At 49.7% G+C, this 121,896-nt stretch overlaps 1 protein-coding gene, 1 long non-coding RNA gene and 20 other non-coding genes across 22 annotated transcripts; 9 read left to right on the top strand and 13 right to left on the bottom strand.

The window, feature by feature from the left end:
- Positions 1-3,806: 3,806 nt before the first annotated feature.
- Positions 3,807-3,969, top strand: LOC138850771 (U1 spliceosomal RNA). The gene has a single exon (XR_011390950.1). It is a non-coding gene; the product is annotated as a U1 spliceosomal RNA (small nuclear RNA).
- Positions 3,970-8,038: 4,069 nt separating this feature from the next.
- On the top strand, positions 8,039-8,202 carry LOC127493886 (U1 spliceosomal RNA). The gene has a single exon (XR_007924423.2). It is a non-coding gene; the product is annotated as a U1 spliceosomal RNA (small nuclear RNA).
- Positions 8,203-16,668: 8,466 nt separating this feature from the next.
- Positions 16,669-16,739, top strand: TRNAG-CCC (transfer RNA glycine (anticodon CCC)). Its single transcript has one exon. It is a non-coding gene; the product is annotated as a tRNA-Gly (tRNA).
- A 1,087-nt stretch (positions 16,740-17,826) lies between these two features.
- Positions 17,827-17,898, bottom strand: TRNAE-UUC (transfer RNA glutamic acid (anticodon UUC)). Its single transcript has one exon. It is a non-coding gene; the product is annotated as a tRNA-Glu (tRNA).
- A 6,604-nt stretch (positions 17,899-24,502) lies between these two features.
- On the bottom strand, positions 24,503-24,575 carry TRNAV-CAC (transfer RNA valine (anticodon CAC)). The gene has a single exon. It is a non-coding gene; the product is annotated as a tRNA-Val (tRNA).
- Positions 24,576-25,877: 1,302 nt separating this feature from the next.
- TRNAE-UUC (transfer RNA glutamic acid (anticodon UUC)) lies at positions 25,878-25,949 on the top strand. The gene has a single exon. It is a non-coding gene; the product is annotated as a tRNA-Glu (tRNA).
- A 1,087-nt stretch (positions 25,950-27,036) lies between these two features.
- TRNAG-CCC (transfer RNA glycine (anticodon CCC)) lies at positions 27,037-27,107 on the bottom strand. Its single transcript has one exon. It is a non-coding gene; the product is annotated as a tRNA-Gly (tRNA).
- Positions 27,108-35,574: 8,467 nt separating this feature from the next.
- Positions 35,575-35,738, bottom strand: LOC138850765 (U1 spliceosomal RNA). The gene has a single exon (XR_011390944.1). It is a non-coding gene; the product is annotated as a U1 spliceosomal RNA (small nuclear RNA).
- A 4,070-nt stretch (positions 35,739-39,808) lies between these two features.
- Positions 39,809-39,971, bottom strand: LOC127493888 (U1 spliceosomal RNA). The gene has a single exon (XR_007924425.2). It is a non-coding gene; the product is annotated as a U1 spliceosomal RNA (small nuclear RNA).
- Positions 39,972-51,284: 11,313 nt separating this feature from the next.
- Positions 51,285-51,358, bottom strand: TRNAN-GUU (transfer RNA asparagine (anticodon GUU)). The gene has a single exon. It is a non-coding gene; the product is annotated as a tRNA-Asn (tRNA).
- A 3,451-nt stretch (positions 51,359-54,809) lies between these two features.
- LOC138850402 (uncharacterized) lies at positions 54,810-58,791 on the bottom strand. Its single transcript, XR_011390120.1, has 3 exons — positions 58,365-58,791; positions 55,386-55,489; positions 54,810-55,030 (listed from the first exon to the last, which is right to left on the bottom strand). It is a non-coding gene; the product is annotated as an uncharacterized lncRNA (long non-coding RNA).
- A 1,197-nt stretch (positions 58,792-59,988) lies between these two features.
- On the top strand, positions 59,989-66,703 carry LOC138850401 (neuroblastoma breakpoint family member 6-like protein). The gene is made up of 5 exons (XM_070076895.1): positions 59,989-60,095; positions 62,235-62,470; positions 63,697-63,748; positions 64,569-64,732; positions 66,573-66,703. The coding sequence occupies exons 1-5, from the start codon at positions 60,073-60,075 to the stop codon at positions 66,701-66,703; spliced, it is 606 nt and encodes a 201-aa protein (XP_069932996.1). The 5' UTR covers positions 59,989-60,072.
- Positions 66,704-73,577: 6,874 nt separating this feature from the next.
- Positions 73,578-73,649, bottom strand: TRNAQ-CUG (transfer RNA glutamine (anticodon CUG)). Its single transcript has one exon. It is a non-coding gene; the product is annotated as a tRNA-Gln (tRNA).
- A 9,752-nt stretch (positions 73,650-83,401) lies between these two features.
- TRNAV-CAC (transfer RNA valine (anticodon CAC)) lies at positions 83,402-83,474 on the top strand. Its single transcript has one exon. It is a non-coding gene; the product is annotated as a tRNA-Val (tRNA).
- Positions 83,475-86,071: 2,597 nt separating this feature from the next.
- TRNAG-CCC (transfer RNA glycine (anticodon CCC)) lies at positions 86,072-86,142 on the top strand. The gene has a single exon. It is a non-coding gene; the product is annotated as a tRNA-Gly (tRNA).
- Positions 86,143-95,414: 9,272 nt separating this feature from the next.
- On the bottom strand, positions 95,415-95,487 carry TRNAV-CAC (transfer RNA valine (anticodon CAC)). The gene has a single exon. It is a non-coding gene; the product is annotated as a tRNA-Val (tRNA).
- A 1,155-nt stretch (positions 95,488-96,642) lies between these two features.
- On the top strand, positions 96,643-96,714 carry TRNAE-UUC (transfer RNA glutamic acid (anticodon UUC)). The gene has a single exon. It is a non-coding gene; the product is annotated as a tRNA-Glu (tRNA).
- A 1,107-nt stretch (positions 96,715-97,821) lies between these two features.
- Positions 97,822-97,892, bottom strand: TRNAG-CCC (transfer RNA glycine (anticodon CCC)). The gene has a single exon. It is a non-coding gene; the product is annotated as a tRNA-Gly (tRNA).
- A 1,061-nt stretch (positions 97,893-98,953) lies between these two features.
- On the bottom strand, positions 98,954-99,027 carry TRNAN-GUU (transfer RNA asparagine (anticodon GUU)). Its single transcript has one exon. It is a non-coding gene; the product is annotated as a tRNA-Asn (tRNA).
- Positions 99,028-103,374: 4,347 nt separating this feature from the next.
- TRNAN-GUU (transfer RNA asparagine (anticodon GUU)) lies at positions 103,375-103,448 on the bottom strand. The gene has a single exon. It is a non-coding gene; the product is annotated as a tRNA-Asn (tRNA).
- Positions 103,449-111,886: 8,438 nt separating this feature from the next.
- On the bottom strand, positions 111,887-111,958 carry TRNAE-UUC (transfer RNA glutamic acid (anticodon UUC)). Its single transcript has one exon. It is a non-coding gene; the product is annotated as a tRNA-Glu (tRNA).
- A 1,154-nt stretch (positions 111,959-113,112) lies between these two features.
- Positions 113,113-113,185, top strand: TRNAV-CAC (transfer RNA valine (anticodon CAC)). Its single transcript has one exon. It is a non-coding gene; the product is annotated as a tRNA-Val (tRNA).
- The last annotated feature ends 8,711 nt before the right edge of the window (positions 113,186-121,896 follow it).

The following is a 121,896-nucleotide window of genomic DNA, read 5'->3' as shown; positions in this document are numbered from 1 at the left end:
AAAAAATGCTCATTTCTCACTCCTTAGGTGTTTCCAGTCAACCAATCTTCTTAGGGAAGGATTTTGGGTTTGCTTTTGATGTGTTCCATCTGTTGCGGGGGAGGCAAATGCAAACCCAGAAGCTATTCCCTAAAGGTTTGCTTTTCTTGCTGTTGGGTTCTCTTTGGGAGAAGAAGACCTACAAGCTCTCTGTGTAGTTTCTTCTTGAAAAGACTCATTGAAGGCAAAGATTTTCAAGTTGTGATCCTGCTCCAGGCTCGAGTTGTGAAATCAAGACTGTAAGCACTTACTACTGAGATTGTACTGAAATAATAGGGCTGGTTGCTTCTAGCAAAGGTTCTTGTTTCTTTGATTTTTTTTTTTAAAGATTTGCTTATTTTATTTGTGAGGTAGAGCTACAGGGGTGGGGTGGAGGAGGGAGAGACTGTGAGAGAGTTGTTCCATGGCCTGGCTCACTCCACAAATGGCCACAAAGGCCTGAGCTGGTCCAGTCTGAAGCCAGGAGCCAGGAGTTTCCTCTGGGTTGGCCATGTGGGTTCAGGGGCCCAAGTAATTGGCCATCTTCCACTGCCTTCCCAGGCATATCAGCAGGTAGCTGGACTAGAAGGGCAGTTGCCCACGGTCAAAGCTGCCTTCATATGAGATGTGGGCCCACAACACCAGCCCCTGTGTTTTTACTCAGTTTACTGTCCATGCTACAGGTCACAGAGAATTGTGTGCTTCTCACTACATTTTGAGGACAGAGGTCTAGGAGAAAGTCTGCTCTATCTTTTTCTCTTCATTTTTCCCCCTGCTGTGCAAATATGATCATTGAAAGAGGAAGAATTCTATCAATGTCTCTTGCTAGGCCTCTTCTATGAAGAAGGTTCTCGCTTGGGATACTTCTAGACTGGTGACCTGAGCACATTCACATTCCTTGTCATCTCTAGCCAAAGGCTAGAAGCCCCTGGGTACTTTGAAAACTACTAATGCTCCAAACCCACCTGAAGCCACTTCAAACTGAGATTGCTAGGAACAGAAACCGGCCATTTGTGGTAGTTATAGGCTCTCCATGTGATTACAACATGATAGCACGATTAGAAGCTACTGCATACACCTGGTCTAATTCCCACCCTTCTCTGATTCCTTGTCTCTCCCATGATGGGTGTCTTGCCCATGCAAGCAGAACATCTTTAGTCTTCCTCTGCACAGTCTCACATGTGTCACTCTCTGTCATAATTGGACCTTCTGTGGCAAGGATTTATCCATTTCTATGTAGATCTTTAAAAGGTGGCCCCTGCATTCCCTTTTCCCCAAGCCTTATTCACTACAAAATCAACTAGCTGGGCTTTCAGATACCTGCACCTGTCAATCATAGGTAAATGCTCTGCACAGGGTTCCTGGGTGCTGTAGGATTGGCAGAAACTCCCAGGGACTTCCAGCTCTCTGAGCCATCAGGCAAAATGACTCCAGTAAGCTGACAATTCTCCCCCTCATTAGGGACTTTGGGAACAAAAACAAACCATGGGCCTGAGAGAGCAAAAGAAAGCCTAGGTGATGGAGGCCTCTACCTAATGGATCTCATGCAGAGCTGGATACTGAGGTGGGCTTGCAACAGCAGGAGTTCAGGAAATGCTGTATCTGGTGCACAAGGGACAGGCTGAAGATAGTTTGAGACTTTTAAATATTTCCACTAAGCTGAAGATATTTTTGTGTTTTGTTTTTCTCCTCAGTCAGAGTCTAGTACAATGAGGAGATAGGATATTATAATTTGAATCCAGTAAATTTGTATTTTATCAAAGACCAACATGAATCATCCTTGCTTCATCTTTTAGCACATTTTTTTCAGCAGTTTGAAAAAAAGTATTTTGCTCATTTCTTTCTGAAAGACTACTGACTCCTGAGGCGGTGGGGTGAAGGCCATGCGGCTGTCCCCGGGGCTGCCCGACCTCCCAACGCACCGCGCGGCTCCCGCTCGCCTCTCCGTGGAGTCCCGGGCGCTGGAGCGCACAGCGTTGCTCTGCAAGGCCGGCGGCAGCCCGGGACACGCGGGCCGGGGAAGGGGCAATCCCTGTGCTGCTGAGCGTGGAGTCTTTGTGGCGCAATTGGTTAGTGCGTTCGGCTGTTAACCGAAAGGTTGGTGGTTCCAGCCCACCCAGGGACGGCTGCCCTCACTTTTAACCCACTTGCTAAATCAGTCAAATACCCTCATTTCTGACACCATCAGAGGCCCCCTTCCCCTGCATCGCCAACTAGGCACCAAATGTTAGGGAAAGAGGCACAGAAGTGAGAGGAGGCAGCCAGACCCAATTTGTTCAGAGAAAAGAAATCCCAGAGGTCGCTTGGTCGACCAGCTGCCTGCATATACGGGATGGACCACGTGGCAGAAGGCTGGATCCCCAGTGGCTGGACCTTTTGAAGGAGGACTGGGGCTGGGGGTGGGAGTAGTGAACAGCAAGCAAAGGGGATTCAAGGAATTGGGCGAGGCTTTGGGAACCTGGAAAAGAATGCAGGATGGGGCCTGCGCCGCGGCTCACTGGGCTAATCCTCCGGGTTCTAGTCCCGGTTGGGGCGCCGGATTCTGTCCCGGTTGCCCCTCTTCCAGGCCAGCTCTCTGCTCTGGCCAGGGACTGCAGTGGAGGATTGCCCAAGTGCTTGGGCCCTCTACCCCATGGGAGACCAGGAGAAGTACCTGGCTCCTGCCATTGGATCAGCGCCGTGCGCCGGCTTCAGCGGCCACCGGAGGGTGAACCAACGGCAGAGGAAGACCTTTCTCTCTGTCTCTCTCTCTCTCACTGTCCACTCTGCCTGTCTAAACAAACAAACAAACAAACAAAAAAACCAAACCAAACCAAAAAAAGGAATGCAGGGTGGAATATGAAGGCAATACGGTGTGAGCACCAATGGAGGTGCCAGGGCAAGAAATACATACCAAAGTTTCTCTCTTTTGGGCAGTGAGGGAGAATGGCTGAGCCTTTATGTCCTTGTTCCATCAGTTGCGCCATGTGGCCACCTGGTTCCAGCCATGGCGGCGGGGGTGGTGGGGCGAGGGGGCGGGCGCTACCGCCTAGGATGCTGTCCGGGTATAGATCACACCATAGATAAGATTGCGCCATTTTACTAACAGACTGTAGGGCATTGCGGAAAGTTCAGAGTTGCCCTCTATGCACTAAACGTCAACCCTTTGAAAGTCACCCACTAAGCTCCTCAGATGCAACTTCCCCGAGGGGTTTTGTCAGACTCGTGCGGTCTTGTGTCTGCCTTTTCGGAATGGAACAGGCGCAGCAATGAACTTAGCCCCGGTGAGGTGAGGAGACGCCCATGAGGAGATGGCAGTGTCCCGCCCCGCGTGTGAGACTTGCCCGGTCCTCTCTGCTGGGGCAGAGAGGTGGAATTCGACTGAAAACCGTCTTTCTAGCACCAAGTGGGGCTAACACAAACGACAAAACGCGGTAAGCGTGGCTGATGGGCAGTCTCCAGGAGGCTCTCGCTGGGTGCACAACTATGGCTGCTTTGTGCTACTTCACGAACCACCTAAGGTCCCTAGGCACGACCCGAGGCCGGAAGCAGGCTAGGAGAAGGGCGCGACCCCTGAGGACCCTGAGGGGCGGCGCCCATGCAGATGAGGTCGCGCGGGGGCTGCTGCTGCGGCACCGGCTGCAGAACCACGCACGAGTCCCACGCTGTGGAAATCCTCCTGGCCTGTTGCGGGACACTCGCTGGGATCTGCGGATCTGCGCAAGGAGAGCCTGAGGAGGAGAGGAAGTCACCGCGTGTGTACACAGCGAGTTGTGCGCAGCTGTGCTGGGGTGGAAGGGTCGGAGGTCATACTGACTTGGCAGGGGAGACACCGTGATCAGGCAGGTGGTCCCCCAGGGAGAGGCTTGGCCATTGCACTGCGGCTGTGCTGGTCCCTGTGATTTCCTGAAGTGTGGGAAACTCGAGTGTAGAATTTGTGGTAGTGGGGGCCTCTGTGTGTGCCATCCCCTGTTTGTTTGTTTGTTTGTTTTTGTTTTTTCCTTTCTAGTTAAGGGTACATATTCCAAGCTTTTTTAAGGTGCATCAAAAGTTGTCAAAAAAAAAAAAAAAAACAAAAAACAAAAAACGCCTGGAATACTTCTATACCAGCACAAAGTCCTACAATAATTACTCTCAGGTTCAGTCCAGCTTCTCTTCTCATGCTTCCTGAACCCCCTGTTGCGTCCCAGCCCAGTTTCTTCTCCCTGTCAGTGATTGCTGCCCTGAGCTCCTCCACCTGGCCACACCAGTAGTCTCAGTGTCTACTTCAGCAGAGAGAGCAGGAGAGCAGCGGAGTGCCTGAGCTGGGCACTGGCTTTGAGGACATGTCCCAAGTTTTAAGCCGTTACTGCCTGTTCATTAGGTTATCCTATTGGGGGCGCCCATGGGACAGGGCTTTCACATACTGTATGTTGACTGGCTTGGGGCTCATGAAGATAGTGGGGGTCTCCTGGAGACAGCCAGTCTCTTTACGGGCTCAGTCCCCTCCTCTGCTAGCTCTGGGTGGAAGACTGCAACTATCTTGAAGGTGTGATTTAAAAAGCCAAGGGTCACACAAGATAGCCAGGATCTCCTTAGAGCCAGTCTGACTCTCCCCAGGGGCTCAGTGCCTTCCCCTGCCTCCTCTGGGTGAAAGAGTGCACCCACCCTGGCTGGAGGTGTGATTTAAAGCCCCAGGATCACACATGCAGCACAAGCAGCTATCAGTAGGGGAGATGCCGGTTGGTCTGGAGACAACTTTTCCAGCCACAGCTGGCAGCCTGCCTGTGAAGGAGGTTCTAGCTACACCTGAGGGGCCCACAGACCCCAGCCCCGCTGGACAGCCTCAGGTTTCAGCCTTACAACCTAAGACTTCTACATCAGTGGAAGCCAAAGTTATGGGGTAGAAGCCATTGCTCACTAGTGAATAGTTGGGGTGGCAGTCACAGGAGACACTCCCATCTGCACCACTGCATTCTCCAACCAGGGTGAGTGGCACCAGTATTGGTTGCCATTCAGTGTATGCTCAGGGGAAGTCCCCTGAGGCTTCAAAGTGTCACCCGCTTTGCCCAAGCTGCCTTCTCCACTCCTGCCCCGAGTGGCAAATTCTCTACGAAGCAGATAAAACCTGAGTCCCAAACACGCCCTGTGCACAGTCTCTTGGCAAGAACAGTCGCCAACCTTTCTGCTTCCAATAAAGGAACCTGTCTGTTGAGGTTGGTTTCCATCTCGTTTTTCCGTCTCTCCTTTCTGGGAGTCAAAAAGGCCAACACCCCAAGCTATTCCAGACCTAACAACCACAATCTGATATTTAAAATGCTATATAGTTTTTTTCCCTGAATTGTAAATTTTCCCTCTACTGTGGCCCCATTTTTAATAAAGACAATCCCAGTGACAAACTTAGGTTTGGGACAGTGAGTTACAAAAGATGCCAAAGTCCCAGGGGCGATATTATGGCGTCTTTGTTTCTGAAGGCTGGCGGCTGCATGGGGCATGTGTTCTCCAAACCATGCAGCCCCGACTGAGCTCAGGGGTAAGCCTGTAAAGGCAAAAACCACAGCTAGTTGGAAATGAATTACAGAACTTGTGTTTTAGCCAAGCAGATGTTACAGAAGCTAGAGAAGTAGGATCCGCTTATCTCAGGGGCATCTCACACATTTCCTGACCTTATGTAACCAAGCCTTACAGATAACATTCTTACAAGATCAGTTTTTCAATAGATGGCAGTCATGTGCCTGGTTAGGGAAAATAGAGGATACCAAGACAAGGACAAAAAGGAGTGACTCTGGTCAGGCCATGGCTCACTGGCACTTCAACTAGGTCTAGTTTAATGCATGGTCTGGTTATTGAGCACAGCTAGGATAGCAGTTGGCTATATAAGCTCCTTCTAAGCTGGCCTTGCTGGGACTTTTAATGAGGAGTCTTCTTTAAATGCCTCTCTATGGTGGGAAGACACAGGCAGGTCTGGCTGTGCAAGTCTGCCTTCAACGTCTCTCCTGTTGGCTGAGTTCCTCTCTTCCTGTCGTCCTCACAATGGTTGTATTGGTCCTGGGCCTTCCTGTCACCAGGCTGGGAACCTGTGAGACCCGCGCCAAGGGCAGGGTTCTTCCAGGGGCTTTCTTGGTTCAATCAAGTCAACTTCCGTTCTTCAAAACTGGCCAAGCCTGGGCCCGTGAGCTTTTCTGAATACGACATTCTAGCCAAAGACCAGGTCGAGAAACAGTATTTCCAGTGAGTCTTCTCACAAAGAGAACACATATCTGCTGACACAGCAACAACGATTTTGGGGCCGCTTGCATTGCCGGCGTCCATATGGGTGCTGGTCTAGGTGCCCTCTGCTCCATTTATGATCCAGGTCTCTACTTGTGGCCTGCGAATAGCAGGGGAAGATTGCCCAAGTACGTGGGCCCAGCCGCCTAGGTCGCAGACCCATTTGAAGCAGCTATGCCGCCATCGTTCCACTCGGGAGAGGAAGGCGCTGACGCGGGCAGGAAGTGGGATGGGCGAAGGGCGCTGCCTGAAAAACGCAGAGGGGACAGCGACCATGCAGCTGGGGCCAGCGGGGTCAGCTGCTCAGGCTCCGGGTAAGGAAGTACGCCCAAGTCCCGGGCGACAAAAAGGTCACATCACAGCCTCTTTCAGGAAACTCGCTGGGATCTGAGGATCAGTGCAAGGAGAGCCCAGGAAGCAGGAGGAACTCACTGTGTGTGTGCACAGAGAGTTGTGTGAGGCTGTGCTGGGACAGAAGGGGCGGAATTCATATTTACCTGGCAGGGGAGACACCATGATCACGCAGGTGGTTCTGTAGGTAGGAAGTCACATATGAGCTTATGTGTGTGTGACAAAGGCCTAAAGAGTTGACATGTAGGTCCAGCATATGCATCTCAAAGTCATCCCAATAACCTGCCAGGGGCAGCCCAGTATTTGCATCCTGCCCTGCTCCCTCTACCCAGTAACCTGCCAGGTGGGGGTCCCCGCCCCTTCTGCCTGATCACCTTCCAGGTGCAGCCCAGTATGTGCACTTCAAACATCCTAGGCATCTTCCAGAGGGTCCCGCCCATCCTTCCTCTAAGCAGGGCAATGGCAGCCAGGCTTCCTGCTGTTTCTGAGAACTTCAGAAGCAAAACTCAGATAGGAACTTTTCGCATTTACATCCAAAAAGTCCTTTGTTCCAGGAAGAGCAGAGGCAGCAAGGCAAGGCCCATCTCCTTCAGAGCCCCTGGCCTCAACCCTCTGCCTGGCAGCTGAGCCACCCACCTGGCCTGCCCAGGTGTACTCTCTCCACTCAACCATGTAACCTCACTCTCCCCCAGTCTGAGGGACTGACTGGGCACTCTCTCTCAGGGTCTGTCTGGAGAGGTGCCCATCCATTCTTACTTTGGCCCTGTCCTAATAAACCTTGCTGTTTTGCTCTCCGCTTACTCTCTGTCTCACGCCTGATTTCTTGGTTGGGCCCAGACAAGAACCCTGCCAATCTCTGGTAACCGTGCTCCCAGGGCGAGGCTCGTCCATTTCACTGCGGCAGTGCTAACCCCTGCGACTTCCCCATATGGGGGAAACTCGACTGCAGAATGTGTGGTAGTGGGGACTGTGTGCTCGCTCTCCCTGATTTTTCTCCAGTTCAAAGAGTAGATGCTCCTCAGGCTTATCAAAGCAGGTGTAATGCATGGAGATAAATCGGGTCTCCCCGCGGCGCCCGCGTGGGTCGGGGAGGGAGGGACGGGACGGGCACAGCTGTCACTCAGCTCTTGGAGGGCGCGCTGGTGGTTCTGCTGCTGGGCGCGGGGTGGGCGGGGCGCCTGCGGTGGCGTCCCGGACGGGGCGGGGCTATGTAGATAGAGCAACGCAACGCAGGGGCTGCTGGTCCGGGACCTGCTGTAGATTCACGACCGCTTTCCCGTGCTGTGGGAGAAAGCACGGGACCGCTGGCGGCACATACATGCGCTGTGCGTGCGTGAGGGCGAAGAGGGCCCGGGGCGGGGGAGGTTGAGGGGCGCAAAGTGAGCGCGTGTGAAGAGTGCGGGGCGTGTGAGGCTGTGCTGGGATGGAGCGTCTGGTCCTCATACTTACCTGGCAGGGGAGACACCATGATCAAGCAGGTGGTTTTCCCAGGGCGAGGCTCTCCCATTGCACTGCGGGAGTGCTGACCCCTGCGATTTCCCCACATGCGGGAAACTCGACTGCAGAATTTGTGGTAGTGGGGCACTGCGTTCGCGCTCTGCCCTGGCTGTGCTTTGTTGAATAGTAGATGGTTATTACCTTGCGGTAGTACTGACTGTGTCGTCGGTGAGGAAGTACTTGCAACTTTGCTGGGTTCCACAACCCTACTTACTGCATCTACACTGATAATTTTCTTGCAGTCTCATTCACTGTTACATTTCTTCCTCCTTGGATCTACTCCCTCTGGACTCATAGAGCCACCACTCACACTTTCTCTCCACGTTAACTGGCACAAGCTTGCAGTTCTATTCATTGTTTTCACTTTCTCATAATAGCTCACTATGTTCTTTGTACTTTTCCCTCTAGGGCTTGCTGCAATTTGCATCTCATTTGCAGCCCAGAGCCATGATCCCTGGTGGTGCCAGGTCCTGAAGAGGAGCAGTAGGCCCCTCTAAGACAATTATTCAGGGGACATCCTTACAGGTTTTACAGGAAAATGCAAATAAACCGCCTCAAACGAGGAAAGAAGGGCTGCTTCTCATGTAACAGGAAGCTCAGTGCTGGTTACGGTTTCAAAATCTACAGCCTCACCACATTCTCTTCCTATGATCCCACAGGAACATCCCATAGGAGCCACTGCCTCCTGCTTTTGTATACACTTTCAAGACAGTGAGCCTCAACCGATCCAGAAACCACAACTACTTTTTATGGATTGGCCTCCTACCCCAAAACTTACCCTGCTTAATACAATCTATCTCATCTCTTATCTGTAACCACTGTAAGTTCAATATAAACAATTTATAGGTTTTCCTTCTCTGATTTTTTTTTTTTTTTTTTTACAAAAATGGTTCTGAGTCCAGTGGACTTATTTCTAATGATCAGCCTTAATCCTGGGGGCTGGGGAATTTGTCCAAGGACCCAGTCCTTTCCTTGCTAAGGCTCAAAGAATCCTTGGTCTCAAGTGTTTTGGTCCAACAGTATCACTACAAATATGCTAAAAGTAGAACAATAGCACCATCTCATAAAGACTTAAATCAGTGTACTTTAGCAAACTGGATCTTTGCTACCATAGTGCTTTCTTGTGTACACACACACACACACACACACACACTGCTCCTTCCTACTCACATATCAGATCAGGCATTTGCACTGACCTGATTATTCAACAACAACAAAAAAAGACATGACTTGAGCCATCTTGTAGTCCTCAATTTCCTGTCCCTTTTGCCTCCCTAGCTTTCTACTTCTCCTCCTCAGATTCTTACTTATTCTTGTCCTCCTGGAGGGTGTCCTCTTTCAAGTCCATGGCCTTGTCTATCAGGACACAGGGGAAAAACTGAGAACTGTGCTAATATGGACAGTATTACTGCTGATTGAAATCAACTCAAATAATTGAACTGATCGTCTCTCTCAGGGTGTGTTGTGGTAAACTCCTTAGAAAAGTTCATCTTGAACATTTAGTTTTCCTCCAAAGAGAAATCTGAAGTGACAACTTCCAGAGGATGTAGAGTAAGCTCTGGCATTCACCAGGGATGAGATGAAATAGCAGTAAAAGTTGCTGGGAGCCAGCTTCTAAGTGTGTAAAACAACCAAAGGGAAGTGATGTCTCTGTTGAGTTTGCAGATGGAGTTTACAAAAGATGGCTTGCTGCCTTTCTTTCCTTTTTAGAGATTTATTTATTTATTTGAAAGTCAGCAATACAAAAGGAGAGGGATCTTCCATCCACTGGTTCACTCCCTAATGGCGACAACAGCCAGGGCTGGGCCAAGCCAAAGCCAGGAGCCAGAAGCCAGGAGCTTCTTCCAGGTCTCCCATGGGTTCACGGGGGCCAAAGCACTGGGTCATCTTGTGCTGTTTTTCCCAGGCCATTAGCAGAGAGTGGAGCAGCCAGGATGGGTCAGGCACCCTTATGGGATGCCAACATTGCAGACAGCGGCTTTATCAGTTAAGCCACAACTCATTCTTGAGAGAGATAAGGAAGAGTTACAGGAGGGCAGTTGGCCTGCCAGTCTAGCCTTGAAATCATTTAACTACACGATGTTTCCATGATCCCAAAAATGTGTACTGTGACACGATTTCCCTCTTCATGTCCCCAGTGTCTGAAGTCTCCCCAGGTTTACAGATCTAAAGGAGTTTGGAAGAGCAGAGGATAAAAAGATGTAAGCCAAGGTTCTAGCAAGTTTCAGAGCATGGCAAGAAGACTTCTTGGTGCAAGGTGTCCGGCGCATAACAAATCTTCCCAGGCAGATGAATCAATTAATTCACAGGCTTTTATTGGGGTTCCAATCCCGGGCAAGGTTCCCTGGTCCCAACAGAGCAACAGACTGGGGGCCGGAGAAGTCGCGCATCAGAGATGGGGAGGTCTCCTTTCATAGATTCAGGGCATGGGGGTTAAAGGTTGAGGTGGGTCTGATCCTCATTGGTTGACCTTTAGGCACCCTCAGGGACCTTGACAAGGACTTCCCCCACCCCCGGAAGTACAGGTAGGAACCTTCCATTCCCGGAAGTATAGGCCTTCCTTCCATGTGGATCCCAAAGCTACCATCCCGACCTTTTGATGATAGGAAAGGGGGTGACAAAGAGTCTCTCTGGCTACTTCCTGCTGACTAGGGACGTCATCTACAGGGGCCCGCTGCGGATATCTTGGGGCTCCGCTGGGACAGGCATGTATGGATGGAGAAGCATCTGGTTGAGCGCCTGGTTGCTGAAGGCCTTGGTTCATTCCATTATCAGCTGCTGTAAACACTTAAACAGACACTGCAGAATACAAGTCAGGGTGAGAATAGCAACCAATGATACTAAGAGTGGCATTAACAAAGTAATGAGAGGATTTCATAAAGGAGAGGAAATGAGGGGGCGTGGTCTCTGGACCCTTGTGAGGATTGTTTGATGGACATGGTTTAAATCTGATCCCCGCTGAGATCGGGAGAAAGGCCACTCAACTTTTGCAGGTAGAGGGGTTTGTCTGTAGAGAAATTCTGAATAATCATATGACATTAAGTGGAGGAGAGGACCATCAGTATACACATGTTGGGAGTAGAGCCATTGATGTTAGAGTAGAGGTTATGATTACAAAGGAATGAGCCCCGAGTGGGCTAGACAGGGTCTAGAACAAAGGACAGAGTCGTTATTAGAGGACTCAAGAAAGGTGCTGGCAAAGCCACAACTCAGTTTGCTGATTGAGAGGCAAATAGAACCTGACAGAAGGGGCTTGATAAAAATCTGGTGGGCTTTAGGCCTTATAAGTTAAGAGGCCCGGATCTGTCTGTCTCTTCACATGGGGTACATCCTAAGGGAGGTGTGAAGCTCCTTGGGGAAGGCACCCTGTTGACTTCCATTATCTACCTGGCCTGGGAGGAGAGCTGGCCAAGTGAAGGCAGGTGGCATCTCTAACAGGAAACTTACAGTTCTGCCTGCAATGTTGCTGACGCTACTTGGCCATCTCTTCTCAGCAGTGGTGGTCACCTTGGAAGCTGGGCTGAGTGAAGCGCTTTTCAGCTTAGAGCCAATAAGATCTGTGGCTCGGACCTGAAGTCCTTCGACTCCAGGGCAAGTCCATTTCCAGTGATCCAACTCTTGGCTGGCAGAGCTGCCAGGGCTCTTCCTAAGCTGACTTCTGCTGAAGCCCAGGCTTACCACATTGAAAGCCACAGCAGTGGACTGGCCTGTTGGGACTCCTTGAGGGCAGATCACTGTACAGAACAGCTATTCATAGGCCTGCCACCTATCTTTCCATTTCTGATGCCTGGCTTTCTTTTCCTCCTGGTTTTTGTTAAAGCAGACCAGAGGATGCAAGTCCAGGGGCTGCTCAAGTCCCATCTCTAATCTAAAAATCAAATTGTGCACCTTGGAGAGTCCTTCAGAATAGAATTAGTTTCCTGGCCTCTTCTTTCTTCAAAATAACTCTTTCCTTCTAACCTTCCTTACCAAATGCACATTTCTGTACTTGTGATGTTTTCCATCTGCCAATTTCCTTGATCTACATTTCTAAATAACCTGTTAAAAATGTCAGATTAAGATGAAGGTAACACATCAAATTTCAGCCTGAGTTTCTCCAAGCAATGTTGAACTCTTTTCATAGACAGTTTATAAACTGACCCAAACTTTTTTATAGAATATAACTTGCTGAGTATACAAAAGTTTACATTTAGACACATTTATCTCATTTGCCTTTATCCAATTTAAATTAGCAGTTACACCTAAATGACTTAAGATGCTGATATTAAATATTGCTATCTGAATTCAAGTAAAGTTAAAATTGCATTCATCTAGAACAAGTACTAATTACCCATTTTTGTTTCATTGAGTACTGATTACCCGGAAACCATTTAAAATAAATTCAAAAGAAGTTTAGCAAGTTACAAAGCGATATTTTCAAAGGTAGTGTTCTTCCTAGATTCAAAGAGAAATTCCTTCAAGCTCAGTGTCTTTTTACAGTTACAGTTGCATTTTTCCTAAGAACACCTTAGGCCCATGATGTCATATTCAGTTGGCCACGTGGGGCTTAGGCACTTGACCTAAAACCCAGCAGACCAAAGGGGTGGGGTGAAGGAGGGAAAAAAGAGGGAGAAGGAGAGTGTGAGAGAGACAAGAGAGGAGAAGAGCTAGTGAGGAAAGAGAGAGATGAGAGGAGAGAGGGAGCAGGAGAGAAGAGAAAGGAGACCAGAGGAGGAGGCTAGAGAGCCATCTGGGGAGTGAACCAGCGGATGGAAGACTTTCTATCTCTCTCTGTCTCTCTACCTCTCTCTGTAACTCTGCCTTTCAAAAGATTTATTTTTATTTATTTTGAAAGGCAGAGTTACAGAGAGGCAGAGGCAGAGAGAGGGTTCACTCCCCAGATGGCCCCAATGGCCGGAGCTGCACCAAGCTGAAGCCAAGAGCCTCCTTTAGGTCTCCCATGTGGGTGTAGAGGCCCAAGCACTTGGACCATCTTCTACTGCTTTCCCAGGCCATAGCAGATAACTGGATTGGAAGTGGATCAGCCAGGACTTGAACCAGTGCCCATATGGGATACTAGCACTGCAGGCAGCGACTTTACCAGCTATGCCACAGCACTGCCCCCCCCCCCCACACACCTTTAAACATGTTAACTCAGAAATTGGTGGCATAACCCTATGGGAATCAAAGCCTTCTTTTGAATCTTTTCAGGTAGATTCCCTGCATTGTTGGATTTTGCTGCCATCCCACCAATAATCACATCCTCTTTGCCAGTATCATCTAAAGCAGATAACAAAAAGCCCTAGTGGCTAGAGTGTTGGTAGACATTAAAAATATATTTTTATTTGCACTGGAAATGAAAAGTGAAATTTGTCCTCAAAGTTATTTTCTTATATGGTCAGAATTGGATTCTTAGGCAGTTTTGGTGTGCTCAAAGTCCATTTCAAACTCTTGCTTGGTTCAGTAAACTTAGATCTATTCCATGAGGTTTTTTTTTTTTTTTTTAGTCCAAGGATGCAAAATCTATTGCTCATAATTCTTTCATTATCAAGCACAACCCTTCAGTAAAGAGTACATAGAAGTCAGTGAGAAAAAATAGATTCTACTCAATTTCAAATTGGGAAATGTGGGATCCCAAAGCCAAGAGTGGGGCCTCCAAGGGACCCTAAGCGGGGACCCATCCAGAGCTGCAAGCTCCTTGCCTGAGGAATCAGGGGTGATTCCCAGACTTTGTTTTTTTTTTTTTTTTTATTGTTGTTGTTGTTTTTTGTTTGTTTGTTTGTTTAGTTTGGAAATGCTGTTGACCTTTGTAGATTAGAAAGTGTTGATAGTTGAAGATGGCAGATGTCAGGTTTTCTGAGGCAAATCCCAATGCCCTCTCCCTGCCTGGTTTCCGTAGTGAAATGGTTATCATGTTCCCCTCACACATGAAAGGTCCCCGGTTCAAAACCAGGTGGAAACAAAGGAGTGGCGTTTTTGCGGGTCCTGTCAGGCATTTTATCCTGGTCTGGGAACAACAAACCGAAAACCAGCCGATCCTGTAGCACAGGTGCTGGTGTTACTTACTTGATGTCTATCACCTTCAGTTTGGTTCACTGGACCCCAAGTCACCAGGATGAGGGCATTTGGATGTGGGGCCTGGGAGAGGTAATTAGACTTAGAAGAGGAATAAGACGGTGGTCTGCAAGCCAGGAAGAGTGCCCTGCCAAGGAACCGAATCAGCTGGCACTCTGCTAGTGGCAGCCCGCATTAAAATAGCTCACTAAGGGATTCAATGACAGGACTCTGCAAAGTTCATCATCTCCTTAGTTTCTTAGGTCAAGTAGTTCGTTGTCCTTAAATGTGAGTGCTGGCAAGAAATACTAGAATGATGAGCAAGTGGGAAGCAAGAGGCAGATAAGGTGCTAATGACTTAACTGATGAAAACAGGGATACTACACGGATTCAGGCTGCAGCTGTGTCCAGATTTCAGATGTGGACGGTTCACACAGTGTCCAGTGTGGAAGTGGATGGCATGGAATAGACTGGCTGAAGGGAAGGCAATTTTTCATCTGCTTTTATTAGTGGAAGTAAGAGATGATAGGTGGAAAGTAGTTCAAAAAGTGGCAGTAAGCTTGTATTCAATAAACTTATGCCCTTTTTACATTAAACTGGAAGCAATTTACGTTGTGAGAATGAGAAAGTGCATCCAAAGAGTACAGCAAGATTTGGCTTGGGAGTAAGTACATGTAGTAAGCAGGGGTACACATAGATTGTAGTGACCAATTCAAGCCCTCAGGTGATACCCTGCTCTTCAGGAGGTGCTGTTCTTGGGTCTGATCATAGAGTATTGCTGTGCGGAGTGATGTCGTGACGCTGACAGGGAACTGTCTGCTGTGTTAAGCATTAGCATTTGACCTGATGCAGAGATTTAGCAGAGACTCTAAGATGCATGCAACATTGAGCTGAGAATTGGAAGTTGAGAGTAGGAAGTGCAGGTTTGTGAGAATAAATATAGATGTTGTTGGCATATAGAGGTGGTATTTGAAGTTGTATTGGCTAGACCTGGTGTGTGTCTTGGGTGATGGACAGAGGACAAATAAAACCAAGGCTATGCAAGCTCAAAGTGAAGGTTGATTCCCTTGCTGAGCCCTAAGTTCTGACCCAGCGTGGACCTTGCATGGCCTCTCAGTGAGAGAAGCACGATCCCCTGTCACGGCTCCTGTCCTCCAAAGCCGTCAGGACTCCCAGACCTGACTTGGGGAACAACAACTCTCCAGGTTCTTCTCCTCATCTTCCTTTCCCCAGGGAGAACTGGGTACACAACTCTCAACTATTTGAACTTCATCAAAAGACCAATATGTTAACATTTCAACCATCAACATTTCTTTAAAATAAAAGATCTCTGCGACTGAGATCCCAGTAGAAGGAATGGGCCATCAAAGAAGGAGGTACCTTTCTCTGAAGGGAGGAGAGAACTTCCACTTTGACTATGACCTTGTCTAAATAAGATCAAAGTCAGCGACCTCAAGAGGCTTCCATAGCCTTGGAAACTCATGACGAGAGCCTAGGGAGATTTCTGACGCCATAAGCAAGAGTGTCAAGTTGTTAAGTCAACAACAGGAGTCACTGTGTACTTACTCCTCATGTGGGATCTCTGTCCTTAATGTGTTGTCCAATGTGAATTGATGCTACAACTAGTACTCAAACAGTATTTTACACTTTATGTTCTGTGTGGGTGCAAACTGATGAAATCTCTATTTAATATATACTAAATCGATCTTCTGAATATAAAGATAATTGAAAATGAATCTTGATGTGAATGGAATGGGAAAGGGAGCGGGAGATGGGAGGGGTGCAGGTGGGAGGGAAGTTATGGCGGGAGGGGAAGCCATTGTAATCCATAAACTGTACTGTGGAAAATTATATTTACTAAATAAATGTTTTAAAAAAAATACCCACGTCCTTACATAGCTGATAAATTAAAGCATACTAATTGAGGAAATTGGATATTCCCAAAGAAATCAACATTGACCTCAAGAGTTGTTGATCTTTTTATATCACACATCCCTGTACATGCTTTAAACATCATATAAAATAGACACCATGTTTTTATCATAAGATTGGTTATTACTTTTACAAAAAAACCATACATCCTACAAAGTACAATTCCATGAACCAAAATTGACTTCTTCATTTCTCTATGTTGATTCTGTCCTTTGGTTTCCTTTCTTTTGCGTCTGCTGCTGCTACTTTCTCCTCTGATCAGAACTTTACTTACCTACCCTTACCAGTTAGGTCACCTTCTAAGAACCACTAGGGCAACACTTGGAAGCTGGCCGTTGGAGACAGCAGTAGAAACAAGCAACCTGAATGAATTTCTGATGTTTCACTATGGAGATCTGTCATACAGTTGGAAAGAACCTTTTTTGAGTTGCTTCAGGTAAAGTTAGACATTTTGATATTGATAGTTTTGTGAAAGTCTTCTATTAAAATACTTCTGTGTGGGTGCGTTTGTTAGCTTTGACTCAACACTACAATAAACCTCTTTTGCAAAAATGGCTCTTTTTGGGGATACTCTCAGTAGTGACCACTTTGACTGCAATAGTGGTAGGTGCATTGGTGGTTCAGTGGTAGAATTCTCGCCTCCCACGCGGGAGACCCGGGTTCGATTCCCGGCCAATGCAGCTTTGCTCTTTTTGGGATCTTTACACTTCTCTGTGAAATTGCACTGCATAGGCTGGTGCTAGGACCCTTGTCTAGGCGATCCTGAACTGATGACAAGAGTCCATGAAGCAGCAACACAATCTTAGTGGGATCTCAAATTACTGCACACAATAAGAGCGTAGGAGAGTTTTTGCAGTTTGGAATGTTGGTTCTTGGAGCCACTGCCACTACCACCTAGGCTCCTGGACGGTCCAGGTGCATCAATCATTCCAGAATCAAATGTCACTAAGTCCCTGGGATTGCACAGAAAACTGCATTGGGTCCCCCACTCTGACAACTGACATAGGTCAGGCAAGAAATTGTGATGTAGGAGGCAGGTCTGTAGGGTCTGTCGGAGAGCAGGGTCACACAGGTTTACTGCTAGACAACCCAAGGGAACAGTCACAGAATCTTTGCAAAGCGTCTTGAGAGGCTGCTCTTCACTCCTGATGTTGAAAGTCCTTCTGAAGAGCCCCGATTTCCATCCTAAAGGTTTCAGTGCAGCCCACAGACTGAGACCATGTGCCCAGATTGCACTAGGCATTTTCAAAAACTTGATTCTTGTTTGAATTTCTTTTTCTGAAGATGAACTTTTCCTGTCCAGTGACGTCTTTGCAATCCAACATAAAGCTGGACATCTTTGAAACACAGGAATCCCCAGGCTTACCAGACCTCTAGGCTAGCAGGCTGATTCAGGTAAGCACCAGGAAGACACTTCCCCCACACCCTGGTGTGGGAGGGGCTTTGGATGAGAGTGCACTGCAGAAGGTGATCTCCATGTGCTGGTTCAGTGAATGCTGACGTCCATCAGCGACAAACATAAGGCAGAGCCCCACAGTTTCCATGCTGGGCGTCAGCCGGCTCTTCTCAGACTCCTGTTAAATTTTCCTGCAGACTTTCAAAAGCTCATTTTACTGCACTGTAGTGAGTTTGAGCCACATAGTTGTGTAGCCTGGGGTATGTTGCTTGTGGGACTAGTCAAGCGGCAGGGGCCTGAGTGGGAATTGGAGATGACAACAGCAGGCCCAGAGGGAGAGTTGGGAAGAGCATGGGAGCATAAAAGAACCCTTCCCTGACCGGGAATCGAACCCGGGCCGCGGCGGTGAAAGCGCCGAATCCTAGCCACTAGACCACCAGGGACACACAGCAAGCACTGTCTGGTCTGTTTCCATAGCAGCAGCGGCTGCGTTGGACACGCGCGTCGGAGAAGAACTAATCCATGTTACCACACCTGCGCCTCGTCCCGCCTTCAGGGAAGCCCTGGGAGGCCGGCCCCTGCAGATTCCCGCCAAAGGGCGAACCGCACAGGACGCACCAGGAGCCCCTCCCCGCAGGCCGCCTGGCGTCCGGGCTGAGCTCAGAAACCACGCAGCCTTGGGGAGCAGACAGCGGGCCTCCGGGGAGGTGTGTACAGGCGACAGGGCACCCGGGGGTGGCCGGCGGGAGGGAGACCCGAAGGCGCCCCGGGTACAAGGAGCTGAGTTGAGCCGCTACGAGCTCCGACGACAACGCCCACAGAAGCAGGGACACAGACGCCCGAGGGAATCTCTCCCAAGCAAGGGCCTTGAGATCCACAAAGACCACCACGAGCCCGTCCCCAAAACCCTGCCGCCCCTGAGTGTTTCCATCTCAGCTGGAGCTCGGTCCCCATCCTCCCCACGCTCAGAACAATCCCAAACACGAGGGCTCTGGCGCCGGGGCGTTCCTCGACTCCACATCTAACCCTTCTCGATAGAGAAGGGCTGGAATCATGGGAAGTGAAAGCGGCACATGTGAGAAAAGCCAGGTGAAGACGCAGGCATCAAAGCTCTAAATTTTGCTTTGTTCTCCTTGCCAGTAAAGGAGCCTTTCAACACGCATTGGAGGAGATTCACTCAACTCTGCCTGGGGAGCCTTCAGTGCTCTGCTCTGAGGCAATGGCCTCAGAACAGAATATGGAGTCCTCATGGACTCACCCACACTTGTCTTCTAAACCCCTGAGGAGGTGCAGTATATTCCAAAAGAGCTACGTGACTCTTCCAATTTACAAAGACAGAAACACATGAGATATATGTGGAAATTGATATTAAGGGTATAGGATAATAGTGAAGGAAACATAACATTGGATGGATGGACTTCCAGAATGCCTTACTCACAGTGTGGTGACGATGGCGTGGCTTCTGGTCAAGGAACTCACTCTGTAGCAAATGATTGCAGCTGTGGGCCTACACTCATGGAACTCATTGATTTCACCACATTCTCTCACATCCTGAAGCCTCTGGTCTGATTAGAACAGTGGAATGACCTCTTGAAGCCTCAGTTACCATGCCAGCTATGTGGGACAAGGTTCTCCAGGCAACCGTTCACCAGGCGGTGCTGTTTCTCCCATAGCCAGGATTCACAGGTCCAGGGACCAAGGAGTGGAAATGGAAGCAGCACCACTCATTATTACTGCTAGTAATACACTAGCAAAATTTGGCTTTCTCTACCTTTGCCTTCACGTTCTTCTGGTCTGGAAGTCTTAGTTCAGAAGGGAGAAATGTACCCATCAACAGACAATGGTTCTATGGAACATTAAGACTGCCACTCAGCTGGAAAAGGAGCTAAAGAAAGCAGAGGCGTCGCTGAGACAAGGAGACCTCCCAGGAGGCCTGCGGGGAAGCACAGGCCAGATCCCAGGGGTGGGAATCGTGACTATGTGGAAAAAGAGGGAAGAAGCGGAGATGCGCATGGGAGAGAAATGCTCAAGGATCTCTACACGTCCAAGAAGGAGGCAGCGAAGAGAGTATTTTGCTTTGTTTTTGAAGTCGCAAAATGATAGGCGGCACAATGGTTGCCAGCAAGCTTCGCCAGCCTGGAGGTCTGCAATTCGAACCCAGGTCACCGCGACACCTTCTAGCTCGCAGCTGCCGTCGGGCCGGTGTCGCTCGGCTCCTGCAGCCACCGGAGCGGAGGGAGGTCCCTGGCTCGAAGCGATTCGAAGAGGAGTAAACCTCACCGTGCACAAACCCGGAGCCGGCCACGTCAAAGAAGGAAATTTGGATGTGCTCTTTGTCACAACTGGATGGGAAATACCCCCAACGGTGAACTGCTGCCTCGCAGGGACCCGCGGAAGCAGTTTCCACTAATGAAATAGTGTGGTTTAGCCATTCTCCCAGGAGAGCTATTTCAAATACCAGTCGGACTTCTCTTCTCTTCTCTTCTCTTCTCTTCTCTTCTCTTCTCTTCTCTTCTCTTCTCTTCTCTTCTCTTCTCTTCTCTTCTCTTCTCTTCTCTTCCTCTTCTCTTCCTCTTCTCTTCCTCTTCTCTTCCTCTTCTCTTCCTCTTCTCTTCCTCTTCTCTTCCTCTTCTCTTCCTCTTCTCTTCCTCTTCTCTTCTCTTCCTCTTCTCTTCTTTCTTTCTTTCTTTCTTTCTTTCTTTCTTTCTTTCTTTCTTTCTTTCTAAACAGGAAACCAGATTGAGCATTGAATGAGTTTACAATAAAAACTATAATAAAAAGTCATGGTCCAGAATGGCTTGTCTCCACTCCCTGTATCCTAGTTTTTATGGGAACAATAAATTATTGCACTACAGTACACATGGCAAATTATTGCATTATGGTACAGAACTTTTTAAAAAGAAGTGAGTTTTGCGGTATGTTTAATTTTGACAAATGCAGTCAGCACCCAGTTCAAGTTACAGAAGATTACTATGATTCAAGAAAGGTGTGTGGAGCCCCTTTCCAAGCCATTCCTTCCCTCTCTCTCTCTTAGGTAATCACTAATCTGAGTATTATCTCCAGAGCTCACAATTGCCTATTTTTAAATTCATGTCAATGATTGTACAAGGGTACTTCAAGAAGATTGTGTTAAATGGCTGTCAAAGGTAAGTTTCCTTGGCTGTAATTTTTTTTGAAATCCATTCAGATGAGCAGTCTTCACCAAGTTCACCCAAAAAATCATATCAGGAAAAAAAATGCTTGGATTTCAAAAATGTTTCACCAAAACGAATGTTTTAATTCCATTTTCTATGAAATTTTTGAAGCACCCTTGTGTACATTTTTGTATGTGGCTTCTCCCCACTCCCAGGTAATTATGCCCATTATGTTTGAGATATATCCAAGTTATGTGTATCATTTCTAAATTTTGGTCCCAAACTTTCCTGAGCTTTTTATAGAAGAAAAAGTAGGAAAGTCACTGAACTCCATATGGAATGCTGGTCTTCCATGGCTGAAATAAATATCTTCCTAGGGATTTGTTTCTTAAACTCCAAATATTGCTCTGAATTAATTCAAAACTTTGTAGTTGAGTTTTCTGCCAGTACCATGTATGCAAAGCAATCTAGATCAGTTTTCTATTCAGTGTAGACATGCATAGCATGTCTGTACTATAATTTATCTAGCTAGCCCATAAATGTAGCCATCTAACCCCCCCTCCAAGCTTGCAAAATGAGTGAGCAATAGTAAAATGGTTGTATCCATGCAGGTATCATTATGGAATCGGAGCAATTATTTCTCTGGGGGCAAGCATTTAAGTGTGAGTCTTACGGTTTTCTTTTCAGAAAAAGGACAAGTTTGTTTCCGCCCGGTTTTGAACCGGGGACCTTTCGCGTGTTAGGGGAATGCGATAAAAACCACACTACAGAAACCACCGCCCAAAACCTCTCCCTTCAAAGCTGGCAGCTGACCGAGAAGGTTTCCTCCCTGTGCCCTCAGAGCCCAGTCTCTCTGGTGCCATTGGTGAGCGCATTCAGCTGTTAACCAAAAGGTTGGTGGTTTGAGCCCACCCAGGGATGGCATGCAGATGAGCACATTCTTGTATCTACTTCTCTGCTGTCCCCACAAAGGCCACTTCCCCACGTCATTCCACTCTCCTAGACCACCTTTTGGAAGCCAAGGAATCCTGAAACACACACCGAGGAGGAACCCAGTCCTGGGGCCCAATGTGCTGGCGCCAGTGAGGTCCGGCGTACTCACCATTATTAACAATAATTTGTTTTGTTTTGTTTTGTTTTGTTTTGTTTTACAGGTGGTTTCTTTCTCCTTTTTTTTTTTTTTAAGATTTATTTTATTTATTTGAAAGTCAGAGTTACACAGAGAGGAGAGGAAGAGAGGTCTTCCATCCCATGGCTCACTCTCCAGTTGGCTGCAATGGCCGGAGCTGTGCCGATCCGAAGCCAGGATCTAGGAGCATAGCAGAGAGCTAGATGGGAAGTGGGGCAGCCAGGACTTGAACCAGTGCCCATATGGATGCTGGCACTTCAATCCGGGGCTTTAGCCCGCTGCGCCACAGCGCCATCCCCACCATTATTAACAATAATTTGTAAAAATAAGTTTTTGTACTCTGTGCAAGTACTTTCAAACTCTTCTGAAGCCTGATTGGATTCATGAGAACACCGCAGTGGTCATTGTATTGTACACTAGGAAGATGTATCATGCACGTCTTTAGCCCCTGTGCAGCTGTGTCCATAGTGTAGCGTTGCCTGTGCAACTGCTTCCTTATGGCTGGTATACACGGCTTCAAATATCAGCCAACTTGGAAACTGCTCTTTTCCGAGAATGGCACTAAGTCATATTCCAGGTGGTTTATGAACTCCATTAGTGTTCCTCTCTTCACTTACTTGTCAGCACAAGCTTACTATTCAGGGATCTTGAACCTCCAACAAGGGGAGTGTGGCCCCCCTGCTTGACTAAGAGCTTGGTGCAACAGGAGGATTTGGTGGGCTCTCCCCACAGCTGCTCTGCTGTGGGTGTTGATAGCTAAACTTCTAAGCTAGCTTGCAGACTTCCAATAACTGCAACTGTTGTCTGTGATGACCTGGTTACATGCATCCAAAGAACCCTGCCAGATGACCTCTTTTATGGCTTTCAGCCAAGCCACTATCCCAGAGGGGAATCCTCATGGTGTCAGACACCTGTTCTCCTGCTTTCCTTTATATCTTCAGAGATCTTGCTTTGGCTTCCACAGGAAGTGATGAGAAGCCAATGCTTCTTTTCCTGCTATACCATGGTCAGTGAGCATGCAGATAACTCTCTCCATAGTATTCCTTGCCAGATGTTTGCTGGGGCTCTGCCCAGACCATCTGTCCATGTGAGATGCATCACTGGAGCCAAAGGAACCTGCACCCGACAGGCAGACCTGGGCCCTAGTGCTGTGGGCTCATGATCCCTTGGTTCTTCTGTTTCTCCCATGAGCAGAAACAGAGCTCTTGACTCCTGCATGCTGAACCTGGGTCCTGGACCAAGGCTTTTGTTCTTTCTTTCATTTTTGCATCGTGATTTCTCCCACCAGGGGCATCGCAGGGGGTTTCTGAGTGTGATGTTTCAAGTGAACTTCTGGGGTGATCTCTGTTAGGTGTTGATTGACAGAGATGCATTCTCTGTTTGATGGCGCATGTCAGGAAAACTAGTGTGTGAGTCTGTATTGATTGTCCATTATCCTGGAGAGGCTAGTATTTCCTGGCATTTGAGCCTGCAGCAGTGAGGAGCTGCTCACCTCTTTCCAGTGTGTGGCGAAATTATTATGGCACTATAGCTGTCAGCAAGAGTTTTTTTTTTGTTTTAAGATTTATTTGTTTATTTGAAAGGCAGCGTTACAGAGACAGAGAGAGGGAGAGAGAAAAATCTTCCATCTGCTGATTTACACCCTAAATGACCTCAAGAGCTGGGGCTGCGCCAGGCTGAAGTCAGGAGCTTCTTCCGGGTCTCCCACGTGGATACAGGGGCCAATCACTTGGGCCATCCTCCACTGGCCACCCAAGCCCTTCCAAGCAGCACCATCTAAGACCAGGGCTCGAAAGCTCTCCTGGGAGAGAAGGCAAAGCTCTGGCTGTGGTGAAGACAGCACACCAGTGAAGACAGCGCCAAGAATTCCAGGGACAAAGTACAAGAGAGTGTGGGAAAGGGGTTGGGAGCCATTAGGATGCACTCAGCACACGCTGGGATTCCAGTTATTAAAACTATCGGCTGCCTGAACCTTCAGAGGGGGCGTGCAACCCTCACAGTGTCCTGAGAATTCTCTTGGGTGGGTGTGGGTTAATGTAAATATATACTTTCAACTGGGGTGCCTGGGGAATATTGACAGTATCAGCTTGGTTTGAGATCCAGATGCAGATTTAAATTCAGGTTCTCTCCACCAATCAGTGGGTTCTGCCGCTGTGTTCCCATAGGATGGGAAGACAAGCAGGCCCCTCCTCAGCTCCCCTCTGGAGCTCACAAACCAGAAAGCACTGGTTCCGTGTCAGCTTAGGCAGAGGACTGAGGCCTGTGGAGAAGATTCACTGTAAGAAACCTGAAGAGCCTACACTGTGGTGTGTGGTGCTGGCTTCCCCATAGGCTCCGGTTCCTGTCCCAGCTGCTTCCCTGGATAGTAGTGGAGGATGGCCAAGTCCTTGGGCCCCTGCACCCACCTGGGGATTTGGAAAAGGGTCCTGGCACCTGGCTGTGGATTGTCTCAGCTTCAGCTGTTGAGGCCATTTGGGGAGTGAACCAGCAGAAGGAAGACATCTCTCTGTGTCTCCATCTTTCTCTAACTCTGTACTTCAAATAAATAAACAAAGAAATATTTAAAAGAAAAGAAGAGAAATATGAAGAGAGAGAAAGTAAGAAAGAAAGGAAAGAAAACCTGAAAGCATTTCCCTCTTGTAAACCTGGCCGGAGTCGGGTGACAATGGCCAGCACGGGAGAAGAGAAACGAGGTCTGGTTGATGTGAGCTGCGTGGACACGTGGACACGGCCACTTCTCCTCCTCACTCTGCTCTTATTCTCCTGGCTTCAGGAAAAGAACTCTGTTTCCACCCGGTTTCGAACCGGGGACCTTTCGCGTGTGAGGCGAACGTGATAACCACTACACTACGGAAACCAACCGCGGTAGTACCTGCTAAACTATTTCCCGGAAAGCCATGCAGATGAAGCCTGTGCCCTGGTATCTTCATGAGACAATGTGGTGCCTTTCTCGTCCCCTTCCCGCCGCCTTCGGTCACTTCCCCCATCCACACGGAATGAGAAACCCCGCGTTTCCACGAACACGTTAGGGTCCTGCGGGACAGAGGGGGCAGTGTCCGCTCTCCTGCGGGAGCAGCACGGGCGCCAGCCTCTGGGGATCCCGCACTCCCTGCGGCCCGGCACGCCTGCGCCACGCCACATCCCCGCACGTCCCCGAAGGAGCCGCTGGAGCTCCTCCTCGGGACGCCCCGGGAGCTGCCGGGTACCCGCCACGGTCCCTGGGCCCGGAGCAGGCCTGGCAGAGGCTGAAGCGGAGGACACAGCCGACGAAGGCGCGCCAAGGACAGCCCAGTGCCACTGCCGGGGGGCGCTGGAGCTCCTCCTCGGGACGCCCCGGGAGCTGCCGGGTACCCGCCACGGTCCCTGGGCCCGGAGCAGGCCTGGCAGAGGCTGAAGCGGAGGACACAGCCGACAAAGGCGCGCAAGGACAGCCCAGTGCCACTGCCGGGGGGCGCGAGGGACATGGGTCTGCTCGCCTTGGTCCGCGCCGCTTACTTGAACTCCGTCACCAGGAGGAAGGAGCGGGTGACAGCAAGGCCCGTCCTCGAGCCACAGGAACACACGCGCTCCTGGCGGGTTAGATGTGGAGTCGAGGAACGCCCCGGCGCCAGAGCCCTCGTGTTTGGGATTGTTCTGAGCGTGGGGAGGATGGGGACCGAGCTCCAGCTGAGATGGAAACACTCAGGGGCGGCAGGGTTTTGGGGACGGGCTCGTGGTGGTCTTTGTGGATCTCAAGGCCCTTGCTTGGGAGAGATTCCCTCGGGCGTCTGTGTCCCTGCTTCTGTGGGCGTTGTCGTCGGAGCTCGTAGCGGCTCAACTCAGCTCCTTGTACCCGGGGCGCCTTCGGGTCTCCCTCCCGCCGGCCACCCCCGGGTGCCCTGTCGCCTGTACACACCTCCCCGGAGGCCCGCTGTCTGCTCCCCAAGGCTGCGTGGTTTCTGAGCTCAGCCCGGACGCCAGGCGGCCTGCGGGGAGGGGCTCCTGGTGCGTCCTGTGCGGTTCGCCCTTTGGCGGGAATCTGCAGGGGCCGGCCTCCCAGGGCTTCCCTGAAGGCGGGACGAGGCGCAGGTGTGGTAACATGGATTAGTTCTTCTCCGACGCGCGTGTCCAACGCAGCCGCTGCTGCTATGGAAACAGACCAGACAGTGCTTGCTGTGTGTCCCTGGTGGTCTAGTGGCTAGGATTCGGCGCTTTCACCGCCGCGGCCCGGGTTCGATTCCCGGTCAGAGAAGGGTTCTTTTATGCTCCCATGCTCTTCCCAACTCTCCCTCTGGGCCTGCTGTTGTCATCTCCAATTCCCACTCAGGCCCCTGCCGCTTGACTAGTCCCACAAGCAACATACCCCAGGCTACACAACTATGTGGCTCAAACTCACTACAGTGCAGTAAAATGAGCTTTTGAAAGTCTGCAGGAAAATTTAACAGGAGTCTGAGAAGAGCCGGCTGACGCCCAGCATGGAAACTGTGGGGCTCTGCCTTATGTTTGTCGCTGATGGACGTCAGCATTCACTGAACCAGCACATGGAGATCACCTTCTGCAGTGCACTCTCATCCAAAGCCCCTCCCACACCAGGGTGTGGGGGAAGTGTCTTCCTGGTGCTTACCTGAATCAGCCTGCTAGCCTAGAGGTCTGGTAAGCCTGGGGATTCCTGTGTTTCAAAGATGTCCAGCTTTATGTTGGATTGCAAAGACGTCACTGGACAGGAAAAGTTCATCTTCAGAAAAAGAAATTCAAACAAGAATCAAGTTTTTGAAAATGCCTAGTGCAATCTGGGCACATGGTCTCAGTCTGTGGGCTGCACTGAAACCTTTAGGATGGAAATCGGGGCTCTTCAGAAGGACTTTCAACATCAGGAGTGAAGAGCAGCCTCTCAAGACGCTTTGCAAAGATTCTGTGACTGTTCCCTTGGGTTGTCTAGCAGTAAACCTGTGTGACCCTGCTCTCCGACAGACCCTACAGACCTGCCTCCTACATCACAATTTCTTGCCTGACCTATGTCAGTTGTCAGAGTGGGGGACCCAATGCAGTTTTCTGTGCAATCCCAGGGACTTAGTGACATTTGATTCTGGAATGATTGATGCACCTGGACCGTCCAGGAGCCTAGGTGGTAGTGGCAGTGGCTCCAAGAACCAACATTCCAAACTGCAAAAACTCTCCTACGCTCTTATTGTGTGCAGTAATTTGAGATCCCACTAAGATTGTGTTGCTGCTTCATGGACTCTTGTCATCAGTTCAGGATCGCCTAGACAAGGGTCCTAGCACCAGCCTATGCAGTGCAATTTCACAGAGAAGTGTAAAGATCCCAAAAAGAGCAAAGCTGCATTGGCCGGGAATCGAACCCGGGTCTCCCGCGTGGGAGGCGAGAATTCTACCACTGAACCACCAATGCACCTACCACTATTGCAGTCAAAGTGGTCACTACTGAGAGTATCCCCAAAAAGAGCCATTTTTGCAAAAGAGGTTTATTGTAGTGTTGAGTCAAAGCTAACAAACGCACCCACACAGAAGTATTTTAATAGAAGACTTTCACAAAACTATCAATATCAAAATGTCTAACTTTACCTGAAGCAACTCAAAAAAGGTTCTTTCCAACTGTATGACAGATCTCCATAGTGAAACATCAGAAATTCATTCAGGTTGCTTGTTTCTACTGCTGTCTCCAACGGCCAGCTTCCAAGTGTTGCCCTAGTGGTTCTTAGAAGGTGACCTAACTGGTAAGGGTAGGTAAGTAAAGTTCTGATCAGAGGAGAAAGTAGCAGCAGCAGACGCAAAAGAAAGGAAACCAAAGGACAGAATCAACATAGAGAAATGAAGAAGTCAATTTTGGTTCATGGAATTGTACTTTGTAGGATGTATGGTTTTTTTGTAAAAGTAATAACCAATCTTATGATAAAAACATGGTGTCTATTTTATATGATGTTTAAAGCATGTACAGGGATGTGTGATATAAAAAGATCAACAACTCTTGAGGTCAATGTTGATTTCTTTGGGAATATCCAATTTCCTCAATTAGTATGCTTTAATTTATCAGCTATGTAAGGACGTGGGTATTTTTTTTAAAACATTTATTTAGTAAATATAATTTTCCACAGTACAGTTTATGGATTACAATGGCTTCCCCTCCCGCCATAACTTCCCTCCCACCTGCACCCCTCCCATCTCCCGCTCCCTTTCCCATTCCATTCACATCAAGATTCATTTTCAATTATCTTTATATTCAGAAGATCGATTTAGTATATATTAAATAGAGATTTCATCAGTTTGCACCCACACAGAACATAAAGTGTAAAATACTGTTTGAGTACTAGTTGTAGCATCAATTCACATTGGACAACACATTAAGGACAGAGATCCCACATGAGGAGTAAGTACACAGTGACTCCTGTTGTTGACTTAACAACTTGACACTCTTGCTTATGGCGTCAGAAATCTCCCTAGGCTCTCGTCATGAGTTTCCAAGGCTATGGAAGCCTCTTGAGGTCGCTGACTTTGATCTTATTTAGACAAGGTCATAGTCAAAGTGGAAGTTCTCTCCTCCCTTCAGAGAAAGGTACCTCCTTCTTTGATGGCCCATTCCTTCTACTGGGATCTCAGTCGCAGAGATCTTTTATTTTAAAGAAATGTTGATGGTTGAAATGTTAACATATTGGTCTTTTGATGAAGTTCAAATAGTTGAGAGTTGTGTACCCAGTTCTCCCTGGGGAAAGGAAGATGAGGAGAAGAACCTGGAGAGTTGTTGTTCCCCAAGTCAGGTCTGGGAGTCCTGACGGCTTTGGAGGACAGGAGCCGTGACAGGGGATCGTGCTTCTCTCACTGAGAGGCCATGCAAGGTCCACGCTGGGTCAGAACTTAGGGCTCAGCAAGGGAATCAACCTTCACTTTGAGCTTGCATAGCCTTGGTTTTATTTGTCCTCTGTCCATCACCCAAGACACACACCAGGTCTAGCCAATACAACTTCAAATACCACCTCTATATGCCAACAACATCTATATTTATTCTCACAAACCTGCACTTCCTACTCTCAACTTCCAATTCTCAGCTCAATGTTGCATGCATCTTAGAGTCTCTGCTAAATCTCTGCATCAGGTCAAATGCTAATGCTTAACACAGCAGACAGTTCCCTGTCAGCGTCACGACATCACTCCGCACAGCAATACTCTATGATCAGACCCAAGAACAGCACCTCCTGAAGAGCAGGGTATCACCTGAGGGCTTGAATTGGTCACTACAATCTATGTGTACCCCTGCTTACTACATGTACTTACTCCCAAGCCAAATCTTGCTGTACTCTTTGGATGCACTTTCTCATTCTCACAACGTAAATTGCTTCCAGTTTAATGTAAAAAGGGCATAAGTTTATTGAATACAAGCTTACTGCCACTTTTTGAACTACTTTCCACCTATCATCTCTTACTTCCACTAATAAAAGCAGATGAAAAATTGCCTTCCCTTCAGCCAGTCTATTCCATGCCATCCACTTCCACACTGGACACTGTGTGAACCGTCCACATCTGAAATCTGGACACAGCTGCAGCCTGAATCCGTGTAGTATCCCTGTTTTCATCAGTTAAGTCATTAGCACCTTATCTGCCTCTTGCTTCCCACTTGCTCATCATTCTAGTATTTCTTGCCAGCACTCACATTTAAGGACAACGAACTACTTGACCTAAGAAACTAAGGAGATGATGAACTTTGCAGAGTCCTGTCATTGAATCCCTTAGTGAGCTATTTTAATGCGGGCTGCCACTAGCAGAGTGCCAGCTGATTCGGTTCCTTGGCAGGGCACTCTTCCTGGCTTGCAGACCACCGTCTTATTCCTCTTCTAAGTCTAATTACCTCTCCCAGGCCCCACATCCAAATGCCCTCATCCTGGTGACTTGGGGTCCAGTGAACCAAACTGAAGGTGATAGACATCAAGTAAGTAACACCAGCACCTGTGCTACAGGATCGGCTGGTTTTCGGTTTGTTGTTCCCAGACCAGGATAAAATGCCTGACAGGACCCGCAAAAACGCCACTCCTTTGTTTCCACCTGGTTTTGAACCGGGGACCTTTCATGTGTGAGGGGAACATGATAACCATTTCACTACGGAAACCAGGCAGGGAGAGGGCATTGGGATTTGCCTCAGAAAACCTGACATCTGCCATCTTCAACTATCAACACTTTCTAATCTACAAAGGTCAACAGCATTTCCAAACTAAACAAACAAACAAACAAAAAACAACAACAACAATAAAAAAAAAAAAAAAACAAAGTCTGGGAATCACCCCTGATTCCTCAGGCAAGGAGCTTGCAGCTCTGGATGGGTCCCCGCTTAGGGTCCCTTGGAGGCCCCACTCTTGGCTTTGGGATCCCACATTTCCCAATTTGAAATTGAGTAGAATCTATTTTTTCTCACTGACTTCTATGTACTCTTTACTGAAGGGTTGTGCTTGATAATGAAAGAATTATGAGCAATAGATTTTGCATCCTTGGACTAAAAAAAAAAAAAAAAACCTCATGGAATAGATCTAAGTTTACTGAACCAAGCAAGAGTTTGAAATGGACTTTGAGCACACCAAAACTGCCTAAGAATCCAATTCTGACCATATAAGAAAATAACTTTGAGGACAAATTTCACTTTTCATTTCCAGTGCAAATAAAAATATATTTTTAATGTCTACCAACACTCTAGCCACTAGGGCTTTTTGTTATCTGCTTTAGATGATACTGGCAAAGAGGATGTGATTATTGGTGGGATGGCAGCAAAATCCAACAATGCAGGGAATCTACCTGAAAAGATTCAAAAGAAGGCTTTGATTCCCATAGGGTTATGCCACCAATTTCTGAGTTAACATGTTTAAAGGTGTGTGGGGGGGGGGGCAGTGCTGTGGCATAGCTGGTAAAGTCGCTGCCTGCAGTGCTAGTATCCCATATGGGCACTGGTTCAAGTCCTGGCTGATCCACTTCCAATCCAGTTATCTGCTATGGCCTGGGAAAGCAGTAGAAGATGGTCCAAGTGCTTGGGCCTCTACACCCACATGGGAGACCTAAAGGAGGCTCTTGGCTTCAGCTTGGTGCAGCTCCGGCCATTGGGGCCATCTGGGGAGTGAACCCTCTCTCTGCCTCTGCCTCTCTGTAACTCTGCCTTTCAAAATAAATAAAAATAAATCTTTTGAAAGGCAGAGTTACAGAGAGAGGTAGAGAGACAGAGAGAGATAGAAAGTCTTCCATCCGCTGGTTCACTCCCCAGATGGCTCTCTAGCCTCCTCCTCTGGTCTCCTTTCTCTTCTCTCCTGCTCCCTCTCTCCTCTCATCTCTCTCTTTCCTCACTAGCTCTTCTCCTCTCTTGTCTCTCTCACACTCTCCTTCTCCCTCTTTTTTCCCTCCTTCACCCCACCCCTTTGGTCTGCTGGGTTTTAGGTCAAGTGCCTAAGCCCCACGTGGCCAACTGAATATGACATCATGGGCCTAAGGTGTTCTTAGGAAAAATGCAACTGTAACTGTAAAAAGACACTGAGCTTGAAGGAATTTCTCTTTGAATCTAGGAAGAACACTACCTTTGAAAATATCGCTTTGTAACTTGCTAAACTTCTTTTGAATTTATTTTAAATGGTTTCCGGGTAATCAGTACTCAATGAAACAAAAATGGGTAATTAGTACTTGTTCTAGATGAATGCAATTTTAACTTTACTTGAATTCAGATAGCAATATTTAATATCAGCATCTTAAGTCATTTAGGTGTAACTGCTAATTTAAATTGGATAAAGGCAAATGAGATAAATGTGTCTAAATGTAAACTTTTGTATACTCAGCAAGTTATATTCTATAAAAAAGTTTGGGTCAGTTTATAAACTGTCTATGAAAAGAGTTCAACATTGCTTGGAGAAACTCAGGCTGAAATTTGATGTGTTACCTTCATCTTAATCTGACATTTTTAACAGGTTATTTAGAAATGTAGATCAAGGAAATTGGCAGATGGAAAACATCACAAGTACAGAAATGTGCATTTGGTAAGGAAGGTTAGAAGGAAAGAGTTATTTTGAAGAAAGAAGAGGCCAGGAAACTAATTCTATTCTGAAGGACTCTCCAAGGTGCACAATTTGATTTTTAGATTAGAGATGGGACTTGAGCAGCCCCTGGACTTGCATCCTCTGGTCTGCTTTAACAAAAACCAGGAGGAAAAGAAAGCCAGGCATCAGAAATGGAAAGATAGGTGGCAGGCCTATGAATAGCTGTTCTGTACAGTGATCTGCCCTCAAGGAGTCCCAACAGGCCAGTCCACTGCTGTGGCTTTCAATGTGGTAAGCCTGGGCTTCAGCAGAAGTCAGCTTAGGAAGAGCCCTGGCAGCTCTGCCAGCCAAGAGTTGGATCACTGGAAATGGACTTGCCCTGGAGTCGAAGGACTTCAGGTCCGAGCCACAGATCTTATTGGCTCTAAGCTGAAAAGCGCTTCACTCAGCCCAGCTTCCAAGGTGACCACCACTGCTGAGAAGAGATGGCCAAGTAGCGTCAGCAACATTGCAGGCAGAACTGTAAGTTTCCTGTTAGAGATGCCACCTGCCTTCACTTGGCCAGCTCTCCTCCCAGGCCAGGTAGATAATGGAAGTCAACAGGGTGCCTTCCCCAAGGAGCTTCACACCTCCCTTAGGATGTACCCCATGTGAAGAGACAGACAGATCCGGGCCTCTTAACTTATAAGGCCTAAAGCCCACCAGATTTTTATCAAGCCCCTTCTGTCAGGTTCTATTTGCCTCTCAATCAGCAAACTGAGTTGTGGCTTTGCCAGCACCTTTCTTGAGTCCTCTAATAACGACTCTGTCCTTTGTTCTAGACCCTGTCTAGCCCACTCGGGGCTCATTCCTTTGTAATCATAACCTCTACTCTAACATCAATGGCTCTACTCCCAACATGTGTATACTGATGGTCCTCTCCTCCACTTAATGTCATATGATTATTCAGAATTTCTCTACAGACAAACCCCTCTACCTGCAAAAGTTGAGTGGCCTTTCTCCCGATCTCAGCGGGGATCAGATTTAAACCATGTCCATCAAACAATCCTCACAAGGGTCCAGAGACCACGCCCCCTCATTTCCTCTCCTTTATGAAATCCTCTCATTACTTTGTTAATGCCACTCTTAGTATCATTGGTTGCTATTCTCACCCTGACTTGTATTCTGCAGTGTCTGTTTAAGTGTTTACAGCAGCTGATAATGGAATGAACCAAGGCCTTCAGCAACCAGGCGCTCAACCAGATGCTTCTCCATCCATACATGCCTGTCCCAGCGGAGCCCCAAGATATCCGCAGCGGGCCCCTGTAGATGACGTCCCTAGTCAGCAGGAAGTAGCCAGAGAGACTCTTTGTCACCCCCTTTCCTATCATCAAAAGGTCGGGATGGTAGCTTTGGGATCCACATGGAAGGAAGGCCTATACTTCCGGGAATGGAAGGTTCCTACCTGTACTTCCGGGGGTGGGGGAAGTCCTTGTCAAGGTCCCTGAGGGTGCCTAAAGGTCAACCAATGAGGATCAGACCCACCTCAACCTTTAACCCCCATGCCCTGAATCTATGAAAGGAGACCTCCCCATCTCTGATGCGCGACTTCTCCGGCCCCCAGTCTGTTGCTCTGTTGGGACCAGGGAACCTTGCCCGGGATTGGAACCCCAATAAAAGCCTGTGAATTAATTGATTCATCTGCCTGGGAAGATTTGTTATGCGCCGGACACCTTGCACCAAGAAGTCTTCTTGCCATGCTCTGAAACTTGCTAGAACCTTGGCTTACATCTTTTTATCCTCTGCTCTTCCAAACTCCTTTAGATCTGTAAACCTGGGGAGACTTCAGACACTGGGGACATGAAGAGGGAAATCGTGTCACAGTACACATTTTTGGGATCATGGAAACATCGTGTAGTTAAATGATTTCAAGGCTAGACTGGCAGGCCAACTGCCCTCCTGTAACTCTTCCTTATCTCTCTCAAGAATGAGTTGTGGCTTAACTGATAAAGCCGCTGTCTGCAATGTTGGCATCCCATAAGGGTGCCTGACCCATCCTGGCTGCTCCACTCTCTGCTAATGGCCTGGGAAAAACAGCACAAGATGACCCAGTGCTTTGGCCCCCGTGAACCCATGGGAGACCTGGAAGAAGCTCCTGGCTTCTGGCTCCTGGCTTTGGCTTGGCCCAGCCCTGGCTGTTGTCGCCATTAGGGAGTGAACCAGTGGATGGAAGATCCCTCTCCTTTTGTATTGCTGACTTTCAAATAAATAAATAAATCTCTAAAAAGGAAAGAAAGGCAGCAAGCCATCTTTTGTAAACTCCATCTGCAAACTCAACAGAGACATCACTTCCCTTTGGTTGTTTTACACACTTAGAAGCTGGCTCCCAGCAACTTTTACTGCTATTTCATCTCATCCCTGGTGAATGCCAGAGCTTACTCTACATCCTCTGGAAGTTGTCACTTCAGATTTCTCTTTGGAGGAAAACTAAATGTTCAAGATGAACTTTTCTAAGGAGTTTACCACAACACACCCTGAGAGAGACGATCAGTTCAATTATTTGAGTTGATTTCAATCAGCAGTAATACTGTCCATATTAGCACAGTTCTCAGTTTTTCCCCTGTGTCCTGATAGACAAGGCCATGGACTTGAAAGAGGACACCCTCCAGGAGGACAAGAATAAGTAAGAATCTGAGGAGGAGAAGTAGAAAGCTAGGGAGGCAAAAGGGACAGGAAATTGAGGACTACAAGATGGCTCAAGTCATGTCTTTTTTTGTTGTTGTTGAATAATCAGGTCAGTGCAAATGCCTGATCTGATATGTGAGTAGGAAGGAGCAGTGTGTGTGTGTGTGTGTGTGTGTGTGTACACAAGAAAGCACTATGGTAGCAAAGATCCAGTTTGCTAAAGTACACTGATTTAAGTCTTTATGAGATGGTGCTATTGTTCTACTTTTAGCATATTTGTAGTGATACTGTTGGACCAAAACACTTGAGACCAAGGATTCTTTGAGCCTTAGCAAGGAAAGGACTGGGTCCTTGGACAAATTCCCCAGCCCCCAGGATTAAGGCTGATCATTAGAAATAAGTCCACTGGACTCAGAACCATTTTTGTAAAAAAAAAAAAAAAAAAAATCAGAGAAGGAAAACCTATAAATTGTTTATATTGAACTTACAGTGGTTACAGATAAGAGATGAGATAGATTGTATTAAGCAGGGTAAGTTTTGGGGTAGGAGGCCAATCCATAAAAAGTAGTTGTGGTTTCTGGATCGGTTGAGGCTCACTGTCTTGAAAGTGTATACAAAAGCAGGAGGCAGTGGCTCCTATGGGATGTTCCTGTGGGATCATAGGAAGAGAATGTGGTGAGGCTGTAGATTTTGAAACCGTAACCAGCACTGAGCTTCCTGTTACATGAGAAGCAGCCCTTCTTTCCTCGTTTGAGGCGGTTTATTTGCATTTTCCTGTAAAACCTGTAAGGATGTCCCCTGAATAATTGTCTTAGAGGGGCCTACTGCTCCTCTTCAGGACCTGGCACCACCAGGGATCATGGCTCTGGGCTGCAAATGAGATGCAAATTGCAGCAAGCCCTAGAGGGAAAAGTACAAAGAACATAGTGAGCTATTATGAGAAAGTGAAAACAATGAATAGAACTGCAAGCTTGTGCCAGTTAACGTGGAGAGAAAGTGTGAGTGGTGGCTCTATGAGTCCAGAGGGAGTAGATCCAAGGAGGAAGAAATGTAACAGTGAATGAGACTGCAAGAAAATTATCAGTGTAGATGCAGTAAGTAGGGTTGTGGAACCCAGCAAAGTTGCAAGTACTTCCTCACCGACGACACAGTCAGTACTACCGCAAGGTAATAACCATCTACTATTCAACAAAGCACAGCCAGGGCAGAGCGCGAACGCAGTGCCCCACTACCACAAATTCTGCAGTCGAGTTTCCCGCATGTGGGGAAATCGCAGGGGTCAGCACTCCCGCAGTGCAATGGGAGAGCCTCGCCCTGGGAAAACCACCTGCTTGATCATGGTGTCTCCCCTGCCAGGTAAGTATGAGGACCAGACGCTCCATCCCAGTACAGCCTCACACGCCCCGCACTCTTCACACGCGCTCACTTTGCGCCCCTCAACCTCCCCCGCCCCGGGCCCTCTTCGCCCTCACGCACGCACAGCGCATGTATGTGCCGCCAGCGGTCCCGTGCTTTCTCCCACAGCACGGGAAAGCGGTCGTGAATCTACAGCAGGTCCCGGACCAGCAGCCCCTGCGTTGCGTTGCTCTATCTACATAGCCCCGCCCCGTCCGGGACGCCACCGCAGGCGCCCCGCCCACCCCGCGCCCAGCAGCAGAACCACCAGCGCGCCCTCCAAGAGCTGAGTGACAGCTGTGCCCGTCCCGTCCCTCCCTCCCCGACCCACGCGGGCGCCGCGGGGAGACCCGATTTATCTCCATGCATTACACCTGCTTTGATAAGCCTGAGGAGCATCTACTCTTTGAACTGGAGAAAAATCAGGGAGAGCGAGCACACAGTCCCCACTACCACACATTCTGCAGTCGAGTTTCCCCCATATGGGGAAGTCGCAGGGGTTAGCACTGCCGCAGTGAAATGGACGAGCCTCGCCCTGGGAGCACGGTTACCAGAGATTGGCAGGGTTCTTGTCTGGGCCCAACCAAGAAATCAGGCGTGAGACAGAGAGTAAGCGGAGAGCAAAACAGCAAGGTTTATTAGGACAGGGCCAAAGTAAGAATGGATGGGCACCTCTCCAGACAGACCCTGAGAGAGAGTGCCCAGTCAGTCCCTCAGACTGGGGGAGAGTGAGGTTACATGGTTGAGTGGAGAGAGTACACCTGGGCAGGCCAGGTGGGTGGCTCAGCTGCCAGGCAGAGGGTTGAGGCCAGGGGCTCTGAAGGAGATGGGCCTTGCCTTGCTGCCTCTGCTCTTCCTGGAACAAAGGACTTTTTGGATGTAAATGCGAAAAGTTCCTATCTGAGTTTTGCTTCTGAAGTTCTCAGAAACAGCAGGAAGCCTGGCTGCCATTGCCCTGCTTAGAGGAAGGATGGGCGGGACCCTCTGGAAGATGCCTAGGATGTTTGAAGTGCACATACTGGGCTGCACCTGGAAGGTGATCAGGCAGAAGGGGCGGGGACCCCCACCTGGCAGGTTACTGGGTAGAGGGAGCAGGGCAGGATGCAAATACTGGGCTGCCCCTGGCAGGTTATTGGGATGACTTTGAGATGCATATGCTGGACCTACATGTCAACTCTTTAGGCCTTTGTCACACACACATAAGCTCATATGTGACTTCCTACCTACAGAACCACCTGCGTGATCATGGTGTCTCCCCTGCCAGGTAAATATGAATTCCGCCCCTTCTGTCCCAGCACAGCCTCACACAACTCTCTGTGCACACACACAGTGAGTTCCTCCTGCTTCCTGGGCTCTCCTTGCACTGATCCTCAGATCCCAGCGAGTTTCCTGAAAGAGGCTGTGATGTGACCTTTTTGTCGCCCGGGACTTGGGCGTACTTCCTTACCCGGAGCCTGAGCAGCTGACCCCGCTGGCCCCAGCTGCATGGTCGCTGTCCCCTCTGCGTTTTTCAGGCAGCGCCCTTCGCCCATCCCACTTCCTGCCCGCGTCAGCGCCTTCCTCTCCCGAGTGGAACGATGGCGGCATAGCTGCTTCAAATGGGTCTGCGACCTAGGCGGCTGGGCCCACGTACTTGGGCAATCTTCCCCTGCTATTCGCAGGCCACAAGTAGAGACCTGGATCATAAATGGAGCAGAGGGCACCTAGACCAGCACCCATATGGACGCCGGCAATGCAAGCGGCCCCAAAATCGTTGTTGCTGTGTCAGCAGATATGTGTTCTCTTTGTGAGAAGACTCACTGGAAATACTGTTTCTCGACCTGGTCTTTGGCTAGAATGTCGTATTCAGAAAAGCTCACGGGCCCAGGCTTGGCCAGTTTTGAAGAACGGAAGTTGACTTGATTGAACCAAGAAAGCCCCTGGAAGAACCCTGCCCTTGGCGCGGGTCTCACAGGTTCCCAGCCTGGTGACAGGAAGGCCCAGGACCAATACAACCATTGTGAGGACGACAGGAAGAGAGGAACTCAGCCAACAGGAGAGACGTTGAAGGCAGACTTGCACAGCCAGACCTGCCTGTGTCTTCCCACCATAGAGAGGCATTTAAAGAAGACTCCTCATTAAAAGTCCCAGCAAGGCCAGCTTAGAAGGAGCTTATATAGCCAACTGCTATCCTAGCTGTGCTCAATAACCAGACCATGCATTAAACTAGACCTAGTTGAAGTGCCAGTGAGCCATGGCCTGACCAGAGTCACTCCTTTTTGTCCTTGTCTTGGTATCCTCTATTTTCCCTAACCAGGCACATGACTGCCATCTATTGAAAAACTGATCTTGTAAGAATGTTATCTGTAAGGCTTGGTTACATAAGGTCAGGAAATGTGTGAGATGCCCCTGAGATAAGCGGATCCTACTTCTCTAGCTTCTGTAACATCTGCTTGGCTAAAACACAAGTTCTGTAATTCATTTCCAACTAGCTGTGGTTTTTGCCTTTACAGGCTTACCCCTGAGCTCAGTCGGGGCTGCATGGTTTGGAGAACACATGCCCCATGCAGCCGCCAGCCTTCAGAAACAAAGACGCCATAATATCGCCCCTGGGACTTTGGCATCTTTTGTAACTCACTGTCCCAAACCTAAGTTTGTCACTGGGATTGTCTTTATTAAAAATGGGGCCACAGTAGAGGGAAAATTTACAATTCAGGGAAAAAAACTATATAGCATTTTAAATATCAGATTGTGGTTGTTAGGTCTGGAATAGCTTGGGGTGTTGGCCTTTTTGACTCCCAGAAAGGAGAGACGGAAAAACGAGATGGAAACCAACCTCAACAGACAGGTTCCTTTATTGGAAGCAGAAAGGTTGGCGACTGTTCTTGCCAAGAGACTGTGCACAGGGCGTGTTTGGGACTCAGGTTTTATCTGCTTCGTAGAGAATTTGCCACTCGGGGCAGGAGTGGAGAAGGCAGCTTGGGCAAAGCGGGTGACACTTTGAAGCCTCAGGGGACTTCCCCTGAGCATACACTGAATGGCAACCAATACTGGTGCCACTCACCCTGGTTGGAGAATGCAGTGGTGCAGATGGGAGTGTCTCCTGTGACTGCCACCCCAACTATTCACTAGTGAGCAATGGCTTCTACCCCATAACTTTGGCTTCCACTGATGTAGAAGTCTTAGGTTGTAAGGCTGAAACCTGAGGCTGTCCAGCGGGGCTGGGGTCTGTGGGCCCCTCAGGTGTAGCTAGAACCTCCTTCACAGGCAGGCTGCCAGCTGTGGCTGGAAAAGTTGTCTCCAGACCAACCGGCATCTCCCCTACTGATAGCTGCTTGTGCTGCATGTGTGATCCTGGGGCTTTAAATCACACCTCCAGCCAGGGTGGGTGCACTCTTTCACCCAGAGGAGGCAGGGGAAGGCACTGAGCCCCTGGGGAGAGTCAGACTGGCTCTAAGGAGATCCTGGCTATCTTGTGTGACCCTTGGCTTTTTAAATCACACCTTCAAGATAGTTGCAGTCTTCCACCCAGAGCTAGCAGAGGAGGGGACTGAGCCCGTAAAGAGACTGGCTGTCTCCAGGAGACCCCCACTATCTTCATGAGCCCCAAGCCAGTCAACATACAGTATGTGAAAGCCCTGTCCCATGGGCGCCCCCAATAGGATAACCTAATGAACAGGCAGTAACGGCTTAAAACTTGGGACATGTCCTCAAAGCCAGTGCCCAGCTCAGGCACTCCGCTGCTCTCCTGCTCTCTCTGCTGAAGTAGACACTGAGACTACTGGTGTGGCCAGGTGGAGGAGCTCAGGGCAGCAATCACTGACAGGGAGAAGAAACTGGGCTGGGACGCAACAGGGGGTTCAGGAAGCATGAGAAGAGAAGCTGGACTGAACCTGAGAGTAATTATTGTAGGACTTTGTGCTGGTATAGAAGTATTCCAGGCGTTTTTTGTTTTTTGTTTTTTTTTTTTTTTTTTGACAACTTTTGATGCACCTTAAAAAAGCTTGGAATATGTACCCTTAACTAGAAAGGAAAAAACAAAAACAAACAAACAAACAAACAGGGGATGGCACACACAGAGGCCCCCACTACCACAAATTCTACACTCGAGTTTCCCACACTTCAGGAAATCACAGGGACCAGCACAGCCGCAGTGCAATGGCCAAGCCTCTCCCTGGGGGACCACCTGCCTGATCACGGTGTCTCCCCTGCCAAGTCAGTATGACCTCCGACCCTTCCACCCCAGCACAGCTGCGCACAACTCGCTGTGTACACACGCGGTGACTTCCTCTCCTCCTCAGGCTCTCCTTGCGCAGATCCGCAGATCCCAGCGAGTGTCCCGCAACAGGCCAGGAGGATTTCCACAGCGTGGGACTCGTGCGTGGTTCTGCAGCCGGTGCCGCAGCAGCAGCCCCCGCGCGACCTCATCTGCATGGGCGCCGCCCCTCAGGGTCCCCGAGGGCCGCGCCCTTCTCCTAGCCTGCTTCCGGCCTCGGGTCGTGCCTAGGGACCTTAGGTGGTTCGTGAAGTAGCACAAAGCAGCCATAGTTGTGCACCCAGCGAGAGCCTCCTGGAGACTGCCCATCAGCCACGCTTACCGCGTTTTGTCGTTTGTGTTAGCCCCACTTGGTGCTAGAAAGACGGTTTTCAGTCGAATTCCACCTCTCTGCCCCAGCAGAGAGGACCGGGCAAGTCTCACACGCGGGGCGGGACACTGCCATCTCCTCATGGGCGTCTCCTCACCTCACCGGGGCTAAGTTCATTGCTGCGCCTGTTCCATTCCGAAAAGGCAGACACAAGACCGCACGAGTCTGACAAAACCCCTCGGGGAAGTTGCATCTGAGGAGCTTAGTGGGTGACTTTCAAAGGGTTGACGTTTAGTGCATAGAGGGCAACTCTGAACTTTCCGCAATGCCCTACAGTCTGTTAGTAAAATGGCGCAATCTTATCTATGGTGTGATCTATACCCGGACAGCATCCTAGGCGGTAGCGCCCGCCCCCTCGCCCCACCACCCCCGCCGCCATGGCTGGAACCAGGTGGCCACATGGCGCAACTGATGGAACAAGGACATAAAGGCTCAGCCATTCTCCCTCACTGCCCAAAAGAGAGAAACTTTGGTATGTATTTCTTGCCCTGGCACCTCCATTGGTGCTCACACCGTATTGCCTTCATATTCCACCCTGCATTCCTTTTTTTGGTTTGGTTTGGTTTTTTTGTTTGTTTGTTTGTTTGTTTAGACAGGCAGAGTGGACAGTGAGAGAGAGAGAGACAGAGAGAAAGGTCTTCCTCTGCCGTTGGTTCACCCTCCGGTGGCCGCTGAAGCCGGCGCACGGCGCTGATCCAATGGCAGGAGCCAGGTACTTCTCCTGGTCTCCCATGGGGTAGAGGGCCCAAGCACTTGGGCAATCCTCCACTGCAGTCCCTGGCCAGAGCAGAGAGCTGGCCTGGAAGAGGGGCAACCGGGACAGAATCCGGCGCCCCAACCGGGACTAGAACCCGGAGGATTAGCCCAGTGAGCCGCGGCGCAGGCCCCATCCTGCATTCTTTTCCAGGTTCCCAAAGCCTCGCCCAATTCCTTGAATCCCCTTTGCTTGCTGTTCACTACTCCCACCCCCAGCCCCAGTCCTCCTTCAAAAGGTCCAGCCACTGGGGATCCAGCCTTCTGCCACGTGGTCCATCCCGTATATGCAGGCAGCTGGTCGACCAAGCGACCTCTGGGATTTCTTTTCTCTGAACAAATTGGGTCTGGCTGCCTCCTCTCACTTCTGTGCCTCTTTCCCTAACATTTGGTGCCTAGTTGGCGATGCAGGGGAAGGGGGCCTCTGATGGTGTCAGAAATGAGGGTATTTGACTGATTTAGCAAGTGGGTTAAAAGTGAGGGCAGCCGTCCCTGGGTGGGCTGGAACCACCAACCTTTCGGTTAACAGCCGAACGCACTAACCAATTGCGCCACAAAGACTCCACGCTCAGCAGCACAGGGATTGCCCCTTCCCCGGCCCGCGTGTCCCGGGCTGCCGCCGGCCTTGCAGAGCAACGCTGTGCGCTCCAGCGCCCGGGACTCCACGGAGAGGCGAGCGGGAGCCGCGCGGTGCGTTGGGAGGTCGGGCAGCCCCGGGGACAGCCGCATGGCCTTCACCCCACCGCCTCAGGAGTCAGTAGTCTTTCAGAAAGAAATGAGCAAAATACTTTTTTTCAAACTGCTGAAAAAAATGTGCTAAAAGATGAAGCAAGGATGATTCATGTTGGTCTTTGATAAAATACAAATTTACTGGATTCAAATTATAATATCCTATCTCCTCATTGTACTAGACTCTGACTGAGGAGAAAAACAAAACACAAAAATATCTTCAGCTTAGTGGAAATATTTAAAAGTCTCAAACTATCTTCAGCCTGTCCCTTGTGCACCAGATACAGCATTTCCTGAACTCCTGCTGTTGCAAGCCCACCTCAGTATCCAGCTCTGCATGAGATCCATTAGGTAGAGGCCTCCATCACCTAGGCTTTCTTTTGCTCTCTCAGGCCCATGGTTTGTTTTTGTTCCCAAAGTCCCTAATGAGGGGGAGAATTGTCAGCTTACTGGAGTCATTTTGCCTGATGGCTCAGAGAGCTGGAAGTCCCTGGGAGTTTCTGCCAATCCTACAGCACCCAGGAACCCTGTGCAGAGCATTTACCTATGATTGACAGGTGCAGGTATCTGAAAGCCCAGCTAGTTGATTTTGTAGTGAATAAGGCTTGGGGAAAAGGGAATGCAGGGGCCACCTTTTAAAGATCTACATAGAAATGGATAAATCCTTGCCACAGAAGGTCCAATTATGACAGAGAGTGACACATGTGAGACTGTGCAGAGGAAGACTAAAGATGTTCTGCTTGCATGGGCAAGACACCCATCATGGGAGAGACAAGGAATCAGAGAAGGGTGGGAATTAGACCAGGTGTATGCAGTAGCTTCTAATCGTGCTATCATGTTGTAATCACATGGAGAGCCTATAACTACCACAAATGGCCGGTTTCTGTTCCTAGCAATCTCAGTTTGAAGTGGCTTCAGGTGGGTTTGGAGCATTAGTAGTTTTCAAAGTACCCAGGGGCTTCTAGCCTTTGGCTAGAGATGACAAGGAATGTGAATGTGCTCAGGTCACCAGTCTAGAAGTATCCCAAGCGAGAACCTTCTTCATAGAAGAGGCCTAGCAAGAGACATTGATAGAATTCTTCCTCTTTCAATGATCATATTTGCACAGCAGGGGGAAAAATGAAGAGAAAAAGATAGAGCAGACTTTCTCCTAGACCTCTGTCCTCAAAATGTAGTGAGAAGCACACAATTCTCTGTGACCTGTAGCATGGACAGTAAACTGAGTAAAAACACAGGGGCTGGTGTTGTGGGCCCACATCTCATATGAAGGCAGCTTTGACCGTGGGCAACTGCCCTTCTAGTCCAGCTACCTGCTGATATGCCTGGGAAGGCAGTGGAAGATGGCCAATTACTTGGGCCCCTGAACCCACATGGCCAACCCAGAGGAAACTCCTGGCTCCTGGCTTCAGACTGGACCAGCTCAGGCCTTTGTGGCCATTTGTGGAGTGAGCCAGGCCATGGAACAACTCTCTCACAGTCTCTCCCTCCTCCACCCCACCCCTGTAGCTCTACCTCACAAATAAAATAAGCAAATCTTTAAAAAAAAAAATCAAAGAAACAAGAACCTTTGCTAGAAGCAACCAGCCCTATTATTTCAGTACAATCTCAGTAGTAAGTGCTTACAGTCTTGATTTCACAACTCGAGCCTGGAGCAGGATCACAACTTGAAAATCTTTGCCTTCAATGAGTCTTTTCAAGAAGAAACTACACAGAGAGCTTGTAGGTCTTCTTCTCCCAAAGAGAACCCAACAGCAAGAAAAGCAAACCTTTAGGGAATAGCTTCTGGGTTTGCATTTGCCTCCCCCGCAACAGATGGAACACATCAAAAGCAAACCCAAAATCCTTCCCTAAGAAGATTGGTTGACTGGAAACACCTAAGGAGTGAGAAATGAGCATTTTTTCAGTTTTCATTAAAGAATTTTTGGTTATTTCCTGAAGATATCCCTGGAATGCCCTAAGGAGAAATAACTTTGCAGAATGTTGCTTACCCTGGGCACAGGGCATCAGCCAAGATCTATGCCTTGCTCTTTGCTTGGCAATTTCCCTTTTTCTGCTTCTGCTCACTTCTTTCCACCACCTCCACCCTCTAACTGTACAAGAACATTGACACGTCTCACCAGGCAAAGCGTGTTCCTGTCCCAGCCAAAGTCACGCTCACCCTGTAGAACTTGTCCAGCTTCCTCCAGGTGGAAGCCCTCCCTCCGCCTTCCCTGAAAATCTGTGATGTAGCAGAACCATGTTGGTGTCCAGCTCGGGTTTTTCACCTCTGGGTCATGTGGGTTTATTCATTAGCCCCTTGTCGCCATGATCTTCTCACAGTCTTGTTATTGTCCAAGGACTCTGGTGGCTCTCACACTGTAGGGCTCTCCCTGTGCCCCCACACTCCTATGAAGTGGATATAGGAGAATTTTCCTGCAAATGTCTTCTCTTTGCAGTAACTAGTCTGTGAATGTGCATGTGTGAGCTACGGCTCTCATCCCGGGGCCTGGCAAAGACCTTTATTTTCTTTCGAGGAGCAGCATGGAGGGTAAATTGAGGCTGAGGAGGAGCTGGTGGGGGTCTGGCTAACTCACCTGCAGCAGCAGGGCTGTTGGATTTCTTTTTCTAAAGATGAACTTTTCCTGTCCACTGACTTGTCTTTGGCAATCCAACATAAAGCTGGACATCTCTGAAACACAGGAAGCCCCAGGCTTACCAGACCTCTAGGCTAGCAGGCTGATTCAGGTAAGCACCAGGAAGACACTTCCCCCACACCCTGGTGTGGGAAGGGCCTTGGATGAGAGAAAATGAGACAGAGAAAAAATAAGAGGCATAGAGAGAGGACCCCTATCCAATAATTCACTCCTTAAATGTGCACAACACCTGGGGCTGGGTCAGGCCAAAACCTGGCTCAACCCAGTCTCCCCATGGGTAGGAGAGTCCCACGTGCTTGTGCCCATCTCCCCTTCAGCAGATGGCAGCTGAGGTCTCTCTGGGTCCCTTTAGCTGTACCAGGACTGCCTGGAGCCACCCAAACTCGCACAAGCTCCACACATGCCTGGAACTGCCTTCCTGGCTTTTTCCTCTCTGAGATTTCCTCCAGCCCCCTTGTCTTCCCAGCTGCTGTGGTGGCCTCGACCTTGTCCAGCAACTTGAAATGAGCAGACAACCGAGCTTTGCTCTCAGCCACATCTGTGAAGCTGGAACAGCGGCTCCATTCTTCCAGGAGTCTGACTGTTTTGTTCAGTCCCCAGCAACTTCAGATCCTTTAAGAAAGATAATTCCACTAAGTTTTCAGCTCTCTCCTGTGGGTGAGTTAAATCTGAGAGGCAAAAAAAAGGGGGGGGGGGAGGACAGAATGGGCATCCAGCAAGTCAAGAGAGAGCCTGTGCTGATGTGCATACCACAGAGCTGTGTGACCTAGCCAAGCCAGGGTCCAGACTACTTCTGCCCTTCAGGAGAGTTTCAGGCATAGAAGACAACCAACTGCCCCAACACGGAACCTGTGCTAACCACACCCTGAGCTTCTGACGCAAGGGTCAGATTGAAACCGCGGCCCATGGCTTTGGCGCCTTTGTCGGGTGGAAGACCTGCAGAAGTCGGGGCGAAAGGCCCGCGAGGGACAGCGCGCAGGTGAAGCCCCGCCGGGTCGGGGAGGGCGGGAAGAGGGGGCCCCCGCAGCCACCGCTGGACCCCAGCGCTGCCATCTGCGTAGAGCCAGGAGCACCGACGGCCCGGCCGGAGCCAAGAAGAAGACCACGAAGGCCGTGAGGGACGCGCCCATGGCTCGGCGGCACCTGACTCGCGGCTCCTTCATTCAGCTTCTGGGACTGGACAGTCAGCGAAGAACGCCCCGGCGGGCGGTTCTGCCCCCGGAAACGCGGCGGGAGACGCCCGATTCCACCGCCAGCTCAGGCTCCAGGCGCCTAAGGTGGAGTCGCGGGTCTCTTTGGACGTCGCTGGCTCCTTATCTTGGGGGTTGTTGGTATTTTCTTGGAGCTCATTTTATTCTAATCTAGAAATGTAGTTCAGTTTCCTATACTGAAATATGACACAGAAATGATTTTCTAGGGTACATTTTGTTGTATAACCCGACGGTGGTTTCCGTAGTGTTATAGTAATCACGTTCGCCTAACACGCGAAAGGTCTCTGGTTCGAAACCGGGCGGAAACAAACGTGTTCTTTTTCCGAAAAGAAAACTGTAAGACTCACACTTAAATGCTTGCCCCCAGAGAAATAATTGCTCCGATTCCATAATGATACCTGCATGGATACAACCATTTTACTATTGCTCACTCATTTTGCAAGCTTGGGGGGGGGGGGTTAGATGGCTACATTTATGGGCTAGCTAGATAAATTATAGTACAGACATGCTATGCATGTCTACACTGAATAGAAAACTGATCTAGATTGCTTTGAATACATGGTACTGGCAGAAAACTTAACTAAAAAGTGAGTTTTGAATTAATTCAGAGCAATATTTGGAGTTCAAGAAACAAATCCCTAGGAAGATATTTATTTCAGCCATGGAAGTCCAGCATTCCATATGGGGTTCAGTGACTTTCCTACTTGTTCTTCCATCAAAAGCTCAGGAAACTTTGGGACCAAAATTTAGAAATGATACACAAAACTTGGATATATCTCATAAACATAATGGGCATCATTACCTGAGAGTGGGGAGAAGCCACATACAAACAAGTACACAAGGGTGCTTCAAAAATTTCATAGAAAATGGAATTAAAACATTCATTTTGGTGAAACATTTTTGAAATCCAAGCATTTTTTTCATGATATGATATTTTTGGGTGTACTTGGTGAAGACTGCTCATCTGAATGGATTTCAAAAAAAATTACAGCCAAGGAAACTTACCTTTGACAGCCATTTTCCACAATCTTCTTGAAGTGCCCTTGTACAGTCGTTGACATGAATTCAAAAATAGGCAATTGTGAGTTCTGGTGATAATAATCAGATTAGTGATTACCTAAGAGAGAGAGAGGGAAGGAATGGCTTGGAAAGGGGCTCCACACACCTTTCTTGAATCATAGTAATCTTCTGTAACTTGAACTAGATGCTGACTGCATTTATCAAAATTAAACATACCGCACTAATTACTTCTTTTTAAAAAGTGCTGTACCGTAGTGCAATAATTTGCCATGTGTACTGTAGTGCAATAAATTATTGATCCCATAAAAACTAGGATACAGAGAGTAGAGACAAGCCAGTCTGGACCATGGCTTTTTATTATGCTTTTTATTGTGAACTCATTCAATGCTCAATCTGGTTTGGTGTTAATAAAAAAAAAAAAGAAAGAAAGAAAGAAAGAGAGAGAGAGAGAGAGAGAGAGAAAGAGAAAGAAAGAAAAGTCCCACTGGTATTTGAAATAGCTCTCCTGGGAGAACGGCTAAACCACATTATTTCATTGGTGGAAGATCCTTTCCCGGGTCCCTGTGAGGCAGCAGTTCACCGTTAGGGGTATTTCCCGTCCAGTTGTAACAAAGAGCACGTCCAAATTTCCTTTTTTGACGTGGCCGGCTCCGGGTTTGTGCACGGTGAGGTTTACTCCTCTTCGGATCGCTTTGAGCCAGGGACCTCCCTCCGCTCCGGTGGCTGCAGGAGTCCAAGCCGAGCTACACCGGTCCCTTCGCCAGCTGCGGGCTGGAAAGTGTCGTGGTGCACTGGTTCGAATTGCAGACCTCCAGGCTGGAGAAGCTTGCTGGCAACCATTGTGCCGCCTATCATTTTGCGACTTCAAAAATAAAGCGAAATACTCTCTTCGCTGCCTCCTTCTTGGACGTGTAGCGATCCTCGAGCGTTTCTCTCCCATGCGCGTCTCCGCTTCTTCCTCCCGCTTTTTCCACACAGTCACGATTCCCACGCCTGGGATCTGGCCGGTGCTTCCCCGCAGGCCTCCTGGGAGGTCTCCTTGTCCCAGCGACGCCTCTGCTTTCTTTGGCTCCTTTTCCAGCGTCTGCTTTTGGCGCGGTCACTCACCCGCACCAGTCGCACCGACCTCACGGACTCCGCCGAGCGCAGCCGGGCGGAGCGCGGAGTGGGAAGCGCCGGCACGGAGCCCACGGGCGCGCTCGGCTCCCCGTGATCACAGCACGGCTCCCGCCCGGGGTCGCTGACTCGGGCGTCCCTGGGGCGCTGTTTCCGAAGCAGGCTGCAACCTTTCTGATGTCAGGGTTCTAAGGGGAAGGACAAAACCGGGTCTCAAACATTCCTGAAGCTTGGAGTCTGCGAAAAGGGGGGGGGGGGGCGGCCCGCGGAGGTGGTCCAGCGGCTCCTCCAGGGACCTGCCGGGGCGCAGCCAGGCGCATGCGTGCGGGGCCGCAGGGAGTGCGAGTTCCCCAGAGGCTGGCGCCCGTGCTGCTCCCGCAGGAGAACGGACACTGCCCCCTCTGTCCCGCAAGACCCTAACGTGTTCGTGGAAACGCGGGGTTTGTTGCCCTGTATGGACGGGGGAAGTGACCGATGGCGGCGGGAAGAGAACGAGAAAGGCACCACATTGTCTAATCTGAAGCCACCAAAGTGCCTGCTTCATCTACATGGCTTTCAGGGACACATTTTGTTGGCTACTTTTGTTATTGGTTTCCGTAGTGTAGTGGTTTTCACGTTTGCTTTACACGCGAAAAGTCCCCCGTTCGAAACCGGGCGGAAACAGACTTTTCCTGAAGCCAGGAGAACAAGGATGGGGTTAGGGTGGACACACCACGCAGCTCACGTCACCCAGACCCCATTTCTCTTCTCTGCTCCTAGTGGCCATTGTCACCCCTTTCCTGCCATCCCAGCTCTTTAGATTTACAATGGTGAAATGCTTTCAGATTTTTTTTAAATTTTTTAATTTGAAACAGAGAGTTGGAGAGAGGTAGAGACACTTAGAGAAGTCTTCCATCTGCTGGTTCACTCCCCAAATGGCCACAGTGGCCGGAGCAGAGCCAATCCACAGCCAGGAGCCAGGAGCTTTTTCCAGGTCTGCCACATGGGTGCAGGGGCCCAAGGACTTGGCCATCCTCTGCTGCTTTTCCAGGCAGCAGTAATAGCAGGGAGCTGGGTAGAAAGTGGAGCAGTTTGGACTCAAACTGGAGCCTATATGGAATGTCAGTGCCTCAAGTCACAGTGTAGGCCCCTCAGGTTTTTTACAGTGAATCTTCTCCACAGGCCTCAGTCCTCTGCCTAGGCTGACCTGAACCCGTGCTTTCTGGTTTGTGAGATCCAGAGGGGAGCTGAGGAGGGGCCTGCTTGGCTTCCCATCCTATGGGAACACAGCGGCAGAACCCACTGATTGGTGGAGAGAACCTGAATTTAAATCCGCATCTGGATCTCAAACCAAGCTGATACTGTCAATATTCCTCAGGCACCCCGGTTGAAAGTGTATATTTACATTAACCCACCCCTACCCCAGAGGATCCTCAGGACACTATGAGGGTATCACACCCTCTCTGAAGGTTCAGGCAGCCAACAGTTTTAATAGTTGGAGCTCCAGCATGTGCTGAGTGGTCTGTGGCTCCCAACCCCTTGCCCACACTCTCTTCTACTTTGTCCCTGGAGTTCTTGGCGCTGTCTTCACTGGTGAGCTGCCTTCACCGCAGCCAGAGCTTTGCCTTCTCTCCCAGGAGAGCTTTCGAGCCCTGGTCTTAGATGGTGCTGCTTGGAAGGGCTTGGGTGGCCAGTGGAGGATGGCCCAAGTGATTGGGCCCCTGCACCCATGTGGAAGACCTGGAAGAAGCCTCTGGCTTCCAGCCTGGCGCAGCCCCAGCTCTTGGGGTCATTTGGGGGGTAAACCAGCAGATGGAAGATTTTTCTCTCTCTCCCTCTCTCAGTCTGTGTAACTTTGCCTTTCAAATAAATAAATAAATCTTAAGAAAAAAAAAAGCTGTTACATGAAAGCTATAGGCCCATAATAATTTCACCACACACTGGAAAGAGGAGAGGTGAACAGCTTCTCACTTCTGCAGGCTCAAATGCCAGGAAATACCAGCCTCTCCAGGATAATGGACAATCGATACACACTCGCAGACTAGTTTTCCTGACATGCGCCATCAAACAGAGAATGCATCTCTGTCAATCAACACCTAACAGAGATCACCCCAGAAGTTCACTTGAAACATCACACTCAGAAACCCCCTGCGATGCCCCTGGTGGGAGAAATCACGATGCAAAAATGAAAGAAAGAACAAAAGCCTTGGTCCAGGACCCAGGTTCAGCATGCAGGAGTCAAGAGCTCTGTTTCTGCGCATGGGAGAAACAGAAGAACCAAGGGATCATGAGCCCACAGCACTAGGGCCCAGGTCTGCCTGTCGGGTGCAGGTTCCTTTGGCTCCAGTGATGCATCTCACATGGACAGATGGTCTGGGCAGAGCCCCAGCCAACATCTGGCAAGGAATACTATGGAGAGAGTTATCTGCATGCTCACTGACCATGGTATAGCAGGAAAAGAAGCATTGGCTTCTCATCACTTCCTGTGGAAGCCAAAGCAAGATCTCTGAAGATATAAAGGAAAGCAGGAGAACAGGTGTCTGACACCATGAGGATTCCCCTCTGGGATAGTGGCTTGGCTGAGAGCCATAAAAGAGGTCATCTGGCAGGGTTCTCTGGATGTGTGTAACCAGGTCATTACAGACAACAGTTGCAGTTATTGGAAGTCTGCAAGCTAGCTTAGAAGTTTAGCTGTCAACACCCACAGCTGAGCAGCTGTGGGGAGTGCCCACCAAATCCTCCTGTTGCACCAAGCTCTTAGTCAAGCAGGGGGGCCCACTCCCCTTGTTGGAGGTTCAAGATCCCTGAATAGTAAGCTTGTGCCTACAAGTAAGTGAAGAGAGGGACACTAATGGAGTTCATAAACCACCTGGAATATGACTTAGTGCCATTCTCGGAAAAGAGCAGTTTCCAAGTTGGCTGATATTCGAAGCCATGTATAACAGCCATAAAGAAGCCGTTGCACAGGCAACACTACACTGTGGACACAGCTGCACAGGGGCTAAAGACGTGCACGATACATCTTCCTAGTGCACAATACAACGACCTCTGTGGTGCTCTCATGAAGCCAACCAGGCTTCAGAAGATTTTGAAAGTACTTGCACAGAGTACAGAAACTTCTTTTTACAAATTATTATTTATAATGGTGAGAACGCTGTTGATAAAGCAAGCACAACTGAGGCACACGCTTGGGGACCAAACACTGCTGTGGGTGTTGTATCACAGATGTCAAATGCAAGTCCCCCAACGGACCTCACCGGCGGCAGCCCATTTGGCCCGAGGACTGCTTTCCTCCTCAGTGTGTGTTTCAGGCCTCCTGGGCTCCCAGCAGGTGGTCTGGGAGAGTGGAATGACGTGGGGAGGTGGCTTTTGTGGGGACAGCAGACAAGTAAAGACGAGAGACAAGAATGTGCTCCGCGGGCAGCACCTGGTAAAAATGCAACAGCAGCCGTCCCTGGGTGGGCTCGAACCACCAACCTTTCAGTCAACAGCCGAACGCGCTAACCGATTGCGCCACAGAGACTCAGCTCTGAGAACACAGGGACCAATCCTTCCGGTCAACTTCCGGCTTTGAAGGGAGACGTTTCGGGCTTTAGAGCCCGGCCACCGCCGAGAGGCGAGCGGGAGCCGCGGTATGCGCCACGCTGGCAACCGGTACTTAGGGTGGTCGGGCAGCTGCGGGCCAGCTGCGTGGTCTTCCCGCCTCAGGAGCCCGCGCCTGGCAGTCAACGCGGTCCGCCTGCAGCCGTTTCCCGTATATTTTAAGCGTGGTTCCATGATGTAATGGTGAGCACTCTGAACTCTGAATCCAGCGATCCGAGTTCAAATCTTGGTGGGACCTTTGCCTTTAACTTACTAAACTGCCATTTTGATCATTTAAATGGGATTTATTACCGCTCCCGAGGTCCTTCCGCCTTGTAAGGGACAGAAGGCAGCTCTGCAGGGAACAGACTGCTCTGCCCTCGATGCCCTCAGTCCCCGGCCGCCTCTGGAACCTCATACGTTCATCCAGCTCTAGGGCACTCTCTGGAGTCCGCGTTCCAGAAATGGGTTCTTTACAACGGCCAGGTCCCCAGGACAATGACCGAGCCTGGGGGATCCCAGTCCTGGGCGAGGCTGGGGCTCCTGCCCTCGCCATGCACGAAGGGGCGGAGGCACACAGGGCGCCCTTGGCCCTGCTGGGGCTGAAACCTGAGCCCGTGGGGAAATCACCCACCGTTATCAGGGACAGGTGGGAAACGCCGGTGTCTGGACCGCGGATTTGGATCCCGGCAAAGTCTGGGTGGGACCTACTCGAGTGGGTAAAAAAGACTCTTATCCAGGACACCCAGGATTTCTGGGCGGGAGGAGCAGGGGAGAGGCCGTTCTACAGGTCCCAGGAGAGAGCTCCCGGCCTGGCACTAGGCTCCGCCCAGCGGGCTTTGCAAAAACCACCGTACATCAGTCAATGAAGGACTCTTTGCAAGAAAAGGCATATTTCATTAAAAGAAGAAAAACATCCTTGTGCTATAATGTTTGTTAAAATTCCTTTCAGAGAAAGAGCAAGTGAGTCCCAGAACGGAGAGATGTTTGTGTAGAGGAGAGTAGCCCACAATATTTACCCTGCGTAGGATTTGAAAAGTACATAACCTGCTTTGCACGGAGGATTTGCACACTGCAACTTAGTAGCCACCTGCTCTTCCACTTATCAAAGCCGGGGGAGAGTGCCAACGCAGTGCCCCACTTCCAAAAATTCTGCAGCCGACAAATCGCACAGCCTCATACGCCCCGAACTCTTCACACGCGCTCACTTTGCGCCCCTCACGCCCCTGGGTGCCCTTCGCCTTGAAGCACGCACAGCGCACGTATGTGCCGCCAGCGGTGCCGCGCTTTCTCCCACAGCACTGGAAAGCGGTCGTGAATCTGCAGCAGGTCCCGGCCCAGCAGCCCCTGCTTGCTCTATCTACGTAGCTCCGACCCTTACGCGACGTCACGGGAGGCGCCCCACCCTCCCCGCGCCCAGCAGCTGCTCCACCAGCAGACCCTAGGCGAGCTCAGAGTGACAGCTGTGCCCGCCCCGTCCCTCCAAACCCCACCCCTGCGGGCGCCCCGGCCCTGGCCTCGGCCCTGGTCTGTCCGGACTGCGCCCATTCTTACACTGCGTCAGGCTTAGGAGTTTTGTCCGAGTGCCGAGCACCCTTTTCGAATTCATCGCTCTCGATACACGCAACATTTAGGGTCATCCAAGAGTATCTTTATACGGGAACTAAGCAAGACCACCTTCAGCACAGTGCACTCACGTGTGCGTAGCTCATTATTTACGTGGCTTTCTTCTGCCCAGGCTCTGGCTCTGCTCTGATACAGCTTCATCATGGAAGTACCTCCCAGCACAATTTCTGGCGCAACGGCTAAAAGCAGTGCCCTGGACCCCTACTACGACCTGCGGGCCAAGCTGGAGAGGAGCCAGCAGAACGTCTAAGACCTGAGAGAGAAATTCCTCACTGCCAGAGCTACTGTTTACTTCCTGGCCATCTACTCTTTGAACTGGAGAAAAATCAGGGGAGAGCGAGCACACAGTCCCCACTACCACACATTCTGCAGTCGAGTTTCCCCCATATGGGGAAGTCGCAGGGGTTAGCACTGCCGCAGTGAAATGGACGAGCCTCGCCCTGGGAGCACAGTTACCAGAGATTGGCAGGGTTCTTGTCTGGGCCCAAGCAAGAAATCAGGCGTGAGACAGAGAGTAAGCGGAAAGCAAAACAGCAAGGTTTATTAGGGCAGGGCCAAAGTAAGAATGGATGGGCACCTCTCCAGACAGACCCTGAGAGAGAGAGCCCAGTCAGTCCCTCAGACTGGGGGAGAGTGAGGTTACATGGTTGAGTGGAGAGAGTACACCTGGGCAGGCCAGGTGGGTGGCTCAGCTGCCAGGCAGAGGGTTGAGGCCAGGGGCTCTGAAGGAGATGGGCCTTGCCTTGCTGCCTCTGCTCTTCCTGGAACAAAGGACTTTTTGGATGTAAATGCGAAAAGTTCCTATCTGAGTTTTGCTTCTGAAGTTCTCAGAAACAGCAGGAAGCCTGGCTGCCATTGCCCTGCTTAGAGGAAGGATGGGCAGGACCCTCTGGAAGATCCCTGGGATGTTTGAAGTGCACATACTGGGCTGCACCTGGAAGGTGATCAGGCAGAAGGGGCGGGGACCCCCACCTGGCAGGTTACTGGGTAGAGGGAGCAGGGCAGGATGCAAATACTGGGCTGCCCCTGGCAGGTTACTGGGATGACTTTGAGATGCATATGCTGGACCTACATGTCAACTCTTTAGGCCTTTGTCACACACACATAGCTCATATGTGATTTCCTACCTACAGAACCACTTGCGTGATCATGGTGTCACCCCTGCCAGGTAAGTATGAGTTCCGCCCCTTCTGTCCCAGCACAGCCTCACACAACTCGCTGTACACACACAGAGTGAGTTCCTCCCGCTTCCTGGGCTCTCCTTGGGCTGATCCTCAGATCCCAGCGAGTTTCCTGAAAGAGGCTGTGATGTGATCTTTTGTCCCCCCGCACCCGGAGCCTGAGCAGCTGACCCCGTTGGCCCCACTGCATGGTCGCTGTCCCCTCTGGGGCCACCTTTTAAAGATCTAATAGAAATGGATAAATCCTTGCCACAGAAGGTCCAATTATGACAGAGAGTGACACATGTGAGACTGTGCAGAGGAAGACTAAAGATGTTCTGCTTGCATGGGCAAGACACCCATCATGGGAGAGACAAGGAATCAGAGAAGGGTGGGAATTAGACCAGGTGTATGCAGTAGCTTCTAATCGTGCTATCATGTTGTAATCACGTGGAGAGCCTAAGAAGACTGGTTGACAGGAAACACCTAAGGAATGAGAAATGAGCATTTTTTCACTTTTCATTAAAGAATTTTCGGTTATTTCCTGAAGATATCCCTGGAATGCCCTAAGGAGAAATAACTGCAGAATGTTGCTTTCCCCTGGGCACAGGGCATCAGCCAAGATCTATGCCTTGCTCTTTAGTTGGCAGTTTCCACTTTCTGCTTCTGCTCACTTCTTTCCCCCACCTGGCCTTCTATGTGTACAAGAACATTGACAAGACTCACCGGGCAAAGCGTGTTCCTGTCCCAGCCAAAGTCATGCTCACCCTGTAGAACTTGTCCAGCTTCCTCCAGGTGGAAGCCCTCCCTCCGCCTTCCCTGACAATCTGTGACATAGCAGAAAACATGTTGGTGTCCAGCACAGGCTTTTGACCTCTAGGTCATGTGGGTTTAGTCCTTAGCCCCTTGTCACCATGATCTTCTCACAGTCTTGTTATTGACCAAGGACTCTGGTGGCTCTCACACTGTAGGGCTCTCCCTGTGCCCCCACCCTCCTATGAGATGGATTTAGGAGAAATTTTCCTGCAAATGTCTTCTCTTTGCAGTAACAAGTCTGTGAAAGTGCATGTTTGAGATATGACTCTCATCCCGGGACCTGGCAAAGACCATTATTTTCCCCAGGGGAAGCACGGAGGGTAAACTGAGGCTGAGGAGGAGCTGGTGGGGGTCTGGCTAACTCACCTGCAGCAGAAGCTGGGAGCAGGGCTGTTGGATTTTTTTTCTAAAGATGAACTTTTCCTGTCCACTGACTTGTCTTTGGCAATCCAACATAAAGCTGGACATCTCTGAAACACAGGAAGCCCCAGGCTTACCAGACCTCTAGGCTAGCAGGCTGATTCAGGGAGGCACCAGGAAGACACTTCCCCCACACCCTGGTGTGGGAAGGGCCTTGGATGAGAGAAAATGAGGCAGAGAGAAAATGAGAGGCATAGAGAGAGGACCCCTATCCAATAATTCACTCCTTAAATGTGCACAACACCTGGGGCTGGGTCAGGCCAAAACCTGGCTCAACCCAGTCTCCCCATGGATAGGAGAGGCCCACGTGCTTGCGTTCACCTCCCCTTCAGCAGATGGCAGCTGAGGTCTCTCTGGGTCCCTTTAGCTGTACCAGGACTGCCTGGAGCCACCCAAACTCGCACAAGCTCCACACATGCCTGGAACTGCCTTCCTGGCTTTTTCCTCTCTGAGATTTCCTCCAACCCCCTTGTTTTCCCAGCTGCTGTGGTGGCCTCGACCTTGTCCAGCAACTCAAAATTAGCTCTCAGCCACATCTGTGAAGCTGGAACAGTGGCTCCATTCTTCCAGGAGGCTGCCTGCAGTGCCCAGAAACTTGAGATCATTTTTTAAGAAAGATTTCCCAGGCCTGCGCCGTGGCTCTATAGGCTAATCCTCCGCCTACCGGGGCTGGCACATCAGGTTCTTTCTAGTCCTGGCTGGGGCTCTGGATTCTGTCCCAGTTGCCCTTTTTCCAGGCCAGCTCTCATCTCAGCATTCTAATTCATTTCATCCATGCCCTTCCTTTGATCAAGTGATTGGTCCATGCTGAATTTGTTTCCTCTTTACTAAAATGGATCAGTTGGAATTCCTTGCTTGTGAGTTGTTTCCTTTCAGTGTTCAGGTTATGCACCAGATAAAGCAGATGCTGGTGTTGGGAAAGTGGATTTCTCTGGCGTCTCTCTGTAGAGAGAGACTCCCTCTGGGAACATGTGAGCGCACCAGAGGCCCAGGCCTGATGGTGCCTGGGCTGCGCTCTGGGTGGGATGGAGGTGGACAGGGTTGCCTGTCCTCTCCCACCACACTGCAGTGGGGTCTGCAGGAGGAGCATTAGTGGGAATCAAACCACGCTCTGGTGGGCAGCTTTGGGGTGGAAATGAAGGTTCCAGCTGGAGAAATCCTGAAGGCAACTATGCAAGGGGCCTGTGAGCTGGAGAAGAAGACACTATAGACATCCTGCATCTACATCGGGAACACCCTGTGCAGGGGATAGGAAATCCTTCCAAGGCTCTGCTATCCAGGTGAACCCAGAGGCCTCCTGGAGCAATTCTCCCAGAGCTTTCTGAGTATACACGCAGCAGGTTCAGTCTCTGCTCATAGAGTCCCATCCATGTCTGCGATGTCTGAATGGGGCCTGCTTAGTTTCTGACTGGCTTTCTAGTCTTGCTTTGCAGAGAATCACAATGAAAAGAGACAGACAAGAGACTCTGGCCCACAGGTAACTCTGAATGCTGAGGGGCTGGTGATGGAGCGAGGAAAACCAGAGAGGATTCCAAAAGCAAGGGATCCAAACAGAGGTCAACATTAACACCTTGAGCAACAACACCAAAGCCAACCCAGAGACTGCAGATGGGACCTCTTTGTTCATGGATTTACAAGGATGTGTCCTAACTCTATTGGTAACCTGCTCTACTGGGAGCTCATACATTGTTTCCATTTATTAGTAATGTCTCAAGTTCGCTTTTAGTCAGTCTGACCTAAAGGGAAACAAAGCAGTGGCCCTCGATTTCTGTGTGAGTTTTCATCCTTCATGACTGAATCCCAAATTCTGATGCATGATTCATTTCTGCAGTTTTCCTGAGATTTGTTGGAAGATGTTTCATTTCCAGAAAGTTACCTTGAAAAAGAAACTCAAATGGCATCAAATATCTGGAGAAATCTCAAAGGTAGAAGAGCCCAGGGAGGTTTTGTGGTCTCAGGAACCAGTATTCAGAGTCACTTCATGTAATATAAAATACAATGCTTTATTTACACATCTTCTGTTCACTGTTTTGGATCTCTAACTGGATTTAGGGCAGTTCCTGAGTCTGCTTCTTCACACTGAGCTATGTGTCAGTGCACTGAGCACCTGCCGCAGTCTCTACCCCAGCTCTAAGCACACCCTGCCCTTTTAACCAAGTATTAGAAAGACAGAATGGGAGCTTCTTTTCTCTGCTGCAGGCTCAAATATCAAGAACTTCCAGAAGGCACAGGATGATAGGCAATTGAAGATACTCACCCACAAACAGGGAATGGATCCCTGTAGGTACCAGTGAAGTGAAGTTCATAATATCAAAACTAGAAACTCACAGTGAGACCGCCAGTGGGAAAATACCATGCAGGGGTTAACAGAGAGTTGGAGGTGTGGGAGGGAGGGTGGTGGAGGGAGAGAGAGAGAGAGAGAGAGAGAGAGAGAGCGAGAGAGCCTATAAAGTCAGACTCAACCTCTGCTCCTGAGATTCAGCAGAAACCTGAGCCCACATGAGCCACCAGCTCAACAGGGGAAGATTCTCTCATCTCCGCAGACAGGTGCAGATGGCCTAATTGCTAGGGGCACCGCTCCTGCACTATCTGTCACAGAGTAATAGGGGCGGTGATCTGCACCCCTCAACTACAGGGTTTACATCCCAGCAGCCGTTCTCTGAGAACCCCGTTGGGGACGCGAGGAGCCCGTGAGGGTAACAGAGTGAGGGCATTTCACTGACTTATTATCAAACGGGGTAAAAGTGCTGACGGCGGTCCCTGGGTGGGCTCGAAACACCAAGCTTTCAGTTAACAGCCGAACGTGCTAACCCACTGCGCCACAGAGACACAGCTTCTGCCCGCACAGCGCGACGCTGCGAGCTCCAGAGCCCCGGGCACCGCGGACCGGCGAGCAGGAGGCACACTGTTCGCCGCGAGGGTTACCTGTGCGTTGGGAGTCGGGTGGCCGCGGGAAGCCGCGTGGCATTCGCCCGCCCGCCGCAGGAGCCCGCTCCCCGCAGACGCCCGGGTCCGAGTCCCACCGGAGAGAGTGGGCCGGAGGCCGCGGAGCGCCCTCGTCGGCGCCGCCTCCACTCAGGGAAAACCCTGCCCCCGCCGCCCCTGCCGCCCGCGGGCACTCGGAAGCATCGCATCGCCTATCCAGCTCCGGGCTCCCCAGGGACAGGGTCGCGGTGACGGCCGCTCTCGGGTCCCTTCGCCGAGAACAGGGTTTGGCCGTCACGGGCTCTCCGTGGGGACCCGAGGACTCCAGGCCGAGTCTGCCTGTCCCTCAACCCCTCAGCTGCTAGGCCACCAGACCCCTTTGCACAGACCTGTGTGTTGCGGAGGGGATGGTGCCCATTGGGGATGAGCAGAAGAACGCACGGGTTCCTGAGAGTCCACGACCCCCCCACCTTCTAGTTCTGCTATTGTGACTTCAGACCGTTCCCTGGCAGGCTGGGGCCTCTGGCCACACTCTTTTGGCAGCGTCTGTGTATGGGCAGTGCCTTCAGCTCAGACCTCTGGCATCTTGGCCCTCACGTTTAACTCTAAGCTCTCAGCTGTGGCCCAGGAAGGCAGTGGAGGATGGCCCTAGTGCTTGGGCCCCTGCACCTGCGTGGGACACTAGGAGGAAGCACCTGGCTCCTGGCTTTGGATTGGCACAGATTTGGGGGTGAACCAACGGAAGGAAGACCTTTCTCTCTGTCACTCTCACTGTCTCACTCTGTCAAATAAATTAAAAGAAAAAAAAAGCCACTGCCTGCGGTGCTGGCATCTCATATGGGTGCTGGTATGAGTCCTGGCTGCTCTACTTCTGATCCAGCTCTCTGCCTGGCCTAGGAAAGCAATAGAAGAAGGCTCAAGTTCTTGGGTCCCTGCACCCATGTTGGAGACCCAGAAGAAGCTCTAAGCTTCACACGAAGAGAATTTTCATCCCTTGATTCCCTGCCCAAGTGGCTAAAACTGACAGGGCTGGACAGGCCCAAGTGAGGACCCTGCATCCATGTCTCCACTTTGGTGGCTGGGTTCCAAGTACCTGAGATATCTTCCACTGCCTTCCCAGGAGCTCACTAGTAAGAGTTGGATCAGAAGTGGGGCAGTCACGACTTGAATCAGCGCTCCCATATGGGCTGCAGCTCCCAAGAAAATTTTTTAAATCTTCAAACTATTCGGAGACTACTGAAACTCCACACAGGAGAACCATCAGTCCTACAGTCCTTGGTGTCCTCCCAAACAAGGAAATCACTGCTGCAATTCCCATGTCAATGTTTCGTTCAAGAAGCCCCAGGGCTTGCTGCTTGCAGTGGCTCATGACTTAGATGAGGCCTAGGAGATGTGAACCCTGGCATTGCCTCATTCAAATCCAGTCCTCTCGTCACATTGCTCTACCTTCCATGAGCTTCTCGTTCCTCATCTCTAAACTGGGGAACACACATGAGTCCAAAGAGTACACGAGTGACAATCCCTGCACATAGCCTGGTGCCTGGGTTTCCTGTGTGGTGGAGGGGACTGTGCGTCCTCCCCATAGACAGTGACCTTGGCTGCATGGCCACCTGTCCGCTGAGGAGGGTGCGACTCTGTTTCCTCAGGGTGTGAGGAGTACAAAGACCTCATTGCATCGGTGCTGGAGGAGAAGCCTGACTTTGAGGAGATGCGATCAGCTGCGAGGCTGGGGTAAGGAGCAAGTCTGTGCAAGGAGAAGTGGAAGTATCCATGGCTGAACCGGACCAAGACTATCAGTGGGGTTGTGGGGTTGGGGTGAGGTAGGGCGTGGGGTTCTCCATGAAGTAACATATGGGTAAAATGGATCTAATGCCATGGGAGGACACAACAGTGCATGTCCAACTGTGTGTCCTGGACCCATTTTCTTAACTTTCCTGGGCTGGCTCACCTGTAAGAGGAAAGTGCTGACAGCATCTCCTGCAGAGGTTCACAAGGTCACACTCACCAGTACAAGTGGTTGGCACCATCTCTGACACACATGAAATCTCAGTGGTCTGCTGTACTTGCTAGACTTGCTCTTTCTTATAGACATGGTGACTGTAACTAATGGCATTTTCTAGAAAGATTTATTTGTGTATTTGAAAGTCAGAGCTACACAAAGAAAGGGAGAGACAGATGTTAGGGTGGGAGAGATCTTCCATCTGCTGGTTCACTCCCCAGATGACCTCAACTGCTGGGGCAGGGAATGGCCAGAGCTAGGGGCCAGGATCCTCTTCCTGTTCTCCCACATTGGTTGCAGGGGCCCAATCACTTGGGCCAGATTTTGCTGCTTTTCCCAGGCTGTCATCTGGGAACTGGATTGGAAGAGGAGTAACGGGGGTCGAACTTGTACCCATACTGGATACTGGTGTCCTGTCAGTTTAACATTTACACCATGGCACGGGCCCCATTAATGAGCTTTCCTACAAGAGATATTTTCCAGCTTTTACAGATATTCTTTCATTTTAAAACTATTTCCTCTCTACCAATTTTTTAAGCACTATAGGGCTATTTAGTAAGTGCATAATTGTGCAGCTATTGCCTGGAAAATGAATTATTACTTTTCTCAAGGCCAGCATTTCCCTTCCTAGAGAGTGTCTAACATAGGGTAGATTGTGGCATTCAAACTGTCTTTGAGCACTTTGCTGAAGTGATCCTATACAGTCATGTGTGTAAAACCCATGCAAACAGAGATAGGACTTGGAAGGGGGTACAGGCCTGAAGCCCCTGTTTGATTCTCCTGTAGGCCTTGACTTGCCCCACACTTTGTAGCATTTCTAGGGATTAGAGATTGACAATGTGAGAACAACCACTTGGCTGACAGAAAGAGAACATTCAGGCATCTGATAGGGTGGGTGACTCTAGAGGCTTGGTCCAGCTTCAGGATTCTGTGGTTCTCAGCATTAACTGGATGCCCCATGTGTACCTCTACTGAGTGCTGTGAGCTGAATAACACATGGCCATGTCTGTCCAACAGAGCTCACATCCTATACTGGGGCAATGAGAAATGCTTCAGGCTTTAGAAAACAAGGAAATCTCACAGAGATGACACAATCATCATCTGAAGCTCGTGTACTATCCTTGCATTCCTACTGGTTATCCTCATCTTCATGACATTCTTTTTTGTTGTTGTTGTTTTTGTTTGCTTCTTTCTTTCTTTCTTTTCAGGCAGAGTTAGACAGTGAGAGAGAGAGAGAGAGACAGAAAGGTCTTCTTTCTGTTGGTTCACTCCCCAAATGGCTGCTACAGCCGGCGCTACACTGATCTGAAGCCAGGAGCCAGGTGTTTCCTCCTGGTCGCCCATGTGGGTGCACGGCCCAAGCACTTGGGACAACCTCCATAGCCTTCCTGGGTTACAGCAGAGACCTGGACTGGAAGAGGAGCAAGCAGGACAGAAACGGCACCCCAACCAGGACTAGAATCTGGGGTGCTGGCACCGCAGGCAGAGGATTACCCTAGTGAGCCTCAGCGCCAGCCTATCTCCATGTCATTCTAATGAATGTTGCCTTCATGGCCTTTATGGGACTTCCCACCTCTCAATGCCAGCAGGCGAGCTTGCTCAACACAAATGTTCCTGGCCCTATTTTCATACTGCTTGCTGTTCACTACATGGATGTGGGCTGAGGTGAGGGACTGAAAGGGCATCTTAATCATAGCAAAAACAAACAAGCACAGGGCCTCTGTGCACATTCCCCCTGCCAAGGCAAGCCTCACAACATACACCAGCATGCACCGTGGGCACTGCCCTTCGGCAATTCTAGTGGATGGCTCTGCCGAGGCTCCTGTGAGCTGTCATTCAATCTTACATTTCTGTCTTCTTCCCTACCTTAGCGGACAAGACTCCCTAGTTCAGGCTCGGGCCAGAGAACTCACCCACTTACGGCGCAAGATACAGGAAGGGAGAGAGGTCTGCTCCCTCTTTGCCCAGCACCTGAAGGACACGGGCCAGGCTTTTGAGGGCCTCCTCAGGAGCACGGACGTTGCCCGCCACCTTGGACAGAGATTCTGTGAACAGTTGGCCCAAGGAAGCCAGCTGGCAGAGAGCCTTGCCAGAAAGCTCACGGCGGGTAAGAAGCTGCAGCTCCAAAGGCCCTTCCTCCTCCAGAGCGCCTCACAGGAGGGAGAACCATGCCCTTACTGCCCCAGCTCATTCTTTTGCTCTTGTCTGTGGCACTTAATCCACATGCAGTTCGGACTTTTCAGAGCACTCAGGTAATTCCTTCGAGTTATTCTTTGCAAGGTTCCATCTACAGTCAGTAAGAAAGAGTACAGAAGACTGACTTCATCTTGATGAGCATGGCAGGAAATAGACCTTTTTTTTTCTTTTTTTAGTTTTCAAAGGCAGAGTTTCAGAGAGAGAGGGAGAAGATGGGGAGAGATCTTCCACCTGCTGGCTCACTTTCCAGGAGGCTGCAGTGCCAGCACTGGGCCAGGCTGAAGCATGAGCCAGGAGTTTCATCCAGGTCTCCCATGTGGGTGGCAAGAGCCCAGGCCATGAGCAGGAGCTTGATCAGAAGTGGAGCAGCCAGGAATGCAACCAGTGGCTCTATGGGATGCCAGCACTGCAGGCACTGGCTTAGCCCTCTACGCCCCAAGGCTGGCTGCCAGATTTCATTTGTGAAATGGCTTTTCACTGGATGTAGGATTCTAGATTTAAAGTTTTGTTTTGCTTTTCTTCTCCAAGGATTTACTTATTTATTTGAAGGCAGTGTTACAGAGAGGTAGAGAGAGTGAGGTCTTCCATCTGCTGGTTCACTCCCCAAATGTCTACAACAGCCAGTGCTGTGCCGATCCGAAGCCAAGACCCAAGAGCTTCTTCTGGGGCTCCCATATGGGTGCAGGGTGCCAAGGACTTGGGTGGGCTTCCATTGCTTTCTCAGGCCATAGCAGAGAGCTGGATTGGAAGTCGAACAGCCGGGTCCTGTACTGACCCTATAAGGAATGCCGGTACCACAGGCAGTGGTGGCTTTACCCACTATGCCACAGCGCTGGCCCTGAGACTCAGTGTACTTTCAAATCTAATTTTATACATATCTTACTTCCTGTGAGCTGGAAAAGAAGACACTGTAGACATCATGGACACACATCGGGAACACCCTGTGCAGGGGATAGGAAATCCTTCCAAGGCTCTGCTATCCAGGTGAACCCAGAGGCCTCCTGGAGCAATTCTCCCAGAGCTTTCTGAGTATACACGCAGAAGGTTCAGTCTCTGATCATAGAGTCCCATCCATGTCTGCGATGTCTGAATGGGGCCTGCTTAGTTTCTGACTGGCTTTCTAGTCTCGCTTTGCAGAGAATCACAATGATCAGAAATCTGGAGACAGAGAGGAGACCCTGGCCCAAAGGTAACTCTGAATGGTAAAGGAGCTAGTGATGGAGTGAGGAAAACTAGAGAGGATTCCAAAAGCAAGGAATCCAAACAGAGGTCAAAGTTAACACCCTGAGCAACAAACAAAGCCAACCCGGAGACTGCGGATGGGACCTCTTTGTTCATGGATTTTACAAGGATGTGTCCTGTCTCCAATGGTCACCTGCTCTACTGGGAGCTCATACATTGTTTCCATTTATTAGTAACGTGTCAAGTTCACTTTTAGTCCGTCTGACCTAAAGGGAAACAAAATAGTGGCCCTTGGTTTCTGTGTGATTTTAAACCTTCATGACTGAACCCCAAATTCACATGCCTGTCTCTTTCTGCACAGTTTTCCTGAGATTTGTTGGAAGATGTTTCATTCCCATAAAGTTATCTTAAAAAAAAAAAACACAGAAATGACATCAAATATCTGGAGAAATCTAAAACTTGGAAGAAATCAGGGAGGTTTTGCTGTCTCGGGAGCCAATGTTCAATGGGCCATTTCATGTAATATGAAATACAATGCTTTATTTACACATCTCTGTTCACTGTTTTGGGTCTCTAACTGGATTTAGGGCAGTTGCTGAGTCTGCTTCTTCACACTGAGCTATGGGTCAGTGCACTGAGCACCTGCCGCTGTCTCTACCCCAGCTCTAAGCACACCCCGCCCCATCAGAAGTGGATGCTACATTTCCTCTTGATGCGATGGCCTCTCTGGTGTTCGTGCCACTTCCATGAGCTTCAGATCAGGACCTGTAATGAGCTTTGCTTCCAGGTTGCCTCAGTTACCTCTCTTATCTTGCCTCTCCCACCAGGCCCCACAGAGAGCACCAGGGGGAGGGAGGGAGTGTGGAACCTGAGGACGCAGTGGATGAACGGTATCTGACTCCTTCTGGCCAGCGCACCTGTGATCAGCCTTCCAGTAGAGACACCGTCCTGTCTGAGGCACAAGAAGCCACCTCTGCTGAGGACACAGGCCGTGAGTCCTTCTCTTGTAAATAAAGTACAGCTCAAAACCTTCCAGTAGCTTCTTCCTTCTGCATGCTCACCACTTCTGTCTGAACTGAGCTGTAGCATCTGTGTAGACAGGCCTAGAAGCTTCTCCTTGAAAAGGCATATAGGCTGAAAACAGCGCTGGGCTCAGGTGTCAAGTGCAGTCCTGGGTGGGTCAGATGATTTTCAGTGTTCCTGGTTGACATCTCGCCTGAGTCACCTTGCCACCACTGGCATAGAGCATCTGATGCACGCACAGTGGCCCATAGAGGAGAGTGAAGGGAGCACGGGAAAGTTTCAGCCAACTCCACAGTCCATGTACACAACCTGCCTCTATTGGGACAGCTCTTTTCCTGAGATGGTCTTTTTTTTCCCCAGAGTTATCTATTAGTTTGAAAGGCAGAGTTACATTCTGGCATAGAGGGGCAGAGCGAGAGAGAGAGAGAAAAAAAGCGAGAGAAAGAGAGAGGTCTTCCATCTGCTAGTTCCTTCCCCAAATGTCCACAACAGCCAGAGCTGATGTGATCTGAAGCCAGGAGCCAGGAGCTTCTTTTGGGTCACATGCATGTGCAGGGTCCATGGACTTGGGCCATCTTCTACTGCTTTTCTAGGCCATAGCAGAGAGCTGCATCGGAAGCGGAGCAGCTGGGACTAGAAACCCTCCCCCCATGTGGGATGCCACTACTGCAGGCAGTGGCCTTACCTACTATGACACAGCACCAGCCCCCCGTGCTTGAAATGGTCTTGATAATTATAGTCCGTGGATGGAATACCTGCATTTTCCAACCATGTAGGAATGCTGCCAGCCTTGCTCAGTTATCAGGCATCCTGTCCCCTTTCCTCCTCCCAAGGTCCGATCAGAGTGACAGTTGAAAGGTGATTTTCCTGAAGGCAGGTCTCTGATGCTGCCAACCCCTGGTAAATGGCCACAATGTCACGCTTTGTGCAGCAACACAAAGTTTCTTTTTTTCCCCCTGAAACATGGGTGGTTTATTCTCATTGCTGCATTGCCATCCAAACCAAGAGCCGACATGTCTGGTGAAAGAAAGGCCATGAGTAACCATGGTGCCAGCAGCATGCTCCCCTCCCAAAACCCCCCAGGGGCCAGAGCAGCTCCTGCATGGACAGAGGAGCCCCCTGGGCAGCAGCATCGCTGGTGTGTGTTCAGAACACAGCTTCAGTCTTTGTCTTCTCTCTCTTGATGTCCAGCTTCCCTTTTTTGAATTTTTGTGTATATCCTTTTCTTGGCAGGAGAATGAGACTGTGCTAATTCACTCAGGACCCACTGGGCTATTTGCTTAGCAATATAAACCCCGTCAGGCTTGTCTTTCTCCCTCTCCTTCACGTGGCAGGTATAAGTAGGTGCCCTTTATTACTCAGATCATCCTCCTAGGAAGGAATCCCCATTGCCCTTTCACATTTCACCGTGAGCTGCAGAGGAACTGTTCACCATGTGTTGAACTGGTCTGGGCGAGGTATGTAGTAGAGGAAAGTATTTCTAGTTCCTGCAGGTCACACCGAGGAGGTGGCCACAGCTTCCGTGGGAACCGTCTGGCCTTACCTGGAGGCCGTAGGGTCTTTGTTCCTCCTCTTTGCCTCTCCTCCACCTCCCATGCCCTTGGGTGGAGGCAGCCCTGTGAGTGTGCTCAGCGCTTGCCCATTCTTCACTTGAAACCCACCCAGGGACTGGTGTTCCCTGATGAGAGCATGACATAGGCAGAGGGGTAGGGAGAGGCAGGGATCTTGTACGGCGGCCTCTGGCTGTCCCATAGTGACAAAGATTCTTCCTCCCTTCCCTCATTTCACGTCCTGGTGGACTGCTGCAGAAGATGAGATCCAGAAACTACAGCAGCATCTGAAGGAGACCATGGTGGTCAACGTCAGCCTGCGACAGATGCTGCAGCGTCACCTCAGCACCATGGACAGAGACAGTGGTAGGGGGACCAGAGGGGCCTGAGTCTGGCAGTGGGTGTGTTTCCACGGGCAGGCCACTGGGCCAGAGCTTCACAGAATCTAAGCACATGTTAGACCTGCTTCACCCACTTCATACAAATGGCCTGGCTAGAGAGTGAGCAGTGGTGCTGTAACTCCTATTCTGGAAGCCACCAAATAGGCTTAGGTAGAGACTTGACCACGCTAAACTCTTCCTCCCACTTTTAGCCATCTGACCTCAAACCGTGTTCGTGCCTCTGACTCTGTGCACGGTCTGCGTCTGTTGGCTTATGTGAGTGTGGTTCAGTAAAACCCAGGTTTCTGAGTCCCGCCTTTATCACTCTCCTCCGCTTCTACTCTCATCTGCCTCCTGTGTCTCGTTTGGTCCTTGCTCCTACCTAGAGCTCCTCGTGGATCCTAGGGTACTTCTGCCTCAGCCCTCGCCTTCCACTGCTCTCATGCCAAGGCCACCATGCTGCATCATTGGGCTGGGCCCCAAAAGTGTGATCGAATCTCACACACAGCCCAGTCTTCCTCATATTGCAGCACCGGGTATGAGAATGATGTGAATGTGCTGGAGCTGGGGAGCAGGTGACCATGAAGCTTGTTCCCCATCAGCCTGTCAGTGCAGCCCTCAGGCCCTGCAGTGGAGTTCAGGAAATTAGCAGGAAGCCTTCCCTTAAGCAAATGTGAATGCCTTGCCTGACCATAATTCTCTCCTGGACAGGATGCACCTCCAACCTCTACTGGCAGGTCCTGGATTCCATTGTTCAGCTGTATGATGAAAACATGGTCCTCAGGGAAAAATACCAGAGACTCCCAGTGTGCAGGAACCCTGCCTGCAGAGGTAAGTGGTGAGGGCACAGCGGGAGGTCTTTGAAAATGTTGCCTTCAATGAGTCTTCTCATGAAAGAAACTACACAGAGAGCTTTTAGGTCTTCTTCTCCCAAAGAGAACCCAACAGCAAGGAAACCAAACTTACAGGTAATAGCTTCTGGGTTTGCAATTACCTCCCCTACAATGGATGGAACAAATCAAAACCAAACCCCAGATCCTTCCCTAAGAAGATGGGTTGATGGGAAACATCTAAGGTATGAGAAATGAGCGTTTTTCCACTTTTCAGAGTTAGACAGTAAGAGAGACAAAGATAGAGAGAAAGGTCTTTCTTCCGTTGGTTCACCCCCAAAATGGCTGCTACGGCCAGCGCACTGTGCTGATCCGAAGTGAGGAGCCAGGTGCTCCCTCCTGGTCTCCCATGTGGGTGCAGGGCCCAAGCACTTGGACCATCCTCCACTGCCTTCCCTGGCCACAGCAAGAGAGCTGGACTGGAAGAGGAGAAACCGGGACAGAACTGGCGCCCCTACCGGGGCAAGAACCGGGATTGTCGGCACTGCGGCTCACTAGGCTAATCCTCCACCTCACGTTTTATTTATTTATTTATTTTTTTTGACAGGCAGAGTGGACAGTGAGAGAGAGAGAGACAGAGAGAAAGGTCTTCCTTTGCCGTTGGTTCACCCTCCAATGGCCGCCGCAGCCAGCGCGCTGCGGCCGGCGCACCGCGCTGATCCGATGGCAGGAGCCAGGAGCCAGGTGCTTTTCCTGGTCTCCCATGGGGTGCAGGGCCCAAGCACCTGGGCCATCCTCCACTGCACTCCCTGGCCACAGCAGAGGGCTGGCCTGGAAGAGGGGCAACCGGGACAGAATCCGGCGCCCCGACCGGGACTAGAACCCGGTGTGCCGGCGCCGCTAGGCGGAGGATTAGCCTAGTGAGCCGCGGCGCCGGCCTTCCCACCTCACGTTTTATTAAAGAACTTTTTGGTTAGTTCCTGAAGATATCCCTCGAAACGCCCTGAGGAGAAATTACCTTTGCAGAATGTTGCTTTCCCCTGGGATGAGGGGCATCAGCCAAGATCTATGCCTTGTTCTTTGCTTGGCAATTTCCCTTTTTCTGCTTCTGCTCACTTCTTTCCCCCACCTCCACCCTCTAACTGTACAAGAACATTGACACGTCTCACCAGGCAAAGCGTGTTCCTGTCCCAGCCAAAGTCACGCTCACCCTGTAGAACTTGTCCAGCTTCCTCCAGGTGGAAGCCCTCCCTCCGCCTTTTCCAACACTCTGTGATGTACCAGAAAACATGTTGGTGTCCAGCTCAGGATTTTGACCTCTAGGTCATGTGGGTTTAGTCCTTAGCCCCTTGTCACCATGATCTTCTCACAGTCTTGTTATTGTCCAAGGACTCTGGTGGCTCTCATACTGTAGGGCTCTCCCTGTGGCCCCACCCTCCTATGAGATGGATTTAGGAGAATTTTCCTGCAAATGTCTTGTCTTTGCTGTAACAAGGCTGTGAATGTGCATGTTTGAGATATGACTCTCATCGTGGGGCCTGACAAAGACCTTTATTTTCTCTCGAGAAGCAGCACGGAGGGTAAACTGAGGCTGAGGAGGAGCTGGTGGGGGTCTAGCTAACTAACCTGCAGCAGCAGCTGGGAGCAGGGCTCTTGGCAACGGGAGGTGCTGGGGCCCTGTGTCCCACACCACGGGCAGCTAGCACACTTCAGGAGACTCTGCCTTGCATGTGCTAGCGCCACCATCTCCTTCCGGCCTGTGGTCCACTCCTGTAACTTCTCCCCTTCCCCTCAGTCGGGCTCCCCCTGGCCTCCATTTCCATCAGCTCTAGCACCAGCCCCAGGCAGTTGTCAGCAACCACACAGAAGATTGTTCATGAGTTGTTTTTGTTTGTTTGTTTATCTATTTCAGGTAACAACTGAAGTATCAAATGACTTGTTTAATTTCAATACCAAAAGTTAAGTCACCAATAATTCTCCAACTGATGAGAAAATAAAACAATAAAGCAAGTCTAAATCAAAGAAGTCACCATCTCTGAGAACCAAATTACCTGGCAGGACCAATGCACTGTTTGCTTGCGGAAATCCCAGCCCTTCCGTCTGCACATGTGATAGCCCCTAAGACACCAATGCCCAGATCAGGCGAGGATCCTCAAAGGCCCTCATCCTTTTCCCTCCCAACTCCAGCCTGGAAAGAGCAAGGATTTGGGTCCAGGAACGGGCAGAAAAAAGTCCCTGCAGATGGTTTACCAGCTCTCGGGCACATGTTCATTTTACTTGAGCGGTAGGGTTTAGAAACCTCAGAAAATAAATTTCATTTTACATACATTTTGTTGCCTATCTTTTTTGTACAAGTTGAAATTAAAACTTTTATTCTCCAGCTTGAAACAGCAATGTTAATTCTTCTTTTTAAAGGTGTTTTTATTTGGAAGGCACAGTGACATGCACACACACACACACAGAGTGAAAGGAAGAGATAATGATAGAGATAGAGATATAAAGAGAGAGAGAGAGAGAGAGAGAGAGAGAGAGAGAGAGAATCTTCACTCCCTAAATGCCTCCAACAGCCAGGACTGGGCCAGGTGGAAGCAGGCGCCATGAGGCCAGTCAAGGTCTTAGTCCTGGCTGGCAAGTAACCCAGTCTGTGCACCATCACTGCTCCCTCTAGGCACATTAGCAGACAGCTGGACTGGAAGTGGAGGCAGGTCTGATACTCGGCTCTGATACGGGATGCAGGTGTTCCAGTGGCAGCCCAGCCCATGGCACCACAATATCTGCCCCTGAACTCCCATCTTTTTTTCTAATACTCAGATTAATTCTTTTTATTAATGATTTATTTATTTTATTTGAAAGTCAGAGTTACACAGAAAAAGGAGAGGCAGAGAGAGACAGAGAGAGAGAGAGTAAGAGAGAGAGAGAGAGAGAGAGAGGTCTTTAATCCGCTGATTCACTTCCCAGTTGGCTTCAATGTCCAGAACTGCACCGATCTGAAGAGAGGAGTCAGGAGCTTCTTCCAGGTCTCCCACGCAGGTGCAGGGGCCCAAGGACTTGGGCCATCTTCTACTGCTTTCCCAGGCCATAGTAGGGAGTTAGATTGGTGGTGGAGCTGCAGGGTGCTGGAATGGTGCCCATATGGGTTGCCGGCACTACAGGCAGCAGCTTTACCCGCTATGGCACAGCGGTGGCCCCTAAACTCCCATCTCCATAGGTGCACTCCTGTATACTACAGAGTGGTAGCACCAGTCCAGGTGCATCAATCATTCCAGAATCAAATGTCACTAAGTCCCTGGGATTACACAGAAAAACTGCATTGGGTCCCCCACTCTGACAACTGACATAGGTCAGGCAAGAAATTCTGTGTTGTAGGAGGCAGGTCTGTAGGGTGTGTAGGAGAGCAGGGTCACACAGGTTCACTGCTAGAAAACCCAAGGCAACAGTCATAAAATGTTTGCAGAGTCTTGAGAGGTGGCTCTTCACTCCCGATGTCGAAAGTCTTCCTGAGGACTCCAGATTTCCATATAAAGGTTTCAGTGTAGCGCACAGACTGAGACATGTGCCCAGATTGCACTGGGCATTTCACAAACTTCAGTCTTGTTTTATTTCTTTTTTTGAAGCTAAACTTTTCCTGTCCACTGACTTGTCTTTGGCAATCCAACATAAAGCTGGACATCATTGAAACACAGGAAGCCCCAGGCTTACCAGACCTCTAGGCTAGCAGGCTGGTTCAGGTAAGCACCAGGAAGACACTTCCCCCACACCCTGGTGTGGGAGGGGCCTTGGATGAGAGTGTGCTGCAGATGGTGATCTCCATGTGCTGGTTCAGTGAATGCTGACGTCCATCAGCGACAAACATAAGGCAGAGCCCCACAGTTTCCATGCTGGGCGTCAGCCGGCTCTTCTTAGACTGCTGTTAAATTTTCATGCACACTTTCAAAATCTCACTTTTACTGCACTGTAGTGATGGAGTTTAAGCCACATAGTTGTGTAGCCTGGGGTGTGTTGCTTGTGGGACTCATCAAAGTGACAGGGGCCTGAGTGGGAAATGGAGATGACAACAGCAGGCCCAGAGGGAGAGTTGCGAAGAACATGGGAGCATAAAACGACCCTTCCTGGACCGGTAACCAAACTGGGAAACGGCAGTGTAAACGCCAAATCCTAGCCACTAAACCACCAGGGACACACAGCAAGCAGTGTCTGGTCTGTTTCCCTAGCAGCAGAAGCTGGATTGGACACACACATCGGAGAAGAACTAATCCATGTTACCACACCTGGGCCTAGTCCTGCCTTCAGGGAAGCCCTGGGAGGCCACGCCCTGCAGATTCCCGCCAAAGTGTGTACCACACTGGATGCACCAGGAGCCCTTCCCACAGACAGCCAGGTGCCAGGCACTCTGGCATTTGAGATTGATGGACATGGTTCCAGCTGCCACGCAGCCATGTAGCTGCACCTGCAGGACCTTGACCCTGGCCCTTTCCTTCCATCTGGCAGTCCCCTGCCCTGGCTCAGCAGATCCTTTTATGGGGATCTGGAGGGCTCATGAGTTTGGCTTTAACAATTCATATGCACAGAAAGAAGTAAATGAGAAACTTGGACAAATTTCAGAAGTAAAAAAAGCATTCAGATCCATGCCTAATTCCTCAATCTAACCCAGTACACATTTTGATTCAATTACTATGAAAAGGAAGGAGAAAAAAAAACCCTTTCACATATAGCTTTGCTGTAGGCCATTGCTGAAAGTTCAGAGTTGCCCTCTATGCACTAAACGTCAACTGAGCACCTCAGATGCAACTTCCCCGAGGGATTTTGTCAGACTCGTGTGGTCTTGTGTCTGCCTTTCGGAATGGAACAGGCGCAGCAATGAACTAGGGCCTGGTGAGGTGAGGAGAGGGCCGTGAGGAGATGGCAGTGTCCCGCCCCATGAGACTTGCCCGGTCCTCTTTGCTGGGGCAGCATAGCTTCGTCTTGGTGGAATTGTTACTGGAGAAATTGCAGGGTTCTTGTCTTCGCACAAGAAAGAATTCAGGTGTGAGACAGAGTAGTGGGAGGTAAAATAGCAAGGTTTATTAGGGCAGGGACATCCGTAAGGACGGATGGGCACCTCTCCAGACAGAGCCTGAAGACTGGGGCGGGGGCGGGGGGGGGGAGGAGCGAGGTTACATCTTGAGTAGAGAGATTACACCTGACCAGGCCAGGAGGGCAGCTCAGCAGAGAGGCAGAGGGCTGAGCGCAGTCCGGTTGAGGCTGGGGGTTTTTAAGGAGATGGGTCTTGCTTCCCCACCTCTGCTCCTCTTGGAACAAAGGGTTTTTTCGATGTAAATAGAAAAACTTCTATCTGAGTTTTCTCTTGAAGGTCTGCAACACTGCAGGCAGAACAGTCAAAGACTTCTCTGTTCCAGACTCACTTGCCTATTATGCTCAAAAGAATTTTAACAAACATTAGAGCACAAGAATGTTTTTCTTCTTTCAATGAAATATGCCTTTTCTTAACATCATCTCCCTTGCTCCTCCTGCCCAGAAAGCATGGGTGTCCTGGATAAGTCTTTTACCCACTCGAGTAGGTCCGACCCAGACTTTGCCGGGATCCAACCCAGACTCTGCTATACAATGGTCAGTGAGCATGCCGGGATATAAATCCACGGTCCAGACCCCAGCATTTCCCACCTGTCCCCCATAGCCATGGGTGATTTCCCCACCGGCTCAGGTTTCAGCCCCAGCAGGGCCAAGGGCGCCCTGTGTGCCTCTGCCCCTTCGTTCATGGCGAGGGCAGGAGCCCCAGCCTCGCCCAGGATGGGGATCCTCCAGATTGGGTCATTTCCCTGGGGACCGGGCCGGTGTAAAGAACCCATTTCTGGAAGGCAGACTCCAGAGAGTGCAGGAGAGCAGAACAAACCTGCGAGGTTCCAGGTGCTGCCAGGGACAGGAGGCATCGAGGCCCAGAGCAGTCCATACCCTGCAGAGCTGCCTTCTTGTCCCTTACAAGGTGGAAGGACCTCGGGAGCGGTAATAAATCCCATTGAAACAGTCAAAATGACAATTCAGTAAGTTAAAGGCAAAGGTCCCACCGAGATTTGAACTCGGATCGCTGGATTCAGAGTCCAGAGTGCTCACCACTACACCATAAAACCGAGATTAAGACCTACGTGCTCTGGAGGCCTGTGGTCCGCAGTAACTGCCAGGCGCGGGCTCCTGAGGCGAGAAGACCACCTGGCTGCCCTGCGGCTGCCCGACCTCCCTAAGCACCGGTTGCCTGCGTGGCGCACATTGCGGCTCCCGCTTACTTCTCTGCAGTGGCCGGGCTCCGGAGCCCGAAACGTCTCCCTTCAAAGCCGGCGGTTGCCCGGGGAAGGTTCGGTCCCTGTGCCCTGGGAGCCGAGTCTCTGTGGCGCATTCAATTAGCGCGCGGATGGTCTCAGCTTCAGCTGTTGAGGCCATTTGGGGAGTGAACCAGAAGAAGGAAGACGTCTCTCTGTGTCTCCATCTTTCTCTAACTCTGTATTTCAAATAAATAAATATATTAAAAGAAGAGAAATATGTAGGGAGAGAAAGAAAGGAAAGGAAACCTGAAAGCATTTCCCTCTTGTAAATCTGGCAGGAGCGGGTTGACTTCATGCAGATGAAGCCTGTGCCCTGGTATCTTCATTAGACAATGTGGTGCCTTTCTTGTCCCCTTTCGGCCGCCATCGGTCACTTCCCCCATCCACACAGGATAACAAACCCCGCGTTTCCACGAACACGTTTAGGGTCCTGCTGGACAGAGAGGGCAGTGTCCGTTCTCCTGCGGGAGCAGCACGGGCGCCAGCCTCTGGGGAACCCGCACTCCCTGCGGCCCCGCACGCCTGCGCCTCGCCGCGCCCCCGCACGTCCCCGAAGCAGCCGCTGGAGCTCCTCCTCGGGACGCCCCGGGAGCTGCCGGGTGCCAGCCGCTCCCACAGGAGCCGCGCAGCCAGGGCCCCGCCACGGTCCCTGGGCCCGGGACAGGCCTGGCAGAGGGTGAAGCGGAGGACTGAGCCGACGAAGGCGTGCAAGGACAGCACAGTGCCACTGCCGGGGGGCGCGAGGGACATGGGTCTGCTCGCCTTGGTCCGCGCCGCTTACTTGAACTCCGTCACCAGGAGGAAGGACCGGGTGACAGCAAGGCCCGTCCTGGAGCCACAGGAACACACGCGCTCCTGGCGGGTTAGATGTGGAGTCGAGGAACGCCCCGGCGTCAGAGCCCTCGTGTTTGGGATTGTTCTGAGCGTGGGGAGGATGGGGACCGAGCTCCAGCTGAGATGGAAACACTCAGGGGCGGCAGGGTTTGGGGGACGGGCTCGTGATGGTCTTTGGGGGAACTCAAGACCTACCTTGTTTGAAAGAGATTCCCTCGGGCGTCTGTGTCCCTGCTTGCGTGTGCGTTGTTGTCGGAGCTCGTAGCGGCTCAACTCAGCTCCTTGTACCCTGGGCGCCTCTGGGTCTCCCTCCCGCCGGCCACCCCCGGGTGCCCAAGCACCTGCGGACACCTCCCCAGAGGCCCGCTGTCTGTTCACTAAGGCTTGGTGGTTTCTAAGTTCAGCTGAAAGCCAGGCTGCCTGCGGGGCGGGGCTCCTGGTGCACCCGGTGCGGTTCGCCCTTTGTTGAGAATCTGCAGGGGGCGGCCTCCCAGGATTTCCCTGAAGTAAGGACAAGGCACATCATGAAACATGGATCTTCTCAAACGTGCGTGTCCAACATAGCCGCTGCTCCTAGGGAAACACACCACAAAGACCTTACTGTGTGTCCCTGGTGGTCTAGTAGCTAGGATTTAGTGTTTTCACCGCCGCGGCCCGAGTTCGATTCCCGGTCGCGGAAGGGTCGTTTTATGCTCCCATGGTCTTCCCAACTCTCCCTCTGGGCCTGCTGTTGTCATCTCCATATCCCCACTCAGGCCCCTGCCTCTTGACAAGTCCCACAAGCAACATGCCCCAGGCTACACAACTAGGTGGCCTAAACTCTGACACTACAGTGCAGTAAGAAATGAGATTCTGAAAGTGTGCAGGAAAATTTAACAGCAGTCTAAGAAGAGCCAGCTGACGCCCAATATGGAAACTGTGGGGCTCTGCCTTATGTTTGTCGCTGATGGACGTCAGCATTCACTGAACCAGCACATGGAGATCACCATCTGCAGCACACTCTCATCCAAGGCCCCTCCCACACCACGGTGTGGGGGAAATGTCTTCCTGGTGCTTACCTGAACCAGCCTGCTAGCCTAGAGGTCTGGTAAGCCTGGGGCTTCCTGTGTTTCAAAGATGTCCAGCTTTATGTTGGATTGCCAAAGACAAGTCAGTGGACAGGAAAAGTTTAGCTTCAAAAAAAGAAATAAAACAAGACTGAAGTTTGTGAAATGCCCAGTGCAATCTGGGCACATGTCTCAGTCTGTGGGCTACACTGAAACCTTTATATGGAAATCTGGAGTCCTCAGGAAGACTTTCGACATCGGGAGTGAAGAGCCACCTCTCAAGACTCTGCAAACATTTTATGACTGTTGCCTTGGGTTTTCTAGCAGTGAACCTGTGTGACCCTGCTCTCCTACACACCCTACAGACCTGCCTCCTACAACACAGAATTTCTTGCCTGACCTATGTCAGTTGTCAGAGTGGGGGACCCAATGCAGTTTTTCTGTGTAATCCCAGGGACTTAGTGACATTTGATTCTGGAATGATTGATGCACCTGGACTGGTGCTACCACTCTGTAGTATACAGGAGTGCACTTATGGAGATGGGAATTTAGGGGCCACCGCTGTTCCATAGCGAATAAAGCTGCTGCCTTCAGTGCCGGCATCCCACATGGGCACCATACCAAGACCCTGCAGATCAAAACTCACACAGAAATCAAGGGCCACTGCTTTGTTTCCCTTTAGGTCAGACTGACTAAAAGCGAACTTGAGACATTACTAATAAATGGAAACAATGTATGAGCTCCCAGTAGAGCAGGTTACCAATAGAGTTAGGACACATCCTTATATATCCATGAACAAAGAGTTTCCTTCTGCAGTCTCTGGGTTGGCTTTGGTGTTGTTGCTCAAGGTGTTAATGTTGACCTCTGTTTGGATCCCTTGCTTTTGGAATCCTCTCTAGTTTTCCTCGCTCCATCACCAGCCCCTCAGCATTCAGAGTTACCTGTGGGCCAGAGTCTCTTGTCTGTCTCTTTTCATTGTGATTCTCTGCAAAGCAAGACTAGAAAGCCAGTCAGAAACTAAGCAGGCCCCATTCAGACATCGCAGACATGGATGGGACTCTATGAGCAGAGACTGAACCTGCTGCGTGTATACTCAGAAAGCTCTGGGAGAATTGCTCCAGGAGGCCTCTGGGTTCACCTGGATAGCAGAGCCTTGGAAGGATTTCCTATCCCCTGCACAGGGTGTACCCGATGTAGATGCAGGATGTCTATAGTGTCTTCTTCTCCAGCTCACAGGCCCTTTGCATAGTTGCCTTCAGGATTTCTCCAGCTGGAACCTTCATTTCCACCCCAAAGCTGCCCACCAGAGCATGGTTTGATTCCCACTAATGCTCCTCCTGCAGACCCCACTGCAGTGTGGTGGGAGAGGACAGGCAACCCTGTCCACCTCTATCCCACCCAAAGCGCAGCCCAGGCACCATCAGGCCTGGGCCTCTGGTGCGCTCACATGTTCCCAGAGGGAGTCTCTCTCTACAGAGAGACGCCAGAGAAATCCACTTTCCCAACACCAGCATCTGCTTTATCTGGTGCATAACCTGAACACTGAAAGGAAACAACTCACAAGCAAGGAATTCCAACTGATCCATTTTAGTAAAGAGGAAACAAATTCAGCATGGACCAATCACTTGATCAAAGGAAGGGCATGGATGAAATGAATTAGAATGCTGAGATGAGAGCTGGCCTGGAAAAAGGGCAACTGGGACAGAATCCAGAGCCCCATCAGGACTAGAACCTGGTGTGCCAGCCCCACTAGGTGGAGGATTAGCCTACTGAGCCATGGCCCCGGCCTGGAAAATCTTTCTTAAAAAATGATCTCAAGTTTCTGGGCACTGCAGGCAGCCTCCTGGAAGAATGGAGCCGCTGTTCCAGCTTCATAGATGTGGCTGAGAGCTAATTTTGAGTTGCTGGACAAGGTCGAGGCCACCACAGCAGCTGGGAAGACAAGGGGGTTGGAGGAAATCTCAGAGAGGAAAAAGCCAGGAAGGCAGTTCCAGGCATGTGTGGAGCTTGTGCGAGTTTGGGTGGCTCCAGGCAGTCCTGGTACAGCTAAAAGGACCCAGAGAGACCTCAGCTGCCATCTGCTGAAGGGGAGATGGGCACAAGCACGTGGGCCTCTCCTATCCATGGGGAGACTGGGTTGAGCCAGGTTTTGGCCTGACCCAGCCCCAGGTGTTGTGCACATTTAAGGAGTGAATTATTGGATAGGGGTCCTCTCTCTATGCCTCTCATTTTCTCTCTGCCTCATTTTCTCTCATCCAAGGCCCTTCCCACACCAGGGTGTGGGGGAAGTGTCTTCCTGGTGCCTCCCTGAATCAGCCTGCTAGCCTAGAGGTCTGGTAAGCCTGGGGCTTCCTGTGTTTCAGAGATGTCCAGCTTTATGTTGGATTGCCAAAGACAAGTCAGTGGACAGGAAAAGTTCATCTTTAGAAAAAGAAATCCAACAGCCCTGCTCCCAGCTTCTGCTGCAGGTGAGTTAGCCAGACCCCCACCAGCTCCTCCTCAGCCTCAGTTTACCCTTCATGCTGCCCCTTCAGAGAAAATAAAGGTCTTTGCCAGGTCCCGGGATGAGAGCCGTAGCTCAAACCTGCACATTCACAGACTTCTTACAGCATAGAGAAGACATTTGCAGGAAAATTCTCCTAAATCCATCTCATAGGAGGGTGGGGCCACAAGGAGAGCCCTACAGTATGAGAGCCACCAGGGTCCTTGGACAATAACAAGACTGTGAGAAGATCATGGTGACAAGGGGCTAAGGACTAAACCCACATGACCTAGAGGTCAAAAGCCTGAGCTGGATACCGACATGTTTTCTGGTACATCACAGATTGTCAGGGAAGGCGGAGGGAGGGCTTCCACCTGGAGGAAGCTGGACAAGTTCTACAGGGTGAGCATGACTTTGGCTGGGACAGGAACACACTTTTCCCGGTGAGACTTGTCAATGTTCTTGTACACATAGAAGGCCAGGGGGGGAAAGAAGTGAGCAGAAGCAGAAAATGGGAAACCTGACCTGATTATTCAGCCACACACACACACACACACACACACAAAAGACATGACTTGAGCCATCTTGTAGTCCTCAATTTCCTGTCCCATTTCCTCCCTAGCTTTCTACTTCTCCTCCTCAGATTCTTATTTATTCTTGTCCTCCTGGAGGGTGTCCTCTTTCAAGTCCGTGGCCTTGTCTATCAGGGCACAGGGGAAAAACTGAGAACTGTGCTAATATGGACAGTATTACTGCTGATTGAAATCAACTCAAATAATTGAACTGATCGTCTCTCTCAGGGTGTGTTGTGGTAAACTCCTTAGAAAAGTTCATCTTGAACATTTAGTTTTCCTCCAAAGAGAAATCTGAAGTGACAACTTCCAGAGGATGTAGAGTAAGCTCAAAACTGAAGCTCTGGCATTCACCAGGGATGAGGTGAAATAGCAGTAAAAGTTGCTGGGAGCCAGCTTCTAAGTGTGTAAAACAACCAAAGGGAAGTGATGTCTCTGTTGAGTTTGCAGATGGAGTTTACAAAAGCTGACTTGCTGCCTTTCTTTCGTTTTTAGAGATTTATTTATTTATTTGAAAGTCAGCATTACAAAAGGAGAGGGATCTTCCATCCACTGGTTCACTCCCTAATGGCGACAACAGCCAGGGCTGGGCCAAACCAAAGCCAGGAGCCAGAAGCCAGGAGCTTCTTCCAGGTCTCCCATGGGTTCACAGGGGCCAAAGCACTGGGTCATCTTGTGCTGTTTTTCCCAGGCCATTAGCAGAGAGTGGAGCAGCCAGGATGGGTCAGGCACCCTTATGGGATGCCAACATTGCAGACAGCGGCTTTATCAGTTAAGCCACAACTTATTCTTGAGAGAGATAAGGAACAGTTACAGGAGGGCAGTTGGCCTGCCAGTCTAGCCTTGAAATCATTTAATTACAAGGTGTTCCCATGATCCCAAAAATGTGTACTGTGACACGATTTCCCTTGTCATGTCCCCAGTGTCTGAAGTCTCCCCAGGTTTACAGATCTAAAGGAGTTTGGAAGAGCAGAGGATAAAAAGATATAAGCCAAGGTTCTAGCAAGTTTCAGAGCATGACAAGAAGACTTCTTGGTGCAAGGTGTCCGGCGCATAACAAATCTTCCCAGGCAGATGAATCAATTAATTCACAGGCTTTTATGAGGTTCCAATCCCGGGCAAGGTTCCCTGGTCCCAACAGAGCAACAGACTGGGGGCCAGAGAAGTCGCACATCAGAGATTGGGAGGGCTCCTTTCATAGATTCAGGGCATGGGGGTTAAAGGTTGAGGCAGGTCTGATCCTCATTGGTTGACCATTAGGCACCCTCAGGGACCTTGACAAGGACTCCCCCCACCCCCAGAAGTACAGGTAGGAACCTTCCATTCCCGGAAGTATAGGCCTTCATTCTATGTGGATCCCAAAGCTACCATCCCGACCTTTTGATGATAGGAAAGGGGGCGACGAAGAGTCTCTCTGGCTACTTCCTGCTGATTGGGGACATCGTCTACAGGGGCCTGCTGGGGGGTATCTTGGGGCTCCGCAGGGACAGGCATGTATGGATGGAGAAGCATCTGGTTGAGCGCCTGGTTGCTGAAGGCCTTGGTTCATTCCATTATCAGCTGCTGTAAACACTTAAACAGACACTGCAGTATACAAGTCAGGGTGAGAATAGCAACCAATGATACTAAGAGTGGCATTAACAAAGTAATGAGAGGATTTCATAAAGGAGAGGAAAAGAGGGGGTCTCTGGACCCTTGTTAGGATTGCTTGATGGACTGGTTTAAATCTGATCCCAGCTGAGATCAAGAGAAAGGCCACTCAACTTTTGCAGGTAGAGGCGTTGGTCTGTAGAGGAATTCTGAATAATCATATGACATTAGGTGGAGGAGAGGACATCAGTACACACAGGTTGGGAGTAGAGCCATTGATGTTAGAGTAGAGGTTATGATTACAAAGGAATGAGACCCAAGTGGGCTAGACAGGGTCTAGAACAAAGGACAGAGTCATTATTAGAGGACTCAAGAAAGCTGCTGTCTAAGCCACAACTCAGTTTGCTGATTGAGAGGCAAATAGAACCTGACAGAAGGGGCTTGATAATAATCTAGTGGGCTTTAGGCCCTATAAGTTAAGAGGCCCGGATCTGTCTGTCTCTTCATGTGGGACACATCCTAAGGGAGGTGTGAAGCTCCTTGGGGAAGGCACCCTGTTGACTTCCATTACCTACCTGGCCTGGGAGGAGAGCTGGCCAAGTGAAGGCAGGTGGCATCTCTAACAGGAAACTTACAGTTCTGCCTGCAATGTTGCTGACGCTACTTGGCCATCTCTTCTCAGCAGTGGTGGTCACCTTGGAAGCTGGGCTGAGTGAAGCGCTTTTCAGCTTAGAGCCAATAAGATCTGTGGCTCGGACCTGAAGTCCTTCAACTCCAGGGCAGGTCCATTTCCAGTGATCCAACTCTTGGCTGGCAGAGCTGCCAGGGCTCTTCCTAAGCTGACTTCTGCTGAAGCCCAGGCTTACCACATTGAAAGCCACAGCAGTGGACTGGCCTGTTGGGACTGCTTGAGGGCAGATCACTGTACAGAACAGCTATTCATAGGCCTGCCACCTATCTTTCCATTTCTGATGCCTGGCTTTCTTTTCCTCCTGTTTTTTGTTGAAGCAGACCAGAGGATGCAAGTCCAGGGGCTGCTCAAGTCCCATCTCTAATCTAAAAATCAAATTGTGCACCTTGGAGAGTCCTTCAGAATAGAATTAGTTTCCTGGCCTCTTCTTTCTTCAAAATAACTCTTTCCTTTTAACCTTCCTTACCAAATGCACATTTCTGTACTTGTGATGTTTTCCATCTGCCAATTTCCTTGATCTACATTTCTAAATAACCTGTTAAAAATGTCAGATTAAGATGAAGGTAACACATCAAATTTCAGCCTGAGTTTCTCCAAGCAATGTTGAACTCTTTTCATAGACAGTTTATAAACTGACCCAAACTTTTTTATAGAATATAACTTGCTGAGTATACAAAAGTTTACATTTAGACACATTTATCTCATTTGCCTTTATCCAATTTAAATTAGCAGTTACACCTAAATGACTTAAGATGCTGATATTAAATATTGCTATCTGAATTCAAGTAAAGTTAAAATTGCATTCATCTAGAACAAGTACTAATTACCCATTTTTGTTTCATTGAGTACTGATTACCCGGAAACCATTTAAAATAAATTCAAAAGAAGTTTAGCAAGTTACAAAGCGATATTTTCAAAGGTAGTGTTCTTCCTAGATTCAAAGAGAAATTCCTTCAAGCTCAGTGTCTTTTTACAGTTACAGTTGCATTTTTCCTAAGAACACCTTAGGCCCATGATGTCATATTCAGTTGGCCACGTGGGGCTTAGGCACTTGACCTAAAACCCAGCAGACCAAAGGGGTGGGGTGAAGGAGGGAAAAAAGAGGGAGAAGGAGAGTGTGAGAGAGACAAGAGAGGAGAAGAGCTAGTGAGGAAAGAGAGAGATGAGAGGAGAGAGGGAGCAGGAGAGAAGAGAAAGGAGACCAGAGGAGGAGGCTAGAGAGCCATCTGGGGAGTGAACCAGTGGATGGAAGACTTTCTATCTCTCTCTGTCTCTCTACCTCTCTCTGTAACTCTGCCTTTCAAAAGATTTATTTTTATTTATTTTGAAAGGCAGAGTTACAGAGAGGCAGAGGCAGAGAGAGGGTTCACTCCCCAGATGGCCCCAATGGCCGGAGCTGCACCAAGCTGAAGCCAAGAGCCTCCTTTAGGTCTCCCATGTGGGTGTAGAGGCCCAAGCACTTGGACCATCTTCTACTGCTTTCCCAGGCCATAGCAGATAACTGGATTGGAAGTGGATCAGCCAGGACTTGAACCAGTGCCCATATGGGATACTAGCACTGCAGGCAGCGACTTTACCAGCTATGCCACAGCACTGCCCCCCCCCACACACACACCTTTAAACATGTTAACTCAGAAATTGGTGGCATAACCTTATGGGAATCAAAGCCTTCTTTTGAATCTTTTCAGGTAGATTCCCTGCATTGTTGGATTTTGCTGCCATCCCACCAATAATCACATCCTCTTTGCCAGTATCATCTAAAGCAGATAACAAAAAGCCCTAGTGGCTAGAGTGTTGGTAGACATTAAAAATATATTTTTATTTGCACTGGAAATGAAAAGTGAAATTTGTCCTCAAAGTTATTTTCTTATATGGTCAGAATTGGATTCTTAGGCAGTTTTGGTGTGCTCAAAGTCCATTTCAAACTCTTGCTTGGTTCAGTAAACTTAGATCTATTCCATGAGGTTTTTTTTTTTTTAGTCCAAGGATGCAACTTCTATTTCTCATAATTCTTTCATTATCAAGCACAACCTTTCAGTAAAGAGTACATAGAAGTCTGTGAGAAAAAATAGATTGTAAATTTCAAATTGGGAAATGTGGGATCCCAAAGCCAAGAGTGGGGCCTCCAAGGGACCCTAAGCGGGGAACCATTCAGAGCTGCAAGCTCCTTGCCTGAGGAATCAGGGATGCTTCCCGGGACTTTGTTTTTTTTTTGTTTTTTTGTTTTGTTTTGTTTTGTTTTTGAGTTTGGAAATGCTGTTGACCTTTGTAGGTTAGAAAGTGTTGATACTTGAAGATGGCAGATGTCAGGTTTTCTGAGGGAAATCCCAAAGCCTTCTCTCTGCCTGGTTTCTGTAGTGAAATGGTTATCATGTTCGCCTCACACGTGAAAGGTCCCTGGTTCAAAACCAGGCAGAAACAAAGGATTGGCGTTTTTGCAGGACCTGTCAGGCATTTTATCCTGGTCTGGGAACAACAAACCGAAAACCAGCCGATCCTGTAGCACAGGTGCTGGTGTTACTTACTTGATGTCTATCACCTTCAGTTTGGTTCACTGGACCCCAAGTCACCAGGATGAGGGCATTTGGATGTGGGGCCTGGGAGAGGTAATTAGACTTAGAAGAGGAATAAGACGGTGGTCTGCAAGCCAGGAAGAGTGCCCTGCCAAGGAACCGAATCAGCTGGCACTTTGCTAGTGGCAGCCCACATTAAAATAGCTCACTAAGGGATTCAATGACAGGACTCTGCAAAGTTCATCATCTCCTTAGTTTCTTAGGTCAAGTAGTTCGTTGTCCTTAAATGTGAGTGCTGGCAAGAAATACTAGAATGATGAGCAAGTGGGAAGCAAGAGGCAGATAAGGTGCTAATGACTTAACTGATGAAAACAGGGATACTACACGGATTCAGGCTGCAGTTGTGTCCAGATTTCAGATGTGGACGGTTCACACAGGGTCCAGTGTGGAAGTGGATGGCATGGAATAGACTGGCTGAAGGGAAGGCAATTTTTCATCTGCTTTTATTAGTGGAAGTAAGAGATGATAGGTGGAAAGTAGTTGCAAAAAGTGGCAGTAAGCTTGTATTCAATAAACTTATGCCCTTTTTACATTAAACTGGAAGCAATTTACGCTGTGAGAATGAGAAAGTGCATCCAAAGAGTACAGCAAGATTTGTATTGGGAGTAAGCAAATTCAAGCCCTCAGGTGATACCCTGCTCTTCAGGAGGTGCTGTTCTTGGGTCTGATCATAGAGTATTGCCGTGCAGAGTGATGTCGTGATGCTGACAGGGAACTGTCTGCTGTGTTGAGCATTAGCATTTGACCTGATGCAGAGATTTAGCAGAGACTCTAAGATGCATGCAACATTGACCTGAGAATTGAGGGTTGAGAGTAGGAAGTGCAGGTTTGTGAGAATAAATATAGATGTTGTTGGCATATAGAGGTGGTATTTGAAGGTGTATTGGCCAGACCTGGTGTGTGTCTTGGGTGATGGACAGAGGACAAATAAAACCAAGGCTATGCAAGCTCAAAGTGAAGGTTGATTCCCTTGCTGAGCCCTAAGTTCTGACCCAGCGTGGACCTTGCATGGCCTCTCAGTGAGAGAAGCACGATCTCCTGTCACGGCTCCTGTCCTCCAAAGCCGTCAGGACTCCCAGACCTGACTTGGGGAACAACAACTCTCCAGGTTCTTCTCCTCATCTTCCTTTCCCCAGGGAGAACTGGGTACAGAACTCTCAACTATTTGAACTTCATCAAAAGACCAATATGTTAACATTTCAACCATCAACATTTCTTTAAAATTAAAGATCTCTGCGACTGAGATCCCAGTAGAAGGAATGGGCCATCAAAGAAGGAGGTACCTTTCTCTAAAGGGAGGAGAGAACTTCCACTTTGACTATGACCTTGTCTAAATAAGATCAAAGTCAGCGACCTCAAGAGGCTTCCATAGCCTTGGAAACTCATGACTAGAGCCTAGGGAGATTTCTGACGCCATAAGCAAGAGTGTCAAGTTGTTAAGTCAGCAACAGGAGTCACTGTGTACTTACTCCTCATGTGGGATCTCTGTCCTTAATGTGTTGTCCAATGTGAATTGATGCTACAACTAGTACTCAAACAGTATTTTACACGTTATGTTCTGTGTGGGTGCAAACTGATGAAATCTCTATTTAATATATACTAAATCGATCTTCTGAATATAAAGATAATTGAAAATGAATCTTGATGTGAATGGAATGGGAGAGGGAGCGGGAGATGGGAGGGGTGCGGGTGGAAGGGAAGTTATGGCGGGGGGGGGAAGCCATTGCAATGCATAAACTGTACCTTGGAAATTTATATTTACTAAATAAAAGTTTTAAAAAAAATAGCCACGTCCTTACATAGCTGATAAATTAAAGCATACTAATTGAGGAAATTGGATATTCCCAAAGAAATCAACATTGACCTCAAGAGTTGTTGATCTTTTTATATCACACATCCCTGTACATGCTTTAAACATCATATAAAATAGACACCATGTTTTTATCATAAGATTGGTTATTACTTACAAAAAAAACGCATACATCCTACAAAGTACAATTCCACGAACCAAAATTGACTTCTTCATTTCTCTATGTTGATTCTGTCCTTTGGTTTCCTTTCTTTTGCGTCTGCTGCTGCTACTTTCTCCTCTGATCAGAACTTTACTTACCTACCCCTACCAGTTAGGTCACCTTCTAAGAACCACCAAGGCAACACTTGGAAGCTGGCTGTTGGTGACAGCAGTAGAAACAAGCAACCTGAATGAATTTCTGATGTTTCACTATGGAGATCTGTGATAGAGTTGGAAAGAACCTTTTTTGAGTTGCTTCAGGTAAAGTTAGACATTTTGATATTGATAGTTTTGTGAAAGTCTTCTATTAAAATACTTCTGTATGGGTGCGTTTGTTAGGTTTTACTCAACACTACAATAAACCTCTTTTGCAACAATGGCTCTTTTTGGGGATACTCTCAGGAGTGACCACTTTGAATACAGCAGTGGTAGGTGCATTGGTGGTTCAGTGGTAGGATTCTCGCCTCCCACGCGGGAGACCCGGGTTCGATTCCTGGCCAATTCAGGTTTGTCTTTTGCATTTTTGGGATCTTTACACTTCTCTGCAAAATTGCACTGCATAGGCCAGTGCTAGGACCCTTGTCTAGGCGATCCTGAACTGATGACAAGAGTCCATGAAGCAGCAACACAATCTTAGTGGGATCTCAAAGTTACTACACTCAATAAGAGCGTAGGAGAGTTTTTGCAGTTTGGAATGTTGGTTCTTGGAGCCACTGCCACTACCACCTAGGCTCCTGGACGGTCCCTGAAAACTTCAAGAACACCCAGGTCCTTGATCACAGAGTGCACCTTGGGCTGAGCGCTGAGCCGCCTCTCTGTGGCAGGAGAGGAGCCTCGGAGCCGGGGGGCGCACCCGAGGGCCTGGGGCACAGACACCGTGAACCAGATTTCTTGGCTTGGGCCGCCATCTCTGCCTCCGTAAGTTCAATGCTGTTCTGAGAATGGGTCCAGGTCCCCCGCAGTGTGTGTGTCAACAGGTGTTGGCCTGAAAATTACATCTTTAATAAAAGAAAACAAAGTGTTTATCTTTAAACAACAGTCAAATGTTGAGGAAGAACATGTAGACCTCCTGACCGAAGATAAGCGACCTAAAATTTCCTTTCTCTTCCCTGAAAGAACCTCAATCCCCTGTAGCCTGAGAGCTGAGACTGGGGGAAACCACACATCCTGAGAAGAGGGGCTGAGTAACAAAGCAAACTGAATTGCCAACTGGTGAGGCCAAGGCAACTTAGGCTGGCTGACAAGGTCACAGCAGAAGGTGTCTCAGCAAGGCGTGAGAATGACAGCTGTGGTCCTCTTGGTGGTTTTAGATTTGATGGGAACTACACTCTGCATAAGAAAGCCAGAGCTTCCTGGTGGTTCTGCTAAGGATTGCTGCATTTCTAATTTTAAGTGCAATAAAGAAAATAAAGAGTTACAGAGAGAACTACAAAAGAGGGGATACATTTTAAAAAGGGCCTGCTTTGAACTTGGGGCTTCTGGTAAAGATTAGATTAGGCAGGTACTATTCTAGCTTGTGTAGCCAGTTTCTGCATAGCTGGACAGCACTCCAGGCCTTGGCTTGTGTGGGCAGCCCATTGTCTCGCACCTGTCTGTGATTGTAACCCATGCTCTAAATATGCCCCCGGAAAATCAAAGAAACTGTAACTAGATGTAGACATAGAATCTAGAGGCACCATAAAATACAAGGTCAATGGTTCTAAGGAAATTGACAACAGACTTGCTATTGTAAGAAGAAAGAATCACATGTGATTTATGCTATGAAGATAAGTCTGGTACCTGAAAGCTAGAGCCATGCCTTCAGCCTTGCTGTGAGTGTGTCTCTCATTTCTTCCTGTGCCAACGCCTCTCACACCTTCAGGAAATGCTGGACTGGCTGGAGCTGGACTCTGGCACCCAACTTGCACGGTGTCCACTGTTAAGTGAGGGAGTCGATAGAGAAGGGCTGGAATCATGGGAAGTGAAAGCGGCACATGTGAGAAAAGCCAGGTGAAGACGCAGGCATCAAAGCTCTAAATTTTGCTGTGTTCTCCTTGCCAGTAAAGGAGCCTTTCAACACGCATTGGAGGAGATTCACTCAACTCTGCCTGGGGAGCCTTCAGTGCTCTGCTCTGAGGCAATGGCCTCAGAACAGAATATGGAGTCCTCATGGACTCACCCACACTTGTCTTCTAAACCCCTAAGGAGGTGCAGTATATTCCAAAAGAGCTACGTGACTCTTCCAATTTACAAAGACAGAAACACATGAGATACATGTGGAAATTGATATTAAGGGTATAGGATTATAGTGAAGGAGTCGTAACATTGGATGGATGGACTTTCTGAATGCCTTACTCACAGTGTGGTGACGATGGCATGGCTTCTGGTCAAGGAACTCACTCTGTAGCAAATGAGTTGCAGCCGTGGGCCTAGGCTCATGGAATTCATTGATTTCACCACATTCTCTCACATCCTGAAGCCTCTGGTCTGATTAGAACAGTGGAATGACCTCTTGAAGCCTCAGTTACCATGCCAGCTATGTGGGACAAGGTTCTCCAGGCAGCCAATTCACCAGGCGGTGCTGTTTCTCCCATAGCCAGGATTCACAGGTCCAGGGACCAAGGAGTGGAAATGGAAGCAGCACCACTCATTATTACTGCTAGTAATACATCAGCAATAGTTGGCTTTCTCTACCTTTGCCTTCACGTTCTTCTGGTCTGGAAGTCTTAGTTCAGAAGGGAGGAATGTACCCATCAACAGACAATGATTATATCGAACATTAAGACTGCCACTCAGCCACTTTGGGCGTCTCATGCCTCTGAATCCACAAGCAAAAAAGGAAGCTACCGTGCTGGCTAGGTTGGTGGACCCTGATTGCCAAGGGCAAGTTGAACTGCTTCTCCATCCATGGAGGCAGGCAAGGAAGAGTTATGTCTAAGCACAGGAGATCCCTTGGACATCTCTTAGACATCTCTTAGAGCAACCGTGTCCTGAGATAAGTCAGTGGAAAACCAAACCAGCTCAATTCAGACAGGATTGTTAATGATCCAGATACTTCAGGAATGAAGGTTCATGTACCCCCACCCCGCCCCCACCCACACACACCAGGTGAATAACAAAGACCAGCTGAGGTGCTTGCAGAGAGCAAAGGAACATGGAACTGAGTGAAAGAAGGCAGTTACAAATACCAGACTTGTATGAGACCAGTTGCAGAAACAAGCATGTAATAGTTACAAGTATTTCTTCCTTTCTCTCTCTCTCTCTCTCTCTCTCTCTCTCTCTCTCTCTTTGTCTCACTTCCTCTCTCTCCCTGTTAGTCTCTCTTGCTCATCTCCTTACTCCTACCACATAAGATGTATCAACTTAACAATAGCATTGAAGTTACAGGATGCTAATGGGAAGAATAGCCTCTTGGTTTGTGGATCGTGATAGTTTTCTTATGTTAGGCACAAGTGAAAAGGGGCCATGGTCTTTATGTGGAGCATGCTTAGAGAGATGTTTCTGAATGGCAAGTTGACAAAGATTGCGCTAAGATTGTACTATCTGGTGGACAAGACACCCAGGTTAGGAGGTTGTTGTCTTCTTTTCAGTAACATATTTGTAACAATGACCACAAACGCACTAACCCTCCTTTTACAAGTAAAGCTTGACTAGTCCCTGGGTGGGCTCGAAGCACCAACCTTCTTTGACGCCTTAACAGGCGAACACGCTAACCGATTGCGCCACAGAGACACGGGAAGTATCATGTTTCCGGTTTCAGAATACACTAGGCATTCACTGAAAGCCTAGGTTTGGCCTCCTCGCTGCAAGATAACTGCAAACTCCAAGCTTCGGGAGTGTTTGGGACCCTGTCGCGTCTGTCCCGTTAGAAACCCTGACACCAGAAGGGCTGCCGAGTGGCCTTGGCCCCGCCTTACCCCTCGCCTGCTTCGGAAACAGCGCGCCAGGGACGCCCGAGTCCGCCACCGAGTCCGCGGGAGCCGTGCTGGGGCCCACGGGGTCCGAGCGCGCCCGTGGGCTCTGTGCCGGCGCTTCCCACTCCGCGCTCCGCCCGGCTGCCCTCGGCGGAGTCCGTGAGGTCGGTGCGACTGGTGCGGGTGAGTGACCGCGCCAAAAGCAGACGCTGGAAAAGGAGCCAAAGAAAGCAGAGGCGTCGCTGAGACAAGGAGACCTCCCAGGAGGCCTGCGGGGAAGCACCGGCCAGATCCCAGGCGTGGGAATCGTGACTGTGTGGAAAAAGCGGGAGGAAGAAGCGGAGACGCGCATGGGAGAGAAACGCTCAAGGATCTCTACAGGTCCAAGAAGGAGGCAGCGAAGAGCGTATTTCGTTTTATTTTTGAAGTCGCCAAATGATAGGCGGCACACTGGTTGCCAGCAAGCTTCTCCAGCCTGGAGGTCTGCAATTCGAGCCCGGGACACCGCGACGCCTACCAGCCGCAGCTAGCGAAGGGACCGGTGTCGCTTGGCTTGGACTCCTGCAGCCACTGGCGCGGAGGGAGGTCCCTGGCTCGAAGCGATCCGAAGAGGAGTAAACCTCACCGTGCACAAACCCGGAGCAGGTCGCGTCAAAGAAGGAAACTTAGACGTGCTCTTTGTCACAACTGGACGGGAAATACCCCCAACGGTGAACTGTTGCCTCTCAAGGACCACGCAGCAGGCGCTTCCACCAATGAAATAATGTGGCTGTAGCAGTTCTCCCGGGAGAGGCTTTTTTTTTTTTTTTAGTGCGAAAGGTGCATAAGAGCTTTTTTTAAGAGAGAGAAATCTGGGTTCATACCGCGCACAAGGAACCAGCCACGTGGAGGAGCATCTAGCCCAGGAAGCCTGGAGGCTCAGGACTATAGCAAGCCCCCACCTGGGAAGAGGCCAGGGAAGAAGAGAAGGGGCCTGGAGAAACCGTGTCCCAGGCTTTTAACCCACTTCCAAAGGGGAGTGGTTAATTAACCTGATTGGCTGGTGGGCACCCAGGTGTGGCCAGGTAGGGGCATGAGGTCACACAGGGGCTTGGTGAAGGTATCAGGTAGGGCGTGAGGTCACACAGGGGCATGGCGAAGCCGTGGTCTTCCAGCTCACAGACCTAATGGATTTTAACCTATATGCCTGCCTACTTCATTCCCCCCTCAGGGACTCCATCCCTTTAATCCTAAGGGGAGTGGATGGACTTTGAATCATCTCTTCTGTAACTGCTTCCTGCTTATTGAGGGGCGTAGCGCAGGCCCTGGCCTATCCAGGGTCTGGAAGTCTCTGTCTATCCTATCTAACAAATTTGCTTTGTGAGCTGGAGCAGTCTCAGTCATTGCCAAGGTCTGTGGCCCCTGCATGGTCAGTTACTCCCAGGAGTCGAGTTCTGAAACATAAGTTGTTAATTAGTATAAGCAAAACCAATTGTAGGTGGGTGCCCCTTTAGATGAAAATAACATAGCTTACAGATTCCCAGATAGTGGGTAGTGATAGGCTATCCTTATGTAGATTATAAACGCATTTAGCTTGAGTATAGAGAATTGCAATAGAATAAAGCATTAGGTAGCTTTATCGTCAATAACAGTCCCCAGAGATAACTAAGAAAGGCAGGGACAGCATGTTTGCCTTAAGGAGACAAAGGCAAAAGTTTTACTTATCCCTTTTGCTTTGCAGTACTTAAGGCTTCTGGTTGGCTTCTAGGAACAGTCAGTCATGTCATTCACATTCACCTGTGGAGACTTAAGAGGTAGAAGTTTAATGCTAATTTCATGGAGGTAGTCCTGCTCAACAGCACCTGGTAAGGTCCCTGTCATGTACGCTGAAACGGATCTGAAGAGGATCTGAAGAATGGCTTGCTCAGGAATTCCTAATGTTGCAGTTTTTGTCACAAACTCCTTGATTCCTTGGAACACCTTGGCGGCTCCCCTGTCCAGCACAGTGTCTGTTTCAGAGGCTTTTAAGCAAACACAAGGCTTAGAATCCAGATCCTGGAATCCATAGCAACTTTTGTAGCTACCCTTTTCAGTACAAAGTCTGCATCAGGGCCTCTTTAAAGCTATATATGAAAGCTTGGAATCTGAATTTTGGAATTCCAATTCCATAGAGTCCTGTCATCAGCAATTCCCAATACCGGAGCTTTAGTTAGAAGCTCCTTAGTTCTCTGGAACAACTTTTGCAGCTACCCTTTTCCGTACGGAGACTGCATCAGGGCATCTTTAAAGCTACACGAGAAAGCTCGGGATCCAAATCTTGGAGTCCCAAGTCCACAGAATTTTGCCATTTTGAGAAATCTCCTCGGCTGTCTTTAAATATCTAACCCTATGTTAAAACATACGAGCTAGGAATTTCACAAGATTTTACATTTGAGGCACCTAATAAACTTTAAAGAAATACCTAAACACACAGGCAATGGAGTTTGACACTTAGACATAACTAGAACTTATGATGCATAATATCACAATAGAACAAAGCAAATCTTTGGGATCAAGTTTTACCATTAATGTTAATACTGTAGTTCTTTTGAGAACAGAGATCCTACATGGGCAGTTAGTACACAGTGACTCCTGTTGTTAATTTAACAATTAACACTCTTACATGTGACGTCAGTGATCACCTGAGGCCCTTGACATGAGCTGCCTAGGCCATGGAAGCCTTCTGAGTTCTGCAAACGCCATCAGTGTTCAGACAGGGCCATACGCAAAGTGGGAGTTCTCTCCTCCCTCCAGAGAAAAGTACATCCTTCTCTGATGGCCACTCTTATCCACTGGGGTCTCACCCAGGGAGATGGGAGAGCTATTTCAAATACCAGTCAGACTTCTTCTTCTTCTTCTTCTTCTTCTTCTTCTTCTGTTTTTTTTTTTTTTTTTTACACGAAGCCAGATTGAGTTTAGAATGAACTGAATGAGTTTAGAATAAAATGAGTTGAATGAGTTTAAAATAAAAAGCCGTGGTCCAGACTGGCTTGTCTCCACTCCCTGTATCCTAGTTTTTATGGGAACAATAAATTATTGCACTGCAGTACACATTGTAAATTACTGCACTACGGTACAGCACTTTTAAAAAGAAGTGAGTATTGCGGTATGTTTAATTCTGATAAATGCAGTCAGCATCCAGGTCAAGTTATAGAAGATTACTATGATTCAAGAAAGGTGTGTGGAGCCCCTTTCCAAGCCATTCCTTCCCTCTCTCTCTCTTAGTTAATCACTATTCTGAGTCTTATCACCAGAGCTCACAATTGCCTTTTAAAATTCATGTCAATGATTGTACAAGGGTACTCAAAATATACTGGAAAATGGCAGTCAAAGATAAGTTTCCTTGGCTGTAACTTTTTTTTTTTTTGGAAATCCATTCAGATGAGCAGTCTTCACAAAGTTCACCCAAAAAATCATATCAGGAAAAAAAATGCTTGGATTTAAAATTTTTTTTCACCAAAGCAAATGTTTTAATTTCATTTTCCATGAAGTTTTTGAAGTGCCCTTGTGTACTTTTTTGTACCTGGCTTCCCCCCACCCCTGGGTAATTATGCCCATTATGTTCATGAGATATATCCAAGTTATGTGTATCATTTCTAAAATTTGGTCCCAAAGTTTCCTGAGCTTTTGATGGAAGAACAAGTAGGAAAGTCACTGAACCCCATATGGAATGCTGGACTTCCATGGCTGAAATAAATATCTTCCTAGGGATTTGTTTCTTGAACTCCAAATATTGCTCTGAATTAATTCAAAACTCACTTTTTAGTTAAGTTTTCTGCCAGCACCATGTATTCAAAGCAATGTAATTCGGTTTTCTATTCAGTGTAGACATGATTAGCATCTCTGTACTGTAATATATGTAGCTAGCCCATAATTGTAGGCATCTAACCCCCCCCCCCAAGCTTGCAAAATGGGTGAGCAATAGTAAAATGGTTGTGTCCATGCAGGTATCATTATGAGATCAGAGCAATTATTTCTCCTGCTTTCCTTTATATCTTCAGAGATCTTGCTTTGGCTTCCACAGGAAGTGATGAGAAGCCAATGCTTCTTCTTCTGCTATACCATGGTCAGTGAGCATGCAGATAACTCTCTCCATAGTATTCCTTGCCAGATGTTTGCTGGGGCTCTGCCCAGACCATCTGTCCATGTGAGATGCATCACTGGAGCCAAAGGAACCTGCACCCGACAGGCTGACCTGGCCCCTAGCGCTATGGGCTCATAATTCCTTGGTTCTTCTGTTTCTCCCATGCGCAGAAACAGAGCTCTTGACTCCTGCATGCTGAACCTGGGTCCTGGACCAAGGCTTTAGTTCTTTCTTTTAATTTTTGCATCGTGATTTCTCCCACCAGGGGCATCGCTGGGGGTTTCTGAGTGTCGTGTTTCAAGTGAACTTCTGGGGTGATCTCTGTTAGGTGGTGATTGACAGAGATGCATTCTCTGTTTGATGGTGTGTGACAGGAAAACTAGTCTGCGAGTGTCTACTGATTGTCCATTATCCTGGAGAGGCTGGCATTTCCTGGCATTTGAGCCTGCAGCAGTGCGGAGCTGTTCACATCTCATCTTGCCAGTGTGTGGTGAAGTTATTATGGGACTATAGCTGTCAAGCAACAGATTTCTTTTTTTTAAGATTTATTTATTTATTTGAAAGGCAGAGTTACAGAGACTGAGAGAGAGAGAGAGAGAGAGAGAGAGAGAGAGAGAAATCTTCCATCTGCTGATTTACCCCCCCAAATGACCTCAAGAGCTGGGGCTGTGCCAGGCTGAAGGCCAGGAGCTTCTTCCGAGTCTCCCACGTGGGTACAGGGGCCAATCACTTGGGCCATCCTCCACTGGCCACCCAAGCCCTTCCAAGCAGCACCATCTAAGACCAAGGCACTAAAGCTCTCCTGGGAGAGAAGGCAAAGCTCTGGCTGTGGTGAAGACAGCACACCAGTGAAGACAGCACCAAGAACTCCAGGGACAAAGCAGAAGAGAGGGTGGGCAAGGGGTTGGGTGCCACAGGACGCACTCAGCACACGCTGGATTTCCAGTTTTAAACTGTCGGCTGCCTGCACCTTCAGAGGGGGCGTGCAACCCTCACAGTGTCCTGAGGATCCTCTAGGCTAAGGGTGGGTTAATGTAAATATACACTTTCAACCGGGGTGCCTGAGGAATATTGACAGTATCAGCTTGGTTTGAGATCCAGATGCAGATTTAAATTCAGGTTCTCTCCACCAATCAGTGGGTTCTGCCGCTGTGCTCCCATAGGATGGGAAGACAAGCAGGCCCCTCCTCAGCTCCCCTCTGGAGCTCACAAACCAGAAAGCACTGGTTCAGTGTCAGCTTAGGCAGAGGACTGAGACCTATGGAGAAGATTCACTGTAAGAAACCTGAAGAGCCTACACTGTGGTGTGCGGCGCTGGCTTCCCCATCGGCTCCGGTTTTTGTCCCAGCTGCTTCCCTGGATAGTAGTGGAGGATGGCCAAGTCCTTGGGCCCCTGCACCCACCTGGGGATTTGGAAAAAGCTCCTGGCACCTGGCTGTGCATTGTCTCAGCTTCAGCTGTTGAGGCCATTTGGGGAGTGAACCAGCAGAAGGAAGACGTCTCTCTGTGTCTCCATCTTTCTCTAACCCTGTATTTCAAATAAATAAACAAAGAAATATTTAAAAGAAAAGAAGAGAAATATGTAGAGAGAGAAAGTGAGAAAGAAAGGAAAGAAAACCTGAAAGCATTTCCCTCTTGTAAACCTGGCCGGAGCGGGGTGACAATGGCCAGCACGGGAGAAGAGAAACGAGGTCTGGTTGATGTGAGCTGCGTGGACACGTGGACACGGCCGCTTCTCCTCCTCACTCTGCTCTTATTCTCCTGGCTTCAGGAAAAGAGTTCTGTTTCCGCCCGGTTTCGAACCGGGGACCTTTCGCGTGTGAGGCGAACGTGATAACCACTACACTACGGAAACCAACCGCGGTAGCACCTGCTAAAATATTTCCCCGAAAGCCATGCAGATGAAGCCTGTGCCCTGGTATCTTCATGAGACAATGTGGTGCCTTTCTCGTCCCCTTCCCGCCGCCTTCGGTCACTTCCCCCATCCACATAGGATAACAAAGCCCGCGTTTCCACGAACACGTTACGGTCCTGCGGAACAAAGGGGCCAGTGTCCGTTCTCCTGCGGGAGCAGCACGGGCGCCAGCCTCTGGGGATCCCGCACTCCCTGCGGCCCCGCACGCCTGCGCCACGCTGCGTCCCCGCACGTCCCCGAAGGAGCCGCTGGAGCTCCTCCTCCGGATGCCCCGGGAGCTGCCGGGTACCCGCCACAGTGCCTGCGCCCGGAGCAGGCCTGGCAGAGGCTGAAGCGGAGGACACAGCCGACGAAGGCGCGCAAGGACAGCCCAGTGCCACTCCCAGGGGGCGCGAGGGACATGGGTGTGCTCGCCTTGGTCCGCGCCGCTTGCTTGAACTCCGTCACCAGGAGGAAGGAGCGGGTGACAGCAAGGCCCGTCCTCGAGCCACAGGAACACACGCGCTCCTGGCGGGTTAGATGTGGAATCGAGGAACGCCCCTGCGCCAGAGCCCTTGTGTTTGGGATTGTTCTGAGCGTGGGAAGGATGGGGACCGAGCTCCAGCTGAGATGGAAACACTCAGGGGCGGCAGGGTTTTGGGGACTGGCTCGTGGTGGTCTTTGTGGATCTCAAGGCCTTGCTTGGGAGAGATTCCCTCGGGCGTCTGTGTCCCTGCTTTGTGTGCGTTGTCGTCGGAGCTCGTAGCGGCTCAACTCAGCTCCCTGTACCCGGGGCGCCTTCGGGTCTCCCTCCCGCCGGCCACCCCCGGGTGCCCTGGCGCCTGTACACACCTCCCCGGAGACCCGCTGTCTGCTCCGCAAGGCTGCGTGGTTTCTGAGCTCAGCCGGGACGCCAGGCTGCCTGCGGGAAGGGGCTCCTGGTGCGTCCGGTGCGGTTCGCCCTTTGGCGGGAATCTGCAGGGGGCGGCCTCCCAGGGCTTCCCTGAAGGCGGGACGAGGCGCAGGTGTGGTAACATGGATTAGTTCTTCTCCGACGCGCGTGTCCAACGCAGCCGCTGCTGCTATGGAAACAGACCAGACAGTGCTTGCTGTGTGTCCCTGGTGGTCTAGTGGCTAGGATTCGGCGCTTTCACCGCCGCGGCCCGGGTTCGATTCCCGGTCAGGGAAGGGTCGTTTTATGCTCCCATGCTCTTCCCAACTCTCCCTCTGGGCCTGTTGTTGTCATCTCCATTTCCCACCTGGCGCCTGTCACTTGACAAGTCCCACAAGCAACATACCCCACGCTACACAACTAGGTATGTGGCTTAAACTCCATCACTATAGTGCAGTAAAGAGTGAGCTTTGGAAAGTCAGCAGGAAAATTTAACAGGAATATGTCAAGATCAGGCTGACGCCCAGCATGGAAACTGTGGGGCTCTGCCTTATGTTTGTCGCTGATGGACGTCAGCATTCACTGAACCAGCACATGGAGATCACCATCTGCAGCACACTCTCATCCAAGGCCCCTCCCACACCAAGGTGTGGGGGAAGTGTCTTCCTGGTGCTTACCTGAATCAGCCTGCTAGCCTAGAGGTCTGGTAAGCCTGGGGCTTCCTGTGTTTCAAAGATGTCCAGCTTTATGTTGGATTGCCAAAGACAAGTCAGTGGAAGGAAAAGTTCATCTTCAGAAAAAGAAATTCAAATAAGAATCAAGTTTTTGAAAATGCCTAGTGCAATCTGGGCACATGGTCTCAGTCTGTGGGCTGCACTGAAACCTTTAGGATGGAAATCTGGGCTCTTCAGAAGGACTTTCAACATCAGGAGTGAAGAGCCACCTCTCAAGACGCTTTGCAAAGATTCTGTGACTGTTCCCTTGGGTTGTCTAGCAGTGAACCTGTGTGACCCTGATCTCCTACAGACCCCACAGACCTGCCTCCTACATCACAGAATTTCTTGCCTGACCTATGTCAGTTGTCAGAGTGGGGGACCCAATGCAGTTTTCTGTGCAGTCCCAGGGACTTAGTGACATTTGATTCTGGAATGATTGATGCCCCTGGACCGTCCAGGAGCCTAGGTGGTAGTGGCAGTGGCTCCAAGAACCAACATTCCAAACTGCAAAAACTCTCCTACGCTCTTATTGAGTGTAGTAACTTTGAGATCCCACTAAGATTGTGCTGCTGCTTCATGGGCTCTTGTCCTCAGTTCAGGATCGCCTAGACAAGGGTCCTAGCACCAGCCTATTCAGTGCAATTTTGCAGAGAAGTGTAAAGATCCCAAAAATGCGAAAGACATACCTACATTGGCCAGGAATCGAACCCGGGTCTCCTGCGTGGGAGGCGAGAATTCTACCACTGAACCACCAATGCACCTACCAGTGCTGCATTCAAAGTGGTCACTCCTGAGAGTATCCCCAAAAACAGCCATTGTTGCAAAAGAGGTTTATTGTAGTGTTGAGGCAAAGCTAACAAACGCACCCACACAGAAGTATTTTAATAGAAGACTTTCACAAAACTATCAATATCAAAATGTCTAACTTTACCTGAAGCAACTCAAAAAAGGTTCTTTCCAACTCTATGACAGATCTCCATAGCGAAACATCAGAAATTCATTCAGGTTGCTTGTTTCTACTGCTGTCTCCAACGGCCAACCTCAAAGTGTTGCCTTAGTGGTTCTTAGAAGGTGACCTAACTGGTAAGGGTAGGTAAGTAAAGTTCTGATCAGAGGAGAAAGTAGCAGCAGCAGACGCAAAAGAAAGGAAACCAAAGGATAGAATCAACATAGAGAAATGAAGAAGACAATTTTGAGAGAGAGACAGAGAGAAAGGTCTTCCTCTGCCGTTGGTTCACCCTCCGGTGGCAGCTGAAGCCGGCCCACGGCGCTGATCCAATGGCAGGAGCCAGGTACTTCTCCTGGTCTCCCATGGGGTAGAGGGCCCAAGCACTTGGGCCATCCTCCACTGCAGTCCCTGGCCATAGCAGAGAGCTGGCCTGGAAGAGGGGCAACCGGGACAGAATCCGGCGCCCCAACCAGGACTAGAACCGGGAGGATTAGCCTAGTGAGGCGCAGTGCAGGCCCCATCCTGCATTCTTTTGCAGGTTCGCATAGCCTCACCCAGTTCCTTGAATCCCCTTTGCTTGCTGTTCACTACTCCCACCCCCAGACCCAGTCTTTCTTCAAGGTCCGGCCCCTGGCGGTCGGGGCCTTCTGCCACATGGTCCGTCCTGTATATGCAGGCAGCTGGTCAACCAAGCGACCTCTGGGATTTCTTTTCTCTGAACAAATTGGGTCTGGCTGCCTCCTCTCACTTCTGTGCCTCTTTCCCTAAGATTTGGTGCCTAGTTGGCGATGCAGGGGAAGGGGGCCTCTGATGGTGTCAGAAATAAGGGTATTTGACTGATTTAGCAGGTGGGTTAAAAGTGAAGGCAGCCGTCCCTGGGTGGGCTGGAACCACCAACCTTCCGGTTAACAGCCGAACGCGCTAACCGATTGCGCCACAGAGACTACAGATTCAGAAGTACAGGGATTGCCCCTTCCCCGGCCCGCGTGTCCCGGGCTGCCGCCGGCCTTGCAGAGCGACGCTATGCGCTCCAGCGCCCAGGACTCCACCAAGAGGCGAGTGGGAGCCGCGCGGTGCGTTGGGAGGTCGGGCAGCCGCAGGGACAGCCACACGGCCTTCACCCCACCGCCTCAGGAGTCAGTAGTCTTTCAGAAAGAAATGAGCAAAATACTTTTTTTTCAAACTGCTGAAAAAAAATGTGCTAAAAGATGAAGCAAGGATGATTCATGTTGGTCTTTGATAAAATACAAATTTACTGTATTCAAATTATAACATCCTATCTCCTCATTGTACTAGACTCTGACTGAGGAGAAAAAGGAAACACAAAAATATCTTCAGCTTAGTGGAAATATTTAAAAGTCTCAAACTATCTTCAGCCTGTCCCTTGTGCACCAGATACAGCATTTCCTGAACTCCTACTGTTGCAAGCCCACCTCAGTATCCAGCTCTGCATGAGATCCATTAGGTAGAGGCCTCCATCACCTAGGCTTTCTTTTGCTCTCTCAGGCCCATGGTTTGTTTTTGTTCCCAAAGTCCCTAATGAGGGGGAGAATTGTCAGCTTACTGGAGTCATTTTGCCTGATGGCTCAGAGAGCTGGAAGTCCCTGGGAGTTTCTGCCAATCCTACAGCACCCAGGAACCCTGTGCAGAGCATTTACCTATGATTGACAGGTGCAGGTATCTGAAAGCCCAGCTAGTTGATTTTGTAGTGAATAAGGCTTGGGGAAAAGGGAATGCAGGGGCCACCTTTTAAAGATCTACATAGAAATGGATAAATCCTTGCCACAGAAGGTCCAATTATGACAGAGAGTGACACATGTGAGACTGTGCAGAGGAAGACTAAAGATGTTCTGCTTGCATGGGCAAGACACCCATCATGGGAGAGACAAGGAATCAGAGAAGGGTGGGAATTAGACCAGGTGTATGCAGTAGCTTCTAATCGTGCTATCATGTTGTAATCACATGGAGAGCCTATAACTACCACAAATGGCCGGTTTCTGTTCCTAGCAATCTCAGTTTGAAGTGGCTTCAGGTGGGTTTGGAGCATTAGTAGTTTTCAAAGTACCCAGGGGCTTCTAGCCTTTGGCTAGAGATGACAAGGAATGTGAATGTGCTCAGGTCACCAGCCTAGAAGTATCCCAAGCATGAACCTTCTTCATAGAAGAGTCCTAACAAGAGACATTGATAGAATTCTTCCTCTTTCAGTGATGATATTTGCACAGCAGGGGAAAAAAGAGAAGAGAAAAAGATAGAGCAGGCTTTCTCCTAGACCTCTGTCCTCAAAATGTAGTGAGAAGCACACAGTTCTCTGTGACCTGTAGCATGGACAGTAAACTGAGTAAAAACGCAGGGGCTGGTGTTGTGGGCCCACATCTCATATGAAGGCAGCTTTGAGCGTGGGCAACTACCCTTCTAGTCCAGCTACCAGCTGATATGCCTGGGAAGGCAGTGGAAGATGGCCAGTTACTTGGGCCCCTGCACCCACATGGCCAACCCAGAGGAAACTCCTGGCTCCTGGCTTCAGACTGGACCAGCTCAGGCCTTTGTGGCCATTTGGGGAGTGAGCCAGGTCATGGAACAACTCTCTCACGGTCTCTCCCTCCTCCACCCCACCCCTGTAGCTCTACCTCACAAATAAAATAAGCAAATCTTAAAAAAAAATCAAAGAAACAAGAACCTTTGCTAGAAGCAACCAGCCCCTATTATTTCAGTACAATCTCAGTAGTAAGTGCTTACAGTCTTGATTTCACAACGCAAGCCTGGAGCAGGACAACAACTTGAAAATCTTTGTCTTCAATGAGTCTTTTCAAGAAGAAACTATACAGAGAGTTTGTAGGTCTTCTTCTCCCAAAGAGAACCCAACAGCAAGAAAAGCAAACCTTTAGGGAATAGCTTCTGGGTTTGCATTTGCCTTCCCTGCAACAGATGGAACACATCAAAAAGCAAACCCAAAATCCTTCCCTAAGAAGACTGGTTGACAAGAAACACCTAAGGAATGAGAAATGAGCATTTTTTCACTTTTCATTAAAGAATTTTTGGTTATTTCCTGAAGATATCCCTGGAATGCCCTAAGGAGAAATAGCTTTGCAGAATGTTGCTTACCCTGGGCACAGGGCATCAGCCAAGATATATGCCTTGCTCTTTAGTTGGCAATTTCCCTTTTTCTGTTGGAGCTCCAACATATGCTGAGTGTGTCCTGTGGCTCCCAACCCCTTGCCCACACTCCCTTCTACTTTGTCCCTGGAGTTCTTGGCGCTGTCTTCACTGGTGTGCTGTCTTCACCACAGCCAGAGCTTTGCCTTCTCTCCCAGGAGAGCTTTCGAGCCCTGGTCTTAGATGGTGCTGCTTGGAAGGGCTTGGGTGGCCAGTGGAGGATGGCCCAAGTGATTGGGCCCCTGCACCCATGTGGAAGACCTGGAAGAAGCTTCTGGCTTCAGCCTGGCACAGCCCCAGCTCTTGAGGTCATTTGGGGGGGTAAATCAGCAGATGGAAGATTTTTCTCTCTCTCCCTCTCTCTGTCTCTGTAACTCTGCCTTTCAAATAAATAAATAAATCTTAAGAAAAAAAAAAAAGCTGTTACATGAAAGCTATAGGCCCATAATAATTTCACCACACACTGGAAAGTGGAGAGGTGAACAGCTTCTCAGTTCTGCAGGCTCAAATGCCAGGAAATGCCAGCCTCTCCAGGATAATGGACAATCAGTAGACACTCGCAGACTAGTTTTCCTGACATGCGCCATCAAACAGAGAATGCATCTCTGTCAATCACCACCTAACAGAGATCACCCCAGAAGTTCACTTGAAACATGACACTCAGAAACCCCCTGCGATGCCCCTGGTGGGAGAAATCATGATGCAAAAATTAAAAGAAAGAACAAAAGCCTTGGTCCAGGACCCAGGTTCAGCATGCAGGAGTCAAGAGCTCTGTTTCTGCGCATGGGAGAAACAGAAGAACCAAGGAATTATGAGCCCATAGCGCTAGGGGCCAGGTCAGCCTGTCGGGTGCAGGTTCCTTTGGCTCCAGTGATGCATCTCACTGAACAGATGGTCTGGGCAGAGCCCCAGCAAACATCTGGCAAGAAATACTATGGAGAGAGTTATCTGCATGCTCACTGACCACGGTATAGCAGGAGAAGACACACAGGCTTCTCATCACTTCCTGTGGAAGCCAAAGCAAGATCTCTGAAGATATAAAGGAAAGCAGGAGAACAGGTGTCTGACACCATGAGGATTCCCCTCTGGGATAGTGGCTTGGCTGAAAGCCATAAAAGAGGTCATCTGGCAGGGTTCTTTGGATGCATGTAACCAGGTCATCACAGACAACAGTTGCAGTTATTGGAAGTCTGCAAGCTAGCTTACAAGTTTAGCTGTCAACACACACAGCTGAGCAGCTGTGGGGAGTGCCCACCAAATCCTCCTGTTGCACCAAGCTGTTAGTCAAGCAGGGGGGCCACACTCCCCTTGTTGGAGGTTCAAGATCCCTGAATAGTAAGCTTGTGCCTACAAGTAAGTGAAGAGAGGGACACTAATGGAGTTCATAAACCACCTGGAATATGACTTAGTGCCTTTCTAGAAAAAGAGCAGTTTCCAAGTTGGCTGATATTCGAAGCCATGTATAACAGCCATAAGGAAGCAGTTGCACAGGCAACGCTACACTGTGGACACAGCTGCACAGGGGCTAAAATGTGCATGATACATCTTCCTAGTGCACAATACAACGACCTCTGTGGTGCTCTCATGAAGCCAACCAGGCTTCAGAAGATTTTGAAAGTACTTGCACAGAGTACAGAAACTTCTTTTTACAAATTATTATTTATAATGGTGAGAACGCTGTTGATAAAGCAAGCACAACTGAGGCACACGCTTGGGGACCAAACACTGCTGTGGGTGTTGTATCACAGATGTCAAATGCAAGTCCCCCAACGGACCTCACCGGCGCCAGCCCATTTGGCCCGAGGACTGGTTTCCTCCAGTATGTGTTTCAGGCCTCCTGGGTTCCCAGCAGGTGGTCTGGGAGAGTGGAATGACGTGGGGAGGTGGCTTTTGTGGGGACAGCAGACAAGTAAAGACGAGAGACAAGAATGTGCTCCGCGGGCAGCACCGGCGCCAGCCCATTTGGCCCGAGGACTGCTTTCCTCCAGTATGTGTTTCAGGCCTCCTGGGCTCCCAGCAGGTGGTCTGGGAGAGTGGAATGACGTGGGGAGGTGGCTTTTGTGGGGACAGCAGACAAGTAAAGACGAGAGACAAGAATGTGCTCCGCGGGCAGCACCTGGTAAAAATGCAACAGCAGCCGTCCCTGGGTGGGCTCGAACCACCAACCTTTCGGTTAACAGCCGAACGCGCTAACCGATTGCGCCACAGAGACTCGGCTCTGAGAACACAGGGACCGATCCTTCCCCGGGTCAACTTCCGGCTTTGAAGGGAGACGTTTCGGGCTTTAGAGCCCGGCCACCGCCGAGAGGCGAGCGGGAGCCGCGGTATGCGCCACGCTGGCAACCGGTACTTAGGGTGGTCGGGCAGCTGCGGGCCAGCTGCGTGGTCTTCTTAGCCTCAGGAGCCCGCGCCTGGCAGTCAACGCGGTCCGCCTGCAGCCGGTTCCCGCAACCTTTAAGCCTGGTTCCATGGTGTAATGGTGAGCACTCTGGACTCTGAATCCAGCGATCGAATTCAAATCTCGGTGGGACCTTTTCTTTTAACTTACTAAACTGCCATTTTGATCATTTAAATGGGATTTATTACCGCTCCCGAGGTCCTTCCGCCTTGTAAGGGACAAGAAGGCAGCTCTGCAGGGAACAGACTGCTCTGGCCCTCGATGCCTCCAGTCCCCGGCCGCCTCTGGAACCTCATACGTTCATCCAGCTCTAGGGCACTCTCTGGAGTCCGCGTTCCAGAAATGGGTTCTTTACAACGGCCAGGGCCCCAGGACAATGACCGAGCCTGGGGGATCCAGTCCTGGGCGAGGCTGGGGCTCCTGCCCTCGCCATGCACGAAGGGGCGGAGGCACACAGGGCGCCCTTGGCCCTGCTGGGGCTGAAACCTGAGCCCGTGGGGAAATCACCCACCGCTATCAGGGACAGGTGGGAAACGCCGGTGTCTGGACCGCGGATTTGGATCCCGGCAAAGTCTGGGTGGGACCTACTCGAGTGGGTAAAAAAGACTCTTATCCAGAACACCCAGGATTTCTGGGCGGGAGGAGCAGGGGAGAGGCCGTCTACAGGTCCCAGGAGAGAGCTCCCGGCCTGGCACTAGGCTCCGCCCAGCGGGCTTTGCAAAAACCACCGTACATCAGTCAATGAAGGACTCTTTGCAAGAAAAGGCATATTTCATTAAAAGAAGAAAAACATCCTTGTGCTATAATGTTTGTTAAAATTCCTTTCAGAGAAAGAGCAAGTGAGTCCCAGAACGGAGAGATGTTTGTGTAGAGGAGAGTAGCCCACAATATTTACCCTGCGTAGGATTTGAAAAGTACATAACCTGCTTTGCACGGAGGATTTGCACACTGCAACTTAGTAGCCACCTGCTCTTCAACTTATCAAAGCCGGGGGAGAGTGCCAACGCAGTGCCCCACGACCAAAAATTCTGCAGCCGACAAATCGCACAGCCTCATACGCCCCGAACTCTTCACACGCGCTCACTTTGCGCCCCTCACGCCCCTGGGTGCCCTTCGACCTGAAGCACGCACAGCGCACGTATGTGCCGCCAGCGGTGCCGCGCTTTCTCCCACAGCACTGGAAAGCGGTCGTGAATCTGCAGCAGGTCCCGGCCCAGCAGCCCCTGCTTGCTCTATCTACGTAGCTCAGACCCTTACGCGACGTCACGGGAGGCGCCCCACCCTCCCCGCGCACAGCAGCTGCTCCACCAGCAGACCCTAGGCGAGCTCAGAGTGACAGCTGTGCCCGCCCCGTCCCTCCAAACCCCACCCCTGCGGGCGCCCTGGCCCTGGCCTCGGCCCTGGTCTGTCCGGACTGCGCCCATTCTTACACTGCGTCAGGCTTAGGAGTTTTGTCCGAGTGCCGAGCACCCTTTTCGAATTCATCGCTCTCGATACACGCAACATTTAGGGTCATCCAAGAGTATCTTTATACGGGAACTAAGCAAGACCACCTTCAGCACAGTGCACTCACGTGTGCGTGGCTCATTATTTACGTGGCTTTCTTCTGCCCAGGCTCTGGCTCTGCTCTGATACAGCTTCCTCATGGAAGTACTCCCAGCACAATTTCTGGCGCAACGGCTAAAAGCAGTGCCCTGGACCCCTACTACGACCTGCGGGCCAAGCTGGAGAGGAGCCAGCAGAACGTCTAAGACCTGAGAGAGAAATTCCTCACTGCCAGAGCTACTGTTTACTTCCTGCAGAGGCACGGAAGGTCTGCAGAGTTGGGGGCCCAGACTGAGAAGTGGACACTCTCCACTGTATCTTCCCTCTCCGTCGTCACAGTGAACTCCCTGACTGTGCTCTCATGGAAGACCCAGGTGGAGCCTCCGTGTTCAACCTGTGCCCAGACCTGGCTGTTGTAGGCATTTGGAATCTGACTCACAGTATAGCAGATCTCTCTTTAAAAATAAAAGAGGAGCATAGCGGGTAAAGCCACTGCCTAGGGGGCCTGCGCCATGGCTCACATGGTTAATCCTCTCCCTGCGGCGCCGAATCCCATGTGGGCGCCAGGTTCTAGACCCGGTTGCACATCTTCCAGTCCAGCTCTCTGCTGTGGCCCGGGAAGGCAGTAAAAGATGGCCCAAGTGCTTGGGCCCCTGCACCCGTGTGGGACACTAGGAGGAAGCACCTGGCTCCTGGCTTCAGATCGGCGCAGATTTGGGGGGTGAACCAACAAAAGGATGACCTTTCTCCCTTTCTCTTTCTCTCTCTCTCTCACTGTCTAACTCTATCTACAAATTAAAAAAAAAAAAAGCCACTGCCTGCAGTGCTGGCATCTCATATGGGTGCTGGTTTGAGTCCTGGCTGCTCCACTTCTGATCCAGCTCTCTGCCTGGCCTGGGAAAGCAATAGAAGAAGGCTCAAGTCCTTGGGCCCCTGCACCCATGTGGGAGACCCAAAAGAAGCTCTAAGCTCCACAAAAAGTGAAAGATTTTACATCCCCTGATTCCCTGCCCAAGTGGCTAAAACTGACAGGGCTGGACAGGCCAAAGTGTCTCCACTTTGGTGGCTGGGTTCCAAGTACCTGAGGTATCTTCCACTGCCTTCCCGGTAGCTCACTAGTAGGAGTTGGATGCAAAGAGCGGCAGCCACAACTTGAATCAGCGCTCCCATACAGGCTGGTGGCCTCAAAGACAGACGTGTAACCTGATGTCCAAAAATGCAGCTCCCAAGAAAGTTTTTTAAATCTTCAAACTATTCGGGGATTACTGAAACTCCACACAGGAGAACCATCAGTCCTACAGTCCTTGGTGTCCTCCCAAACAAGGAAATCACTGCTGCAATTCCCAGGTCAACGTTTCATTGAAGAAGCCCCAGGGCTTGCTGCTTGCAGTGGCTCATGACTTAGATGAGGCCTAGGAGATGTGAACCCTGGCATTGCCTCATTCAAATGCAGTCCTCTCGTCACGTTGCTCTACCTTCCATGAGCTTCTCGTTCCTCATCTCTAAACTGGGGAACACTCAGGAGTCCAAGGAGTACAGGAGTGACAATCCCTGCACATAGCCTGGTGCCTGGGTTTCCTGTGTGGTGGAGGGGACTGTGCGTCCTCCCCATAGACAGTGACCTCGGCTGCATGGCCACCTGTCCGCTGAGGAGGGTGCGACTCTGTTTCCTCAGGGTGTGAGGAGTACAAAGACCTCATTGCATCGGTGCTGGAGGAGAAGCCTGACTTTGAGGAGATGCGATCAGCTGCGAGGCTGGGGTAAGGAGCAAGTCTGTGCAAGGAGAAGTGGAAATATCCATGGCTGAACCGGACCAAGACTATCAGTGGGGTTGTGGAGTTGGGGTGAGGTAGGGCGTGGGGTTCTCCATGAAGTAACATATGGGTAAAACGGATCTAATGCCATGGGAGGACACAAAAGTGCATGTCCAACTGTGTGTCCCTGACCCATTTTCTTAACTTTCCTGGGCTGGCTCACCTGTAAGAGAACAGTGCTGACAGCATCTCCTGCAGAGGTTCATGAGGTCAGATTCACCTGTACAAGTGGCTGGCACCATCTCTGACACACATGGAATCTCAGTGATCTGCTGTACTTGCTAGACTTGCTCTTTCTTATAGACATGGTGACTGTAACTAATGGCATTTTCTAAAAAGATTTACCCTATGTTTGAAACTCTCTAGGAATGGGCAATGCTGGCCTTGAGAAAAGTAATAAATCATTTTCTAGGCAATAGCTGCTCAATTATCCAGTTCCCAATAGCACTATAGTGCTTTAAAAATGAGTAGAGAGGAAATATTTTTAAAATCAAAGAGTATTTGTAAAAGCTGGAAAACATCTCTTGTAGGAAAGTTCGTTAATGGTGCCAGTGCCATGGTGTAAATGTTAAACTGACACGACACCAGTATCCAGTATTTGTAGAGGTTCGACCCCCGTTACTCCTCTTCCAAGCCAGCTCCCAGATGATAGCCTGGGAAAAGCAGCGAAAGCTGTCCCAAGTGTTGGGCCCCTGCAACAAATGTGGGAGAAGAGGAAGAAGATCCTGGCTCCTAGCTCTGGCCATTCCCTGCCCCAGCATTTGAGGTCATCTGGGGAATGAACCAGCAGATGGAAGTTCTCTCCCACCCTAGCATCCGTCTATCCCTTTTTGTGTAGCTCTGACTTTCAAATACACAAATAAATCTTTTTATAATTATTGAGACCATTGCAGGGCATGAGGGCTGGTGCTGTGCAATAGTGGGTAAAGACAATGACAGCAGTAGTGGCATCCCATATGAGGGGAGGGTTTCTGGTCCCAGCTGCTCCACTTCCAATGCAGCTCTCTGCTGCAGCCTAGAAAAGCAGTAGAAGGTGGCCCAAGTCCATGTACCCTGCATATGCATGCGACCCAAATAAAGCTCCTGGCTCCTGGCTTCAGATCACATCAGCTCTGCTGTTGTGGACATTGGGGGAATGAACTAGCAGATGGAAGGCCTCTCTCTTTCTCTCTCTTTCTCTCACTTTCTCTCTCTCTCTCTCTCTCTCTCTCTCACTCTGCCCCTCTCTGCCAGAATGTAACTCTGCCTTTCAAACTAATAGATAACTCTTGGAAAAAAAGACCATCTCAGGAAAATTGCTGTCCCATGAAAGGCAGGTTGTGTACATGGACTGTGGAGTTGGGTGAAGCTTTCCCGTGCTCCCTTCACTCTCCTCTATGGGCCACTGTGCGTGCATCAGATGCTCTATGCCAGTGGTGGCAGGGTGACTCAGGTGAGATGTCAACCAGGAACACTGAAAATCATCTGACCCACCCAGGACTGCACTTGACACCTGAGCCCAGCGCTGTTTTCAGCCTATATGCCTTTTCAAGGAGAAGCTTCTAGGCCTGTCTACACAGATGCTACAGCTCAGTTCAGACAGACGTTTAGAGGAGTTGGGCCCTCTTCCTCCCACTTATAGCCATCTGACCTCCAAACCGTGTTCATGCCTCAGACTCTGTGCACGGTCTGCATCTGTTGGCTTATGTGAGTGTGGTTCAGTAAAACCCAGGTTTCTGAGTCCCGCCTTTATCACTCTCCTCTGCTTCCATCCTCATCTGCCTCCTGTGTCTCATTTGGTCCTTGCTCCGAAGGCTCCTCGTGGATCCTAGGGTTCTTCTGCCTCAGCCCTCGCCTTCCACTGCTCTCATGCCAAGGCCACCATGCTGCATCATTGGGCTGGGCCCCAAAAGTGTGATCGAATCTCACACATGGCCCAGTCTTCCTCATATTGCAGCACCGGGTGTGAGAATGATGTGAATGTGCTGGAGCTGGGAAGCAGGTGACCATGAAGCTTGTTCCCCATCAGCCTGTCAGTGCAGCCCTCAGGCCCTGCAGTGGAGTTCAGGAAATTAGCAGGAAGCCTTCCCTTAAGCAAATGTGAATGCCTTGCCTGACCATAATTCTCTCCTGGACAGGATGCACCTCCAACCTCTACTGGCAGGTCCTGGATTCCATTGTTCAGCTGTATGATGAAAACATGGTCCTCAGGGAAAAATACCAGAGACTCCCAGTGTGCAGGAACCCTGCCTGCAGAGGTAAGTGGTGAGGGCACAGCGGGAGGTCTTTGAAAATGTTGCCTTCAATGAGTCTTCTCATGAAAGAAACTACACAGAGAGCTTGTAGGTCTTCTTCTCCCAAAGAGAACCCAACAGCAAGGAACGCGAACCTTTAGGGAATAGCTTCTGGGTTTGCAATTGCCTCCCCTACAATGGATGGAACAAATCAAAACCAAACTCCAAATCCTTCCCTAAGAAGATGGGTTGATGGGAAACATCTAAGGTATGAGAAATGAGCACTTTTCCACTTTTCTTTTTTTTTTTTTTTAAATTTTTTTGACAGGCAGAGTTAGACAGTGAGGGAGAGACACAGTGAGAAAGGTCTTTCTTCAGTTGGTTCACCTCCCAAATGGCTTCTACAGCCTGCTGGCTGTGCCAATCCAAATTCAGGAGCCAGGTGCTCCCTCCTGGTCTCACATGCGGGTGCCAGGCCCAAGCACTTGGGCCATCCTTCACTGCCTTCTCAGGCCACAGCAGAGAGCTGGACAGGAAGAGGAGCAACGGGGACAGAACCGGAGACACCATCGGGGCAAGAACCCAGACTGCTGGCAAAGCAGCTCACTAGGCTAATCCTCAACATCACATTTTATTAAAGAACTTTTTGGTTATTTACTGAAGATATCCCTGGAATGCCCTAAGGAGAAATACCTTTGCAGAATGTGGCTTTCCCCTGGGCACAGGGGCACCAGCCGAGAGCTATGCCTTGCTCTTTAGTTGGCAATTTCCCTTTTTCTGCTTCTGCTCACTTCTTTCCCCCAGCCCTGCCCTCTAACTGTACGAGAACATTGACAAGTCTCACCAGGCAAAGCGTGTTCCTGTCCCAGCCAAAGTCATGCTCACCCTGTAGATCTTGTCCAGCTTCCTCCAGGTGGAAGCCCTCCCTCCGCCTTCCCTGACAATCTGTGATGTAGCAGAACCATGTTGGTGTCCAGCTTGGGTTTTTCACCTCTGGGTCATGTGGGTTTATTCATTAGCCCCTTGTCACCATGATCATCTCACAGTCTTGTTCTTGTCCAAGGACCCTGGTGGCTCTCACACTGTAGGGCTCTCCCTGTGGCCCCACCCTCCTATGAAATGGATTTAGGAAAATTTTCCTGCAAATTGTCTTCTCTGTGCTGTAACAAGGCTGTGAATGTGCATGTTTGAGATATGACTCTCATCCCGGGACCTGACAAAGACCTTTATTTTCCCCAGGGGCAGCATGGAGGGTTAACTGAGGCTGAGGAGGAGCTGGTGGGGGTCTAGCTAACTAACCTGCAGCAGCAGCTGGGAGCAGGGCTGTTGGCATCGGGAGGTGCTGGGGCCCTGTGTCCCATACCACGGGCAGCTAGCACACTTCAGGAGACTCTGCCTTGCATGTGCTAGCGCCACCATCTCCTTCCGGCCTGTGGTCCACTCCTGTCACTTCTCCCCTTCCCCTCAGTCGGGCTCCCCCTGGCCTCCATCTCCATCAGCTCCAGCACCAGCCCCAGGCAGTTGTCAGCAAGACCACACAGAAGATTGTTCATGAGTTGTTTTTGTTTGTTTGTTTATCTATTTCAGGTAACAACTGAAGTATTAAATGACTTGTTTAATTTCAATACCAAAAGTTAAGTCACCAATAATTCTCCAACTGATGAGAAAATAAAACAACAAAGCAAGTCTAAATCAAAGAAGTCACCATCTCTGAGAACCAAATTACATGGCAGGACCAATGGACCCTTTGCTTGGGGAAATCCCAGCCCTTCCGTCTACAAATGTGATAGCCCCTGAGACACCAATGCCCAGATCAGGAGAGGATCCTCAAAGGCCCTCATCCTTTTCCCTCCCAACTCCAGCCTGGAAAGAGCAAGGATTTGGGTCCAGGAACGGGCAGAAAAAAGTCCCTGCAGATGGTTTACCAGCTCTCAAGCACATGTTCATGTTCCTTGAATGGTAGGGTTTAGAAACCTCAGAAAATAAATTTTATTTAACGTACATTTTGTTGCCTATCTTTTTTGTACAAGTTGAAATTAAAACTTTCTTTCTCCAGCTTGATCAGCAATGTCAATCCTTTTTAAAGGTGTTGTTATTTGGAAGGCACAGTGACATGCACACACACATACACACACAGAGAGCAAAAGGGAGAAAAAATGAGATAGAGATGAGAGAGAGAGAGAGAGAGAGAATCACTTTTCTTGTCCACTGACTTGTCTTTGGCAATCCAACATAAAGCTGGACATCTTTGAAACACAGGAAGCCCCAGGCTTAACAGACCTCTAGGCTAGCAGGCTGATTCAGGTAAGCACCAGGAAGACACTTCCCCCACAACCTGGTAGGGGAGGGGCCCTGGATGAGAGTGTGCTGCAGAAGGTGATCTCCATGTGCTGGTTCAGTGAATGCTGACGTCCATCAGCGACAAACATAAGGCAGAGCCCCACAGTTTCCATGCTGGGCGTCAGCCGGATCTTGACAGACTCCTGTTAAATTTTCCTGCAGACTTTCCAAAGCTCACTCTTTACTGCACTGTAGTGATGGAGTTTAAGCCACATAGTTGTGTAGCCTGGGTATGTTGCTTGTGGGACTTGTCAAGTGACAGGCGCCAGGTGGGAAATGGAGATGACAACAACAGGCCCAGAGGGAGAGTTGGGAAGAGCATGGGAGCATAAAACGACCCTTCCCTGACCGGGAATCGAACCCGAGCCGCGGCGGTGAAAGCGCCGAATCCTAGCCACTAGACCACCAGGGACACACAGCAAGCACTGTCTGGTCTGTTTCCCTAGCAGCAGCGGCTGCGTTGGACACGCGCGTCGCAGAAGAACTAATCCATGTTACCACACCAGCGCCTCGTCCCGCCTTCAGGGAAGCCCTGGGAGGCCGCCCCCTGCAGATTCCCGCCAAAGGGCGAACCGCACCGGACGCACCAGGAGCCCCTTCCCGCAGGCAGCCTGGCGTCCCGGCTGAGCTCAGAAACCACGCAGCCTTGCGGAGCAGACAGCGGGTCTCCGGGGAGGTGTGTACAGGCGCCAGGGCACCCGGTGGTGGCCGGCGGGAGGGAGACCCGAAGGCGCCCCGGGTACAGCGGGCTGAGTTGAGCCGCTACGAGCTCCGACGACAACGCACACAAAGCAGGGACACAGACGCCCGAGGGAATCTCTCCCAAGCAAGGCCTTGAGATCCACAAAGACCACCACGAGCCAGTCCCCAAAACCCTGCCGCCCCTGAGTGTTTCCATCTCAGCTGGAGCTCGGTCCCCATCCTTCCCACGCTCAGAACAATCCCAAACACGAGGGCTCTGGCGCCGGGGCGTTCCTCGACTCCACATCTAACCCGCCAGGAGCGCGTGTGTTCCTGTGGCTCGAGGACGGGCCTTGCTGTCACCCGCTCCTTCCTCCTGGTGACGGAGTTCAAGCAAGCGGCGCGGACCAAGGCGAGCAGACCCATGTCCCTCGCGCCCCCTGGGAGTGGAACTGCGCTGTCCTTGCGCGCCTTCGTCGGCTGTGTCCTCCGCTTCAGCCTCTGCCAGGCCTGCTCCGGGCTCAGGCACCGTGGCGGGTACCCGGCAGCTCCCAGGGCGGCCCAGGAGGAGCTCCAGCGGCTCCTTTGGGGACGTGCGGGGACGTGGCGTGGCGCAGGCGTGCCGGGCCGCAGGGAGTGCGAGATCCCCAGAGGCTGGCGCCCGTGCTGCTCCCGCAGGAGAGCGGACACTGCCCCCTCTGTCCCGCAGGACCCTAACGTGTTCGTGGAAACGCGGGGTTTCTCATTCCGTGTGGATGGGGGAAGTGACCGAAGGCGGCGGGAAGGGGACGAGAAAGGCACCACATTGTCTCATGAAGATACCAGGGCACAGGCTTTATCTGCATGGCTTTCGGGGAAATATTTTAGCGGGTACTACCGCGGTTGGTTTCCGTAGTGTAGTGGTTATCACGTTCGCCTCACACGCGAAAGGTCCCCGGTTCGAAACCGGGCGGAAACAGAACTCTTTTCCTGAAGCCAGGAGAGTAAGAGCAGAGTGAGGAGGAGAAGCGGCCGTGTCCACGTGTCCACGCAGCTCACATCAACCAGACCTCGTTTCTCTTCTCCCGTGCTGGCCATTGTCACCCCGCTCCGGCCAGGTTTACAAGAGGGAAATGCATTCAGGTTTTCTTTCCTTTCTTTCTCACTTTCTCTCTCTACATATTTCTCTTCTTTTCTTTTAAATATTTCTTTGTTTATTGATTTGAAATACAGAGTTAGAGAAAGATGGAGACACAGAGAGACGTCTTCCTTCTGCTGGTTCACTCCCCAAATGGCCTCAACAGCTGAAGCTGAGACAATGCACAGCCAGGTGCCAGGAGCTTTTTCCAAATCCCCAGGTGGGTGCAGGGGCCCAAGGACTTGGCCATCCTCCACTACTATCCAGGGAAGCAGCTGGGACACGAACCGGAGCCTATGGGGAAGCCAGCGCCGCACACCACAGTGTAGGCTCTTCAGGTTTCTTACAGTGAATCTTCTCCATAGGCCTCAGTCCTCTGCCTAAGCTGACACTGAACCAGTGCTTTCTAGTTTGTGAGCTCCAGAGAGGAGCTGAGGAGGGGGCCTGCTTGGCTTCCCATCCTATGGGAACACAGCGGCAGAACCCACTGATTGGTGGAGAGAACCTGAATTTAAATCCGCATCTGGATCTCAAACCAAGCTGATACTGTCAATATTCCTCAGGCACCCCGGTTGAAAGTGTATATTTACATTAACCCACCCTTAGCCTAGAGGATCCTCAGGACACTGTGAAGGTTGCATGACCCCTCTGAAGGTTCAGGCAGCCGACAGTTTTAATAACTGGAACCCCAGCATGTGCTGAGTGCGTCCTGTGGCTCCCAACCCCTTGCCCACCCTCTCTTCTGCTTTGTCCCTGGAGTTCTTGGTGCTGTCTTCACTGGTGTGCTGTCTTCACCACAGCCAGAGCTTTCCTTATCTCCCAGGAGAGCTTTAGTGCCTTGGTCTTAGATGGTGCTGCTTGGAAGGGCTTGGGTGGCCAGTGGAGGATGGCCCAAGTGATTGGGCCCCTGCACCCACGTGGGAGACTCGGAAGAAGCTCCTGGCCTTCAGCCTGGCACAGCCCCAGCTCTTGAGGTCATTTGGGGGGGTAAATCAGCAGATGGAAGATTTCTCTCTCTCTCTCTCTCTCTCTCTCTCTCTCTCTCAGTCTCTGTAACTCTGCCTTTCAAATAAATAAATAAATCTTAAAAAAAAGAAATCTGTTGCTTGACAGCTATAGTCCCATAATAACTTCACCACACACTGGCAAGATGAGATGTGAACAGCTCCGCACTGCTGCAGGCTCAAATGCCAGGAAATGCCAGCCTCTCCAGGATAATGGACAATCAGTAGACACTCGCAGACTAGTTTTCCTGTCACACACCATCAAACAGAGAATGCATCTCTGTCAATCACCACCTAACAGAGATCACCCCAGAAGTTCACTTGAAACACGACACTCAGAAACCCCCAGCGATGCCCCTGGTGGGAGAAATCACGATGCAAAAATTAAAAGAAAGAACTAAAGCCTTGGTCCAGGACCCAGGTTCAGCATGCAGGAGTCAAGAGCTCTGTTTCTGCGCATGGGAGAAACAGAAGAACCAAGGAATTATGAGCCCATAGCGCTAGGGGCCAGGTCAGCCTGTCGGGTGCAGGTTCCTTTGGCTCCAGTGATGCATCTCACATGGACAGATGGTCTGGGCAGAGCCCCAGCAAACATCTGGCAAGGAATACTATGGAGAGAGTTATCTGCATGCTCACTGACCATGGTATAGCAGGAGAAGACACACAAGTTTCTCATCACTTCCTGTGGAAGCCAAAGCAAGATCTCTGAAGATATAAAGGAAAGCAGGAGAAATAATTGCTCTGATCTCATAATGATACCTGCATGGACACAACCATTTTACTATTGCTCACCCATTTTGCAAGCTTGGGGGGGGTTAGATGCCTACAATTATGGGCTAGCTACATATATTACAGTACAGAGATGCTAATCATGTCTACACTGAATAGAAAACCGAATTAGATTGCTTTGAATACATGGTACTGGCAGAAAACTTAACTAAAAAGTGAGTTTTGAATTAATTCAGAGCAATATTTGGAGTTTAAGAAACAAATACCTAGGAAGATATTTATTTCAGCCATGGAAGACTAACATTCCTTATGGAGTTCAGTGACTTTCCTACTTGTTCTTCCATCAAAAGCTCAGGAAACTTTGGAACCAAAATTTAGAAATGATACACATAACTTGGATATATCTCATGAACATAATGGGCATAGTTACCCAGGGGTGGGGGGAAGCCAGGTACAAAAAAGTACACAAGGGCACTTCAAAAACTTCATGGAAAATGAAATTAAAACATTTGCTTTGGTGAAAAAATTTTTTAAATCCAAGCATTTTTTTTTCATGATATGATTTTTTTTGGTGAACTTTGTGAAGACTGCTCATCTGAATGGATTTCCAAAAAAAAAAAAAAAATTACAGCCAAGGAAACTTATCTTTGACTGCCATTTTCCAGTATATTTTGAGTACCCTTGTACAATCATTGACATGAATTTTAAAAGGCAATTGTGAGCTCTGGTGATAAGACTCAGAATAGTGATTAACTAAGAGAGAGAGAGGGAAGGAATGGCTTGGAAAGGGGCTCCACACACCTTTCTTGAATCATAGTAATCTTCTATAACTTGACCTGGATGCTGACTGCATTTATCAGAATTAAACATACCGCAATACTCACTTCTTTTTAAAAGTGCTGTACCGTAGTGCAGTAATTTACAATGTGTACTGCAGTGCAATAATTTATTGTTCCCATAAAAACTAGGATACAGGGAGTGGAGACAAGCCAGTCTGGACCACGGCTTTTTATTTTAAACTCATTCAACTCATTTTATTCTAAACTCATTCAGTTCATTCTAAACTCAATCTGGCTTCGTGTAAAAAAAAAAAAAAACAGAAGAAGAAGAAGAAGAAGAAGAAGAAGAAGAAGAAGAAGAAGTCTGACTGGTATTTGAAATAGCTCTCCCATCTCCCTGGGTGAGACCCCAGTGGATAAGAGTGGCCATCAGAGAAGGATGTACTTTTCTCTGGAGGGAGGAGAGAACTCCCACTTTGCGTATGGCCCTGTCTGAACACTGATGGCGTTTGCAGAACTCAGAAGGCTTCCATGGCCTAGGCAGCTCATGTCAAGGGCCTCAGGTGATCACTGACGTCACATGTAAGAGTGTTAATTGTTAAATTAACAACAGGAGTCACTGTGTACTAACTGCCCATGTAGGATCTCTGTTCTCAAAAGAACTACAGTATTAACATTAATGGTAAAACTTGATCCCAAAGATTTGCTTTGTTCTATTGTGATATTATGCATCATAAGTTCTAGTTATGTCTAAGTGTCAAACTCCATTGCCTGTGTGTTTAGGTATTTCTTTAAAGTTTATTAGGTGCCTCAAATGTAAAATCTTGTGAAATTCCTAGCTCGTATGTTTTAACATAGGGTTAGATATTTAAAGACAGCCGAGGAGATTTCTCAAAATGGCAAAATTCTGTGGACTTGGGACTCCAAGATTTGGATCCCGAGCTTTCTCGTGTAGCTTTAAAGATGCCCTGATGCAGTCTCCGTACGGAAAAGGGTAGCTGCAAAAGTTGTTCCAGAGAACTAAGGAGCTTCTAACTAAAGCTCCGGTATTGGGAATTGCTGATGACAGGACTCTATGGAATTGGAATTCCAAAATTCAGATTCCAAGCTTTCATATATAGCTTTAAAGAGGCCCTGATGCAGACTTTGTACTGAAAAGGGTAGCTACAAAAGTTGCTATGGATTCCAGGATCTGGATTCTAAGCCTTGTGTTTGCTTAAAAGCCTCTGAAACAGACACTGTGCTGGACAGGGGAGCCGCCAAGGTGTTCCAAGGAATCAAGGAGTTTGTGACAAAAACTGCAACATTAGGAATTCCTGAGCAAGCCATTCTTCAGATCCTCTTCAGATCCGTTTCAGCGTACATGACAGGGACCTTACCAGGTGCTGTTGAGCAGGACTACCTCCATGAAATTAGCATTAAACTTCTACCTCTTAAATCTCCACAGGTGAATGTGAATGACATGACTGACTGTTCCTAGAAGCCAACCAGAAGCCTTAAGTACTGCAAAGCAAAAGGGATAAGTAAAACTTTTGCCTTTGTCTCCTTAAGGCAAACATGCTGTCCCTGCCTTTCTTAGTTATCTCTGGGGACTGTTATTGACGATAAAGCTACCTAATGCTTTATTCTATTGCAATTCTCTATACTCAAGCTAAATGCGTTTATAATCTACATAAGGATAGCCTATCACTACCCACTATCTGGGAATCTGTAAGCTATGTTATTTTCATCTAAAGGGGCACCCACCTACAATTGGTTTTGCTTATACTAATTAACAACTTATGTTTCAGAACTCGACTCCTGGGAGTAACTGACCATGCAGGGGCCACAGACCTTGGCAATGACTGAGACTGCTCCAGCTCACAAAGCAAATTTGTTAGATAGGATAGACAGAGACTTCCAGACCCTGGATAGGCCAGGGCCTGCGCTACGCCCCTCAATAAGCAGGAAGCAGTTACAGAAGAGATGATTCAAAGTCCATCCACTCCCCTTAGGATTAAAGGGATGGAGTCCCTGAGGGGGGAATGAAGTAGGCAGGCATATAGGTTAAAATCCATTAGGTCTGTGAGCTGGAAGACCACGGCTTCGCCATGCCCCTGTGTGACCTCACGCCCTACCTGATACCTTCACCAAGCCCCTGTGTGACCTCATGCCCCTACCTGGCCACACCTGGGTGCCCACCAGCCAATCAGGTTAATTAACCACTCCCCTTTGGAAGTGGGTTAAAAGCCTGGGACACGGTTTCTCCAGGCCCCTTCTCTTCTTCCCTGGCCTCTTCCCAGGTGGGGGCTTGCTATAGTCCTGAGCCTCCAGGCTTCCTGGGCTAGATGCTCCTCCACGTGGCTGGTTCCTTGTGCGCGGTATGAACCCAGATTTCTCTCTCTTAAAAAAAGCTCTTATGCACCTTTCGCACTAAAAAAAAAAAAAAAGCCTCTCCCGGGAGAACTGCTACAGCCACATTATTTCATTGGTGGAAGCGCCTGCTGCGTGGTCCTTGAGAGGCAACAGTTCACCGTTGGGGGTATTTCCCGTCCAGTTGTGACAAAGAGCACGTCTAAGTTTCCTTCTTTGACGCGACCTGCTCCGGGTTTGTGCACGGTGAGGTTTACTCCTCTTCGGATCGCTTCGAGCCAGGGACCTCCCTCCGCGCCAGTGGCTGCAGGAGTCCAAGCCAAGCGACACCGGTCCCTTCGCTAGCTGCGGCTGGTAGGCGTCGCGGTGTCCCGGGCTCGAATTGCAGACCTCCAGGCTGGAGAAGCTTGCTGGCAACCAGTGTGCCGCCTATCATTTGGCGACTTCAAAAATAAAACGAAATACGCTCTTCGCTGCCTCCTTCTTGGACCTGTAGAGATCCTTGAGCGTTTCTCTCCCATGCGCGTCTCCGCTTCTTCCTCCCGCTTTTTCCACACAGTCACGATTCCCACGCCTGGGATCTGGCCGGTGCTTCCCCGCAGGCCTCCTGGGAGGTCTCCTTGTCTCAGCGACGCCTCTGCTTTCTTTGGCTCCTTTTCCAGCGTCTGCTTTTGGCGCGGTCACTCACCCGCACCAGTCGCACCGACCTCACGGACTCCGCCGAGGGCAGCCGGGCGGAGCGCGGAGTGGGAAGCGCCGGCACAGAGCCCACGGGCGCGCTCGGACCCCGTGGGCCCCAGCACGGCTCCCGCGGACTCGGTGGCGGACTCGGGCGTCCCTGGCGCGCTGTTTCCGAAGCAGGCGAGGGGTAAGGCGGGGCCAAGGCCACTCGGCAGCCCTTCTGGTGTCAGGGTTTCTAACGGGACAGACGCGACAGGGTCCCAAACACTCCCGAAGCTTGGAGTTTGCAGTTATCTTGCAGCGAGGAGGCCAAACCTAGGCTTTCAGTGAATGCCTAGTGTATTCTGAAACCGGAAACATGATACTTCCCGTGTCTCTGTGGCGCAATCGGTTAGCGTGTTCGCCTGTTAAGGCGTCAAAGAAGGTTGGTGCTTCGAGCCCACCCAGGGACTAGTCAAGCTTTACTTGTAAAAGGAGGGTTAGTGCGTTTGTGGTCATTGTTACAAATATGTTACTGAAAAGAAGACAACAACCTCCTAACCTGGGTGTCTTGTCCACCAGATAGTACAATCTTAGCGCAATCTTTGTCAACTTGCCATTCAGAAACATCTCTCTAAGCATGCTCCACATAAAGACCATGGCCCCTTTTCACTTGTGCCTAACATAAGAAAACTATCACGATCCACAAACCAAGAGGCTATTCTTCCCATTAGCATCCTGTAACTTCAATGCTATTGTTAAGTTGATACATCTTATGTGGTAGGAGTAAGGAGATGAGCAAGAGAGACTAACAGTGAGAGAGAGAGAGAGAGAGAGAGAGAGAAAGGAAGAAATACTTGTAACTATTACATGCTTGTTTCTGCAACTGGTCTCATACAAGTCTGGTATTTGTAACTGCCTTCTTTCACTCAGTTCCATGTTCCTTTGCTCTCTGCAAGCACCTCAGCTGGTCTTTGTTATTCACCTGGTGTGTGTGGGTGGGGGCGGGGTGGGGGTACATGAACCTTCATTCCTGAAGTATCTGGATCATTAACAATCCTGTCTGAATTGAGCTGGTTTGGTTTTCCACTGACTTATCTCAGGACACGGTTGCTCTAAGAGATGTCTAAGAGATGTCCAAGGGATCTCCTGTGCTTAGACATAACTCTTCCTTGCCTGCCTCCATGGATGGAGAAGCAGTTCAACTTGCCCTTGGCAATCAGGGTCCACCAACCTAGCCAGCACGGTAGCTTCCTTTTTTGCTTGTGGATTCAGAGGCATGAGACGCCCAAAGTGGCTGAGTGGCAGTCTTAATGTTCGATATAATCATTGTCTGTTGATGGGTACATTCCTCCCTTCTGAACTAAGACTTCCAGACCAGAAGAACGTGAAGGCAAAGGTAGAGAAAGCCAACTATTGCTGATGTATTACTAGCAGTAATAATGAGTGGTGCTGCTTCCATTTCCACTCCTTGGTCCCTGGACCTGTGAATCCTGGCTATGGGAGAAACAGCACCGCCTGGTGAATTGGCTGCCTGGAGAACCTTGTCCCACATAGCTGGCATGGTAACTGAGGCTTCAAGAGGTCATTCCACTGTTCTAATCAGACCAGAGGCTTCAGGATGTGAGAGAATGTGGTGAAATCAATGAATTCCATGAGCCTAGGCCCACGGCTGCAACTCATTTGCTACAGAGTGAGTACCTTGACCAGAAGCCACGCCATCGTCACCACACTGTGAGTAAGGCATTCAGAAAGTCCATCCATCCAATGTTACGACTCCTTCACTATAATCCTATACCCTTAATATCAATTTCCACATGTATCTCATGTGTTTCTGTCTTTGTAAATTGGAAGAGTCACGTAGCTCTTTTGGAATATACTGCACCTCCTTAGGGGTTTAGAAGACAAGTGTGGGTGAGTCCATGAGGACTCCATATTCTGTTCTGAGGCCATTGCCTCAGAGCAGAGCACTGAAGGCTCCCCAGGCAGAGTTGAGTGAATCTCCTCCAATGCGTGTTGAAAGGCTCCTTTACTGGCAAGGAGAACACAGCAAAATTTAGAGCTTTGATGCCTGCGTCTTCACCTGGCTTTTCTCACATGTGCCGCTTTCACTTCCCATGATTCCAGCCCTTCTCTATCGACTCCCTCACTTAACAGTGGACACCGTGCAAGTTGGGTGCCAGAGTCCAGCTCCAGCCAGTCCAGCATTTCCTGAAGGTGTGAGAGGCGTTGGCACAGGAAGAAATGAGAGACACACTCACAGCAAGGCTGAAGGCATGGCTCTAGCTTTCAGGTACCAGACTTATCTTCATAGCATAAATCACATGTGATTCTTTCTTCTTACAATAGCAAGTCTGTTGTCAATTTCCTTAGAACCATTGACCTTGTATTTTATGGTGCCTCTAGATTCTATGTCTACATCTAGTTACAGTTTCTTTGATTTTCCGGGGGCATATTTAGAGCATGGGTTACAATCACAGACAGGTGCGAGACAATGGGCTGCCCACACAAGCCAAGGCCTGGAGTGCTGTCCAGCTATGCAGAAACTGGCTACACAAGCTAGAATAGTACCTGCCTAATCTAATCTTTACCAGAAGCCCCAAGTTCAAAGCAGGCCCTTTTTAAAATGTATCCCCTCTTTTGTAGTTCTCTCTGTAACTCTTTATTTTCTTTATTGCACTTAAAATTAGAAATGCAGCAATCCTTAGCAGAACCACCAGGAAGCTCTGGCTTTCTTATGCAGAGTGTAGTTCCCATCAAATCTAAAACCACCAAGAGGACCACAGCTGTCATTCTCACGCCTTGCTGAGACACCTTCTGCTGTGACCTTGTCAGCCAGCCTAAGTTGCCTTGGCCTCACCAGTTGGCAATTCAGTTTGCTTTGTTACTCAGCCCCTCTTCTCAGGATGTGTGGTTTCCCCCAGTCTCAGCTCTCAGGCTACAGGGGATTGAGGTTCTTTCAGGGAAGAGAAAGGAAATTTTAGGTCGCTTATCTTCGGTCAGGAGGTCTACATGTTCTTCCTCAACA

This window comes from Oryctolagus cuniculus, chromosome 7, assembly GCF_964237555.1.
Source record: "Oryctolagus cuniculus chromosome 7, mOryCun1.1, whole genome shotgun sequence".
Classification (NCBI taxonomy): domain Eukaryota; kingdom Metazoa; phylum Chordata; class Mammalia; order Lagomorpha; family Leporidae; genus Oryctolagus; species Oryctolagus cuniculus.
This window is presented reverse-complemented; position numbering and strand designations above follow the sequence as displayed.

Coding starts and splice junctions, on each gene's coding strand:
- LOC138850401 (XM_070076895.1), top strand. CDS start 60,073: ATGCGATCAGCTGCGAGGCTGGG. Junction 62,471..63,696: donor TGCCAGAAAGCTCACGGCGG/GTAAGAAGCTGC, acceptor CTCGCTTTGCAG/AGAATCACAATGATCAGAAA. Junction 64,733..66,572: donor CTCTGCTGAGGACACAGGCC/GTGAGTCCTTCT, acceptor GGACTGCTGCAG/AAGATGAGATCCAGAAACTA.